The sequence below is a fragment of the Marmota monax genome, unplaced genomic scaffold (assembly GCF_021218885.2).
Source record: "Marmota monax isolate L192 unplaced genomic scaffold, Marmota_monax_Labrador192_F-V1.1 WCK01_AAM20220418_F8-fsc00196, whole genome shotgun sequence".
Taxonomy (NCBI): Eukaryota; Metazoa; Chordata; class Mammalia; order Rodentia; family Sciuridae; genus Marmota; species Marmota monax.
Window position 1 is genome coordinate 3,277,114 of NW_026694390.1, and position 143,225 is coordinate 3,420,338.

Sequence of the window (143,225 nt, forward strand, 5' to 3'; positions counted from 1 at the left end):
ATCAACATGGAGGCCTGAAGGTCCTGGGACTCTGACCTTCACATTGAACTTCCTGCTGCAAGTTGTTAAGTTTGTTTTGTTTTATCCCCTGAACAGGCAGGACAGAATGATCAGCCCACCCTGTAGGTCCAGAGCAGCCCCAGGTCAAAGTGACCCTTATATACTTTTGAGTCAGGCCATCAGCGCCACTTAAATTATGTTAGCAACCGGCTATAGCAAATTTGAAAAGGACAGAGAGCACATTTAAAAATCCTCAAAAGGAGCGATTCTACAGCGTCTGTAGTACAGAGGGAAAGTGCAAAAGGGTCAGAAAGCACCCGCGGGTCTCGAACCCCAGCACTCGGGATTAGACAGCTAGAAAGCTTGGCTTGAGGAAGTAACCGCTTGAGCTAAAGCCGACCCGGCAGAAGTGGCGCGACTGAAACTTCTAAACCATGACAGAGTGACATGGAAGGGGACGGGCTGCTTGTGCTCCCCGCCCCCCGAGAGGCCTGCGTCAGCCGGTCCCGCCTGCTGGCGTTCAGCGTCCTTCTGGGAGTGGGTCTGGAAGGGACTCTAGGTCCCTGAGCGCCCCGCCAACGGGAATGGCGTAGAGGACCAAGCCTGCCGCGGGAGGGGAGGGGAGGGAACGGCGGAGCACACGCTGAGCAGGTTGCTGACCCCCTACTGGGTCCCGCAGCCAGGCCCCCTGAAGCATCCCCTCCTCTTGAAGATTTCAGAGTGCTCCCGGGCAGATGGGGTAGCCCACGCCCTCCAGAAAACCACCCCAGCAGCCGGTGACTCTGTACCAGTCCTGAGCTGGGCCCTGGGGACAGAGATCCTGTCAGCAAATGCTCTTTGGTTGGAGAGGTGAATAAATGAATGAGTTGGGGCACCATGGCCCAGGAGAAAGAGCAGGGCTAAAACAGCCTCAGGTCAAGAAAAACTCCATTATGGCTGAAGTAGGGTGAATCATTCCCCCTTTTCCCTACCCCACCTCCCAGTCTACATTTCTTTCCTTTTAGAGAATTGGGGAACTGAATGGCAACCTTATCCATACAATTCCTAATGCAGAGCCTGGGACCTCAAGGATAGTCAATAATTATATTCCTGCTTATGGAGTGCACCGAATGTTCCAAGCTCTGGTTTAAGCATTTATGACGTTTAATTGCTAGAACAATTAAAATCTGTGATGTTGGCCACTTTTGCAGATGAGTAAACTGAGAATCAGGGGATTTAAGTAACTGAAATGTCAGGAATTACAAAACAGGATACGGTCATTCAGGGATAGAACCTAAGTTTGAACTCTCAAGGAAGAGAGTTGCCTGTAGTGTCTGTCTGTCTTGCTTTAAAATATTTCGAATGGCTAGTAAGCTTTATTAGACAGGGATCATCATTTTGTTCTCTGATGTTTCCCTGGTACCTGGCATAGTGTGTGGACAATTGACATTCCATCACAGCCATTTGCTAACTGAGCATGGGCAATTGTTTCTTTTCTTTTTTCTTTTTCTTTTTTTTTGGTGCTGGGCATTGAACACAGGGGCATTCTACCGCTGAGCCACATCCCCAGCTCTTTTTTTTTTTTTTAATTTTGAGACAGGGTCTCACTAAGTTACCCCGCTGGCCTTGAACTTGTGATCCTCCAGCCTCAGTCTTTCCAGACGCTGGGATTACTCAAGTATACCATTGTGCTGGGCAGGCAAGTGTATCTTGAGGATAAGTTCCCTAAAGTGGAAATGCTGAGCTGCATGGCATATACATTAAAAGAATAACTGCCAAATTGTCATTCCAAAATTGGGCAGTTAATAGTATTTCCTGCTGGAGGTGTAGGAAGTTCTGCTGAATCAGTGCACCTCGGTCAGGCCAGGCACAGAATAGGTTTTGTAAACAATTACAGTTAGAATCGCCAGCATTTTTTTTTCTCTGCTATCCATGCCCAATTCACCCCCAACCATTTGATCTAGCCCTGGCTTTGGGGCTGGAGCCTGGGTTTAGGAATTAGAACTGCCCAGCCAAAAGGCAGGGACCCAGTCAGTGTGTCCCAGGCGCTCCCCCTGGTGGGCAAATATCCCTGGACAGTAAGGAAGTCCCCCATCTTTGTAAATCCTAAATTGGATCACAGCCCTCCCTGCTCAGAGCCCTGAAAACCCGCCTCCCATTCTTCTAATCCTTGTCCCCCCAGTGCCTGCCACAGCACCTGGCAATAGAAAGCACTCACTATTTGTTAGATGAATGGATGAATGAATACACAAATGATACTAATAAGCAGAATTGAATTGAGTGCTAGCCGTGGCTGAGGTAGGATACATCTCTCAGGGCTTATGTTCACTTTATATGCCCTTCCATGATCAAAAAGAACATTTCCTCCTGGGGTAGACTTTGACCAGAGGCAGTATCCTGAGTGCCCTGAAGTAGAGGGAAGGGGGGACAGAAGGTAGATGGACTTTGCACACTTTTGCTTCAGTAATCCTCCCCATAATCTGCAAGGTAGAACCTTTTATTTATTTCCTGGGCAAGCTAAGTAAGGCTCAAAGAGCATGGAGAATGCACAGAAGTGTTGGGCTCAAAGAAGGGGAATGTCTGGTGAGGAAAGGGCTGGAAAACAGTCTCTTCTTCTAGTCCCAAAGGACGGAGAGTCCAAATGGAAGCACAGTCCCCACTATGGCAATGATGGCTGTTCTCAATGGGGAAATCGATGATGGCTGGAATTCAGTGGTGGGCTCATCCATTCAGCACATTGTGTGCCAGACACTTCAGAGGTGATTTGGGGGCGATTGTAGCCTTCAAAAGCCTTATAATCCAGAGATAGCAAACCATTGCTCTGAAGGATGTCAAGTGACATGTCTGGAGTATGTACAAACAGGCTGCCACACATGGCTAGATTATTCATGACTGATACCAGGCATTGCTCCTCAGACTGACCAGTGTGAATGGTATTCTCTGGTGTCATGCAGTGCACAATTTGAGCTGCAGGTGGGGATGGGATAAGTGACCTGGAATGAGGTGATCCAGCTGAGGAGTGAGAACGGAGAAGAAATCTCAGAGAACACCAATACAAAGAGATCTGCAAAAGAAGCAAAAATCAGAGAGGCAGGAAAAACAGGGTACTAGAGAAGTCTGCATAAGTGGAACCAAGTAGAGGCCATCCTGGTCAGAAGCTGTGAACAGTCAAGCAGAAGACGCCCCAGCATCTGTGGTAAAGAGGAGTTTTCTGGAGACATTGTCAGGGGTGGGGAGGATGAGAATTGGCTTCCTATTTGTTAAGGGGTGGATGGGGACATGGGGACAGAGTGAGGATGTTGAGTGCTTTCTACACGTTGGGCTGTGAAAGGACAGAGAGAGTAAGAGCCATCAGGTAGGGAGAGCTTTATTTTGTGGTGGAGCTTTCTGATGGGAGCCTGGAGCATGTCTAAATGCTATGCGAATGATCCACATAGGAAGACTTCTAGGAGGGAAAAGAAGTGGGATTTGTAGTGCGCAAAGATTCCAGATGGTAGCTGGTCAGGCTTCCTGAAGAAGTGCCTTAGTCCTGGGCAAAACAGGCCCCTTCCCTAACCTTAGTGCTTGAAAGAACTCTGACTACAACCCTCTCCACAGTGTGGCATACTTTTAAGAGTATGCAATTATCAAGGAACCAAGGGAAAGTGCACACCCTGAACTATTCTAGATCATACCCCAGTGACCAGAACACCAAAAATGCCTGCTAGAATTCCAGGGTCTATGCTGGCCTTCTCAGGGCACCCTCCCAAAAGCAGACCACACCAAAGGGGAAGCCAACTCATTTTAAGAGACCATTGATACTCTGATACCAGAAAAATACATTACAGGAAAACAACCGAACAATATCCCTCATGGGCATAGATACTAAAATTCTTAATAAAAGTTTAATAGAGTTCAATAATTTATAAAAAGGATAATACATCATGACCAAGTAGGTTTATTCTAAAAATGGAAGGTCGATTGAACAGTTGAAAGTCAATCAATATATTTCACTATATTAACAAGCCAAAAAAAAAGTTATGATATAGTTATACCATCATAGCAATTAAGTATAGAAAAGGTCCTTCAAAAATCCAATATCCATCCTGATAGCAATAAATAATAATTTTTTAAAACTCTCAGCAAATTAGAAACCATAGGGAGCTTTCTCAATCTGGTAATCACATCAACAAAATCCTACAGCTAATACCATCCTAAAGTATTAAAGATAACCCCTATGATCAGAAATCAGACAAGAATATCTGCTCTTACCACTTTTATTTAACATCACATTGAAGGTTCTAGTCAGTATGATGTCAAGAAAAAGAAATAAAAGTTTATCTAATTCAGAAAGTAAGAAGTAAAACTGTCCTGATTGACAGGGGATATGATCAACTGTGTAGAAAACTGGTAGAATCTACAAAATGTTTCTAGAATCAGTGAGTTTAGCAAGGTTGCAGGACTCAGTAGCAACATACAAAAATCCATTGTATTTGCATTTCTTATAACAATCTGTACCTTGAAATCTTTTAAAATACCATTTTACAGAAGCATCAAAATCTAGAAAATTTTTAGGTGTAAACATAACAAAATATATGCTGAGAAAAATGAGAGAAAACTTAGTAAGTGGAGAAACATAACCTTCTTTGTGTGCTGTCAATTCTCTCCAAATTGTTTGAAGATTCAGTACACTTCCAGATTGCCCGGTGGCTATTTTTCTTTTTTCTTTTTTTTTTTTTTTTGGTAAGAAAATGACTAATTCTAAAATTCACATAAAAAAATTAAAGAACCTAGCTACACAAAACAAATTTGAAGACAAATAAAACTGGAAGGCTAACATCACTCACTTCTAAGATGTAAATAATCTAGACGGTGTGGATGTGAAAGGCCTGGAACTCTCATACACTGCTGGTGGGAACATAAAATAATATCATCATTTGGGAAGAAAAAGAGTTCAGTGGTTTCTTAAAAAGCTGAACACACACTATCAAGTGATCCAGCCATTCGACTGCAAGATATTTACTCAAGAGAAAAAAAAAAGCATATGTAGAAAGAAAATCTTGTCCATTAGTTTTCCTAGCACTTCCATTTGATACAGCCCCAAAGAGAAACAACACAAAGGCTCGCGAACAGTTCATTAAACAGTCTGTTATTTTCATATACTACTTGGCAATAAAAGGGGATAAAATTTTGGGATATTCATCAATATAAATCTCAAAATAATTATGCTGAGAGAAAGAAGCCAAATGAAAATAGAACATACTATATGGTTCCATTTATATAAAACTCTGAAAACTGTAAACTAATCTAAAAAGAAAATCAAGCAGAACAAAAGTTACCTGCAATGGTGGGGGGGGGGAATGGGAAAAGGGAGGGTGGAATTATAAAAGGGTGGGGGTCTTTTGAGAGTAATGCTCTATGTTCACTATGTTTATTATGGTGATAGTTTCAGGAAAATGTCACAATCTATTGTGCATAGTTTATTGCATGTCAATTATATCTCAATAAATCTGTTAAAAGCCTATAGTATATGGGACTCCTTAAGTACAATAGCCTTGAACTGCACAAAGGTTAGGGACAAGTGTAGTGGTAGGGTATCAATGAGAAAAAGTTAACATTAAGATAAGAAAGACCAGAGAACTGTGTGCTGTGTTCACAAGAGAAAGAAACAGAATAACAACTTTCTCAATTGCCCAAATACTCAGAGATTTCAAAAAAATCACTGGATACTATAATTAACAGCAAGTATTTATTTAGCAACCATTATGACCCCCGCCTTGAGTCAGATTCTTGACAAACATACAGCAATTCTCTTGATTCTCCCAACAATTTTACACTATTTTGACAGTTTAAAAAACCGAGGCTCAGAGGGCTGGAGCTATGGCTCAGTGGTATAGTGCTTGCCTAGCATGTGTGAGGCACTGGGTTCAATTCTCAGCACCACATAGAAATAAATAAAATAAAGGTTCATTGTCAACTGGAAAAAAAAAAAAAACAAGACTCAGAGACCTCAAGTCAGCTATCTAAAGTTGCACAGCAAGGAAATGACAGAGCCAGGACCTGTGGGGACTGCAGTGGTTGCACCCATTTCCTCTCCCTCCCTCTGGGCCACTCCCTGCAGATCCCAGAGGGTGGCTGCAGGCCTCTGGCTGCACGTGGGCGGGTGTTGAGACAATGGGCCAAGCCTGTCCAAGTGTTCGGCTGTCCAAGGTTAGCTATTGTGTGGAGCTATATATAGCTGATTGTTGGGGAGAAAGAGAAAATAAGATTTACTTTTAGGAGATTCAAAGGATTTGGGCAACCTGAACAGTCCTCAAGGCCTTTGCAGAACTGGGCTGAAATGTCATTGTCTAAACACAGTTGGAGTGTGGTTTCTTGGCAAGGGAGGAGGTGTCCTGGCCCAAGGAGGTGCGACCCATCCCTCTGCTCAAAATAGAGACTAGCCATTTCCTGAGTGGGAGTCAGCTGGAGCTGGGGTGGCAGATCCAGCCCTATGGGCTCTGACCATGGAGGGTTTGGTGGCCCCATTGGAGAGTAGGGAGTGGGGTGAACACTCAAGGCCCCTGAGATCTCAGGCTGTAGCTAGGGTGGCAGACAAGGGCTGAGCAGGAGGGAGATGGCTCCCACTTTGTGTGATGTGTGTATTTTGGGGGCCGTGGAGGAAGCCCTGAGGACTGAGTCAAGTTCCCGGACAGAGGTTCCAGGGAGAGGCCACCCCTGTGAAGGTTTGAACATACAGGTGGCCTGGAGGCTGTGGGTCACTGGGCATGGGGGGAGTTGATTGTTCCTGTGCTGGAAGTGACTGAAGAAGGGTCTGGAAAAGAAGGCAGCGGCTGGAGGAGGAGGAGCCTGGCTGTGTAGGTGAGTGTGCAGAGGTGGTGTTCTTACTAAGTGAGCAGCAGTGCTCCGGGCTTGGATCCTACTCAGGATCCAACTCAGCACCTGGTGGCAGCTGCTTTGTCACTGGAGCCGCAACCTGCTAGTTAAATATACAATTAACTGTCTGGTTAATGAGCCAATGCCCAGGTCCTCCTACCCCACCATGATGGCCATCCTTGTCCTCCCCCCCACCCTGAAATACAGGATCATCCTCTTTGCCTCCATGAATTCACCCACCAGAAGGTTAATGCCTAGCCTCCCTCTGACTGGTGCCAGGTTTATGAAATATTGGAGTATCATTTTTTTTTGGTTCAGAAAGCATCCATTCACATTTCCAACTTGTCAGACAGCCCTCTAGGTGACTTCCCCACATCAACAAACAGCAACAAGAGTAAGAACAATAGCAGCTAACAAGTGCTCATTAGGGACCAGGCACGGTACTGTGATTCACATTGATTATGAGATATAATGTCCACTCATTCAGAATAAACCATGTGGTAGGTTTTGATATTATCCTTACTTAAAAAAAAAGAAAAAGAAAAAGAAAAAAAAGCTGGTGGTGCATGGCTGTGATCCCAGTGACTTGGGAGGCTGAGATAGGAGGATCACAATTTCAAGGCCAGCCTCAGCAACTTAGCAAAAGCTCTAAGCAACTTAGTGAGACCCTGTCTCAAAATTAAAAAAAATAAAAAGGGCCGGAAAGACAGCTCATTGGAAAAGTGCCTCTGGGTTCAATCCTTGGCACCAAAAAAACAAAAACAAAAGAAACAAACAATAAAAACAGAAGAACCTTGAGGCTCAGAGAGATTCAGTAACTTGCTCCAAGTCACACAGGTAGTGAATGGCAGAGCCTGACTCAAACCCAGGTCCTGCTGACTCCAAAGCTCCTGCTCTGCATTTACTCCATACTATAAGACATAGTATGAAAATGTTCGAAAAATTGTCTTGGAAACCGTGGTTCTAATATTAAAGGGACTCTGCTTCCTTCTGTTCTGAGAGTCCAGCGTCTTCATCAGACAAACCTCCTAACTTTGCAATGTAATGTTTTGAAAAATCCCCTGAATTTGAAGAATAACTTTCTTGCGCTGTGAAAATAAGTTTGATCGTGCCCAGAGCTTCCCATTTAATCTTATTTAGCTGTGATCCCTGTGAGCTCAGGCCAGTGTCTGCGAGGGCTGACAGGAACTCATGGCCTTCCCCAGCTCCATCCCATCTGTTTGCTCTTTAGACTCTAGAGCTTTCCTGGAAACCCTGCTTCCTGATGCTTTTTTTATTGTTATGCTGAAGTCAATGCAAAGGCCATTAATCTCTGCAATGCCTCCTTGGCAAGCCTCATAAAGATGCCCTGTTCCTGAAAGCAGGCCTCCTGCTGACTGTATTCTAGGAAGTGTCCAATGTGTTAACAGCTGGTCATGAGCGTGCACTCGTCCATTCCTCTACTCTATCGAGGGCCCACCACGTGTCAGGCACTGTGCTGGAAACTGGGGCAGAGCCAGGGCAAAACAGACCGTGAACCTGCCCCTGTGTGGAAAGAAAACAATAGAAACATGGTCACAGAAATTCAGCTAACTGTGTCATTAGGTTTTGTGTTAAGTGCCGTGAAAGAAAAACAGAGTGTGAAATTCTAGTCGATGTCAAATCTTAGATTGGAGTGTCAAGATGGAAGAAGGAATAGTGTAAGTAATACCCAAGTTGACACAGGAAGTCAGCCAGCCACATGGAAGAAGGAGAGGTCTTGGAGGAATGTTCCAGGCAGCGGAATAGCATGGGCAAGGGCCCTGGGGAGGTAACTGCTTGGTATTCTGAGTTGCACAGGGGCGGCAGTGAGGGCAGGAGCCAGAGAGTGGGGCTTAGTCAATTTTCTATGATCAGGGGTATTTGCTAGGAATGCAGATGAGAACACAGGGCTAAAGAGGGCAGGGGAATGATCTCAAAGCAGCACTTTTAGCAGAAGTGGTCACCTACTTACAGCGGAAAGAGGAAGAGCCCCAAATTATCTTCTGACTCCTAAGGGGAGAGAGCATTGGCCACTGCTTTCACAGAAAGACTTACTTTGGCCTAAATCCTATGGCTGTGGCCAAGGAAAGCATCCATGGTTAAAGTAAACCCAGAGGCCATAATAAAAAATAGGCCCTGGTATGCATGTAATCCCAGAGGCTCAGGAGGCTGAGGCAGGAGGACAGTGAGTTCAAAGTCAGCCTCAGCAACTTAGTGAGGCCCTGAGCAACTCAGCAAGACCCTGTCTGTAAATACAGTATAAAAAAGGGCTGGGGATGTGGCTCAGGGTTTTGGGGACTGGACAATTGTCTCTATCAGGATTCTTTTACTCAACAGAGATTAAAAACAATTCAGCTGAAGAGAAAAGAAAAATGTCTTGACCCAAATAACAGGAGGGGACAAGGAGTAAACTATCAGGGTAGAGAGTCTCATGCTTGTCATAGAATGTCTCATTGCAGCCCCTTTTCTGTCCCTTGGTCTTTCTGTCCCTTTGTGATCCCCTCTTCCCCTCTCCCTTTCTCTCTCCTTCCTGTCTTACCTGACATGCTTCATTCTGAAACAGGCAAAGATGATCCGACCATATTTCAGTTACAAAGTTCAGATGGTTATCTGAATTCTGTGTCTGACTTGGGTCATAAGCCCATCCCTGAGCCAACTACCGGGATTTCAGAGCTATCTGATGGCTCCAGATCTGTCCCACCCAAACAAGTGGATCCAGTTCAATTTCCAGGAGTGTGGAAAGTGAGAGGGGGTCATTCCCTTGAGAAGCACTGGCAGACAAAAACAGATCACCTTGTCTCCAAGGGGTGCAAAACTTGTCTCCACATGTAACGGATTGGTCCGTTATTTGCGTAAACAGAAAGGAAGAAATGGTGCCCATACTTCAATAAGTTATTGTTAATATTTTACTGTCTATTGTATCAATCACACATGTACTTACACACACACATATGTATTTTATTGTTTTGGGTTTTTTTAAATATAGGAATTTAAATTCAATAATGTTCACATTTAATTTCTCCAAAGAAACTTAAATCCACGCTCCTCTCCTGAGTGATATCCCATGAAACTTTTGTTGGCCCCTGTCTACGTAAACCTCATTTGAAAGCTTCCACTCTCTCCCGTTTTTCTTGACGCTTAACACTGGTTTTACTGTCCCTAGTTACATTGTCTCGTTTCTTCTATACTTAACCATAAACATGACAATGTTCATATTCCCAAAAGTTTTCTGTACTCATCATCTGACCTTAGCTTGCAATTTTCATTTTCTAATTTAATTTGAGCCTCAAATGCTTATAGCACTTTCCAGAAGTAATGGTGTTTGCACATGAATGGTAACTCGGCAGGACAGGAGACTCTTGGAAGTGTACCATCTTTTACCATCCAGCATCATGATGCTACTGTCCTCTAGCTTCCTCTGTTGTTGATGAGTGCAATACCAATCTGATTCATTTTGCTTTGCAAGTAAGTTTTCTGTGTGCCTAGAAACACATAAGACACTTTCTTTAATCTCAGGTTCAAAAACCTTCACCATGATATGACTGGGGTGTTTGCTTGTTTGCTTGTTTTTTGTGTAGTTTAGAATTTTGAGAAGAGAACAGGTACTGGAGATTGAACCCAGGGGCACTTTACCATTGACCTATCCCTAGTCCTTTTTATTTTGAGGCGGCAGGGTCTTGCTCAGTTGATGAGGCTGGCCTCAAATTCGTGATCCTTCTACTTCAGCCTCCCAGATCATTGTGATTACAGCCATGGGCCACCATGCCAGGCCTGTACAGCTCAGGATTTGATTAGCCCTTTTGTTCTAAAAATGCAAGCTTTTCTGTAGCTTAGAGTTTTATTATTTCTTTCATATTTTTCTCTTGGGTCATTTACTTTAAGGATCATCTGTTATTTGTATATCAGAACTCCTAGAGCTATTCTATGTGGATCTTGTATTTGTATTGTATTTATATGTCAATTTGCTGTGTGTGTGTGTGCGCGCGCGCGTGTGTGCATGCGCGCGTGTGTGTGCATGTGTGTCTTCCCCCCCCCACTCTTTAGTGTGTGCATGTGTGAGAGATGCTTCTTTCATTTGATTTTCCAAACTACAAATTCAATTTTCTTTACTCATGATTCTCCTTTTCCAGTAGCCAAGTAAATTTTTAAAAAAATTTTCAGTCTCCAGATCAAACCTTTTAACAAATATTCAGTTTTAGAGACCTCTTGTCTTTCTTTCTTTAGAAAGACCTCCATGGAGGGATCAGTGCCTTTTGGGAATTTGGATTTACCCCCTTAAAACAGCTTATCAAGTGTACAACGAATCAAAATGCATTCTGCTGTCATGTATACCTAATTAAAATAGATAAATTTTTAAAAAATGGCTTATCAACTCTTCCCTCAAAACATTGGCAACCTTGTTTCGTGGTCTCCTTTCATATTGTTGAGGGAAAGTCTGGCACAAGCCTGAGTTTTATCCTTTGGGAGATCACCAGTTTCTTTCCGCCTAAGAGCCCGGAGAGCTCTCAGAAAACAGAGCCATGCTGGGCGGCTGATGAGGCAGCCTCTCTCTTTTTCAAAGAAGGAGACCTTTTATAAATGATGGGGCACATGGGGAACAGTTGGAAACTGCCCCCGCCCCTCCACACACACACACACTGTCTCTTTTGTTTCTCTGGTCGCCCCAGTAATCAGCCTTTGGAATTTGTCTATCATGTCATTGATACATGAGCAATCCTCATGATATCTAGAGTCATTGCCCAATAATCTGGTGTCAAATGTTCTAATGAAATGTTTTATTTCTTTAAATGGTTGTATGGATGTTTCTGGAAGAAGATGGTTTGGGGTGAATGAAAATGATTTAGTATAGTAATTAAGCTGCTCTATTGCAAACAACACAAATTCCCTGTGTTACTTATTGATACTGGAGAGCTCCAAGAATTGATGGAGAGAAGTATACTTGGAAAAGGAGTGGGTAGGAATCCACAAAGGTGGAGTGGTTGAGAACAGAACTGTGGGTATGACACTCTGGAATGACACTCTCTCCAGTTCTGCTGCTCTGGGATACAGTTGCCAGGCTTGAACTGGGCTACTGCCACCATGAATGGTCCCTGACTCACTGAATCTTTGTTCCACTGCCTGGTCTCATACGCATTAGGCAGGCTGTAAAGAACATTCCTCATTGGAGCTTACACAGTGGCAAAGGGGCTCAGTCTCCCTCAAGTCTCCTACGGACTAAAGATGTTCCCCCCCAAAAAAAAAACGGGGTTATATTCTGGGTAGCCAAGAAGTGGCATATCTGCAGATTTCTGACTTCTTCCCCTAAGTGGTCAGTCTTTAGTTCTATTTGGTAATTGTGAGGCTTCCTGAGAAGTGACGAGGCAGGTGCTGTCCTTGCCCTGCCTGTGTCCCCTCAGCACTCATCTCCACGGGACCGAGGCTGATTACGTCCAGCACTTGCAACTCTCTGCCTGCTCAGGAGCGCACTTAACCTTTGTCCAGGACAAGTAAAAAAAAAACCAGATATTTAGTGCCCACTATGATTCCATTCTCAACCAACACCAGGACGGGAGCACAGTGGATTAATCTCCGTTTCCATGTCCTGCAGCTGGTATTACTTTTGGCATGTACTACATCATTTCCTGGAGTTTCCCAGCTGCCCTTAGTGAGAAATGGTTTGGTGACACACCCTTGGTCGACTGTGTCACTTCTACACTCCCCTCAGCGTACTTGTGGAGATCACCAACTAAATAAACTACCTGCACTTGAATACTTCCATGCCCAAGGGCTGCTCCAGGAGTGACCCAAACCAAGATGCTTGTGAAGCCTTGTTAAGATGGGCCAAGAGCAGCTGGCATGAAAGGTTGAGGCTGCAGAACTCCTCAATGCAGTCCCACTTCCCATCTAGAGCTGAAGAAGAATTAGTGCTTTACCCTGAAATTCCACACTTGACCTCTTGGCTTCACTTCCAGCTGCTTATCTCACAGAAGAACCCATACTCATGAGCAAAGATAGCACAAAATGTTGCTTTGGTTATGATATAAAAAAAAAACAAACAAGCAGGACACATTTAAATATCAATCAATCAGGTCAAACAAATACCATGCATTCCTACAATATAATATCATGTAGCAATTAACAGTAATGATACGAATTGCTGGGAAATTATAGGTTAATATGTTCAAAAGATACTATTAAGAGAAAAAAAATTAAATTACAAAGAAAGTTACAGCTCACCAAAACACTTTATCAATAAATATTTATTTTCTACTATATGCCAAGATTTTATTATCCTATTTTTAAAGTTTTGGATGTGCTACTACCTCCTTGTGTTTTGTTTGAACATGGTTTAGCTTCCAAAAGTATTCAAAGAAGATAAGGAAGGAGAATCCATGTTAGCTTTTGAAAACTGTTTATCCTTCATAGTTTGAATACCTTCTAGAAGCATTTTCCCCCATGTTTTTCATAAAGATGTAATTTGAAGATAGGTAGTATACATAGGTAGTATTTGTTATAGTGGGGCTGGGGCTGTAGCTCAGTGGCAGAGTGCTTGCCTAGCATGCGTGAGGCACTGGGTTCGATCCTCAGCACCAAATAAAATAAACAAATAGAATAAGGCATTCTGTAAAAAAAAATATGTAGTATTTGTCATATATACATATATGTTTATTTATTTATAAGTGCATATTTGTGTGTGTATGTATATATATATTTTTTTCTTTTTTTCCCCCCTGTCATACAATCTGGATCATCTTATTTCCCTCTGCTTGAATTTTACCCTGAGGATGAATCGCTTCTATAATATTAAAGAAATTGGTTCTGTTCTCTGGAAACTTCACCCCTTTGTTATTCACAGCCAGATGCTTCATGATCTACTTTGAATTCCATGTTCAACCATTCTGATGTGCCTATTTGTTTTTTCCCAGTGCCTTTGTCCTATCTGTTGTATCTCTTTCAAATATTTTCCAAGAAGATGAGGAAGAATGCAGAGGAGTGTTTTAGTAGGCTCCGAGCTCACAGCTTGAATACCTTAATAAAAGCTTTAAGAAATTTTTTTTCTTTATAGAGGACTTAAGTTGAAGAAAAACATACCCTGTAATATTTTCCCCAGCCCCACCCTGTACATGACTGGCATAAGGAGTTGCTCATTGTAAAGCTATTGGTTTTTCTGATTTCTTCCTCAAGTTAATTTACCTCAGGAAGCCACATTCCTCCATAAAGGAGCAGGGGAACAATGGGGTCTTTTACATTCCCAATAATATGGTGCTCATTAGCTAAATGCTGACTTTGTTGGGCTCTGGAACAGAACAAAATATCCCAAAGCAAGGTCATGGCTGCAGCAACCTGGAAGAAAGGGGACTCTCACACCTGTGTCTGAGCCCTGGGCAGGGAAGGAGTCAGGCTGGCGGGTCTAGGGCCAGAGGAAGGGCCCAGGTGCCTTCTCCCCCTCCCTAAGATGAGGCCCCCAAAGAGCTAAGACCTGGGCCTGGAGGGAGAAATGAAGGAGGGACAGAAGGTGGCACTTAAGTCTCCTGGGCCAGATGTGCCTGAATATCTCCATGTTCTCCATATTGTTTTCCCTTTGCTGTTCTGGTCGCACTTATATTAGGAAAAAATGTCTGAGCATATACTTCCAATATATTTTCTAATGATATCTTGAATATATGAAAAACTAATAAGTATCAAAAACTTAAAGGATGAAACTTAAAGACGTAGATAAAGATTATTTCTGCAGTGAGGCAGGAGCAGGGCTTCAATTCCCCGTGGTTTCCAGCTCATACATACGATGATCCTTGGAACTTGCAGTTTTAAACACAAACAACCTCATACTAACTCTTATAGCTAATTTCCCATCAAATATTGTTGAAGGTAAAGAAAGGGACCAAGAGTCACTCACAATCCCAGAAAATACCTAGAAACTGAATTTGGCAAGAGTTTCCACCAAATGGAGTAGAACTGAGGGAGAAAAATGGTGGCAACCACACTTCATCCATGAAACAGGGCACCCTGCTTTCTAAAAGAAGGCGGAAAGAACCTTCAGCAACCTCCACTTTTCAGTCTTCTAGAAGATTCTGGAACAACCATGAAGTCAGGCAGACATTTTTCAGAACCTCGGGAGGCTGCCTTTTGAGGGACTCTGAGGGCTATCGTTCCCTACTCCCTGCCAACACCACGTGTTTCCACATCCTTTCAGAAGTTCCATCCAGTTCCCAGAAGGAAAGAGGGCAAGGAATTTGGGGTGGAGAAAAAAGAAGAATGTGGTTGGAGCATTTTAGAGGGCTATAATCCCAAGGTCAAGGCTTTGGGGATAAGAGAGAGAGAGAAAGGAGATCTTCATAGCAGTACCTAATGAGGGCAATTCTCCTGCATCTCATCTGTGCAACACATCAATGAGCTAGGAACTGGGAAATAGGAGACCAGAAAGGCACATGAGCAGAGTAATAGTTTGGGTCTTTGTCCCTCTCTTTACTCAATCTCGATTTTATAGATTTTTATGGTGAGGTTCTAAGTAAGATTTTTTTTTTTTTCCCCTGGGGAAAAGAAAAAAAGTTCTGCTGAAAACCGTGACATTTTTTCCTGCTGGACATTTGAAATTGGACCCTAAGCTAGTCCAACTGCCTGATCTACTGCTGAATTCATGAGAAGTGGTGCTGGGAGATGCATCCACACAGCTGCCCCAGGAGTTCTATCTTTGTGCAGAACCCAGTGGGGTGCAGGAACCTAACAAGGGACAACTAAAACCCTAGTGAGGAATACAGGGAGACATAACACCTTGGAAATTTAGAGGAAGACTATAACAATGAAAATTACATAGGGCATGTTATGGTTTAGATGTAGTGTCCCCCAAATCTCATGTGTGAGACAATGCAAGGTTTGGAGGAGAAATGATTGGGTTATAGCCTTAACCTAATCATTGAATTAACCTCTGATGAAATTAACTGGTAGCTACAGGCAGGTCGGTTGTGGCTAGAGGAAGTGGTTCATTGAGGACATGGCTTTGGGGTATGCATTTTGTATCTGGCAAGTGGGGTCTCTCTCTGATTCTGGATCATGTTGTACGCTGGTTCCCTCTGCCACACTCTTCTGCCATAATGTTCTGCCTCACCTTGAGCCCAAGGAATGAAGCTGGCCTTCTATGGACTACAACCTCTGAAACTGTGAGCCCTCAAATAGACTTTTCCTCCTCTACAATTGTGCTGGTCGGGTCTTTAAGTCACAGCGGTGAAAAAGTCAACGAAAACAGGGCAAAACCCAGAAGAAAATTTTAGAAAACCGCCTGGCACTTTTAATAACCATCACTTTTATGAAATGAAGCCATGAGAAGAAAATAAGGTGAGATAAAAAGGAATATAAGGAGGGAAAGGAAACTCATGTAATAATGTTAAGATTAAGATCATCGAGTTGGAAGCAATAAAAAACTAGATGAATGCCCAGAAAATTAAATCTTTGATATAGAGGATAAACCTTAGCAGTCTTTACAAAATAGAGAGGAAATGGGAAAAGCAATAAAGATTATGAGATTATAAGGAAATGATCCACTTGGAGGATAAATAATGGAGACAAATTCCAAGAAATGTAGGCTATCCTAAAAAAGAATCAAAGTAACAGTGTAAAACCAATTAAGCATAATTGAATAAAACATTGCAGAATATTTTTTTTTTGAAATTATGAGCACATAAATCAAAAATAAAACTGCAAAAAATGAAAAAGAAAATATAGATAATCGTTTACATGATATCAGGAGGGACAAAAACTCTCTAAACAGACAAATAACACCAATGAGAGCAAATTACATATACATATGATGTGTGATTGGATAGATATATTTTTAAGTTTTTTAAAGAGCTTCAGAAAATTGAAGTAAACTGCAAATTCAGAAAAATGTCTGTGTCATGTTTTTAGATCTAAGGTGTCCTCCAAAGCTCATGTGTGAGTCAATATAAGAAAGTTTAGAGGTGAACTGTTTGGGTTATGAGTGTCTTAACCTAATCAGTGAATAGGTGCTAACTATAGACATGTGGGTGTGGCTGGAGAAGGTGGGTCCTTGGGGACATGCCTTTGGGGTATATAGTTTGTCAGTAGTGAGGGCACTCTCCATTTCTCTACTTCCTGGTGGGCTTGTCCTGAGCCCCTTTCTTCTGCCTCATTCTTCCACCATGTTCTGCCTAACCTCGAACCCCGAGGAATGGAGTCAGCTATCCATGGGCTGAGACCTCTGAAACCATGAGCCCCCAGGTAAACTTTTCCTCCTCTAAACTTGTTCTTAGCAGGTCGTTTGGTCACAGCAGTCAAAAAAGCTGGCTAAAACAGTCTATAATAATTATGAAACAGGGTTAATATATGTAATATATAAAGAACTTTTTTTAAATAAAGAAGAATAAAACAGATATCTCCCATAAGAAACTTGAACAAAAAATTATAAATCAAATAATTAAATATGTGAAAACATAATTTACCTTCATTATTATTCCAAGTATGAAATAACACTATAACATGTTTGCTTTTTTTATAATTTTTAGACTTTTTTTAAAAAGTTACAACATTTGAAGTGATTCTGTGATGGATGGTTTTTGAAGCCCAGTTTGAATAGAACTAACTGCCCCTCTCCCTCTCAACAGATTCTCCTTATCTCCTGGGTTTTATTTTACCTTTACTTCCTCCAGGGAGTTTTCTCTGACCTCCTAGACTATTTATTTCCTCTTATTGCAATTTTTTATTGCACCTGACACTTGGTGCCATTCATCTTGATTACCTTGTGACGATTTATGGGTTTATTTATTTACTGTATGGCATCCCAGTGAAACTGTAATAATAATTAAACTTGTATTTAAAATGTGCTTTGTGTGGGGTCATATTTAAGTGCTTTCACTTCACTGACTCCTCCCAATAACCTTATGATACAGTCTTGAACCGGAGCTTGGAGACTGAGCACCCTTCCTAGGGAACAGGGCTGGCCCTTTACCATCCAGATTGCTCCATCAGAAGCAGAGCTCCTTCTCTGCAGGAAAGGACTGGATCCTTCATTTTCTGGGTTTCCCACAGCACCACAACACCTTCTGAGGCTACACTGCCAATTATTGTTGTATTTCAAAGGTGTGAAGCAAGTAGCAAAAAAATTATCACTAGAAAACACCTTCATGTGTTTGTTGACTTCGGTAAGATAAAGTTTTCTCCATGGTAATCATCTCTTAATTTCAAGAGGTCACATTCTGCCATAAAGATACAAAGCAAAAGTGGGGCTTCTGAAGAATTTAGCTCTCAAGTGTCCAAACTTGCTTTCTTGGTTGTCCAAAGGAAATTATGTTGCCAATCCATATACTGTTTTGTAAATGCCAAATAGATAGTGGTGGGAACAAGATTTAGTGAAGTTACCAGCACACTGGAATTATTTAAAATGAAGTCCAGCAAAGACAGGGTTATCTCCCTTTTTTTCACAAAGAGATGGACGAGAGTTGTCAGGGTGAGGGCAGCTGGTACCAGGCAAGGGCTTCTAGTTTGGAGAAAGAGAGGGGAGTAGGCAGCTGGAAGCAAGATGGTTTTCTATTGCGCATCTGCATCTAGTGGGCATCAGGAGAAGAATTCAGCATGCTGTTTTATAGAATAGAGACGCTTCTATACTCCTCTAATTGGCCACAAGTCCCATCATACAGGATTCACTCGCATGAACGCATGCACACACGCACACCGCAGTTAGGGCAATTGTCTGAGAACCTGAGCTTTGGTTTTAGGTCTGAGTTTGAGCCTTCCTTCCTTCCCTATTCTCTCCCCTTTTTTGTCTATTTCTTTCTTCCTGGTGTTTGGTAATAGAACCTTTGTTGTTGATTGATTGAATGTCCCTCAATATATTAAGCAGATAAATGAGGGATGATTTTGATGAAGTAGAGAAGAATCTAAGTGCTGACCACTTAGACTCAGTCATCTAGCAAAAGCATAGGTGGACAAGTAGGGTGAGCCCTTTAAGCCAGATAGATAGGTGGGCAAACACTTCCTCATGGATCCAGGATGTAGCTCAGTGGTCAAGTGCCCCTGGATATTCAATTCCCAGTACCCTTCCTCCCACCACCCCCCCAAAAAAAAACAAGAAAGAAAGAAATGTGCTATTAATATATACAGGATTCTGGAAACAAGGGGCATATACAAAGCGTCGGGTGTCTGTTTTTTTTCTTCTTGCTAATTTGTGCTGTAGATGAAAAATTCCAGGTTAACTCCCAGTTTCTGTTATCTGGCAGGACTTTGGATTCAAAGCCTTGTGGTTCCTCCTGAAAACCCAGACTTAAGCCAAGGGCAAACCTGCAAGGGCCTCTCAGATACTGCTCACTCCCCAGAAGCTGATGGTGTTGAATGTTTTGCCAGATCCCCTTCCCACTCTTGGCAAAAGCTCTGAGCCAAGATCATGGGGTGGCTGTCTTTCCACCCCTTCCCTCCTCCGCCTGCAGGATTACTGTCTTACATCCACACTCCTACTCCCTTTCTTCTCTTCCCTCCCAGACCCAAACTTCTAGGGGAACTTTTGCCCTGAATTTCAGCAGGAAATACAACCAGCAACCAGATGTCTGACTTTTTCACCCCATTGGCAGGGATTAGCCATCTTTCCTGTAAACTTCCGGCCCTTCCTCTCTGTTAGATATTTCGGCCTCTTCACGCTCCATCTCCTTGAACTCAGACACATGAACACCCTCCAGAGAAGGAGCAAAAGGTAGTCTGCAAAGTGTGGTGGATGTGTGCAGGATCTTTAAGTCCTACACGGCCAATCAATGGCTGGGGACTCTGGAGGGCTAGGGGAAGGTGGCAACTCAACATGTAGATGGATTTGTTCTATCACACAATTTAAATCCAATGGAGGCTACAGGCTGTATTCAAAGACCAGATAATTAAATAAATTTATAGTTTCACACACCAGGAAAGTAAATTCAGGTTCTATTACCATAAAAATATTTGAGTGTTAAAAAAAAAATAATAAGTAAGGTAGCTCCTTCAGCCTCAGGAATAACGAGACCCAGATCTTCTCTGACAAAAGTTCAGAACTGGGAGAGACCCAAGAAGGCAACTCATGAGATAGCTTCACTTTCCAGATAGAGAAACTGAGGCTCTACTAAAGCTGAAAGGACTTTCCCACATTCTTGGCTGGATGGCAGATAGGGCCACTCTTGTCTCTACAGGATGGTGGTCACAGGCCCAGCTTGGCTCCTCTGCTCTCTCAGCCTCCAGTTCTTCTGCTGTTGGGATGGCTGGCTAGGCTCTTCTCATCTGATCTAGTGTCTGACCATGAAGTAGCGACCACTAGGGAACGGTCTCTCCTGTGCCCACTAGCCATTTAATAAGCACCAGAAAGGGGAGAAGCAGAAGCTGCCCCCCTCCTGCCCTTTTATTAAAAATATTTTTTTAGTTATTGATGGACCTTTATTTTAATTATTTGTATGTGGTGCTGAGGATCGAACCCAGTGCCTCACACATGCTAGGCAAGCGCTCCACCACTGAGCCACAACCCCAGCCCCCTGCCCTTTTTTTTTTAAATAAGAGGAAATATACTCAGAAACAACTCCTCAAGTCAGCACTCTGGGCCAATCAGAAAGCTACTGTTTCCCAAGGAAATTCATGAAGGGCAAATGAACTGTCACAAGAAGCTTTGAAAATGGAATTTAGGAAATGGTCACTCAGTTGCACAAAGTCCAGTACCTCTCTCCCTTACCTCTTCCCTTCCTCCCAGTGTTCCCACGTCCATTGGTCTCCATGGTGTAAATCTCCATTCCATCATTTCAAGACGTTTGGCTTTGGTTAATTTTCTGTCCCTCTGTGTGCCTCTGTTTCCTCACCTGTAAAACAGGAATAATAGTTCTTACCTGATACTGTTGTCCTAGAGATGAGGTGAAATGAGAGTGATCACACTTAGCATATGGTAGGTATTTTAAAAACTTTAGGGCCCTTCCAATTCTTCAATAATGGAAGGCACGCATGTCCCTTAAGCAGTTGGTCTCCACAGAATAAGAGGGTCCCTCTTCAGCAAGCCCCATGGCACCTTGCCTCCTCACCACTTGACTGTCCTGCAGCCACAGCTGCTGCCATGAAGGAAGATTGATCTGGGCCTGAAGCATGTGTTGAATTTGTCCAGACTGAGAAGGCACCTGGTCCTGTGCTGTGGTTTGAGTGTGTGCCCCAAAGGTTCATGTGTTGGAAGCTTGCTCCCCAGTGTGGCGATGTGGGAGGAGATTGGTCTTCCAGTGGGAAGTCCTTAGGTCATTGGGGGGCTGCTCTCAGAAGGGATGAATGTGGCTTTCATTGGACCTCTGAGCTCTTAAGAGAGCAAATTCTTAGACGAGGGAACATGGCCACTGAATCACTTTGTGGCTTCCTGATTGGCTAGGTGCTTTCTTCTAACCATATGTGCTCCTGCAGTTGCAGTGGCCATTACCAGAGGCTAGACCAATGAGGCACTGGATCTTGAACTTGCATCCTTCAAAACTGTCAGTTAAATGAACCTCTTTTCTTCAAGAGAAGCCTACCTCAGTTATGTTGTGCCAGTAACAAAAAATGCACCTGTCACCATAAAGTGTGTGTACGTCTGGCCCAGGCACACAACCAGGAGCTCTATCTCTATCACAAACCTCAATTTTTCCTCTAAACAAAGAAAGAAAGAAAACAGGAAAAAAGGAACCAGGGTCTCAACCTTAATGCAAATAAATCCTAAGGAGAACCTGTTAGCTTTGGGCTTGGAACAATGAGTTAATTGAAAGTGGTAATGAGAAAAAGCAGCTGACGCTCATAAACCCACAGGCCAAGGAGCAGTTCAATTCCTGGGCAGCGGGAGAGCCAGGCTCCCTAGCCAACCAAGATGTCAATGGCTTCTGAAAATAATTGCCCAAGGAACACCAAGCCATAGGCAGAGATGAAGCTTGTTGCACATCGGTCATCTGGCTGGGAGCCACCTGTCCTGGCCCAGTGCCCACTGCTTCAAGCCTCAAGAAAGCCCCATGCTTTGAGGACATGCATACCACCTTAGGACACACATCCAAGATGCTCAACTGGGGTGTCATGTGAAAGCCCAAGCTAAGGGACTTGCTTCATGTTCCAGCCATACCAATCCAGTGCGGGTAGGGCTTAAGGGGAAAGTACACTTCCAGGCCTCAGTTTGCTTACCTGTCAAATGAGTATGTTATTAATACCTATACTCCATTGTTTCTGGCATTGCTTTGAGCATCAAATGAGATGATTTCTTTGGAATGTGAAAATAGCAGCATTCAGCAGAGTACACTGAGGAACCAAACTGTCTGCTTAACTCAGGTCAGACTCAAAAAGTAACTCATACCTCCTAAGATTGATAAGAGAATTAAGTAAAATGATAGATACATAAAGTATTTGGATGGTAAGCACATATGCGAAGCACTGAGTAAATGTAAATTATTACTAATTTATTATCAGGGCTATTCTCAGGGTGGTTTTATCCCAACACACACTTCTTTCTGAGGTGCTGGGGATCACACCCAGGGCCTTGCAAATGCTCTACCACTGACCTGCATTCTCAGACCCATGGACGTCCTTGTCTTGCAGTGTCTAATCTAAGCTTATCCCCCGAGGCCCAGTTTGGGCTTCTGCTTTGCTTCTTTTGCTAGTCACTTCTGGTCACCTGAATAGAACGCCCATTCTGCTCATTGCAGTCTTGCATTATACAAAAAAGGATTAGGCTGGGTTGTCAGAGCAGTGGAGGACTTTAAAGACAAAATGAATGACAATGCGGCTGAGGTCTGACCCACTGAGATGCCATTTTCAATGGACCTAAAAATCACCCCACGCTCGGGGCCCATGGCCAGCATGCTCATCCCCTGCAGGGCCAAGGAAGGCTGTAATGACATTTTCATTGAGCATGATTTCATCTGCACAACTGATGAGTCCCTGGCACAGGAAACTGGAGAGTGTGAGTGAGTGTGTATGTGTGTGTGTGTTGGAGAAGGGACGTGGAACATCCAGTAGAAAAAGATGACATGCTCCTTTGTAAGGCAAAGGATGCTTTGCACAGTGGTTTTCCTGGCTATCTGTCTACCCACCTCCTTCCTGCCTCTGCCCATGTCATGTCTTAGGGCTTCTCCAAAAGCCCTTCTCAAAAAGTGCCTTTAGGTCATCTCATTATTCTTGTGAGGCCTAAGTGGAACTTTCTGGCAGATGCAGAGTGATGTCGACTATCCTGGGCTGAGCCTAAATCCCACAGCAAGTGCAGGGACAGAGTCTTAGCAAGTCCTTCAGTAAAAGCCAAGGACAACATGAAAGCACAACTGAGTGACTCACACAGTGCCATTAGAAGTGAACACTGGTATGAGCCTTTGAGAGTACATTTGGCAGCAATTTTCAAAACTCAAGATGCATCCACTTTTTAACCCAGCCTTTACTTCAAGCACTCTGTCCTGCAGAAACATGCATGTGCATGTACGGAGGCCCTCACACAAGTCTGCTGATTGCAGCATGCCGGTAATAGGAGAGAACTGGAAGCAACCCAAGTGCTCATCCAAATGCACAAAGATGTGAGGATGCTGAAGACGCCAGGTTTGTAATAGCAAAACAGAGAGCGAGACAATGCAAAACTCATGTATGGGAGCTGTTTAAACATTGAGGTGATTTAGTACGTAGTCTTCTTTGGCATGGAAAGGCTCCAAATATATATTAAGTGGAAAAAGTAGACTGCAAAATGTCAAGTGTAGTGAGATCCTTTTTGATAGTATAAGCATAGAGACGAGCTCTGGATGAATAGACAAAGAACTATTAATAGTTATATTGGTGGGGAAGGGAAGGGAGACTACAGGACTCTTTCTCTTTCTACATTATTTATTTCTATAATGCTAAACTTTTTTTGATGAGGATATAATAATTTTGAAATATATATATGTATATCTATATCTATATCTATATCTATCTATCTATCTATCTATCTATCTATATATATATATATATATATATATTAAGAAACTACACATGAACAAAATAGAGTAAATAAACTGAGGGCTGGGACTACATTGGCACATGTGTGGTCCTAGGGACATAGAGCTGGATTAGAACAAAGTTTTAAGGGTCTTTGGAGGAGACTGAATTGATGCTCTTTTGTAGATCTTTGGTGGGCAGTGGCCATGGTTTGCCAGGACCTGGGGCACAGGCACAAGGATCCGGTCCACTGAGGGCTACAACTGGGCATTTTTCGTTGTTCACCTGTAAGGGAACTCTAAGCTCCAGAGCAGAGCAGAGGGCTTGCTGGTCAGGTGATACCTCTGGATGCAGGGACAGCTCCCTTCTTTTTCCTTCCTGATGGGATAGAATGCAGAGATACTATGGTCCAAGCCTAGTTCCTGATGGGAACTGATTAGGGTCTGAGCCAGCAAGGGAGAAAAGGTTTCTACAGTGGCCTCCACCCCTCTCCCAGATTGGGAACACCACACAGCAGGTTCTCCCTTCTTCCCTTCCTCCAAGAGTTCCTAGAAAAACTGTTTCCCCTTACGACCCTCTAATTCTTGACTATTTGATGTAGGATGAACTATACAAGAAGAATTTAATTGCACACCAGGGGCCATCAATTCTGAGAAGCAGATGGCTGAGCAGACTATTCACAGCTCCTGGTGTTTCCCTGTCTCAGGGCATCCCAGCTGCGGTAACAAAATACCTTTAGAGTGGCTGGTTTAGAAATTCATTGCTAGCAATTCTGGGACCTGGAGAAGTCCATGTTCTAGGCCTTAGAAGATTTAGCATCTGGTGAGGGTCAGTTGCTCATCAAGGTGCCTCCTCTGTGTCCTCATGCAGCAAAAGGAATAAACAAGTTCTCTTGGGCCCCTTTGTTAAAACCATTAATCCTGTTCATGAGGGTGGAGCTCGAAAGACCTAAGCACCTCCCAGAGGCCCAACCTCTGAATAACATCACCAGGGAAGATAGGAATAAACCAGGATTTTGTAAGGACACAAACATTCTGCCTATAGATGGGTGGTGGGGTGGAGTCCGGCTCCCCAGCAAGACACCATCCATAACTTTGGACCACCACTGTGTCTTGAGTTTGAGGAACAAACGTGCCTCTCTTGATTTAGGAAGGGCACTTAGGCCTATGACAAAAGTGGTATTGGGTGGGAAGTGCCTAGTTCCATTAACCCCTTCTCAACTGAGAGCTTCTTCCAGCATTAATGTTATTTCTGAAAATAGGTCCCCAACTCACACTGGAGGCCTTCCAACATGGCCAGGACCTAGAAGATGTTGAGCAAAACACTCTTGAATATTTTTTAACTAAAAATTCATGCAATTCTAAGCAGGAAGTGTGAATCAGGCGGTATAGCGATACCAGATTTCAAACTGTACTACAGAGCAATAGTAACAAAAACAGCATGGTACTGGTACCAAAACAGGCGGGTGGACCAATGGTACAGAATAGAGGACACAGAAACCAATCCACAAAGTTACAACTATCTTATATTTGATAAAGGGGCTAAAAGCATGCAATGGAGGAAGGATAGCATCTTCAACAAATGGTGCTGGGAAAACTGGAAATCCATATGCAACAAAATGAAACTGAATCCCTTTCTCTCGCCATGCACAAAAGTTAACTCAAAATGGATCAAGGAGCTAGATATCAAATCAGAGACTCTGCGCCTGATAGAAGAAAAAGTTGGCTCCAATCTACATATTGTGGGGTCAGGCTCCAAATTCCTTAATAGGACATCCATAGCACAAGAGTTAATAACTAGAATCAACAAATGGGACTTACTCAAACTAAAAAGTTTTTTTCTCAGCAAGAGAAACAATAAGAGAGATAAATAGGGAGCCTACATCCTGGGAACAAATCTTTACTCCTCACACTTCAGATAGAGCCCTAATATCCAGAGTATACAAAGAACTAAAAAAATTAAGCAATAAGAAAACAAATAACCCAACCAACAAATGGGCCAAGGACCTGAACAGACACTTCTCAGAGGAGGATATACAATCAGTCAACAAGTACATGAAAAAATGCTCACCATCTCTAGCAGACAGAGAAATGCAAATAAAAACCACCCTAAGATACCATCTCACTCCAGTAAGATTGGCAGCCATTATGAAGTCAAACAACAACAAGTGCTGGAGAGGATGTGGGGAAAAGGGTACACTTGTACATTGCTGGTGGGACTGCAAATTGGTGCAGCCAATTTGGAAAGCAGTATGGAGATTCCTGGGAAAGCTGGGAATGGAACCACCATTTGACCCAGCTATTGCCCTTCTCGGACTATTCCCTGAAGACCTTAAAAGAGCGTACTATAGAGATACTGCTACATCGATGTTCATAGCAGGACAATTCACAATAGCTAGACTGTGGAACCAACCTAGATGCCCTTCAATAGATGAATGGATTAAAAAATGTGTCATTTATACACAATGGAGTATTACTCAGCACTAAAAAATGACAAAATCATGGAATTTGCAGGGAAATGGATGGCATTAGAGCAGATTATGCTAAGTGAAGCTAGCCAATCCCTAAAAAACAAATGCCAAATGTCTTATTTGATATAAGGAGAGCAACTAAAAACAGAGCAGGGAGGAAGAGCATGAGAAAAAGATTAACATTAAACAGGGACGAGAGGTGGGAGGGAAAGGGAGAGAGAAGGGAAATTGCATGGAAATGGAAGGAGACCCTCATTGTTATACAAAATTATATATAAGAGGATGTGAGGGGAAAGAGGAAAAAAATCAAGGGAGAGAAATGAATTACAGTAGATGGGGTAGAGAGAGAAGATGGGAAGGGAGGGGGGATAGTAGAGGATAGGAAAGATAGCAGAATACAACAGTCACTAGTATGGCAATATGTAAAAACGTGGATGTGTAACCGATGTGATTCTGCAATCTGTATACGGGGTAAAAATGGGAGTTCATAACCCACTTGACAAATGTATGAAATATGATATGTCAAGAGCTTTGTAATGTTTTGAACAACTAATCAAAAAAATAAAAAAATAAAATGGAATGTCAGCATAGCTCCCCCTTGATACCAGGATTATAGTAATTTCTAGACTTGTCAGATACTAAAGTTTTAATTTAATTATGAAATATTACACATCATCATGGAAACTAAAGTTGGATAATTTCACAGATAGATTAAAAAAATAATAATAAAAAATAAAAATTCATGCAGAAAAAAAAAAAAAAAGCATCAGATCTAGCCTGTGGATTGCCAGAGAATATGCAGCCCTGTCAATAATGGGTGTGAGTTACAGGGGAAAGAAGGACATTTTTTAGTTGCTATAAGGAATTGCCTACCTAAGAAACTGAGTCAAGAAAGTAATCATTTCCTACAGCAATGAGCTCCCTGTTATAGGAAGTGTGTAACCAGAGAGCTAATGGTTATTTGCCAGACTTTTTAGAGGTTGGTGGAAACTACCTAGAGAGTGCTGCTCCCTCCCAGCATTACATTAGAATATGGACTTCATGAGGCTAAGTACTACATCTGCCTGTTCATGGCCATACAACAAGTACCTGGGCAGTGTACTATGTTGATGACCCTTACATATTTTTTTTTTTTGAATAGGATAGTAAAAGGATGAGAGTAGGAAGGAAATTGAATGTATGCTTTGCCAAGCACACATCCTGTTTCAGAGCCACAGAACTCTCAGAGTATCTACTTGAACCATCAGGATTATTTTCATTTTCCATAAGTCAAGCTAACATTTTAACCATCTAGAAATTTAAATCCTCTGTGATCCTCAGAGTCATTCAAATCTGTCTGAATTCCAGAAATGACTCTTTGACCTATGGATAAACTAGGCCTTATAAAAAAAAAAATCAGATCTGGGCTGTTTTGGGGGCATATAGCAGCATAATAAGGAATTAAAGTTCTGGGCTTTGGAATTTGACAGCTGACTCTAATTTAAAAAGATGACCTTAGATGGGAATGATGGCACATGCCTGTAATTCCAGTAGCTAAGGAGGCTGAGGCAGGATGAATGCAAGTTCAAAGCCAGCCTCAGCAACTCAACAAGCAACATAGCAAGACCCTGTTTCAAAATTAGAAGAAGGAGGAGGAGGAGGAGGAGGAGGAGGAGAACTGGAGAGGTGGCTCAGTGGTTAACCACCCCTGGATTCAATCCTCAGTACAAAAAAAAAGTGTGGCCTTAGCCAAGAGTAGTCCCGGAGACTTGGGAGATTGAGGCAGGAGAATTGCAAGTTCAAGGTTAGTTTGGGCAACTAGCAAGACCCTTTCTCAAAATAAAAAGTAAAAAGGGACAGGGATATAACTCAGCAGTAGAACACCCCTGAGTTCCATACTCGGCATTGTAAATGCATATATACATACATACACATACACAATGTGTCAAATATGTTAGGGAGTGAAGTTAAAGTGTCAGTTAAACTTTTTAAAAAGTGTAACCTTGAGCAAGTGGCCTCCTCACATTGCTCACAACCTCAGTTTCCTCACCTGTAAAATGGGGACAATCAGAGTACACTCAAATCCTTATTAAATTGCTATTTCATGGGCTGGTCTCACAGATAGTGGGCTCTCCAGTCTAGGCTGGTTGTCCCTAAGCTGCTCTTTCGGGGCTCAGAGCACGGTGGCAGCTCAAACTAGGGACTTAGAGAAAGAGCTTGAGAAGAGTCTGAGTGCATCAGGCCGTTGTCAAACCATGAAGGCTGATGGGCTGCTGGGGAACAAAGCTGTCACACACAAGGGAACAATTTAGGAAGTTGATGGAGGTAGAGCACAGGATTGTCTGTGTTCTGAACTCCTTCATGGGTCAGATGGTGGGGAGTGAGGGCTGCCTTGTTTAGAGCTTCACATGGGCCACACAGCCAAAGGAACATGTTCTCCCATGCCAGGTGGGGATCATGCAACTGTCGGCCCAGGGGTGTCCCTGGGGAAGTGAGAGGGAGGAGAGCAGTGGCAATCTTTGTGAACCCAGTAAGTAAGGGAAGCCACCTAGTAAGGAGTTCGGTCTAACAGGAGTTGGGAGCCTTCTTGGGGTATGGAAACTTCTAGGAAGGAGATAGCTCAGGGACCATAGCCCTGGGCATTGTGCTGCCTTCTGCCAGACTTTCTCCCCATGATCCCAGCTCCCTGAGGCCAGGCAAGGTTTAAGGGTGTCCAAGATCACCTGAGCTGTGAGTAGGAGCTGAGGCCAGAAGCCAGGTGAGCCGACTTCTGTGCACTGTCTGTTACTTCTCATTCCTGTCCCTACAGGAGGGCACCCTGGAAAGCTCTGGGGTTGAGGGTAATGGGACCGTGTTCATGGAATAATAGAAAGACGTATTGATTGTTCACCTGTCAGGAGACCTGATGCTATATTTTGGGGAAACAAAGAGGAGCAGACACCCATTTGTCCACTAGGTTAGCAAATGTATGTACGTTCAGTATTAGGTAGCGTGGGTGGCCCGTGGCCAGGCACAGGAGGGCCTAGCATGTTAGAGCAAAGGTGGAGGTAAAGCTGAGTGAGCCAGTGTGGGGGTCCTGGGGAGACAGGGGTGAGAGGTGGGGCTGCAAAGATCAGTCTGGTGCCTGATTGTGGGAGCCTTGCTAGTGCGTCTGAATTCAACCCTCAGCCAGTGGACAGCTGTTGAGTGCTTTTAACCCAGGAAGCAACATACTGAGACTAGCGGTTTATGAGGATCTGCCTGGAAATTTTGTGAATTGTGGACTTCAAAGGATGAAGCAGAGAGTCAGGGATGTCAGAGGGAAGTAGCTGCCATCCAGGTGAGAGAATGAAGGTCTGCACTGGATTGGGGTGAACAATAAAGAGAGATTTGATTCTGAGCTCCCCTCCTCCCCTACCAGCACCTGAGCAAGCCCTGCCTGTACCCCCAGCACCTGGTATGATTGATCCCTAGTAGGAGCTTCATGGATATATGGAAGGTAAACAGCGGCTACAAGGGTCAGGAAGGATAGGAGGTGTACCAGGGGGCTATAATCTCTGTTCACCCACTATTTTGGCAATATACAGGACTAGGGTAAAGTAGGGCTGGGGGGGGGGAGGACTAAGAAGCAGCTTGGATTGCTTGTCCAACTGAATTCAGTCCATTGTTCCTGCTTTGCCTCCCACTGATGAATCCTACCCCATTAGTCACATCTAGTTTCCTGTCCTCACCCAAGTTTACCTCCTGCCACACTGTAGACGGCTCTCGCCTTCTTGAAATGCTCCCTTTCTGCAGGATGCACAAGCCAATGGTTCTCTTGTCTGGCTGCTCCTCCCCCCTACTTGGCAGGTCCCACTTTCTATCTCTGCCATTACATGGTGGTGCCCCTCAGAACACTGCCCTTCTATGTTTACACTGTCACTCTGAGTGAGCTCATCTTACTTCCACGCCTGGTAGCTTGCAAAGAACTGCTACTCCCTTACACATCTCCTTGCAATGTGAATTTGCCATTCCTCTTATCAAAAGATACAATGTATTTTTCTACTTCTAGGATCTGGGCTTGCTTTGGCTAATAGGTATTTTATAAAAGTGATATAAACCAAGACTTACAAACCATTTGTGCATTGGTACTTGCTGGTTCTTGCTTTACTTCAGATACTAAAATCACTTTGTGAGGAAGCCTTAGCTAGCCTGTAGAAGGGATCACATGCAGGAAAACTGAGATGCTGTAGCCAACAGCCTAACAAACTTGTGAGTGAGGTTATTCCAAACCATTCTCACCCTGGACAGACCGGGAGACAAACCAACCCGCTAATCCCAGACCAAATTACCAACTCAAAGAATTGTGAGCTAGTAAACAATGGTTGTACCTGATATGGTGGTAAACACCAGTGATCCCAGCTGGGTAGCTGAGGAAACAGGTACAAGTTCAAGGCCAACTTGGCAATTCAGCAGGACCTGTCTCAAATAGCTTAACAGTAGAGTGCTTACCTAGGATTTGCAAGGCCCTGAGTTTAATTCCCAGTACTACAAAAGAACAAAACAAAAAACAAAATGGTTGTCTTGTGTCACTAAATTTTAGGGTAATTTATTACACAGCAGAGGCTCCCTGATATACATGGATGGCTTTTTTTTTTGGTCATAGATTGAACCCAGTGGCACACTGCCACTGATCTACATCCCCAGGCCTTTTCAATTTTTATTTTGAGACAGAGTCTCAATAAGTTGCCCAGGTTGGCCTCAAACTTGGGATCCTCCTGCTTCAGCCTCCTGAGTATATGATATTACAGGTGTATACTACCATACCCTGCTTGATACACAGAGCTTTAAGCATCATTTTTATACTGACAATTTCTAAAAATTACCCAACAAGTCCTTGAACGCCAAATGTATACTACCTATTTAAAACCACTTGGGTATCTTACAACTATGCACAGTTAACATATTTGAAACAGAACTTTATTTCTAAACTCACTCTTTCACTGATTGTTCTCATCTGTACATACTTTAACCACTTAGTTACTCAAGCCAGAAACACAGGAGTCTTTTCTTTTTTTGTACCAGAGATTAAACCCACGAGCATTTTACCACTGAGCCACATCCCCACCCCTTTTTATTTTTTATTTTGAGACAGGTCTCATTAAGTTGCTGAGTCTGGCTTCAAACTTGCAATCTTCCTGCCTCAGCCTCCCGAGTTGCTGAGATTGCAGGCATGTGCCACTGCACCCGGCCTCAGGAGTCATTCTTTTATTCTTTTTTTGGTATTGGGGATTGAACCCAGGTGGGGGTGGTTAACCACTGAGGCACACCTCAGCCCTCTCTTTAATGTAATTTATTTAGATACAGGGACTTGCTGAATTGCTAGGAGTCATTTTTAATGGCTCACTATTCTTCATCACCACCCCAAACCCACATCTAGTCTGTCACTTAGTTCTTTCAATTCTACCATGAGCACTTTTCTTTATTTTGCCTTCCTGTCCATCTCTACTGTCACAAGCTGATGCAAAGCAAGTGGTCATTCTCTTGACTGGACAAATACAATAGCCTCCTGACTAGTCACCACCTTCCATTCTCGCCCTTTGCAGTGCATTCTCTGCCAGCAGATGCAAGAGCAGAGCATGCCCCATGTCACTGCATCTTGGATGATTTTTTCCTGTGCACAGGAGAAAACACAAGCTTTCTCCCAGGACCTCTAAGACAGGAGGGATCTGTCCCTTGTTCCTTGTCCAACCTCATCTCTCTCTGCGCTCTCCTTTGCTCATCCTTACTTTTCAGCCACTTTGGTCTTCTTTGATTTCTTCATACTCTTAATTTTTTCCCTTCCCCCAACCTCCCTATCTGCTGTACCCTTTTCCTGGAATCCCTTCCCCTCCTTTCTTGGCCTGGAAAACTTCCACTGTAGCTCTGATGTCATCTCAAATGTGACATCATTAAAGAAGATAGATCGTTTTCTTAAGTTTCAAGTTCCTGGAAGACAGACATATGTTAGGTTTGCTATGAAATAATGGTTCCTGGCACATAGTAGTCCCTCTTTCATATTTCTGTTAGCTAATGAATGAATAAATAAGTAGTTTCCAGCCACCTCCATTCATTTATATATTTAACATATATTTTCTTGAGTAACTACTGGGATCAGTCCCCATCTAGCTTCCAGGGATACACTGGTATACATCGACAGGCATGTCCGACTTCGTGGTGCTTACAGCTGAGTGAAGAAACACCTCTTGATCGAATAATTACCATCCTTAGTATATAATAGCAAAGGGAAATACATGCTCTGAAAACAAAAATAAGTTCTATGGCAATCTAGACTGAGGGGGCCACTCTGGACTGAGAGGACATGAAGAGCTTCCTAAGGAAGCAACTCTAAAAGCTGAAGGATGATCAGAAATGGACAGGAGTGGGGACTTAGGGAGTGAGCATGCAGTCCAAGGAGGGGGAGGGAGAAAGTGCTTTGGAAGGAACCAGGTGAAGGCCCGTGTGAAGGGACGCAGAATTAAAGGAGAGAAGCATGGGAGCTGGGAGCAGTGAGGATGCCCCTTATTTTATTTTTTTCTTTTCTTTTTTGCTATTCTTGGGCTTGAACCTAGGACCTCACACATGCCAGATATGTGTTTCACCACTGAGCCGTATCCCCAGTTCCTGGATGCACCACATTCTAAAAGCACTGGAAAGCATTTTGAAGGGTATAAACCTGATGGGTATTTGACAAGGTCATATTACATTTGACAATATTACTCCATCTACTACGTGGAAGATACATGGGGAGGTCAAGAAGGGATGGAGGAGATTCCTGTTGACCTCCTAGACAGAGGATGGGTGCTGTGAGCTGGGGGAACAGCAGAGAAGAGGGAGAGATGTGGGCAGAGATGAGAAGGAGGACGATGAGGAAGACAAAGGATTCTTTTGGAGGTACATGACCGCCACCACCACTACCCCAACACACACACACCACACACACACACACACACACAAGTACACATACTGCCTCTGCATGTCTTATTTGGAACTGTAAATTCCACTTATCAAGGCCAAAAGATTTCTTGGAGATTCTTTTCTTTACTAACAAGTCGATCCTTCACAGAGGCAGAAGCTGAGTTGATTTGATCAAGTTCCTGCTAATTTAGAAACAGTGAGGAACAAAGATAAAGAGGAGCTGAAATAAACATAATAAAAATGTACACTGGATGGTCTACAGTATTTAATCTTTGTTCTTTTTACTGGACAGGAATCTACACTTCCAGACTGTCTAGTTCAATACTGTGCACTTTTCATCCAGACTCCTGGGCCTTCTTCCTTCCTCAGGAAGCCCAGGCTGCTGCCACGGGCTCCAGCTCCGGGACCTCTCCCCTCTTCAACCCCAGGAGCTCCTGATTTGAGCCCTGGAGCTTCTCTCCCTGCCAGGGAACCCAGCCTTCTCTCACCTCACAGACCCCTACTCCTTTCTCTCTTGTTGACTCTGATGCCTGCTACCTGATCCCACCCTGAGCCCACCCCAGCCAACCTGCAGCCTCTTCTTGGCCAGGCAGAGTCCTCCTCAAGCTCTCCATGGATTCCAAACCTCGCCCTTGACTTGATGCTTCACTCTGCCACTTTATTTTCTTTGTCGTGGGTCAAACTCCTCAAGGCCCCTCTGGCTAGATTCCCTGGGCTGGAGTCTGTGAGTACAGGGAGAGGAACGGGACAGACTCTCAAGACCCTCTCCCTTCTCCACTTCCTCCTCAATCTTGAATCCTCCCCAAAGAGGCAAGATCCATAGTGCCACCCAGAACAGGGAAGGGGGCTGTGATTAGTGGCAGGTTCTCCCCTGGCACTAGAGTCTTGGAGCTCGTTGGTCTGTATAGCAGAACAGAAATGGAGGCTTGGTCCACAGAGAGAAAGCTCTGAGTACTGAGTCTCCTTTCAAGGGAGCACTGGTTCTTCTAGGCAAAGCCACCTTCTAATCCACAGGAAGTTTCCTAGTTGGTCACCTTTATTCTTGGTGAGCCATGGAGGACACTATGCACTATTCACTTTGTTCAGAAACTGAGGTGATCAAGCAGGAACAAGGCCAGGCTCAGTGGATATTCTGAAATATGAGATAAAATGTGAACAATTTCCTTTATAAAGATAAGAGGTTCTTAGCTTTTGAGGGATCATAAAACCTTAGGACGGGCTAAGGGTCCTTTCACCAGAAAAATTTATGTGTGGAAAACTGCACAAAGCTCTGCATATATCAGCAGGACTCTATCAGGCAGAGGGCCGGGGCTCTGGCTCCAACAGGCAGGCAGGTGAGTACACAATTCCCCCATCTCCATGCTCGGTGGAGAGAGAATCCTAGTCTCCTCCTGGGTCCAGTCCCCAGGTCCTGGCTGCAGAGAAATAGCCAGTGAATGAGTATTATTAGGAGGCAATCCCCCAAATCAGGGGCCCTTCCTTTCTCCTATCATTTAAATTGGGGCTCCAGAACAAGAATTTCTCTTCAAGTCAAGAGGTGAGTAAAGTGCTAGTATGATGTTTCATAAGGGAAAAGTCTACATGCTGCACCCCATGCCCTGGACTAAATATGCTGTCGACTCACTGATGAGCCAGAACCAGGGCCTTCTGGGTCACTAGAGAGGAACCTACAGAGACACACAGGTATGCACGTGTGCACACACACACACACACACACACAGCTAAGACATCAGTCTCTACAGACTCTACATGTTTGGAGTCTGTCCTTTACTGGGGTATCAACTTGGACAAAATAAACAAAGTCTCCATAATTAAAACAAAAAAGAAAATAAACAACAACAACAAAATGGCCTCTAAGTCAATAAGAGCAAAGTCTGCAGGAGCCCCAGTTAGGCCAAGAATTTTTTTTTCTGCCCTTTTAAATTTTTTACAATGAGCCAGGTGTGGTGGTGCATTTCTGTAATCCCAGCAACTAAGAAGGCTGAGGTAGGAGGATCACAAGATCAAGGCTGGCCTTGCAACTTAATTAGACTCGTCTCAAATTAAAAAATAAAAAGGACTGGGGATGTAACTCAGTGGTAAAGCACTCCTGGATTTATTCCCCTGTACCCAAACAACACATTTGATGAACTCACCCTTCCCTTTCCTGAGCATAAGAAAATTGTTTTCACTGTTAGTTTAGGTATTTCTCCAAATTTTCCCCTCAAGGTAAAAAGAGAAAATAAATTTTTACATGTTTGGCATTATAATTCAATTGGTAAACATTTACTGTAGGTCTTCTATGCACCACAATGTGGCAGACACCACGGTAAAGAACTAGATGCTGCGTATGCCTACCCTACATTACAGAAATAGTTCAGGTGCAATGCGTCTTCCCACAGATGCTCCAGGGTGTCATGTCATCTAGGAGTCGTGGGAGGAAGTGATATTTGACACCTCCTTTAACGGTGAAAAATAGCATGTGGGGGCTCAGTCTCTGGAGCCTGTGTGTCCTCATTGTACCTTGTTCCTGTTTTCCTGCTCTGTCCATTATCAGGTGTGCAGGTAGGGGGACCTTGATCACACTACACCACAGCAGGGGAGATGTGCAAAGCCTTGGGAGTGCCAACTGGGTAGGCGTGGGGTGGCAGAATGGTCCTGGGCTGGGCTTAAGTAGAAGTCACAGGTAAGATAGTGATGGTGCTCCTGAAATGTTGTAGGAGGGCTTGTCCTTAGAGAACTCTCATCTTCCCGTTTCTATCTGTCTCTTCTCTAATACCTGCAGCCTTCCTCCTCATTGTGAAGGTAACTCCCCAGGGCCCAGAAGAACCTGGCAATCTAGTGATGCACAGTTAGTACAGCTCTAAAACAAACCATGGCCTCCCAAGCCCTGGACTGTCCTGCCCAGCTCTCCAGGCCTATCTCTCCTTGTTTTTTCCTCTGTCCAATACATTGGTCTTCCTTTAGTTTCCCATTGTCACTGCCACGCTGCCCTATGTTGCTGGTCTTGATACACACCAGTCCGCCTCCTAGAATGCTCTGCTCACCTTTAACCCCACCCAAACATCCCCCTTGGATTCACTCCTGTTCATCTTTCAGGACTCCCCTAACACCCTTTGGTTAGAGCAGCCTGTGCTGCCCCTGGCTCTGTGCCCTCATGGCCTGTGCTCTTTGATACAGTGTGATTATTTGATCATTGCCCATTTTCTCCACTGAGTTAGAGAATCTGTGTGGACAGGGATGGGTCTGTTTTTCACTCATGGTGTCTGGCACCTGTCTTTACAGAGCCTGCCACGTAGTAGGCTACCAGTAAGACTATGACAAGTGTGCAGGTGACTGATGAACCATGTGTGCCCAATGTGGGGAAATCTACGTAGACCAAGCAGATCCCTGGATCTCACTTTGTGTGCTGGCCTGGCAGCAGTGGAGTCCAGGAAGCCCATGGTGTCTGCCACGCCATGACTGCCTCATCAGAAAAGTGACCTGAGCCCATTCCTTCCTGTATCAGGGGCTTTGTCTTGTGCTGTGCAGTTGGAGTGGAAGCAGCCCTATAACTCTGACCACAGCTGCCCAGGTAAGGACTGACATGTGCCCTGCCAAATTACAAACAACTAGGTATGATAGAAGCCAATACATTCCAAGGAGGCTTGGCATGAAATTTGCCAAATACTGGGACTTTGTCTGGGCATTGGCAAACTTGGGAGTTTCTCGAAAGAGGTCAACTACTGTGAATTCTAGAAAAGGAAATAAAAGAGCAGGAGGTCTTCTCTAGGGCAGGCTCTAACCCCAACCTGCCCTAAGCTATTGTTCTAGAAGCCTGCTGGACAATCCACTCTCTGTAGCCCTGGTACCAAAGCAAATTTATGGACAAGGAAACACACATTCCCCGACGTCCTTGTCATGTGCCTCCATGGTCACTGAGACCTAGCGTTCATCCTCTTGTCTCACGTGGAAGGAGTAAGAACAATCTAAGTGAAGTGTGAAGACGAGGAATGAAACTGGTTCTTCCTTAAGGCTGTTCATTTAGCTCTGGGGACATTGACCTGCTGATGAAATCATTCATGACATCCTCGTGGTTCCAGCACAGTTGGGGTCGTTAAGGTGAAATATCACAGCTAGATGAAGACAGGATGTGTTTGTGAGTTGGCAGCACGCACCAAAACACCCAAGTGCCAAGTCCTATGGAATTCAATGCAAGGGTGGATGTTGGTGTCCAGGTGTATCTAGTTACTCCAATTTATTTGTGGGTATGTCAGTGCTGCCCAATCATTAAGAAAGGTATCACTGGATCTATTTCCATGAGGTTGGATATAGACCTCAAAAATGAATATCAGACAGGTGATAAGGAGACAAGATGAACAAAGCAAAGAAAATAATTTTTCCATTGAAAAAGTTGAGCTCAGCTGATGATTATCAGAAGAATAAAGCAGGTGTCCGAGGATCATCCTAGGCAGCCTAGAGATGGGACAAGTCTCTCTGACTTGATTGCATTCCATGAGAGCAAGGCCTCTGCATGTGTTTGTTCTCTAATCAGCCTCGGTGTTGAGCCTAGGTCCCGTAACAGGTACTCAGTAAATGTTTGTTCAGCCATAAATGAATCAGAAAGGAAGTTGCAATCATGATACCAGAGATCAGAACTGAGAAATGACTGAAGGATGTGATGGGACAGAAGATTCAAGGAGAGAGATGGGTGTTCTTTTTCACTTATCTTTATCTCTGAATGTCCTTAGTTTTCTTGAATGAACAGAGGAATGTATGAAATAATTCCTTACCATTATAGTTCCTGGAATATATAGAATCTCAACCAGCAATCATAAGTAAGTAAAATAAATTTTTTATCTTAGATAAAAAATAAAATTCTTTCCTGTCGTTCTAAAACCAGAAGCAGTCCCCAGATGGTTTTTGCTCTGATCTCAGAGACATTAAAACCACGACCACATTGGAGCTCCAATATCATGCGAGTTCCCATTTCTGTCAGAATGACCCAGCAGGGGGCTCCTTCTACTCCATCAATATGCATTTGGGACAGAGGACTTTGTGGACTTGTTATCTTGCTTTTTATACACTTGAATTTGGTTTTTAGTACACAGTGCAATAGTGCTTTACAAAAGCAAGTTTTGTGGAAGCAATATAACAGATCAACATCTCTGGACTGCTTAGCATGGCTCCTCTCAGGGATGGAAACAGTACACTGCATGACTTGGGAAGTCAGAGTGGACTTCGAAAAGCTTAACTGATTTGATTCAACAGTACAAATTACCTCTAATGTGGCACATTAGTGATGCCCCCATATTGTCAATGACACATCCACAGGAGTATTAGTCACTATAAAAACAGAATGAATAGGTTTCACTATACTTCAAGATAAACCTGTTGGAACACTAACTCCATTCACTTCGGGCTCTTTGAACTTGCTCAGGGCCTTCACCTGGCTGTTAGAACACTTATAAAGTTTTACGGTGTACTTGCTCTATGTGATTTTGCCATCACTGAAAGACACAGATTCAGGTTAGAAATTGCAATTGTATACATCAACACATTTATTTATTATCTTACTTAATAACTCATTGTTTTCCCAATCCAGTTTGCACAATACTGTGGTTCATTGACATTTATCATAGGATTCATAAGAACCATTTTTGGGGGATGCAGTATTGTAGTACAGGTCTGTGTTTTGGTAAGAGTGCACCAAGACAGCAGATAGCTTTGTGTGGTGATTAGAGCAGGAGTTTGGGAGTTAAGCTCCACTCATGTGAATTCAAGCTCCCTTACTATTTACACAAATTCAGGAATGGACTTGACCTCTCTGGGCCCTCCTTATCTCTCACCATCTCAACTTTGCTCCTCTGTTCCTATTTATACACCTCTCAGAATGCCAAGCATCAAGAGAAGATCCTTGAGGACCAGACAGGCCTCATGAAGGAGGAAGAAGAATATAAAGTGGCCTGGGAAGGAAAGACAGTGAAAGGGGACATTTCCCCCAGAGAGATTACTGTGAAAGAAAGGTGTGTTGACGGAAATGTGATGGTCAGTTGGAAGTTGGAAGCAGTGCAGGTAGCTCAGAGACAAGTTTGATGACAGGTGAAAGAGAGCATAAAGGGAAATGGATGGGGAGGTGGTAAGGGACTAGGTTGTGGGAAGCAGAGTATGCAAATTTTTACAGAGTATGCAAAGTGAGGAATAAGCCTCCTGAACAAACCATTTCAAAAGAATTCTGTTATATCCTCTAAAGATGAGCAAACACCAGTTCTTTAAAAAGATATACTCTAAGGCAGGCCAGAAATACTTTTGGGTGTTGTAAACCCACATCTGCCATAGAAATATGTGCATCCACAATAGTTAGTCCTTTCATGGCTTGTATCTTATTTTTCTTCATGTGTGTGTGGCAGGGGGGAATGATGATTTTAGTAATTGGAACCTCATGGTAAGATTACGGTTGCTATTTATAAAATATATAAGCACATTTCTCAACAGTTTGCCTAAAGTAAGTGCTTGATCAATATTGGCTATTATTGTAAGTACATATGTATGCAAAGAGGTCTGGCAAAGTGTTACAACAGCTTATTAATCATGGTCATTTCTAATTCATGGAATTTCAATTATTTTTTTTACCATTCTTGACCTTTTCTCCATAATTTGAATTTTCCCAGTAAACGTCATGTCATTTTTATAAAAACCATAAAGGTTTATTTTTTAAAAATCCATACTTAGCAATAAAAAGTAGGAAATGTAGTCCAGTAAGATACAGTTGTACTTGTAACCACCTTTTGAATTACTGTGCTGAATTGTTTAACCCCTTAGTGCTAAAATCTCCACCTTAGAAAAAGGTCCTTGTTTTGCATGTTCATGATTAAATGGTGTGTTATACCTAAGAGGTGTTTACAAACCAAGGAGCTCCTTAATGAGAAGTAGGTTCTCTTCCACTGTGAACCCTTGGGTTAACAGTTTTAAAATGACAGATTTTGATTTTTTTAGTTTCTAGATGTTACATCAAGTGTTCAAGGGTTTTAAAGACAGAAGACAAACAAATGTCCCCCAGGGCAGGGAATTACCGTTGTATTCTCACTGCTTGTCACAGTGACTGGTACACTGTGGATATCATATGCATGTTTTTATATTGATTGAATAAATGAATGAATAAAAGCTGAATCCAAGGTCTGGGTTCTGCTTGGGAGGTAAGGGGAGTCACACCCATTGCATACTAAAATTGAATTAGGAAATTTAGAAAAAATAGATGTAAACAATTTGATTTTAACTAGAAGCAAACATAAGACCAAAATTGAAGCAGAAAATCAAATGGCTCTTTATTGAGGGCTTGCAGCATACCAGGCCTGATCTGAGTGTTAAAGATTCAATTGTGAAGAGGAGCTTAATTACAGTGAGGAATATGGACTTTGATCAAGTTAAGACGCGTGAGAAGCGAGTCCCAGCATAGCAAGAGCTGGATGCTCTGTAAGTATGTAAGGGGGGGACCCAATCTAGGTGGGATGGGGAGGGAGGGAGAGTGGATGTGGACAGGGACAGCCTTTGTAAGCAAGTGATGTTTAAGCTGAGATTTACAGTTGATGAGAAGGAGGCAGACAGGGTAAGAGTGCTAGGCACAGCCTTCCACACCTTCTTTGCAAGGTGGAGAGAGAGAATAAGTGAGGGAACAGCAGACACAATCCTGATTTGGAGAAAAGCTTATGAAATGTGAAGAACAGAAAGAAGGCCCATGTGAGCAAGACACATGCAAAAATATTGGTGACAGCAGGAACCATATCACTCAGGGGAGGGCCATGGGTGGGGTTCCAGGTTTTATCTCAAATGCAATGGGATTGTAGAACTTTTATTCAAGGGTGGCCATAATCGTATTTACATTTCAGAGGCGGGTATTGGAAATCAAACCCAGAGCTTCCTGCATGCTAGGCAAACACTCTGCCACTGAGTTATTTCCCCAACTCAACTCATTTGCTTTTTCAACATATGATAACTTCTGGGCGATAAAGGGACAGAGAAAGGCTGTATGATGGTCCCAGGAGATGTAATTGTGAGGTGGTGCTGAGTATCTATGGACAGAGGCCATGGAAAGAAGTGGGTAGATTTGAGATACGGTTTGAGGTAGAGCTGGTAAGACTTGACACTAACCAAAAATGGCAGGGCAACCTTATTTAACCCTGACTACTGCATCAAGACAGCAGCGTTGTTGCTCTTCATGCCAGCAGTATTTCCCTCAAACTCTACTCATGGCTTTATTTTCCTGCAGGTACTTATTACAATGGGACATTCTAAATGTTACTTGTTTTCCTATTTTTAAAAAAATGATGTGTTTATTATTACTTGGATTTTTGTCTGTTTTGTTTCATAGTATATATCTGATGATGCTTGATATATACTAGGTGTTCAATAAAAATTCATCATCTTATTGAACTAAGGAGTAAGTAAAGAAATAAATGAGGATGAGAGACAGGGATATGTATAGATTTTTTTTTTAGTTGGCTATTGCTACTTAACAAACAAGCCCAGAATCTTTGTAGTATATAACAACAAACATTGATTTTTTTCTCACTCATGAGTCTGTGAAACAGCTTGGGTAGCAGTGCTTCAAGCTGCAGGTCTGTTGAGCTGGCTTCTTACTAGGGTGTGGGGTGACTCTGTCCTTGTACATTTTCATTATCCTTAGACCATTAGTTACTGGGGTCTGATCTTTTAAAGATGGATAATAGAACAAAAGACAAAGTCAAACCATCAAGCATATTTAAAGGTTATGTTCATGTCATATCTACTGGCCAAAGTCATCATGGCCAAATTCAACTTCAAGAGAGCATATTCTACCTTCTCCAGTGGAGGATACTGCAAAGCCACATGGCAAAGAAGTGTGTTATATCACAACAGGGAAGGAGTGAAGATTTAGGAACAATAACCCAATCTATCAATATGATTGCCACATCTGGCTTCAGCAACTAAGGGGTGAAATTGCCACTTATCCCTATAGGGAAGACCAGAGCAGGACCAGGAAGGGGAGGGCATATGACAAATACCAGGAGTTCAAATTTGGATCTGAGAAATCCAGTGAGACTGTCAATAGCATATGTTGCAAGAAGTAGAAGTACAACTAGCTTAAACAATAGCAGATTGTACTGGATAATGTAATTAAAAAGTCTAAGGAGGATCTGTAGAGCTTCAGGTATAGCTGAATCCAGGGTCTCAAAATATCTTACAAGGAATTTGTTTAGCTTCAGTTTCTCTGTTGTCTCTCTTTTGGCTTCATTGTGATATTCCAAGGTAACAGGATGGACCCTGGCATCCTCAGAATCACCTTTAATCACCTTTAGTGATGACAGAAAGAAGGAGAACTTTTCTCTTTCAGTGTCCATACATCACCTAAGGAGTGATGCATGTTATTTCACTGAGGCCACATGTCCATTGATGAGCCATTTATGATGGTCTGTGTAGCTGGGATATCATGATAACCCTTCTGGGTCATCTCTGGGGTTGGGTGTCAAGGTTGTGGTAACTATAGGAGTGGAATGGTAACAAAAAAGAAGCAAGAGAGAGAGGATTGTAAAATTTGAGGGCAGGCAAAATATTTAACTAATATAATCAGTTTGGGAAGTTAAGAGGGTAGTTGCTTTAGTTTGGACCTGGAATGTCTCCCAAAGACCTATGGCTTGGCTGTCAGCCCATAGCACCCTTAGGAGGTGGTGAAACTTTTAGGAGAAAGGACTGGGTGGAAAGAAGTTAGGTCATTGGGAGCATGCCTTTGAAGGGCTATTGAGACCTTGGCCCCTCCTCTTTCTTTCTCTTTTTGCTGCCCAGCTGCCATGAGGTGAAAAGTTCTCCTCCCCTATGTGCTCCCACCATGATTCGCTGCTTTCCCACATGTCCAAAAGCAACAGGTCACCTGACCATGAAGTGAAACTTCTGAAACCATGAACCCAAATAAACCTTTCTCAGGTATTTGTTACAGTGGTAGAAAGTAAACTAACACAGTAGTTGAATTTAAGCGTCTGAAATTCATTAGCCAAGTCCAATGGAAGACAAATTTAGGTATGGTCTATAACAGATGGTACCAAGAGGCCTGGAAAGAATGGTATTACCTATTGGAGTGAGAAGGGAAGAGAGCCCATTGTCCTGTAAAATGAATGCATATTTTATGTAACAAATCAATTTGATTACAATATTGTAGACATTTCTGGTATATCATGAGGAAATGCGTGTTTTTAAAACAAACACATGTGGTGCACTTACTATATGCCAACACTGTTTTAAGTGTCTTACAATCCTCACAAACATTTTTTAAAATTGATATTACTGTCATCTCCATTTTACAGATGAGGAGACTGAGGCACAGACTGGGTACAAAACTTGTCTGAGGTACACAGGTAGTATGTCAACAGTCTGTTTTCAAACTAAGAAGTCAGCTCTGGAGTCCTTAGGAATAAAATTTCACGCAGTTAAAAGTCTTTCTAGAAAATGTGAAATTTTGTCTGTCCCTCTTCCTCAATTCCGTAGCACTCCCAGATTTTCACCTGATGCTCTGGATTTGTTGTGGGGTACACATGTGGTTTGGCTCCTCTGAGACCCACATCTCTGAGGATGAAAACTGAGAATGTTGAACCATGGAGGTTAGTGGAGTTAACTCAGGGGGTAGGGTGGCGGGGTGGCCAGCAGGAGAAACAGATGCTGCTTCAGTCTGGAAGAAACAAGTGTTCGCTCCAAGCCCTGCTTTAGAAAGCCTCTTTGTTTTATGACTCTGGGTGCAAGCAACCCTTTTAATTTTGTGTTTTGGATTCCAGCCATAGGAGGCCTTCTTTAATGTAGCAGATGGCTGGAGACAGGCGAGCCAGGTTCTTCCACTCTAAAACAAGCTGCCTTCCCCAGAGAGGAGTCTCCTAATTATGTTGTTCTGAAAAAGAAAGAGATAACTTAAAATGGGCACATTAAACGTACACCATATGTAATGCAACCACTGTTTTGAGCATCTGCAAACGTGTAGATCAGGAGAGCCTTTGAGAATATGATGAAAGCTATGGGCTTTTTCTGCAGAAAATTCGTACATAGGTATAAATGAAAAATGTGCACAAGGGGCTCATGGATTCTCTGACACTTTCTCTGAAGCTTCGAGATCCCTGTGCTTCAATAGAGGCAGCTTCCATTCTTTTACTTTTCTCTTCCCAGTACATTACGATTTCAACTTCTCAGTTGTGAAAATAAAGAGATTTGTCTGTGGACTCTTACGGAAACATTTCATGCCAGATCACCAAAGATTCACTGGAAAAAAAGCCTTTCAAATATTCTATAAAATCACTTTAGTGTAATCTCTGGTTGACATGGAATTTGGGTTCATTCTTTTAAAGATGAACATGAAAGTTCTTTTGGCCAATTTTAACACAGTGATTTCTCTCTCTCTCTCTGAACTGTGGAGTATGTCTTTGTGCATCACTTCTTGGGAACTCGCCCTTCTTGGAACTCTTTTCTGTTTAGCTCTGGCTCTGGCACTGTTTTCAATATTAAGGATGGGGGAAGGGGTTGCTCTGCCAATAGAAGGACATACAAGGATTTCTCAGAGTTGGGGATGGAAGTTTTATTGTTTCTAAGGATCCTGTCTGGAGGAGCCATACAAACTGATGTCCACTTTTCATGGCTGTCTGTAGATGTGAGGTGTCTTTGACGTATCTACCCAGAGCCCTTTGAGGATCCTTGTGATGTCAATTGCTGATACATCTATGCTGTGTGATGCCCCCCAAATGCCATTGCATTCTTCCGGCTCTACTGGGGCCTGAGAATTAGTTAGGCAGAATCTTCTGAGCTACTACAGCAATTTGTTGAATTGAGATATTTTTTAAGGATATTCAAAACCAAACCAAATTGGCTCAATGACTTGACATATAAAAATAAAACTTAAAAATAATATGAAGTAGGTTAATTCCAATTTTTCATGTTCCATGCATTATCCCATTTCCTGAAAACTGCCTCCTTCTTAGATCTAGAAAATTCAAGATGGGAACTAAACATTGAGGCTAATTCTCTATGTGAAATGAATAAGCCTTTTGAAAATTTTGAAAGAAAAGGTCCATTTCCTTTCTTAACACCCAATTAAAGAAAAACTATCTGGGGTTTAAATCAAGGTTTCTTAACCTCTGCACTATTGACATTTTGGGCTGGATAATTGTTGACAGAAGGTGGCTGCTCTGGCATTACAGGATGTTTAGCAGCATCCCTGGCCTCTGCCCACTAGGTGCCAGTAGCACTGCCCTCCTCCTTGTGGCAACCAAGAAAGGGTTCAAACTGCCAAATGTTTCCTGGGTGCGGTCACCCTTGGTTGAAAAGCACTGGCCTAAATTATACAGAAATAATTTTCTCTACTAGTAAAGTAAAATTGAATATTGAAGCTGCTGATCTTCTTGATCAGGTAGGTGGCTAAACTGAAAAAGCAGTTTGTCTATTTTGTTGTCTCATGGATTGTATCTACATGTTCAGAGCATCCTGTTCCATATTTGTTCTTAGATCAAAAAACAGGGTCTTCCTTATTCCATTCCTAAGGCTCTGGCAAGCCTGATCATTTGATAATCTTGTTGACATTATATAGATAGCGAACCTTGGACTTCCTATACCTTTGAAGTCTGGGTAATTTCTCAATCCTTTTGGAAGGCTCATGCTGGCTGCTGGAGTCTCCATTCCTCCCTTCTATATAATTATCTCTTCCAACTAAAGACCTAGGCTGACATAGTAACTCAGAGAGATTGGAGTCTCTGGTCGATTTTATCAATATATGAACTCATAGTTCAGGAAGCAAAACTGTTGGCTTTAGGATTACATATGTAACTATTGAAAAGGAATCCTGTAATCACAAATTGTTCTTACATATGTGCAAACAATTTGTTTGGGTAAGGATTTTACTGGCTGTTTGAAGTGAGGAGTGGCTCTAGCATACGAAATATTTAAACCAAATTGTTATGTCCTGTAATGTTCAACAAAGCACTCGGTAAACACCAGTTCTGAATAAAAGGTATCCTCTAAGGCAGAGTCAAGGCACTTCTGGGAGCTGTAAATCCATACAGGCTCCAGAAATACATGCCTTCCAAGAGTTGGAAATTTCTGAATTAACAACAAATAATCAGTCAGTGTGACAAAGAGTTAAAGCACACAGACTTTACTTTCACAAAGTTTATGATGTAGTAAAGAAGTTTAACATGTAGACCTGATGTAGACCTGAGATTGCAAACTGATGGCCAGCAGGCTAAATTGGACCATGGATTTGTTTTGTTTGGCTTGTACAGGGTTGGCCTCCTGAATGTCTAAGAGAGGGAGAAGAAGGGGGAGGAGAGAGAGGGTGGGTAGTGGAGGGAGAGATTGCTAAAGAGATAAACTGATATTTGGTTTTTGCATAAAAAATACAAGTTTTCAGCTTCCTTTGAAAAATAAGATTTGCCAACACTGGGCCCTTATCCCTACATTTTCCCCTGGTAACAGTTGGCTAGAGTAGAACAGCAGCTGTTCTCTTTGGTGGGAGCAGACACTCTCTGGTTCCCAACTCTGGCTCACTTTCTCCCTCACCAGGCCTGTCACCATTTGAGGTGGCCACTTCAACGCTGAGACTTTTGCAACCTTTCTTTGGTCTTTTCTCCATGGAAACAACTTACTAGAGCCTGGAACAAAAACAAAGACAAACAAACAAACAAAATAGCTGCCCCATTTGTGTATCAGGTGATATGACACTGGCTCTGGTATTGGAGATGGCAATAAAGGCAATGAGAAATTGTCAGATTTAGGTTGTACAGTATTTGAAGGCAGATTTAATAGAACTGATGAATTGTATCAGTCTGGGAATTGATTAAACAATGATTCCAATTTTTCTTTTTTAAAATTTTTTTTAGTTGTTGATGGACTTTTATTTTCACTTATTTGTATGTGGTGCTGAGAATTGAACCCAGTGCCTCATGCATTCTAGGCAAGCATGCTACTGCTGAGCCACAACCCCAGCCCTCTTTCCTTTTCTTTTCTTTCTTTCTTCTTTCCTTTCCCTTCCTTCCTTCCTTCCTTCCTTCCTTCCATCAGGGGTTGAACCCAGGGGCCCTTAACCACTGATCCACATCCCCAGCTTTCTTTTATATTTTATGTGGAGCCAGTTGCTGAGTTGCTTAGGGCTTTGCTAAATTGCTGAGACTGGCTTTGAACTCGAGATCCTCCTGTCTCTGTCTCCCAAGCGGCTGGGATTACAAGCGTGCTCCGCAGCACCCGGCCCCAGGTTTGATTTTTAATTGATTTTAAGAGAAAACCTATAATGGAATAGTGGAAAATCAGTATTGACCTTTTAAAATTAAAACAAAAGTATTTAAAAATTTTCCTCACTAGTGCTTTCCAAAGTCAGGTGCCCTAGGTGGTTTCAGTATCATATTCTGGGAAATGCTAACACTTTGGGGAATTTGGAGGGTAAAGGGGAGAATCTCAATCACTGGGAACAGAGGGGTGACATTTATCAGCCTGTGAGTGCCCTCTCTGCACCCTTGGCCCACTTGTCCAGGCCTGCATATCCAGGAGGTGGAGGAGTGAGAATTCCAGGGCTTCAAGATTGCCCTTCTTCAGAGTTATGGCTGCATCCAGGAGGAAGCTGTAAGTTGTTCAGAAACTTGCTTTGAAGCGACTTTTCCATAGTAAGAGGACTCTTTTCCATTCAGATTTATATTATAAATAACTAAAATTAGCGAACTTATGTTTGAAAATACCTTTGCTTGCACTTTATATATAGCAGAGAAATCTCCAACTGTCCATATCCAGGACAATTTATGATAATGTGTGTTCATTTGTTTTGTAGAGGGAGCTGCTGCCTACAACGGACTCCCACTCGCAGGCCTGGCCATTGACGCGAGGAGCCTAGGACTGATCGGAAGTTGGGGTTTGCAGGCTCAAAGCCAAGCGCCGAGGCTTCCTCAGGCTGCCGGGTTAAGGCGGCCCTCCCTTCCTCCCCGCAGCGGTCACTCGGCCCTGGCGCGCATGCGCCGACCCCAGCGGGCGTCCTCCCAGGCTTGCTCCTTCCCTCCCTCCCTCCCTCATCCGGGTCCTGGGCAAGCGGGCGCCTTGCGCGTGTCCTGCGGCCAAGCTGCTAATAAAGTTGCAGCGCGGGGAAGCGCAACGACGGCGCCAGAAGAGCGCGCCCAGCCGGCCCGCGAGTGAGTGAGGGGCCCCGGGGCGGGCGAACGGGGCCGGAGGCTGCTGGCTCGGTCCGGACGCGGCTTGTCCTCAGGCCCTAGCCGGGCTCGGGCTGAGGCGGGGGCGTTCGGTCGCGGGCGGGGCAGTTAGGGCCCAGGGCCTGTGGGGCTGGAGGTAGGCCTAGTCCAGCCTGTCGGGGTCCGGGCGGGCAGGGATGAGACTGTCCAGCCGGCTGAGGAGGCCTCGTCTGCGGTCCGGGACGTCCTGAGGCGGGACCGGTTCTGGCCCTTGTCCCACCTTCGCGGTTCGCGCCCGGAAGGTGGAGGCACGCGTTCTGGACGACCCCGAAGGGCTCCCCGGTCCCACTTATGTCCAGGGGAGCAGTTTGCTACCCTACCGCTTCTCAGCACCACCTTCGCTCGATACACACCCCTGATAGGATTGCCCTGTTCAGTGGAGCAGCAGCTAGGTCTGCTGCACCGCAAAGGTGTCCAATGGTCTGATGAATCTGTGCCGCCGTTTCTTTGTGTTTCAAAGATAAGGATCCACGCTTATCGGTGGGAATTACACTCTGGGCATTGGTGACCTGCTGCTGCACTCAGCTGGTACTTAGATCTGGTTTCCACCACTTGCCATGTCAGCTTTCAGCATTGCAAAGATTTCTTGTACTTCATATAAACTTCCGTAAGCTGCAAAGGAGAATGCCCAAGCAATGTTTCCTTCCCATCATCATGTTCACCCCTACCAGGTCCTTAAATATGAGAACTAAATTCATTTTCCAGCCCCCCCCCCCACCTTCCCTTTTTCCTTCTTCCCTTTTCAACTGCTGTTATTACGTGGAGTTTGGAGCCTAAGCTTTGAAAACTCCCATGTGGCGCCTGTCTTAAGTCCGAGCATGCTCAATAGCAAAAACAGATTGGGGTTGCAAAAAAGAACCCGGGTGAGGATAGTTGGGGTATTTGGAGATTTGCCTGTTTCCTGACCATATGTTTCAATTCTGGTCTGGATGACATTGGAGAATGGGGCATAAGCCAGCCTAGAGGTGAGGAATGCCTGAACACCCTAGGCCAGATTTTTATCTGAACTGTAAAGACAATGTTTCCTGACCAGCTGGAGGTCTGGTGGGTGGGAGAGGGAGCATTCCTGGCTGCTTTTGCGTTGAAATGGGTGTGGTGCTAAGTATATCTTGTTTACCTTGTCTTTCTATTGGAAAAAGTTTTGAAGTCTGGTTGAGTTTGTCACATCATGCCTGTTGCCTAGCACTACCAAAAGTATTCTTATCTAGTAACAAAGACTGGAATAGGTGGAGATTGAGGCTTGGCTTCACTGAAGTTGAGGGAAAGGGTCCAAGTGTTTTTTTGGTTTTTTGGCACTGGGGATTGAACCCAGGGACACTTTACTACTGAGCTACATTCCTAGCCCTTTTTATCTTTTTTATTTAGAGACAGGGTTTTGCTAAATTGCTGAGGCTGGCCTTGAACTTGGCGATCATCCTGCCTCAACCTCCCGAGTCGCTGGAAATTTTACAGGCATGTGTCACTGTACCAGCAACAAGTGTTGTTTTAATTCTTTTAAAAACTAGAGTCATTAAATTTCCTTAGAGAACTCGAATGCTAAGTGAATTAGTTTTAATTTTAATTTAAAAGTTGAAAGCCTTAGTCCCAGTAGATTAGTAACATTCCAAATAGTTTAATATTTCTGCCAAATGCCAATGTGGTAGTGTCTGTTTGCAGAAGCAATACCTACACTCAGTATATCACACATTGACCTGATATCATTTTAAAATTAATGTGTTCCAAATTCTGTAAGAAGTTATTTGTGGATCTATTATGTATTCTTTGTATATATTCTATATATTTTTTTTTATAAGGAGAGTAACTAAGAACAGAGTAGGGATGAAGAGCATGAGAAGAAGATTAACATTAAACTGGGATGAGAGGTGGGAGGGAAAGGGAGAGAGAAGGGAAATTGCATGGAAATGGAAGGAGACCCTCAGGGTTATACAAAATTACATACAAGAGGAAGTGAGGGGAAAGGGGAAAATAATACAAGGGGGAGAAATGAATGACAGTAGAGGGGGTAGAGAGAGAAGAGGGGAGGGGAGGATAGTAGAGGATAGGAAAGGCAGCAGAATACAACAGACACTAGTATGGCAATATGTAAATCAATGGATGTGTAACTGATGTGATTCTGCAATCTGTATATGGGGTAAAAATGGGAGTTCATAACCCACTTGAATCAAAGTGTGAAATATGATATATCAAGAACTATGTAATGTTTTGAACAACCAACAATAAAAAATTTAAAAAAATAAAATTTAACCCCTTTGGTTAACTTTTTTTGAAGGGGGTGTCTAAGGTAAAACCTCAAATTATAAAAATATAAAACAACTCAGAAAGAGACAATTTAATAAATTCTAACCTTCATAGTAGTTATATATGTGCTTAGGTTTAAAAATTTTGGATTATACATATTATGTCTAGATTTTTAAAATTTTATTTTTGTTTATTATTGTGTGATCATCAATATGCATCCTCTTTTCCTTCCCTCTATATTGCTGCTCCTGCAGACAGTCCTTATTATCTAACTGCTGTTACCATATAAACTGTTGTTTATCACAAATGCCCATTCATCATTTTGTGTTTCTCTTACTTTCAAATCATAGCTGAAATAGGAAGTAAAGGTGGACTGACTTTCCTCTTAAATTTTAAATGTGTCCATATGATATGGTTTAGTTAAAAAGAGGAAGAGAACTGGGAAAAAATGAAATTTTTGTAGGTTCTATACACATCTAGTAGTATTATCTTTTTGTCTGGTTCACTGTGGTAGGCGCCACAGAAATGGGTAGATTGATATGCTCATTTCTTTTCCCTCTGGCAAAGTGAGCTATTAATTTCAGTGGGAGACAGTGGCAGAATGTTGTTACTAATGAGGTTTGAATCAGATTGTTGTTTACTGTTGGTTATGTAACATGTTGCTGGGAGTATTATTAAAAGTTGCATTCTGTAGCAAGGTAGAAAGGCAAGTTCATTCTGCTTACCCTCTTCACTGGATTTTAATTCTTGGCTGAACCTGAAGGCACATTAAGAGTGCAACCATAATTATACCTGGGCAGCCTGTCTGTTTCCTGTTTTCACCATGAACTCAAACATTATGATTTGCAGTGATGATCTTTTTTGTCCTTTGCGTTAAATAGAGGCAATGTGTTTTTCCTCTCTGCTGAAAACAGATTTGTAACTTGGTCAAATCAAAGAATTTAGTGTTTTGAAGACTGGGCAGTAAAAAACCAAACAGTTTCTCATTTCTTAGGAACTTATTTTTAAAAACCATATAAAAACTCCATTTCTTAATATATTCTTTGATTATGTTTTATGTAAATTTTAATATTACTAGTAGCTTGTAGAGTCTTTGAATTAAAAAAGCCCTTTTTTGTTTATGACTTATCAATGTTTATTATTACCAGATGTATTTGTTGGTTTAGGCAGTGAGCTCCACATCTGGGTGAATTTCAGAGCTGATATGAATACACTGAAGGATATAGGTACCATTTTCTCCCTGGCTTATCAGTCTTCCATATTTTCTTTATTTCTAGAGAGCCTATGTTCCTTGTCTCCTTTTTGTGCTTACAAAGAAGAAGCCAACATTTGTATTTCTTCAGATACTATAGGCACCTTATATTGTATGGTTGGGCCATCTGTCTACTCAGTCTGTTAGACATTGGAGAACATTCCCTTTTGTAAATAACAGAAGTAGAACAGAGGAATTATTTGTATCTCTACCAATTATTTGGAGAAAAGAGTATCTGGGTAGGTAGGACTCAAGATAGCTGGGGTGCACAGATACAGGTGATTTTTCGCAAAAGGATGATGAAGGATCTCTGGAAGCTGATCCATGTCTTACACCTTGTTTTTTTACTTCTGAAGTTAGAATAATAGTAATTGTAAGTGTCAGTGCTGGGTGTTTTAGCTCATTGCCACTGTCATGTGCCTTTTACTCAAAACTCTGAACCTGAAAGATTTTTTTTTAAATTTTAAGTAGAAGGTCAAGATTTATAACTCTTTTGAAAGAATTATGAAAAGCTGGAGTATTATTAGGACCAGCTGAATTCCATCTCATAGCTTATATATTCTAATAGTTTTTGTTTTAGAGCTTAGAAAGAGTCATTACAGAGTTCTTAGATTTTTTTTTTTTTATGTAAATAATCAGCTAGTTCTGGGCTCTTTGTGAGGTATATATATGCACACACATATTATATGTGTGTGTATATGCACACACATATCTCAGTATGCATATATCTATTCTGTGGTGAACTGGGAAGGTAGGGAAGGTTTTGGTTTAGTATTTCCAGTGACTTTCCCTCCTGCTTTTATTGTATCTTAACTTAGTTGAGATAATATTTTGGAAGGCTAAGGTGCATTTTGTAAATAGGTTTGGCTCTTGAATCCTTTGGGGGCCCCACTTCTGTGTATAATATGTCTGTAATTTGTAGATTGGTACTCTATAGAAATATGAAAATGGTTTTATCTGTTGTAGTGAGATTTTAACTGAATATAATAGGAAAACAAAACAAAACAGAGTCCCCTTTCCAGCTTTCTCAGAGCATAGCAACTGGTGTGTTGAGAGGAGGTTTATACTTTTCAAATTTAACCATGATCTCAAAATATGGCTTGTATTTTCAAGGCAAGTTTTGTTTTGTTCAGTTTTGTTTTCATGCTGTTAGCCTCTTCTAGCATCCTATCTGGTAGGCTGTATAACTTGGGATCTAGTTATTCTGGTTTGTGTATTCCCAGAAAGAGAGGGTACTACAGAAATAATTCAAAGTCATTATTCTGTTTTTTTTCTCCCTTATTCATATCTTTTGGCCCACTTAAATATATAGTTGATTTATTGATCATTTCCCACTCTTTGGAGTTGAGTATAAATGAAATGAATGATGACTAGAACTGAAAAGTTACTCTGAGCCTTATTTATTCATTTTTCTACTAAGTGAGGGACTTGAACTCTGGGATGTATGAGATAACTGGAGAACATCTTTTGCATTGGAATATATGTTGTGGGCCCAAGTTAGCTTTTTATTCTTCAGATACACATCTAACAGTAATAATTTGATATCTGCATTTGTTGATTGTATAATTTAAAGAAAAGCACTATGAAGATTGACCAGCTCTGTCTGGTCCTGTTCCTACAAGCTTGTACAGGCACACTCAGAAACTTCTGGTAGCAATGTAGGAAATCTTGCAGGCTCTGTGGAGGTGAGTGATACATCTAGATCAGACTCTGCTTAATTAGAGGATTTAAAAGGAGCAGGTGAAGCTTAAAGAGTGATTAAAAACTGGGAAACAAAAGTCTGGTGTGGGAGATAGAAAAGTAGAGACTTGTGTGGGCACAAAGAATAGGCAAGAAAATTATATTGTGAAAAGTGTTAGGGATCATGAGTTCAGCTCCTGAAGAGCTTTCAATCTGCTTTGAGAACTTTTAATGTCTTTGGAAATTGGAAGGTACAATTTGGAAAAATGGTGATTTAAGTGTTTCTCTAGGAAAATAATTTTGGGTGCCCATATGATAGTATTCTGTCTTCCTTATAGATGTTCTCAAAAAGAAAAGAATTTCTGAAATCAGAAGAACTATGGGCAGACTAACTTTTGGTTTTTCTCTTTTCTGCCTGCAATCATGAATGTAACATATAAGTTCTATAGTTATCGTATAAATCCAACGTAGTAATTGGATTTAGGTTGCTTTGATAGTTGTCATAAGTCTCTATTCTTGGAGATTCTTGGTGACTGCTGTTGACATTAGAATCACAAGGGTGCCAGGTGTGGTGGTACATACCTGTAATCTCATAAGCTTGGGAGGCTGAGGCAGGAAGATTGCAAGTTCAAAGCCCACCTCAGCAACTCAGTGGGACTGTGTCTCTAAATAAAATATAAAAAAGAGAGGACTAGGGATGAGGCTCAGTGGTTAAGTGTCCCTGGGTTCAGTTCCTGGTATCAAAACAAAACAAAAGAAAAACCCACAAGGGTAAGACAATTTTTAAAGCTTTACCCCCACAAATCCCCTAGAAAGTCTCCCTTGGATGTATATGTGCATGAGGCTTTCTTCTTTTTCTCATGATCCTGAGCTTCTCGATTCCTAAACCTATTGCATAACATGCGACTCTTTTTTTGTGGGTGTCTGGTGCTGGGGATTGAACCCAGGGCATTGTACACTTGATGCAAGCACTCTACCAACTGAGCAATGTTCCCATCTCAACATGTGATTCTTACTAAAAATATGGGAGGTAGGGCCCTACTTACTTCTAAGCTTAATGAATGAATTTTTAGAGATGGTTTGAGTGATTTTTTTTTTTTTTTAAAGTGCTCACTTGTAATTCTTTTTTTTCATTCTCTCTTTGGCTCAAGTGATCCTTCTGCCTTAGCCTCCCAGGCAACTAGGACTACAGGTGTGTTCCACTGCACTCAGTCTTACCTGTAATTCTTTCCTACAGGTTTGGCAAAGATGATGGTGGGTTATAGTCCATATGGACATTCATCTATATAGGATGATGTGCTCAGGATGTTTTGTTTTGGCTAATGGTGATGAGGGAATTGGGAGCATTGGTTCATTTGCCTTTTGTTTTGGACTGAAACAATCAGATGCTGAAGTAGAAAGTAAAGGAGCTGTGTATGTGAATTTAGAAGTCTAAGTATGAGCCCACAGTATGTGTCTGTTTCTGGGGGAGGGTGTTTAGAGTGTTTGTGCATGTGTGTGTGTGTTCATGGGGTTTGTGGTATGTCCTGTTTTTGTGGTTTGAGGGAAAATCAGGACCTTTGGGTTGTTGTGCTTTCATTTAAGATGGAAGCCTTGTGAAGCTGAGCAACATTTTATTCATACATTAAATGTGCATACAATTTAACTCCTCATCTTTCTTTAACCTCCTTATCAGCCTTTCCCAAGTCAGTTGATGACAAACACTGTTCTTCCAGTTGCTCAGGCTGACACCTAGGAATCATTATTGGCTCTTCTGTTCTCACAAGCCCATATCTCTTCCATCAGGAAGCCTATTGTCTCTCACATTTGCTTCTTACCAGGCCAGTGCTATCACCCTGGTCTAAACCATCATCATCTCTGTTAGATTACTTCAACTCTGATCTGAGCTCCTTGCTTTACTCTTGCTTTCCACACACCCCCATGCCTCATTCCCCTTTATCTTAGCACACCAGCTAGAGAAATTCCATAGTAATATAAACCAGCAAATGTTGCATCTTCATTCAGAGCTCTCTGGGACCATATTTACTTCAAATAGTAAAACCTAAAACCCTTATCACAGCCATTCTAGCCAGTCTGGCTGTCTTCCGAGTCGACACAATTCCTTACCTTCTCCTTCTAGCTCAGTTTATTCTCAGATTACACTGGTCTTCTAGTTCCTTGAATGTACGAGGTCTGCTCCCGCCTTGGGATCTTTGTATTGCCTGTTCACTGTCTTTGTTTACATAAAATTTTGATTCATTTGCCACTTTCCAGAAGGCCTAGCCTAGTCATCTTTTTTGAAATGACACCTCTCTCATGGCACATCTATTCTCGTGCTTTAATTTTTTTCTGTAACAGTTTTTAACAAACCTATTGCTATATTTTGTCTGCCTTTATCCACTGGAATGTAAGCTACATGAGGACAAAGATTTTGTTCCCTTTTATATTACCAGCTCCTGAAATGCTACCTTAATTAAATGTTGAATTTATTCTTAGCAATTCTATTATTAATTTTAATAAACTATTTGGTAAATATTGGAAATTGAATGAAGGACTTGAGTAAATTGAACAGGTTATCTCAATGTGCATGTGCTACTATATCTTAAATATGGCATTCTAGTGGGAGTGGCAAGGCTAGTAAATTAACAGATTATTAGAAATTGATTAATCAAGTGAAGGAGATGAATTAAGCATTGGATTAGAGAGTGAGGAAAATCTACTTTCTATAGGGTTATGGGAAGAGCTTGATGATAGCTAACACTGAAATCAGAAGGATAATCTAGAAATTGGTAATTGGGACTTGAGCATTGTGTAATGGGCAGAAAATGGCATTTGTAAAATCAGAAGTATAAAAGATACTCTAGTACAGGAAGAGAAGTGCTTTTGAGGAATGAATTCTTTCTGATATTTATTGGGTGCCAGAATATTATTTCCAGAGTTTTCATTGTTTTGAGGAGTACCATCTCATTTGTGGTAAGAGGATACAATGAAAAGTTTGGATTAGGTGCCCCTCCTCTGTCCCTCTTGTGTAGTACTGTGAGTGTATTTTCATTGTATTTAGTATACATGGTATAGTTTGATGTCTGTTGTGCAAGATTACTCTATGAAGGGAGATTCTGTGCCATGTGCGTTTTTGTTATCTCTACTACTCACTTGTACAGTACTTTTGTATGGGACTTAGAAAAAAGCACCTTTACTTCCTCCTTCATCCTTGCACAGTGAACAGATTGCATCACTTGACATCATAGTTCTGATAAATCCACAATGTACTACAATGTCTGGAAGATAGTAGGTGCTCAATAAATGTTTAATGATCCAGAACTATTTATCACAGCTATTTCAGGTAATGTACTTTCAGATATAGGTTTGCCATATGATAACCATTTCTGTTTTTCTATTGATTTACCTAGAGTATTTTAGTTATGGAAATATTTGCTACCAGTTTCTGGTTTATTTCACTTTAAATTAATTCCAATCTCCAAATTTTAATACCACTAAATATATTAGAGGGATTTTTTTTTGAAATATGAATAACTTTTTTTTTTTTTTTTTTGGTACTGGGAATTAAAACCAGGGGCACTTTACCACTGAACTCCATTCCCTGTTTTTTTTAAATTTTGAGACAGAGTCTTACTAAATTGCTGAGGTTGGCCTTAAAATTTTGATCCTTCCGCCTAAGCTCCCAGGTCACTGGGAGTATAGGGTTTCACCATGTCTGCTATGAATGACTTTTGGTAATATGAATTCTCTTTTCTAGTGAGGATTTTTTTTTTTTTAATATTTATTTTTTAGGCGTAAATGGACACAACACAATGCCTTTATTTCTATGTGGTGCTGAGGATGGAACCCGGGTCATGCCCATGCTAGGCGAGCGCTCTACCGCTAAGCCACAATCCCAGTCCTCTAGTGAGGGTTTTAATATGGCTGAGGCACAGCTTCCTCTAGTTTTAAAATCTGTTTTTTTCCCTCTCTAGGAAATGTTTACTTTTACAGGTTCCTTATGTACTTTAACTTTCTCTTATTAAACAGGTATTTTGGAGCATATATATTACTAGCATGCAGTGATGAATTAAAACTGATATGGCTCTTAGAATTTACATTTTGTGGGGCAGATTAGGTGGATAAATATAAAAATATAGGTATAGCAAGAGCTACAAGGTAGAGGTATGAGATACATGTAATGGGAGGATTTCACCTAAAAAGGATGGTCTGGGAATGCTTCCTTAAGAGAAGTGGTGGCGGGGGGAGAGAAGGGGAAGGAAGGGGGGATTGATTTGTATTGTGGTAGATTCTTTTGTAATACATGGTATCTCTAAATTTTACAAGGTTTTCATTTATGGTTGAAGTAGTATTGCATTTCTTAGGGATTTCTATGTGATGTTATTGCTCAGTATAGGATTACATTGGAAGAAATTTAGAGACGCTAGCATCCATAGAGATTTCTAAATATTATTATCCAGGTTTTCTTTCTAGCACTTAGGTTTTTTTCTCTAAGAAATGAAAAAAATACGTTAATAAAAGTATTATCAGGTCAGGTCTTTATAAGTCAGAGGTAATTTATAGAAGGCCAAGATAAATGCAAATAATAGGTTCATAGTTACTAACTTTCATCCCCAATTTCTGACATAAGGAGTAGCAAATATTCCTGTCTGCTCTGCTCAGTTACTGATCCTCTGTGCTTCCTGTTCTTTCTCTAATGCTGTATCTCTGTTGGCTATCATATGGAAATAAGTCTTGGGTAAAGTTAAGTGATGTGCCAAAAGCCATATGAAGTTGTTTATTCTTTCTCTCTTCCCATTACTAAGAATTTAGAGATTATGGGTAGTACATTTAAGTGAAGTTCCTAGCATGTAGTATGCTTGATATGTAGTAAGAACCCAAAAAGTTTTGAAAAAAATTAAGTATCTACTGTGAAAGATTCAGTTCTCATATCTATTCATATGGTCCTTCAAATCAGCATATTTATTCTTTCTCACTTGAGCTTTAATTTTATGTCTTCATGAATGTATGTCAGTGCTTGCTTTTTTGTACCCCTCTGAACACATGACTGGTTTCCCTTTTTGGCCATAACTAGAACTTCCCTTTTTTGTAAGTTACATCGTTATTTCAGCTTTTAAACCTTTTCCTTTCTTCTTTGCCCTTTTTGATCACTAAGGTACTATCAATTGTTTATTTGTAATCCCTTCATATCTTTTCCTTTTCTGTCTCTACTGGTCTGTGTATCACTGCCCTGGTGTGTGTGTGTTCTTCTTATGGTTGGCTTACTACCACGTTTTCGATTTGCCCTCTTTGCCCACCTTGTTAGTCTTTTACTTGGTCATGCGTTGTTACCATTTTTGTCTTTTGAAATGTGTCTTTGAACTTATCTTCCTGATGATAAAGAACTGCACTGCCCATAGGATTACTTCTGTCAGTTTGAGGCTTTTGTATTCAGTTTTTCCCTGTTTGGCTTTGTTCTGTGGTGGTGCCCTTCCCTTTGGCTTCACGTCCATTTGGCTGATTGTCTCCTTTTAACTTGATTTTTCTTGCTCTTGTCCTTTTTCACTAAGTGGACTATGAATTATAGATTGTCATATTTCTATTTGGTATTCACTCTAAAAATTTGTGCTATTATGGTTAGTAGTTACCCATGCCTCATCTACAAGATCTTATTAAATTCTCTGCAGTGTATTTGTGTTAGGGGGTAGCAGAGGATATAGAGTTTATCTGAGGTAGGATGTAGAGTTTATCTGAGGTAGGATTTCTGCTAAGCCTCTGGTTTTTATCTGTTCCTGGCCACTTGCAGCCCAGTTAATGTCTTCTTAAGCAGTCTTATAAGTATATAATATTTTCTTTTTCACTTTACAGTGCTAATGGTTTAGTTGCTCTTCCTTCCTATTCCATTTATATATTGATGGTCCTCCTTGTTTCCTGGCTCATAGTTCCTGTAGCCTCTTCCCAAGTGACTAGACAATAAGAGTATCTTTTGTTAAAATATTTGGACTTTTTGTTTCTGCAACATTTGTGGTCTTATTTATGACAAGCTCTTTCAAACATACCTGAGCTTAGGACCTAATAACAATTGAATGAAGGGCCTTATTGATAGGGGAACCAGTCATGTGTTCAGAGAATTGGAATTTATAGCCCCATCTCCCAATCTTCCTGGGAGGATGAGGGGGAACTGAAGGTTAAATCAATTCCAGTGATGTAATAATTTGTGCCTAAATAATGGTTCCATGAGTTTACAGATAGCCAAACACATGAGGGCTTCCAGCAAGGTGGACAAGAACACATCTGTATGCTGGGAGGGTGGTATACCCCAACTACATGAGGATGGAAGCTCTGCTTGCAAGATTCTTCTAGACCTCATCCTGTGAACTCTCATCTGGCTGATAATTTATGTCCTCCTTTACAGCTGGCTTGGTGGCACATGCCTGTAATCCCTGCTGCTTGGGAGGCTGAGGCAGGAAGATTGCAAGTTCAAAGCCTGCCTTAGCGACTTAGCAAGGCCCTAAAGCAGCCTAGTTAGATAGACCCTTCTCTAAATAGAATATTAAAATGAGCTGGGAATGTGGCTCGGTGGTTAAGTGCCTCTGGGTTCAATCTCTGGTACTTTATAAATAAGTACAAGTAAGTGTTTCTCTGAGTTCTGTGAGTCACTCTAGAAAATTTGTGGACCTTCTGAAGCATAGTTAAAAAAAATCTCTTTTGAGTTTTCAGTTGTCATCAGAAAGAGGTAAGGGAGTCTTGTTGGCATGAGGCCTTCAACCTGTGGGATCTGAAGTATATGTGTCTTGGAGTATGGGGAAAACTCTTCCCTACATTTGGTTACTGAAGTGTTCTATGTTATAAGGTATAATAGGAGAAACAATTAGTTTTTCCGCTCATGCATTGATAGACCTGTCATTTCTACTAATTGACTTAGCTCAAATGAGAGAAGGTTGGGTTAAAAGTCCATTGATGTATTAAATCAATTTGAAAATAAGCACATTGAACTGTATTATTCTTGGTCTCTTAAACTTTATAAATTTATGTCAGTATACAATGATTTGGACATTTTGGAGAAGTCAAGGGATAGAACAGTAGGGAAGATCTTTTTTTTAAAAAAGTTATTTAAATAAAATCAGTTGATGCATAAGAGAATGAGGATGTGAGCCTTGCTGTAATATGAACAATTTAATTTTTTAAGTATAAACAACTTAATTGGGATATAATTCACATATTATACAGTCTGCCCACTTATAGTATACAAGTAAGAATTTTATGTTGTTGAATAATCACCATAATCAATTTTAGAATATTTTCATCTCTGAACAAAGAAACCCCATACCTATTAGTAGTCACTTCCCATTTTCTTCTTCCCCCACTCCCTGGCAACCATTAATCTATTTTCTGTGTCTGTGGATTTGTCTATTCTTAACATCACATCTCATAGCAATGGAATCATACAACATGTAGGCTTTTGTGATTGTCTTTAACATTTTTTAAGGTTTAATCATGGTGTAACATATATCAATACTTTCTTCATTTTGATTGTTGAATAACATTCCATAGTGTAGTAGCTGAATCTTTAAGAGAGGCTCTTTAAGGGAAGAATATTCATTGGCAAGAGACTTTCTTTTAGTAATACAGTTTGTGTAAGTGTGGGTTCTATAGCTGGACTCCCAGGGTTCAATTCCTAACTGTATTTCTTCCTTTCTAAACAAGTTAGCAAGTTATATTTAGTCTCCCTTTGCCTGTTTTCTCATCTGTAAAATGAGAATAATGCAATTTACCACATATGGCTGTTTTGAATTTAATGATTTTCAGTTTCTAAATGTTGTAAGGTCCTTAATGGTGTTTGGCATAGTGAGTGCTCAATAAATGTTAGCGGTTTTATAATTACTCTTATTATTATCAAAAGAATATTATGATTATTTTGCTTCAATAATTGATTTTTTTTAAGAAAGGAAGCTATTGAAATCTTTGATATGGCTATATTATTTTTTAAAAGTCAAATGTCCAAAAGTCTACCTCTGTAAGTGATCTTTTAAGGTTTATTGCCCTTTTTTCTCTTCAGTCAGTAGCAGTGCAGTCTATGTTCCATGCTTTTTTCATTACGTTTCCAGTACAGCATGGTAATAGAGGTTCATAATGATAACTGAGTCATTAGGAAAAAACTGCGCATTTAGGTCTTTGTGAACTAATGGCAATTGGTTAAGGAAGAAACTCATTTAAAATAAAATCATTTAAAATGTAGACCAACATTTCACACTAAATGATTAATAAAAGGTGTCTGATTGAAAGTTTTTCTTAACTAAATTTTGGGGAAAATATTTGGTTATAATTATAAACATTGTTACATTGAACAAAGAATGAATGAATCAAGTGTTAATGGATAGACTTAATTGTTCTCACAAAGAAGTTTGATAGCATGACATCCTTCGGTTTGACATCTGTGACATTAGCATTAAAATATTTTTACAAAAGTATTGTTAAAACATACATAGATTTTTTTCTCCAAGGACTTCTGTTAATCCTTTGATAGTCAAATTACTCTTATGACCTCCATAAAGAATAGCTTGCTAGTGTTAGTATAAAAGTAGTAGATCCAACATGATCCATATTCTTTGCACGTACAAACCCACTGTAGAAGTACCATTTATTAAGACCATGTGGCATCACACTCTTACATGTTGAGGGCAAAGGGGTTAAATAATGCTGGTATTTATGCTGCTGGTCGTGCCATGAATAATAAAGTCCTTTGTTCCTGACCCTGGAGACTCATGTCCTTAGTCTGTACCAAGAAACAGTAACAGACTAGCTTGATTGTTTATAAGTAAGTAAAATCAACATAAACACTATTTTACCATCATATTATAAATTTTATGAAACCTATTAGTTTTTGCAAAATTTACTATCATGGTTTATAAGCCATTATGTTGAAGGAGATACTCATTTTATAAATGATCATTCACTAGTCAATTTTAAATTTTTTTAAAAATTAAAGTATATTGTATAATGAGGTATACAAATCTTAAATGTATATAGCTTAATGAAGCTTTATGTATATAAACACTTATATCATCATCACCCAGATTAAGATATAGAAAATTTTTAGTGCCTTACAAGGCTTTCTTGGGATTCTTTTTAGTAGTATTATAGCATCTGATGACATAGGTTAGTTTTGTTTGTTTTTGAATATTATATAGATGGAATGATATAATCTGCAATCTTTCCTTCAGCATTGTATTTGTGAAATTGATCCATGTTTATGTTTGTTAGGGTTTTTTTTTTCTTGCCATGAAATTTTATATTTTACAAATTTATTGCCATGATTTATTTACCCACTATACTGTTGATGGATATTTGGGTTCCAGTTTGGAACTATTATAATAAATAAAAATGCTGTAAGCATGTACCTGTCTTTTGGGCAACAGTACTCATTTATGTTAAACATATACCTACGAATGGAATTAATGGGTTATAGAAATCTATGTTAGCATAAGTAGATATTGTCAAACAATTTTTGAAAGTGGCTAAGTTTTATTTCTGCCAACAATATATGAGAATCTCAGTTACTGTGTTTTATCACAAACATTTAATCTTTCTTTTTAAAGTATAGCCATTCTGGTAAATATGGAGTAATATCTCACTGTGTTTGTTTTGTGTGTGTGTGTGTGTGTGTGTGTGTTCTTTTTGCATTTGTATGATAATTAATGGTATTTAGCCCATTTTTCCATTTAATGACCATTTTGATATTTTCTTTTATGAAGTATCTGTTCAGATCTTTTGCCTGTTAACTAGTAAATTTTTGGGATGAATTTTGATTCCTTCTATAACTTTTTAAGTTGAAACTTAGATAATGAGTACTTGCACGAGTCACACATATCACTTACATAGTTTTGGAATGTATATAAAACCTTTTTAGGAAGAATTCCTTCAAACATGCATAAGATGCGTGCAGGATTTGACCCCTCTCCCAGTGGTAATTTTAAGAAAAGACTTGTTTTCAATATTAGGCTTGAAAATCTGATACTCATTGTTCTTTATAAAGCCAATCCTTTGAAGTTTGACTGATGGCATCCCATTTTTCCAAAATCGCTGGACTTTTCTTTGTTCACATTTTATTCGAACTCTTCCATGTTTACTTTTCTGAAATAACCATTGTATCTAGTTCTAGGCCTGTCTTTTTAACATTCTTTATCAGTGTTTACTTGTTGATCTTTTCACTGTTGAAAAATAGTTTTTTGTTATTATTTTAGTTCTCTGTGAAAAATTTTAAATGTTTCTCATTTTTACCTTGCGAAACTTGCAAATATAGTCATGATCTTTTCCCACGGAGTTTATCATTCATTTCTACTGACAAATATACCTGTGGAATGTTCTTATTTCTGTTAGTGGAATTTTCAATTATCTTAGTCACTTGCCTGCAAAAGCTCAAGTTCTCTCTAAGGTATACTCAATTTGGCCCTTGTATTAGTCAGATTCCCATCACCATAACAAAATATCTGAGGCAATTAGCTTATAAAGAGAAAAGTTTATTTTGGCTCATGGTTCTGGAGATTGCAATCAAGATTGAGTAGCCCAGTGCATTGGTCCTCTGGCAAGGGCAGTACATGGTAATGGGAGCATATGGTAGAGCAAACTACTTACCTCATGAGCCAGGAAATAGAGGAAAGATAGAAAGGGGTTGGAGTCCCTCAGTTTCCTTTTGGGGGGCACACTTCCATTGGCCTAAATACCTCCCACAAGGCCTTATCTTCCTTCCAAAGATTTCACATCCCAATAGCAACATTCTGGGAACCTTTAGCATGTGAGCCTTTGGGGGATATTCAATATTCAAACTATAGCAGTCTTTTTTTAATTATTATAACAAAATACCTGAGGCTAGGTAACATAAAACAAAAAGTTTATTTAGCTTCAGTTTTGGAGGCTGAAAGTCCTAACAGTATCATACTAGCTTTTGCAAGGCTCTCCCTGGCTATTTTATATCACAGCAGATGGCATCCTGGTGGAAGTGTATGTGAGAAGGAATGTTTATGTGGCATGACAGGAAGCCATAATGTGGGGAGGGTCCAGTTTTGCTCTTTTATAACAACTAGCTCTTGGGAGAACTAACTCAGGGTCTCACAGGAACTATCTTAGACCCTCTCAAGGACAATACCCCCAGTGACCTAATTACTTTCTACTACGTCCCACCTTTTAAAGTTTGTTGTTGTTTTACCTTGTACACTACCACATTGAAGACTAAGCTTCCGTGAAGACACACTCAAACCATATCCAAACCGTGGCAGCACCTGATAGAAAAATCAATGACTGTTCATTAAAGTACGCAGTTCAGTGCATGGAATAATGCCAGGTACTCCAGACTCTTGGAAGGATTTTGTATTCCATTTGAGGAAGTAGATAAGTTCTTATCAATGTCTTCTTAGCCATAGCCATAGTAACTTCTTTAGGGTAGGGTAGCGCTGAAACTCTTCATAGGAAGGGCTGGATTTGAGCTTATCATTAAGGATAACTAAGATTTCTCTTGGAAGATACAGATAAGCAGACAAGTTATAGGAATTGGGCTGATCAGAAGGTGGATACATATAGTGATACAGTGATGAGTGGTTAGATTGTGAATAAATTCATCCAGTCTCTTAAGTCTTGGCTCTTCCCTCTGAATGGTAATGATCATTATTCGTGTTCGAATAGCACTCTTCAGTTTATAAAGTATGTATCATATATACATTACTACTTTATTGTTTCAACATTTTAGTGACTTTGAAATGACCCTCTCTAGATACCTAGTCCTGCCCTTAGTGAAGGGTAGAATCTGATCTCCTCTCTGCTTTCATTATACTATTTTTTAAAATCAAAACTAGTGGGTTTTTGAATTTTGAAATACTTAAAGGGTTTTTTTCTTACTTTTCTATAAATTTATCACAATAGATGATTTGCCTATTCAAATCTAGTTTAAAAAAACAACTAAAGATTTTTCTATCTTCATCCTTCTGTCCCTGCTCACTGGAGACAATTAGTATTTAGTATAAGGTTAGTGTGTGTCATTTCTATCCATATTTTTATTCTCTCATTATATATGTACATATCTATAATGACAATTTTTATTTTAAATTTTATATACATTATGTATGGTTGCTCCTTCATATCCACAGGTTTTGTACTGATAAATACCACTAATGTAAACAATATTACAAAAAAATTATGCCCTTACTGAATTTGTACAGACTTTTTCATTATTCCCTAAACAATACAGTATAACCACTATTTAATAGCATTTACATGAGGTATTAAGTATTATAGACAATTTGGAGATGAGGAAGTATTATTTGGATGTGCATAGGTTATATGCAGATGCTATACCATTTTATATAAGGAACTTGAACATTCTAGGATTTTGGTATCCCTAGCCCCTTTTATTTTATTTTGAGACAGTGTCTTGCCAAGTTGCCCAGGCTGGCCTTGAACTTCAAATCCTTGAACTTCCTGAGTAGCTGGGATTACAAGGATGGGCCACTGCCTCTGGCTGGTGGTGTCCACATATTTTTGCAAGTTGCTTCTTTTTACTCACTGGTTTATATTTTATAAATAGACAATACTCTTGGTCCAGGAGATCTGATGGTGGGTAGTGAAGATAAGATTATCTCCCTACTAACATTTCAGTGGTGAAGACAGTGTAAATAAATAAAATTGATACTATGGTATCAGGTTTTTTAGGGTAAATGTTATGAGGGATGGACAGGGTTGGGATAGGGTTTTGTGAAGTGGAGTGAAATCTATTTTTGATAAAGTGGTCAGGGAATTTCTCTTTCAGGAGTTGTCATGTGAGCAAATGAATTAATTGAGAAAATGAGCCATGTTAAGATCTGGGAAAAGAGAATTCCACAGGAGGGAATATCAAGTGCAGAGGCCTTGAAGTAGAAATAACCTTAGAGTCCTTGAGAAATGGAAAGAAGTCAAGTGTAGTTAAGTGTAGAGTTAACTGGAAGAATGGTTATGAAATGAGATTGGAAGAAGAAGCCAGGGGCCAGATCATGTAGGTCCTATAAAATAATATAAGGAGTTTAGATTTTGAGTGTCATGAGAAGCCACTAGATGATTCTTTTGAGCAGGGAAATGTTATGCTTTGTCCTACTAATTGAATTAATTTTACACTGAAATTTTGTGTTGTAGAGAAGAATGTGGAAACTCTAGATAAAGATCTGCATCTAATATGGAAAGATCTTAAAGATAAATTTCAACACTTTTTTTTGCACTTTTTTTCAGAATGCAACTACTTATGTAAAGAAAAATATACATTCACATTTGCTTATTTATGTAATATTTCTTTGGAAGGACATTAAAGGCAAATAAAAGGGATGACCTATGAGATGGGGAACTGATGATAGAGAGAATGGGGAGGAGAAATCAGATCACAGTTCACTTTTTATGTGTCAACAGAATATATTAAAATCATGCAGAAAAGTGTTCCTATAATTAGTACCCAACCAGTTGAATTTTCACAAACTGAAATCTTACATATAACCATCTAGAACTATAAGCACAAACTGTATCAGGATAGTAGAAATCCCTCAGATTCTCTAATAATTGTTACTCCCTTTGTAGGACCACCATCATATTAACCTCTACTAGTAGGCATTTTTTTTAACTTGGTTTTTGTACCAGTGAGCACTCTTAATTTCATTCTGTTACTATAATTTGATTGTAGATACTGTTTTTATTTTAGCACTATTTAAATAATGCCTTAATAGGCTCTTGTTGGTAAAAGGTTAAAACAGTAGAGAAGTATATGGAACAAGGTATACAGGACCCCTTTCTTCTGCCTCTTCCCAGAGATAAGTGCAATGAATAATTTAGTACATAGCCTTCTGGTGCGTATTCTCTGTTTATATACACAATTAACTTTTTTTCCCCATATTTTGAATGATGATGATAATAGATGAATAGTTAACATTTATTAGGTACTTTCTATGCACCCTGCATAGTTGTAATTTAGATGGGGAAACAAGGAGAAATACCTTCCCTAAAAGTTACAGTATCTATGTTATTCTAATGGTTGTATAGCATTTTTATACTATATCTCATTTAAACTTAGTTGATCGTATTGTTTCTATAATCACTTAGATTATTGTTTCTATAATCATTTAGAATGAGCTGTGTATTCTGAATTGTGGTTTTTAAGTTCCTCTCATGTCTCTCCCTCTTTCTCTCTCTCTCTCTCTCTCTCTCTCTCACACACACACACACACACACACACACACACCCCTTCTGTCTAGACCCCACTGTGATTTTGTATTCCTCAATAAGATCTCAGTCATCAGACTTTTTTTTCTTCTCTGTGGTCAGGAAATGCTCTGTTTATGTCTGCCTGATTTTTTTTTTTTTTTTTTTTTTTGTTAGTGTCTCTTTGCCTTTGGAATTTCTTTTCTCATCTGAGGCAAACATTGCCTTTACTTTCTGATCCCAGTTGGATTTTGTCCTACATCCTCAATGTAACTATGACTGAGATCAGCTCTTCTTATAGCTCCTTTATATATGCCTGTTACTGAAAAATATGCTTTTTCTTGTTATATCTCTAGTTTAATGTAGCCAGGTTTGCTTGCCTGGCAAAAACATCCTACACAGGATCCTGACATTAGAAGTATATCTTTAGTTTCTTGTACCCCTCTCCCATGGTTACAGCTTAGCAGTATGGACAGCCACTGCTATTAGTCACCACCATCAGCAGGCAGAACAATTCCTGGCACTTACAGGCTCTCAGCATGTATATGCTGAATGAATTAACCTGTTGGTTCTTAAGAAGAAACCTATTTGGTGTGACTTTTTCTTTTTTCTTTTTTTTTTTAAGCTCCATAATGGCTGATCATAGTATATGGCACATAATAAGCAACCAGTAATTATTCCTGATGTTTAACTCAGTTGTTTTTTTTTTTTTTTTGGTGTGTGTGTGTATGTGTGTGTGTATGTGTGTGTGTGTTTACCTGGTTTTAACTGAGTGCATGTATTCTTTTCTGGGAAGATATGGTCCATCCTAGAACAATCTTGACTATAGAATTTGCTAGCATTTGTCAAAGGCTACAGCATTAGTTGGTAAAATGGCACAAGAAAGGAAGTATCTTTTATTACTGACATTCTTTTTTTAAATGTTTCACTAAGTGCATGTTGACTGTAGTTGGTTGTATAGTGATGTACAGGGATTTTACCCACTCTTAGCAGTAGAACGCCACTGTGTATCACTTGCTCTTGTCATCACCAAGAACTTTTAGTGGGTCAGAATGGTATTTTGCATGGAGCATCTTCACTAACTAATATGCATAAAATATATAAGCCAGTAGAAATTATAAAATATAAACTTCTTTGGGTTGAATCATATATTTAATCTCTCTAAATCTCTTTAGCATTCTTAGTTTTAAAAATAGACACTTTTCACTTTCTGGCAGTTATATGTACTATGACTGATTTGAGAGTTTGGTACATATTATGACAACTTTTAATATAATTTGCATCTGATAATGTGACTTGAATAATCTCAGCTTCTCTGGTAGAGTGTCACTGGGTTCACTCCTTAGTATCACCAAAAACAAACAAAAACTTTAGGGAATTTTGATTACCTCAGGACATGTCATGTTCAGAATTGACAGCATGTAACATATATGAATTTTGGTGAAGGAAAGAACTTCATAAGCAAATCTTAGAGGACTCTTTTAGGCCTTAGTAGCTTGACCAAAGGAAATAGAGTCTTTTTGTTTTGTTTTTGATAAGATATAGAAAGTAAAGTAGCCTGTTTTTACTCTTTGTTATGGTATGTCATTGTCAGTCGATTAATTATTTGTTCATGCTGTGAAGAAGGAAGTAAGAAGTCACAGAACCTTTAGAGAAAATTTCTTCTTCTAGATTTATGTTTTTTGTTTTACTTTGTAATGCTTTTCTGTTCTTAGTGACAAATAACACATTTTTCAGTTATATTGACTTAAATATATGTAAATAGAATTGGTTTAAATTAGGATCCTTTCCTGCTTTCTCTTTTAGGACTTGAACCAATGAAAGAAGCATATGGCACTTGTGAAGATAAATGTCACTCCTCCTTCTTTAATTGGACCTTCTGCTTAGGACCTGTATGTGACTTTTCACCTGTGATCTGTTCTTTCAGTAGCTACTGACTTTGATTACAGGAAGGTCTCTGAAGATTTGTATCAAATGACGTCAATGGCCAGCTTGTTTTCTTTTACTAGTCCAGCAGTGAAGCGATTGTTGGGCTGGAAACAAGGTGATGAGGAGGAAAAATGGGCAGAAAAGGCAGTCGATGCTTTGGTGAAAAAACTGAAAAAGAAAAAGGGTGCCATGGAGGAACTGGAGAAAGCCTTGAGCAGTCCAGGACAGCCGAGCAAATGTGTCACTATTCCCAGATCTTTAGATGGACGCCTACAGGTTTCTCACAGGAAGGGCTTACCCCATGTTATATATTGTCGTGTTTGGCGCTGGCCTGATTTGCAGAGTCATCATGAACTAAAGCCATTGGATATTTGTGAATTTCCTTTTGGATCTAAGCAAAAAGAAGTTTGTATCAACCCTTACCATTATAAGAGAGTGGAGAGTCCAGGTAGGTTTTATTGTCCTGAGAATAATTAAAAACAAAACTAAAAAGGAAAAAACAAAACAAAAAAACATGTCTCTGGCTGATTAGTGTATAATTAGTTTATTAATTGAAAGGTTCTATTGACCTTGTGTTGCCTTTTTAAAGATTTAATGTGGGAGGGATACTGGATTTACTTTTTTTATATATATAAGTGATATAACTCTCAAATGGCTTGTTCTGATTCTTTGTTCACTGTAAACACCTATATATACACTTAGATGATCTGCCTTTCTCATATGTACTAGATCTTGTTCCTTTTGGTCTATTCAAGAATTTTGTTCCAACGATATCATCCGTCTTCCCAGCATCATATTGTCCTCTACCAGACTATTTCTGATAACATATAATCATGTTACCACCCATCCTAAAATAAGAGTTAAAAAAGAATTCCTGTCCTGACCTCATTCACACACTCCTATTCCTTATCTATTGCATTTTCTTCTGGTCTTATAAAAATTCTCCATTTTCATTATCTGTACATTTTATTTTTCCTTCTTTCTTGTTACTTTTCCAGTTAGTCTTTCTTCCCTACTATTGAATGTGTCACCATCACTAGTGACTGCCTTTTTACAAATTAAGGTTGTTTCTTGGTCTTACTTCCTTCTCATAGTTTGGCATAGTTGGTCTTCTGCCCTCCTATTCAAAACTTTTTCTCTTTGACTTTCAAGACACTACTTTCTCCTGATTCTCCTATCTCACTATCCTTGTTCAGTCTCTTTGATGCCTTATTCTACTGTTTCTTAGGACTTAGTACTTGGATCTTTTCTCCATCTGTGTTCTATCATAAATGCTGTCATGCATTAAGTACCTCATGTTTGTTAAGTCATCTGTAAGCTGATGCTTACATTTTGAACTCCAGTGTCAACTTCTCCCTTAGTTTTAGACTTATACATCCAGTTATCTACTTGACATCTCCCCTTAAATGTCTAATAAACATTGACTTTTGATTTTTTTCCCCCTATTAAATCATTTTTTCTCCTGTTTCTCTATTGAAGTGCATGGCAATATTCATGTAATTACTGTTGTCTAAGCCTAAGTTCATTTTTATTCTTAAGTCCTATATTTGAGCTATGAGCAAATGCTGTTTACTGTACCTTCAAAATATATCTTGATATTATCACCTCTTACCATCTGTAAGCACTACTTTAAAACAGATTGTCATCATCTCTCAACTTAGTACTCTTCTAATTGTTCTCTCTCCTTTCCCCTCAACCCATTATATTTTCTATGTGGCAGCCAGAGTGACCTTTAAAACAGCATATGTCAAATCATGTCAGTCCCTACTAAAAACTCTTTAAAGGCTTTCTGTCACACTTAGAGCAGGTCTCATGACCTGTCCTCAGACTTCTGTTCCTTGGACTTGTCTACTCCTGTTTCCAGGCATTATATATTGCCTTTTCTTCTAAAGGACTCTCCCCTTGTCATATTTTTGTGGCATGCTTTCTCACTCTATTTAGTACTTGCTCCAAAAGCACCATCACTTGTTGACTGTTAGGTATTTATTTTGTTTACTGACTGACATAAGTAGTGTCTTCCTTAGTCTCATTCATTACTGCATCCCCGGTGTCTAGAGTAACATTTCCAGCACTTAGTAGGTGCTACTCTGTATTTTTTTTTGGGGGGGGTAAGGAATGAATTACCTAAACTGACGTTTTAGTTCATTTATTGCTGCTACAACAATACCACAGACTGGGTAAATTATAAACAATAGAAAGTTATGGGGGCTGGGGTTGTGGCTCAGTGGTAGAGTACTTGCCTGGCACATGTGAAGCACTGGGTTCGATCCTCAGCACCGCATTAAAAAAAATAATAAAATAAAGTTATACACACACACACACACACAAAGTTTTAAAAAAAAGTTATTCAGCTCATGGTTCTGGAGACTGGAAAGTCCCATGGTGAGGGGCTGTCTCTGGTGAGGGTCTTCTGATAGCATCATATGATGGCAGAATAGCAAGCTAGCATAAGTGAGGCAGGGGAGAAGACAGAGGGGGCTGTACTTAAAACAGAATCAATTCTCATGATAAATAACCCACTCCTGAATTACCTCTTATCAGGCTTCACCTCCCAACACTGTTATATTGGGGATTAAGTTTCCAACATGTGAATTTTGGGGACATATTGAAACCACAGTAGCTAAGATAGTAGCTGAGTGCATTAGTTATCAATTGCTATACAACAAATTACTACAGATGTAGTAGCTTAACACATTTATTACCTCACAGTTTGTGGATGAGCATCTAGTCATAGTTTAGCTGGCTTTTTGCAAGCCTCTAATGAAAGTGTTGGTCAGGGCTGAGGTCTTATCAAAAGTTCAGATGGGGAAGGCTCTGTTTCCATGGTCACTGTAATTGTTAACAGAATTCAGTAGTCCTTGCAAGCTGTTGGACCCTTGCTGATCATCAACAAGAGATTGCCTTCAGTTGCCTACCATATGTGCATCTGCATAAGTAGTTTACATTTATGGCAGCTTCTTCCTGAAAGAATGGCATTATGTTTTTATGGAATGTAATCACATACCTCCTGTCATTTTGCCATATTCTTTTGGTTAGAAGCAAATCACAGTCATCCTTACACTCAAGATTTACCCAAGAACATGAATAATCAAAGGCAGGAATCATGGTGGCCATCTCAGAGTCTGTTCACCACACTACAGATAACATAAACCCAGTGTAGTAGAAAGACCAAAAGTAACATTGAACGTGGAAACTAGTAAAAAGAATAGAAGTGATTGTCCTGTCAGGGAAATTCCAACTTGAGAGCGTTAGAGCTGCTATTTGATATTTGAGATGATCTTCAATTTCTCATGGAGTCCCAGGAAAGCTGCAGCCTGAAGGAATTGATGAAGAAAGGAAAATGGGAAGATTTCATAGAGATGTCTGCAAAACTCTCAAGTCTACATATTTGCTAATAGTAAGTCTAGTAAGTGTGTTACTTCCATAGCCAGGGTGTGACTGCTACCAGAAGAAGTTTTTGTTTCTTTAAGAATCCATTTTTCTCAGCTACAATCATTCTATAGAAAGAGCAAAAGCATACCTCTGATACTTTTAAAAACACTAGAGATCACCTATCTTGCTAGATGGAATGTTAAGAAAACCAATTTTTGGAATACATGCCTGTAATCCTAGCTACTCAGGAGGCTGAGGCAGGAAGATTGCAAGTTTGAGGCTAGCCTAGATGAATTTGTGAGATCCTGTCTGGGGGGGAAAAAAGATTGGTGATATAGTGTAGAGGCAGAACTGGTTTAATCCCCAGTATCACTAGCAAACAAACAAAAACAATAAAAAAGAAAAACAACAACAACAACAAAACATTATTTGGACCCAAGTTCATCCGAGCATCTTGGAGGGTGGAGGAGGTGGCAGATTGGCCCAGTTCCAAGCACAAGATGATCACTTCATACAACTGTCTTACTAAAGTAGTATTAGTGTTTATGGACTAGGTGGTTTTCAAACCCTATGAGGTTATTCCTTCATAGAATTAGAAAAGGGTACTAACATTTTAGACCCCTATGAGTGTATAAATTTATAGATAAAGAAACTTAAAATTGAAAGTAAAGTAACATAGAGGATCACCCACTAGCTGGTATACGGTATATTGCACAAAGGTAAAAATTATGGAAGATAGTTGGGAGGTGTTGCATACTAATTAAGATTGTGGGTTCTGGAGCTAGACTTTCTGGATTTGAATTCTGGTTTTACTCCATACTACCAATATGAATTCAAGCAATTTACATAAACTTTCTGTGAAATTAATCTAGGTAATTATAAAATAGGAATAGTACTACTCACCACCCAGAATTGTTATGAGGATTAGATGATTGAATGCATGAACATGTATTTAAATTAAAACATCATGTGATTCAGAATGGATTTCAAATTAAATAGTGATTCTAGAATAATACATTCTGAAAATAGAACATGGGGGAAATGGCAGAGAAAAAATTTCAAAGGAATACTATTGCTCAAGCAATTGTAGTGGCTCATTGACCATGTAATCAGAACAAGGGATTGAAAAAGATTTACACATGAAATCTTAGGAAAGCATGGGTAAAAAAAAAGATTCTGAAAGCTTCCAGAGAGAAAAATTTAGGGCATCTACAAAGGATTGGAAATCAGAACATTGGATGTCTCAGTGCAATTTGGAATTCTAAAGAAAATGAAGCAGTGCCCTCAAAATTCAGAGGGATAAAAGTTATCTGGAATTCTGTCTGCAAACAGAAAACTTTTTTTTCCAGGTATTTTTTATATATAAAAATTTCTTATCCTTTCTTAGGAAACTAATAAGATGAGGCCCAGGAAATGGGATCCAATCCTACAGGAGGGAAGGTTTATGGGAATCTTGAGTAGCAACCAATCCAGGTTGGAGCAAAAGGGAAGAAAGACTCAAAGGAAAACATGAAATTAATAAATTATTTGATGATTGTGCTGTATGAAAAATAATATTGATAGGCATTTGGCAGACCTGATGGAATACTGAAATTAGTGGTACACACTTAAAATTAAGCAAATAAAGGATCAAGGCAATACTTAACTTTAATAAAAGCACTGTTTGAGTTGAAATCACAGAACACTTGGCTCAACAATGTTTAATATATATGCATATATATACGCACACATATATACTAAATATAAACACTGGATATTTATCACAGTTTTTTATGACAGTTGTGGGGAAGGGAAATGGGAATGGAATAAAACAAGAAAGCTGCCTCATTTGCTACAAGAGCAAGTCTACAAATAATGTCTTGACAAATCAGTAATAGCAATATGTTATTTAGCAGTGCACAAAATAAATATCAGAAGAAATGGTTTAATATCTAAATTTGTTATTTATGGAAACAATATGGGAGACGGCTAGAAATTGCTGTTTTGTTATAATCTTATCATTTTTATATGTTTATGCTGTAGTCTTTATAAACTCCACATATTATTTTGGAATAATAAAATAGCTTTAAAAATTTATGTATGCACATAATATAAAAATAAGGGAAGCCAGTGATTTTATTTATGCCTTTAGTTAAAAAAAAAAAAAAAAAAAAAAAAAACAGCAAAGGAACCTTTAGTAGAACTGAATTCTGTATTTCACGAAGTCCTTTTAACTAGATAAGAAAATTTCTTGCTGTCATTTAATGCCCTTCTTTCCAATGGTGGTTGCCCCATCATTCTGAAAGGAGAACAACAGTAGAAAAAAAAATGTTGTAGTCAATGTTAACTGTATATTTACAGCACGAATTCAGTAAAATGAAAAACCAGTACAAATGGTGAGCATTTGATTTGTTGTATGTATCCCAACTTCCTGGAGGGGGAAGTATGAAGCTGAAAAACAAACCAGTTTTGTTTGTACAAAATGATATCAAAATCAGTGAGATTTTTCTGAATGAAAAATTACACTGACAAATATAGGAAAGTTATTAAAAGAGATGAATTCTCATTTAAGAATATGAAGAATCAGGTTTTAGTTTCCTATAGGAAAAAGTAAGTAATGAGGTGTTTGAATGTTGTTTTGATCACATAGGTCTTTAGAGAAAATGAACATTTGAATAAGGTTAAAGTTTATCTTTTAAAAAACATCTATTTAAATGTTATATATTTTCCATATGTGAAATTTCACTATTATCATATTTATAAGACAGACTTTGAACAGAAGCCTTCTACTAGGGGAACATTACTATTTTTAGTAAAGAAAACTTTACTGAAGAACACAAAATTTGAGATCTTTCAAATTAAGAATGATGAAAATATTCAAATTGGAAACGTGAAGGTTTTTAGGGCATCTACATAACTGACCTCATCTTTACTCTCTATTCTTACCTCCCATAGGGTTCAGTGCCTAGTCCAAGTGACTTGTGTTTTCCCATCTCCCTCCTCTATGGTTCTCTTCCCCTAGCACTCTCATGTGAAATCCTCTTGATTTTTAAGATCTGATCAGGTGTTGTCTTTTCTATAATATTCTGATTCCCTGTTAGATGGGAGTGTTCATTTATTGAACTTCTTTTGCAATAATATTCTGTATTATGGTTTTTTTTTTTAAACAAGTCTATGTATCAAAGAATATCAGTGGTATCTTTTCTGGATTTTCTGTCTGCTAGAGTCTCTTATACAGGCTAAATGCAATAGGTATTAAATAGTTATTATGTTAATATAGTTTCAGGTTTCTACAAAACAGCCTTTCCTAAAAGTAAATTGTTTTAATTGGTTTGCAGTTTTACATGAATCCTTTCTGCTAATCCTTTAAGATGGGTGGGACATTTGCTTTAGTGATTTCTAAGTAATAACTTCATTTTTGTCTTTCAGTCTTACCTCCAGTGTTAGTGCCTCGTCATAATGAATTCAATCCACAACACAGTCTTCTGGTTCAGTTTAGGAACCTGAGCCACAATGAACCGCATATGCCACAAAATGCCACATTTCCAGATTCTTTCCATCAGCCCAACAACACTCCTTTTCCCTTATCTCCAAATAGTCCCTATCCCCCTTCCCCTGCTAGCAGTACATATCCTAACTCCCCAGCAAGTTCTGGACCAGGAAGTCCATTTCAACTCCCAGGTAAGACTTTATTGAGAGGAAAAAAGAAAAGTAATAATACTAACCCCTGAGAATCAGCATTTGTTCTTACTGCTGATCCTGCTGGTGAACTATGTTATAAAAGAGCTAGTTACTTCTGACTGTATATTCCTCAGATAATTGTTTGATTTCCACAGTAGTTTGGATTTTATTTTGTCAAATACCATGTTTAAAATATGGAAGTAGTAGGGGAATTAAATACCAACTGTTTAACCTGCTGTTAGGAATCTGCTCAAAAACAAACTTTCATACTTTATTTTGCATAGATGTACTACATTTTTTCTCTTCACCAGTTAATAGTGCTGATTCAGTGCTGGTTTTAACTCTTTCTTAAGATATATCTCTGAGTATATTATTCTGTGCAAAGAAAGGCAGTTTTTGACCTTTAATTCTATTTTAATATCTTGGATTACCAGATTCTGTTGTACATACATGTGGGCTTGTAATAGGTTTTCAATTACTAGTAGATGTGCTGTCTAATGTCTGCATTTTTGTGCATCTAATGTTCAGTAATGAACCCTACTGGTAATCTTGAAATTTTTTTTAATGCTGTAAAGTAATAACTTTAAGCAGGATGACGATTTTAACCGTTCTTTGGGATTTTAACTTGTCTCATTTTCTTCCTCTTAGCTGATACACCTCCTCCTGCCTATATGCCACCTGATGAACAGATGGGCCAAGATAATTCCCAGCCTATGGATACAAGCAATAATATGATTCCTCAGATTATGCCCAGTATATCCAGCAGAGGTAAGAGAAGTATATTTTATCTTTTATCAGAAAATGATGTTCAACCATGTTGATTTTATTGTAGCTGTGTTTTTTCTTTTTTTAATTTTTGTTTTAGTTGTCAGTGGATCTTTTATTTATTATTATTTATACCTGGTGCTGAGGATCGAACCCAGGGCCTCACACATGCCAGGCAAGTGCTCTACCACTGAGCTACAAATCCAGCCCCTGTAGCTGTTTTTATTTTATTTATTTGCAGTGTCAGAGGCCCAGTGTAGGGCCTACCACATGCTAGGGGAGCACTCATCCACTGATCTACACCCCCAGTCTTGGCCACTTTAAAAAAACAGGAACATGTATATTTTATATACTATAAGTTCACCTTAAGTATATGATTGAATGATTTTGGAAAACATATAAATTTTGTACCACAATATAGTTTGAGAGCATTTGAAGAGATCCTCACTCATATGAACAGCTCTACATACCATTCCAATCTGTTTTTTGTATGTATAGATTTATCTTTTCTAAGCATTTCATATAAATGGTCATGTAATATATAGTCTTTCATCTGGCTTCTTTCACGTAACATAGTATTGTCAAGATACATTCATGTTGTAACATAATAATAGTTTGTTCCTTTTTAATGGCTGAGCAGTGGGGTTTTTTTTTGTATAGATATACCACATTTTATCTATTCACTAGTCAGTAGGCATTTGAACTGTTTCTAGTTTTTGTTTTGTTTAGTATGAGTAATACTCTTAGAAACTTTTGTATAAAAGTCTTTGTGTGGACATGGTTTTTATGTTTCTTGGGAAGATACCCAGGAGTAGAATCGCTGTGTCATATAGTAAGTTTAACCATTGAAGGAAAACTGCCAACCTTTTCCAGTGTAGCTGTATCATTTTACACCTGCAGTGTATGAGGGTATCAGTTTTTCGTAATCTGTTAACACTTACTATTACATCTGTCTTTTTTGATTATAGTCCCATTTTAGTGAGTATGAAGTGCACATTGTGGTTTTAATTTTTATACTCCTAATGAGTAATGATGTTGAGCATTTAAAAAATTTTTCTTTGATGAAATGTTTATTTTAAATTTTTTGCCCATTGGGTTGTTTATCTTTTTATTGAGTTGTACAAGTTCTTTATATATTCTGGATTTGAATCCTTTATCAGAAAGTGATTTACAAATATTTTATCTCAGTAGATTTCATTTTCTTAATAATGTTTTCTGAAGCACAGTAGCTTTAAATTTTGATGAAGTCCAGTTTATCAATTTTTTCTGGATCGTGTTTTTTGGTATTGTATCTAAGAAATTTTTATCTGTTCCAGGGTTGCAAAAAATATTCTTTTGTGTTTATTCTATGTGTTCTATAGTTTTAGCTCTTATATTTAGGTCTCTGATTCATTTGAGTTATGTTTGTGTATGCCATATGGTAAATATCTATATTTTTTGTTCTCCATTGCACTGACATCTTTATTAGAAATCACTTTATAATAAAAATATAATAAAAATTTACAAATATAAGGGTTTGTTTAGGGCCTTTCAGTTTTGTTCATTGATTGTGTATCTGTACCTCTTTGTCTTGATTACTAAAGCTTGATATTGAGGGTTTTTCCACATAATTTTTTTTTTATTGCAGTAAAATACACATAAAATTTATCATCTTAACCATTTTAAAGTCATATAGTTTGTTGCCATTAATTACATTTATAATGTGCAGTGGTTACTATCTTACATCTCTGTTACTGTTTTCACCTTATAAAACCAAACAAAATTCTGTGCCAATTAAACAATAACTCTACATATCTTCCTTCCCTAGCTCCTGGCAATCACCATTCTATTTTCTTCCTTCTTTCTTCTCTTTTTCTCTCCCTCCCTTGAACCCAGGACCTCACTCAAGTACTCTATCACCCAGCCCCACCATTCTACGTTTTGTCTATTTGTCTTTTTATGACTGACTTATTTTACTTAGCATAATATCCTCAGCTTCATTTGTTGTGGTAAGATGAGTAATATTTCACTGTATGTGCACACCACATTTTGTTTATCCAGTCATGCACTGATGAACACTTGGGTTACTTCTAGGTTTTGGCTGTTAAAGATAACTCTTTGAAACTCTCCTTTCAATTCTGCTATTGTGGGGTATCATAGGTTCTGTACATTTCAATTAGGTGAAGTTGGTTGATAGTATTGTTCAAGTTTTCTATATCCTTATTTCCTTTCTAATTATTCAATCATTTATTGAGAATGGGGGATTGAAGTTCCCAACTATTGTTGAATTGTATATTTCTACATTCAGTTCTGTTGAGATTAGCCTTACGTGTTTTGGGATTCTGTGGTTTGTATAATTCAGCATACAATTCAGTGGTGTTAAGTACATCCACAGTGTTGCTACCACTGTCACTGTCTATTTCCAGAACCTTCTCATTATGCCAAGCAGAACTCTGTACCTATTATAAAGCTCCCTATTCTCTCTTCTCTGGCCTCTGATCAATACTCTTTTACTTTTTGTCTCTGTAATGCCTACTTGAGGTATTTAAGTGGAATGATGTGTTTAGGAACTTTATGTCTAGCTTATTTCACTTAGTATGGATGGCATTTTCAAGATTTATCCATGTCATAGCATGCATTAGAAATTCATTCCTGCTGGGTGCGGTGGCGCACGCCTGTGATCACAGCGGCTTGGGAGGCTGAGGCAGGAGGATTGCTAGTTCAAAGCCAGCCTCAGCAACTTAACCAGGCTCTAGCAACTTAGCAAGACCTGGTCTCTAAATAAAATATAGAAAGGGTGGGGGATATGGCTCAGTGATTGAGTGTGCCTGGGTTTTAATCCCCAGTGCCAAAAAAAAAAAAAAAGAAAAAGAAAAAGAAAGAAGAAAGAGAGAAAGAGGGAGGGAGGGAGGAATTCCTTCTTAAGGCCAAATTATACTCCATTGTATGTGTGTATACTTTTTGTTTCTCTTTTATCTATTAATGGTTGTTTGGAGTTTTTCTACTTTTTTGGTTGTTGTGAATCATGCTGTTATGTTTGAGTGTCTGCTTATAATCCACTTGAATATTGTATTCTTGAAAATAGAATTGCTGTGTCATATGCTAATTATGTTTAACTTTTCAAAACCACCAAACTGTTTTGTACAGTAGCTACATCATTTGACATTCCTACCATCTGTACATAAAGGTTCCACTTTTTCCATGTACATGCTAATGCTTGTTTTCTATGTTTTTCTTTTTTTAATAATTACCATCCAATGGATATGAAGTGATTCTCATTGTGGGTTTTTTAATTGTCTCCTTTTTAAATTGACAATGAAAAATGGTATATTTTTATGGTGTCATTGTGGTTTTAAAGCCGCTTTGTTTTGAGACTTTAAGTTCTGTATAGTATCCCAAGTTTCGAAATAAGATATTGCTTTTTAACGTATTTCTTAAGTGTTTTGTGTTTTACACATTTGTGATAATAAAGCCTATCTACAGAAAACCCACAGCTAACATCATACTTAATGGTGAGAAACTGGAAGATTTCCTGCTAACATTAGTAACAAGGCAAGGATGACTCTTCTCATGCTTTTATTTCCAGTTTGCAGAGAGAATCACTTAAGTGTTTGAATTCAATTTTTTGTTTAGAATAGTATTACAGATAGTGATATAGTTAATCCTTTCCAGTTGTTAAAAAATTACATTTATCTCAAATTTAAGTCTGAAGTAGATTCCCCTAGAGAAATAATTTAAGATATGATATTGCTACTATGTTCTGAATTGTGTCCTCCCAAAATTCCTATATTGAAACCCTAACCCCAAATGTGGTGGTATTTGGAAATGAGTCTTTGGGAGGTAATTAGATTTAGCTGAGATCATGAGGGTGGGGTCCTCATTGTGGTATTAGTAAATTTATAAGAGGAAGAGATAGATCCCTTTCTGTCTATATCTTTCTCTACCCTTGAACACAAACCAAGGAAAGGCCATGTGAGCACACAGCAAGAAGGTGGCTGTCTACAAGCCAGGAAGCGGGCCCCTCACCAAACCCTGAATCTACTGGCACCTTGATCTTGGACTTCCCAGCCTCCAGAACTGTGAGAAATAAATTTCTATTATTTAAGCCACTCCATCTATGGTATTTGGTTATAGCAGCCTGAACCAACTGAGATAGGAACTGGTACCTAGAAATGGGTGCTGCTATAACAAATACCTAAAAATATGGAAGTAGCTTTGGAATTAGATAATGTAGAGGCTGGAAAAGTTTTGAGATACATGCTAGAACAATCTGATGTTGCTGTGAAGGGACTATTAAAGGTGATTCTGGTGAGGGCTAAGAAGTAAAAGAGAGCTTTAAATAAACCTTCCATTTTCTTAGAGAATACATAAATCATGTATAGAATGTTAGTACAGATATAGATGTTATACCAGGCTGATTCTTGTGAGGGTATAGACCTAAAAGAGGAATGTATTATTAAAAAACAGAAAAAAGGCCATCCGTATTGTAAAGTGGCAAAGAATTTGGCTGAATGGTGTTAATGTTCTAGTGTATTATAGAAGGTAGAACTTTTGAGTTACAAAATTGGATATTTAGCTGAGGAAATTCATAAGTGTTGAAGGAGTATCCTAGTTCCTACTGGCTTCTCAAGAAAAAAATGAATTTGAGAAGGAATTGTTAAGCAACAAGGAATCAGAACTTAAATGATTTGGAAAATTCTCATCCTATCCACATTTCAAAAAATTACTCAGTTTTGCTCACCTGCCATTTGATAATGAGATTAGTGTGGGTATGAACCATGGACCTAAACAGCCACTTCAGCAGGAGCACAGTTTGACCTGAAGAGAACAGAGATGGGCTGGAGTTTAGTAAGGCTATCAAGTTCCTTAAATTCTCTGGCAGACCAGATAAGCTATTTGACTGTAAACTTTTATAATTCTTCAAAAAAGAAGAATTCCTCTGAAGCTGATTCAGAAATCATCAGGATGACTGGTCTGGTTTCAGCAGGCTGAATGACGTCATGAGGGTACCTGGAGACTAGAGGGTGCAACTCCCTACAACACAGAACTTGGTGTAGTTTCACATGTTACAGTTGAAGGGGAATTCTGCTGTGGGATTTTGTCTCCTGTCTCACCTTTTTCTGATTTTCATAAGACTAGATTTTAGACTTTATAGTTTTTGCTGGAATAAAGTTAGGAGTTTGAGTCCTTTGAGATGTAATGTGTGTATTTTTGCATGCTAACAGACCAAATTGTACCCTAACCCCCAATGTCATGGTGTTTGGAGATGGGGCCTTTGAGATATAATTTAGGTTTAGATGAGTTCATGAGAGCAGGGTTCTCAGGATGAAATTAGTTACCCTTATAAGAAGAGAAACAGAAGTGAATCTTTGGATCTTTATGAGCACACACTGAGGAAAGGCCATATGAGCACCCAGCCAGAGGGCAGCTATCTACAAGCCAGGAAGGGAGCCCTTTCTAGATATCAGACCAGCTGACACCTTGATGTACTTTCCAGCTTCCAGAACTGTGAAGGGGAAAATTAATCCACTCAGAATATGATATTTTGTTAAGGGAGTCTGAGCAGGTTAAGTAAGATAGTTGCCTATCTTTGTTTTCCTAAAATTGCTTAAATTGTCATATTTAAGTCTATTTCTAATATTTTTGGATATAAGTTCAAACCAGGAAGGACAGTGATACTTAAGTGAAATGTCTTTGTTTTCTTTCTCATGTAGCTCTTTGAGTTGGGTTGAAGATTAAACACATAGTGAATCTGGAGTTTTGGATAATCACTTATTAAACTTCTTTTCTGTCTGATTTGTTCACAGATGTTCAGCCTGTTGCCTATGAAGAACCCAAACATTGGTGTTCAATTGTTTACTACGAATTAAACAACCGCGTTGGGGAAGCTTTTCATGCATCTTCTACTAGTGTGTTAGTAGATGGATTCACAGACCCTTCAAATAACAAAAGTAGATTCTGCTTGGGGTTGTTGTCAAATGTTAATCGTAATTCAACAATTGAAAATACTAGGCGTCATATTGGAAAAGGTAATCATACATTCATTTGAATTCAGCCCTTTTTTGTATTGGCCATGTGCCACAGTTTGTGTAAGGAAGGTGCTGTAAACTTAAAAAGAATCTAAAGGCCTCTGCCTCATGTTGCGTATACTAAAGAATGTATTAATCAAATAAAGATATCATGAGTCCCCAATTCCTTATCTTGTTTAGTTTTTCTGCTTAAGTACTAGAGACCTGAAATCATTATTTCTTTGTTTTTTGAGTTACCCTGACTGGAATATAAACTGCACAGAAATTTATCATGTTTATAACAGTAGCTAGGACAGTGCTTGGCTCATGAAATATACAACAAATGTATTTGTGGAACACATGACTGCTAGTGAAGAATGAGGATTTCATAATTACGGTATTTGTGGAGCATCTTCAATTGAGATATAATGTGTAAGAATTACCATGATGTTGGGGGAGTAGAGTTTAGAGGTGGAGAATCCCAAGTGTGAATGACGAAGTTCGTTGGTGGCTTTATTATCACCCCTCATCTTTTAAATTCAGGAAGGTTTTTTGTATAATTCATCCTGAAATATAGCTGCCACAACAACTATATCACACTGCAATGAGATGCCAGAGTCTCATGCATGCATCAAATGGTCAGGAAGGAAATCCATCCCAGGTAGAATGTATTGCATATTTCTAAGAAGTTTTGTTTTCACCTCTTGCTGCCTTTTGCTTTAACTTAGGAGGGTCTTACTACAAGTGAAAACAAAGGCAAATAAATATAATTATGATGGCATTTTTTTATAGAAGAGGTTTTTTAAAATATTATGGTCAAAGATAGGTTGAATACAAAGTTGCCATTCTCTTTTAGAGTTCATTGCCTACTTGCCATGATGGTGTGTTTTGTTTGTTTGTTTTTGGTAAAATGTCTTCCTTGTATGCATAGATTTCCCACCCCATCCCAGTAAAAATAATTTTAAGTGAAATCTATTTGGTAAATTTTGAATTTCTAAAATTAGTTGTCTTTTTTTTCAGCATACTATTCTAGGATACTTTTGTTCATGGGTCATTTTTATTTACTCAGAAACAAAGCTGAATTTTTATTATTATAGGCTGATATAATTTTATGACTTACTTGTGTGCAGAGAGATATGTGTATTCAGGGATGGTGCCACAAAGCACTGTGGTAGTGAAAAGTTGTCCATCAGTAGTTAGTAGATTCACCTAGAATTATAAGTGGCATTTAGAGGATATATACAGTAGCAAATTTATATTTTGAAGCGTAATAGAATCCTCAAGATTGCTTAAAGTGAAATAGCAAGTTTTTGATTAATAGAATGTGGTACATTCACATTAAAAAACAAAGCAGAACACCCAACCTTCCACACAAACACACACACAAAAATTACATAGGAACATTTATATAAAATTAAATGCATTTAAAAAGGTTCAAAAGGATATCCACCATTTTGATATTAGTTTCTACCTTTAATGAAGAGAAATTTGAGGTGATAGATATGTTGGAAAAATACCAGCTTTAGTTACACAATTTAAATTTTTGTATTGAAACTTTTCATGCATTATTTTTATGCATACACACACACACACACACACACACACACTACACATATATTTTAAATATATTAAAAGTAATTTGAAATTACCAAAGTAAAATGTCTGCAATTTAAAAACTTGCGGTAACCTGAAAGTACATATGCACCTTTGGGGGTTTTGTTTGTATTTTTGTTTAATACTGTTGTCCTCATTTTCTTAACCATCTCTTTCTCTCATAGAGATAATAGAAGATTTGGAAAAGGAAAACAACTTAAAAAGTAGATAACCTAATCAGCTGTCAGCTTCAGGCTTAACTTAGTTATTTGAGGACCATGTTAGACTTAGGCAGACATTAACCTCTTCATTATCTTTGGCAGCAGAAGGCCATCTAGTGGTTGCTTTTATCTGAAGACAGTAGAGAGTTTGCTATGAACATCTCCGTATTTTGGTTATACCATATAATCTCTTTTGCTTTGTTAAACTGACTCATGCTACTCATCTTTTTAAGGTGTTCATCTGTACTATGTTGGCGGGGAGGTGTATGCGGAGTGTCTCAGTGACAGCAGCATATTTGTACAGAGTAGGAACTGCAACTTTCATCATGGTTTTCATCCCACCACTGTCTGTAAGATTCCCAGCAGCTGCAGCCTCAAAATTTTTAATAATCAGGAATTTGCTCAGCTTCTGGCTCAGTCTGTCAATCATGGGTTTGAGGCAGTCTATGAGCTCACAAAAATGTGCACCATTCGAATGAGTTTTGTTAAGGTAAGTGTGTGTGATCTGTATTGAAAATATGTATGGGTCACTGTAAATATGTATGTCTATAGGTTGTAATAGAAAAATTGTTAAAGGTGGGCATTACTTTCAACTGGATTTACTAGGTTCTTAGATGAAATCCTTGAATTTATGATTGTAAACATATGGTAAGTCTAAGATAATTTATAATCCAGACATAAAATGCATGATTGATATTGATTTTGATATTGAACAGGGGTTGAGCTTACAAAGAATGTCAGTTAAATGATTAAAGTATTGGAAAACATTTACTATTAAAATTGCTTATTGAGTCCCTCAGCATCAATAGTTTTGATTATTATTAGATTCTGTTAGACTGACTTGACAATTATTTGGAGTTCTAAAATTATTTTCCTTGAACTGAGCTTTGTTATTAAGAATTTGCAAAGTTCAAGTTCATCATTTACCCTCTTGGCCTGATTTTATTGAATATTCCGAAGATGGTTCTTGAACAAAATTTGAAAAGAATTTGTGATGTATTTAAGAAACCTATACTATATTTAGCCCAAGAACAACAACTGTCACATGCCATGTGTGAATTTTTTCTTTTTGGCATTCACTCCCTATCTAGTGTTTCTTTCCTTCCTTCCTTCCATTCTTCTATCCATCCATCCATTCATCCAGTGTTTTCTTGATGCTTTACTGTAGATCTGATGTGTACATTTAATTATCAATCACCCTAAAGTTATTTCCCCTCCCTCTATACAAATGAGACTTTTGCATATTTAGTTTATCTGCATTCCCCATTTTCTCCATTCTTTTTCCTCTTTCCTCCCATAATTTTCCTGGACCAGGACTAGAATAAGCACTAACATAGAGAGCTTGATAAATCCAGATGGAAGAAAAGTGAAAAATTTCCTTTTTGTTTTTGTTTGTAGTTTTAAGCTAGCGTTTTAGTTCATTTCATCTCATTAATTTCCCAGCTTTAAGGATAATGGCTATGTAATCACTACATTAAATTATTTATAAATGTGTTTATCAGTATCTACAGTGCCTTATGTGACAGGAAAAAAAATAAAAACAAAGCAAAATTTAAAAAATATCAAAAAACAAGTCAGACACAGTGGCACATGCTTGTAAATCCCAGTGACTGAGGAGGATTGAAATTTCCAGGACAGCCTCCGCAACTTAGCGAGGCCCTGTCTTGACAAATAAAGAGGACTGTGATAGAGCACTCTGGGTTCAATCCCTAGTAACAAAAACAAAACCTGAAAACAAAGTTTTTTGGTCATATAATCTGACATGAAGTTACGTGAGGCTATTTATGGGTTTTATTTATCCTAATAAGTGAGAATATATCTCATAGTAGAAATAAATAATATTTTAATTATGAGATATTGTACTGTATAATGTTTCTAAAATTTAAAAAAATGCTAAAACACCTGGTGCCATGCGTTTCTATTAGGAGAAGTATATGTTGTTTAAAAATTCATATATCTCTGAACATTGTAAATCTTTTCTTATAATTCCATGGTGAATATCAAGATTGCTTTTGTGATAGTTATTTAAGTATTCTGTATATCTTTACTGTTAAACTATCTGTTTGTTATTATAATTGCTTTAGACTGTTGACAGCTTAAAGAGAGATTGACTATGATATCTGTTCATTTTCATAGGGCTGGGGAGCAGAATATCACCGACAGGATGTTACCAGCACCCCATGTTGGATTGAGATTCATCTCCATGGGCCTCTTCAGTGGCTGGATAAAGTCCTTACTCAGATGGGATCTCCTTTAAATCCCATATCTTCCGTTTCATAGTGGAGAAATATTCTTTTTTCAATTGTTACTAGTGGACTTATTTTAATTTTAGAGAAACTTCCAGTACAAATACTGTGAGCTGACATGGAAAAACAGATTTTATAGCTTTTTTTTTTTCTACATAATTGTGACCAACACATTTGTATTTTGTGATGAATCTGCATTTGTTTGTATTCATGTTCATGTGATTAACTCTCAAAGGTATTGTAAAAGATGTGGACTAAGTATTATGCCCCTGTTCAGAATTTTGGTGTTAGAGTCTGTAAACAAGTCAAAATAACACCTGGCATTTAGCCAGGGGAATGTTAGAGTTCCTAAACAAGTCTGGATGGTGCCTGGCAAAATGCCAGAGGGAGTGGTTTGAGAAGTAACAAAAGCAAGCCATTAAGTGTGGAGATTCCTGATTGGTTGACTGCTGTATCTAGTTTATGCTAATTAGATAAGCTGTGTGGAATGTATAAATACTGCTCCTGTCCTGCAATAAACGGCTCCTACTCCTGCTGTATCAACGTACACAAGTTATTTGTCACCCCCCGGGTTATTTTGCCCAGCCAGCCGGGCACCATCCAGACTTGTTTACGAACTCTAACATTCCCCTGGCTAAATGCCAGGTGTTATTTTGACTTGTTTACAGACTCTAACAGATTTTAAACTGGAACATGCTTTAGTTTATCATCCCAACAGGTTTTTTATTTGTTAATTTTTTTAAAGTATGCATCACATGATGAAAAACTATAGTATAAGAGGTTATAAATAGGGAAAAATAGTCTTCCTTCTGTTGATTTTCCAGAAACTACACTTCTAACAATTTCTTTGTCCCACCAACTTTAAAAAAGCTTAACACATAGTTTTTAAAAGCCTATGGTAGGGGCTTAAAAGAAACTCTAAAATAATCTTTTTATTTGATGGAACACTATGCACTGCTCTAACAAGTAGTGTTCAGTAAAAGTGAAGTGAATTTTCTAGATGACATAAAATTTACATTTATATAGCTAAATGTTTGTCAGTGTAATGTGACTTCATGCTCAATATCTTTTGAAAAACATTTCCTTTTTTTAAAAAAAAATTGCCAAGTAATTGATCTCTAGTATATGTCATTTACTCAAAATCTTGTCATAAATACTACTTTTTAGCTAGTGACAGTGCATGCACGGCCTTGTTCAGCTATGTTTGCTGCTTTTGGCCCTGTTGCAAGGATTGTAATTTTGACATGCATTAATCTTTTATTTTGCACTTTTATGGGTGACAGTTTTTAGTGTAACCTTTGGTAAAACACTCAAGTGACTTGGACTTAGATGCTTATCCTCAATTCCTTGTTACCCCTTTTGTATTAACAAACTACAATTTATAGTTTACAGTTTTAGGAAGTTATGCCTTTTTCTAGTATTTTATTTTCAATCTAGGTTATAAGATTGTTCTTCTAGAGCTCCAACTAAGGTGCCTTTTTAATTTCTACAGTCTTGTGGGTCTTATTAATGTTGGAAAATCACGTACTTAATGTCATTGTTCTCACTTGTATTGGTCTCCCCATGCAAGGACCTATGCGCCTGTAGCCATAGGAGGCTCTTTGATTGGGCCTCAAGGGTGAGGCTACTGGTCTGATATTAAATGAATCTGCAGTAGGTGTTGGGATAGCTGATTTCAAAACATTCACGTGTCAAAGACTGTTCTCTCACTTATCATCAATGCTCTTTTTCTATTTTTTTAGTATCTACATGGATGCTAATCTCCCAGAACACAGTCTTCTAAAGGAAAGATGATTAAATATCCATTTAATCAATCATGTTTTGGCTTTGAGTAGAGTACTATTAACCACATTTTCTAGGGAATAGTCAGATGGACATTTAGTTACGGCACAAGAAAGCAGAAATTATTTTGAAAAGAAAAATGACCTAATGTACCTAATCAGAAAAAGAAGCTTTGTTTTCTAGTGCCTTTGTAAGTATCTGGAGCCATGCCATTCAGCTGTTAAAAATGTTATTTTTGGTTTGACTTTCTGCTTTGCCCTTTCTGCTTTTATGAGGGGAAAAAAAAAAACACAAAAAATATTTTTTTAGGAAAGCATTTTGCTATTCCTTTTGCTTTCTGTGTCATTATTTATTGCTTTTTCAAAGTGCAGCCATTGGATGATTTTAGTGTCTTCAGGTGAAGTGTCATTTGTGTTTCAGCTCAGAATTCTTTGTTGGGTAAAAAGAATAATTTCAGACAGTCACCTGAGCCTTCAACGTAAGTATTATGTAACATGTATTCTAAGTTGTATGAGCCACATGAAAGAGAATTATGTGTTTAGTGATAGAACTTAGGTATTTTTATCATTCTTTTACTTAACAAGCTCATGGCACAAATTTATGAAAAAGAATTCACTCAAGTTGAATGACAAATACATATAATCAACTTTAGTGATTATTTTAGTCATCAAATTGTTTTATAGATGTTTTTAGCTGCAAGTTAAAAATTGTTTTGTTTGCAGACACCCTGTTCCAGCTTTTAGATATTGATCAGGTATTATGTGATTGGCTTTTTTTTTTTTTTTTTTTAAGAAGTATTATCTTGTGAATGACAGTACTGAAGCTGTTAACTGTTAAGAATTTCATGAAGTAGAAACCTGTTATATTTCCTAAAGATTGTCAATTTTCCACCTGTGGCCTTTAAACGAAAATTTTATTCAGTTCCGCTATTCTTATAAACCCTAAGGATATATGTATATGATAAAAATTATTAATAAGATGAAAACAGAAAAAGCAAAGTAAAATTCTGGCTAACAATAAGAAAGTATCTCTGAAAGAAACTATTTCAAAAAGTACAATATTAAGATTTTATTTAATATTAGACTGGTTTATAGTCAAATTTGCAAGAATATCAGCACCACTACAATAATCACTTTTTATAGCAGATAGACTATATTAATACATGCCAGTTAAAAGACAGAATCTGGGAATACTGAAATTGCAGCCAGTTTGGTAAATGCAAAAAGCAGAACAGAATCAAATTAATCTCATAATGAATTAAAGTAACAAGATCTTGATTGCCAAAAAAGCAGGTTATAAGAAGTGCATTTGACTAACATCTTATTGATTTCATGGCTAATATATGGAATATAAACTAGTAGGCATGTTACTGATCTACTGAATTTGATACTTTTCTCTAGAGAAAATTTAAGGAAGACATCAAAAATGTCAAATACAGGGGCTGGGAGCATAGCTCAATGGAAGAGAGCTTTCCTAGTGTACTTGAGACTCTGGGTTCAATCCCTGCAGCATCACCAAAAAAAAAAAAAAAAAAAACACACAAAAAACGATATCTTCATTAGAATATAAATATAAATATATATATATATATATATATATATAATTTTTTTTTTTTTTTACATTTCACGGTTGCTGTATAACCCAGCAGTTGAACTGGCTGTGTTGCTGAGGTGAAACCCAGAATAAGATTCAGTTCAACAAGCTACACCTAGTATTACAAATTTATGCTTTTCATAACTTTTGAGAGTAAGACGTCCTTTAGGGGATGTAAAACAATTACTAAGTATTCAAATCTGAAGGCTATTGTCAAGATAAGAACTAGGGTTCACCTTATAAAACCTTCCCTGTTATTACCTGAGGGTACCTGTGAGAAACCGTTCCTTCCCTTGTAATAGTGTCCTTTGGGAGGAAAAGGTTTACAAAAAAACAGAATCCTACTGATAGCAGAGAAACCCTAAAAAGTTTGGTAGTATGTATTAAAGTGCTGCACTTGTGTTATAGAGAACATCTCATACTCCAGTCCAGGTCCATTTTTTAATACTTTTTCTAGTTATTTGCTTAATGGTACTTTGAGTTACTGTCACCTTTCTCATTTAAAATATATTATACTTTTTACTTCCTGAAGAAGGAAGAATCCTTTGATAATTATTGAATTCAGCCTTCATTGATGAGTTGCATTTTTGGACCTATTTTAAGAACTCTTGATGTCTGGAGTCAGAATATAAGTGTTCATTCTGATTTTTTTCATCAGCAAGATAAGCAAGTATCTTTTAAGGTGAGATAGTGTGGTGGTTTTAGAGTTGTTTAATGGTTTTTATGGGAGTGAGTTTTCCTAAGTGGTTTTCTCAGATATTAACTAAGACAGCTTTTTGGAGGGTAATTTTCCTTTTGCTGCCTGTTCTCCCCAACAGCATTATTTGAACAACATTATTTTCTTCATTGATAGAGGTGAGATTCTTGAATGTACTTGCAAGGCATTTTTTTTTTTCTCCCCTGCATAAACAAATCTTGCTGGAGAGAAATTTGGATAGTTCTTTAGAATTCAGTGGATTGCAGTTTAGTGTGTCCTGATTACAGGAGGTAACAGTATTATAAAGCCTTTGTTAAACTAGATTATTCATAAAAGAAGTTTGCCTTCCTGGCTGTGGATGGTGGTCAGTGGTAGACATTTGCTAGCATGTGGGAGACCCTGGATTAGATCTACCCATGGGTGGGTGGGAAGAAAAATAAGATGAAACTCATCTCCAAAACAAAATACAACTGCATTATAATTGAAGTGACACTCTAAAATTAGGTGGTATACCCAAACCAATAAACAAGATTTCATATATTCTGGTTTTGTTTATTGTTATTTTGTAAGAGTACATGCTGTAATATTGTTGGTAGCATTTGTTGTAAAATAAGTAATGAGTTATTTTGTTGAAAAGAGCAGGATCTTTGATTGTGGCAGAGTGAAAAGGATTTTATGGTTCTTGTCCACATAACTCAGTTCTTAAAATTTCTAAAATAATCATGAGCCATTATCATTTAAGGATTTATTTGAAGTTGCTGTGATTTTTAAAAGTTCAGAATTTTGTATAAATAAATCCCCACCCCTATTAGTAGATAGTGCCTGTCTTAAAACTAACTGGTGTTAGCTATAAGAGAACTCCAGTTAGGCCAAAGAATCCCAAGTGTTTTGTAAAAGAAAATCTTATAGGGTCAGATTTTCCTGTATAATACTATTGGAAATGATGTTGCTTTGATTTTACTGAGGAACTCTTGAGGATGATGGTTGGGCTAGAGATATTCTTTTTAACCTGGTTGTTTAAAGTTGCAATTTAAAATTCACTTATTTTAAATTTGGTGAAGATCATTGAAACTGAATGTATGTACTTACCTACACTCTCTTTAAAAAGATCTTTCATATGAAAATGATAAAGACCAAACCAATGGCTGCACTGTAGGACTGTTTCTTATTTGTTCTTGTTCTGCTTCTGTTCATGTTATAGAAAATGAAATTATAGCATGATGCTTCAATTCTGCTATCCTTTTGATACTTATAAAAATGTATTAGGTTTTACTATACTGTGCTTTTCAAAGCCATAACTCTTAAATTTGTTTTTGCATATTGTTTGCTAATACTTTATTTTAATAAACCTATTTTAATAAACCTCAAAATCTGCTTAATGTGTCTTTTTTTCTTTTTGGTAATTTTTTCTGATTTATGTTTCATTGAATGGAGTTATAGAAGAGGGGTGGGATTATCAGTTGTTAACAACCTGCTGAATTATCTGTGTGCTAGTGATAGAAAATATGATATACCATGCCTTTTCACTAAGCATGAGGGTTGCTCAGTATAATTGATTGTTTTTCTTTCTCTTTGTAAGGGAGTTGATGTGTTTTTCTTTGTTATGTTTTGATAGAGGATTTGAACCTAGACTCTGGGTTTTTTTTAGTTTAATCACTAAATTTTCCTTCTCTAGATGTCATTGTAAATGAGGGGGCTTGGCTGGGTGATTGAGAGGCAGAATAGGAAGACAGCTTTTACAGAGCTGACTCTAGAATCTGCATTTGAGTCCTGGGCTGCATACTTCTGTGCCCTTTTGCAGGTTGCTTAACGACTCTGCCTCAGTTTTCCTCATCTGTAAAATAAAAGTTCACTTTATAGAAAAATGAAGTAATAACAAAAAAAGTACTTAGAACAACCTGGCATAAAAGAATTCATTTAAAAATTAATATCTTTTACATTTCTGTTATTTCTTTGATTTAGAGTAATTATTTCTGAGGCTGCTTGTCCTTGGTAGATCAACACTTGATTTTCTACTTTGTGAATTAGCTGTGCTTTTAGTTTCTGATTATCCTGTTTTGAAAAAAATGTAAATCATAGACTAGCTTTTTTATCTCCCTCTCTATGATGCATACTTTTATCACCCTCTGGATTACATACACAACAGGTACAAACTCATTCCAAGTGGCTGGGGGCAGGGAGTGGCATGCACCCTGACTAGAAAAGTAGAGAAAGCTAAACTAAACATTTTGACTCAAAAGAATAAATATGAAAGCTCTTATTCTTTTCTTTAGAGAAAAGACTTCGTTACAAGAATCAATTACTGCAAATCAGTTCATTCTGTCATTTTCTTTGAAAGGCATTTAGTGAGGTACTTGGTAGCAACTTCATTGGCTATTTTAGAGGCATTCCTTAAAAAACAACAACAAAAATCACTTCCTGGCAAAAGATTTCAGATTTAAGATAATTAATTTTCAAATTGCTGAAGCCCAAACATTCAGATGATGAGTTCAGATGGTGAGACTCAATGACTAGTACTATTCCCTATTAAAATCCAGAATGCAGTTTTGGTGCACTTCTCTATTTTATAAACATTTATAAGAAGTCTGTCAGACTGGACAATGCCTATAAGAAAGTAATTATTTAGAAGTTTATCATAGTCTGTATGTGGTTAGAAGGAGGAAGTATTTTTTTAAAACCTTCCCACAATTAACATTATAAAATATTACTGTGACTTTTGTTGTCAGATTTATAATTCTTCAATAAACTTTTAAAAAAAAATTTTTTTTAGCCTCAGTCATTTTTATTGCCATATTTTGAAGCTTAGGGTAGTGGGGCTACTGGGAAATTTTAAAGAAGAGCTTTTGGCCAGCTTGCTTAACCATCTCCATCTCACAGTATGTTAGATGGGAGGTGGGAAAGGGGCGATTTTAATCTGGTGGTTAAGACTCTTAGGATCCATATTGTACCAAGTTATGTGAATATAATTCCTAGTGAGGCAGTTTATTCATGTTTGGGCATGGATTTTTGAAAAGCTCCTTAAACTTTCTTAATCTCTTATCCCTTCTTCATCCAATAAATCTCACCCATTGGCTCATTAAAAAAAATACTTTTATCTGAGATAAATGGTGAGGATTTAACAGTCCAGAAAAGCATAAACTAAAACCTTTCTTCCAATAGCTAACCACTAGACATTTACGCATTTACTTTTGTTTGTTTGTTTCAATACTGGGGATTGAACTAGGGCGCATTTTACCACTGAACTACATCCTAGCCCTTTTTATTTTGAGGTGGGTTCTCACTAAGTATCTGAGAATTCTTGCTAAGTGGCTGAGGCTAACCTTGAACTTGTAGTCTTCTTGCCTCAGCCTCCTGAGTGACTGAGTGACTGGTCACTGGTGTGTGCCATCATGCCTGACTATGAACATTCCTTTCAAACCAGTTCTGGTAGTTAGTTTGCATTTGTTTGTTTGTTTGTTTGTTTTGCATCTGTTTTAATGTTCTTTGACAAATATATAGCCGATCATGGGTGGGGCTATCGCTCCTTAATTTGAAAGGATTCTCAGAGAAATTGGCTTGGTTTCCAAGTCTTTCCTCCTATATAACCAAGAGAACATTCTGCATAGCTTTTCTCACTATTTCACACAAAATATATCTCTTTACCCTTTTGTCACCTCATGAGAACATAAGATCTAAGGACAGACATTTGTCTCTCTGCTAGAGCAGTTCCTGACACGTAATAAGTCAGCACACCAGGACTTGTTGACTGAGCAGAGTGGGTTTTCCTTTTTAATACTAGAATTCATTTTTTTAAATGTAATATGACAACTGCTAGTTGAATTGATTCTGGCTCAGTAATTTATTAGGTCTCATTACCATACCTCATGAGAAAGCTGGAAATTCAACTAAGAAATTATTACACTCTTAAATTCTTTGTCTTTGAACTTTTGGGTCAAGTAATCAAGTTCCTGAATTTTTTGCTCAGATAATGTATAAAATTGCCAGTCGAGTTGGAGCTTTAACCTGTTGACATTTAAAATTTTTCCAGAAAAAGGAGAAAGGACAGTTTCTTCCATGTAGATGACAACAAAAAATAACCCAAATGGTGCACTGTATTTCAGAGCTTACAGAGGTGAGGGTTTTAAGTAACAAACTTGTAGTTTGATTTTGGTGTCCTGGCCTAGGCCCCATAATGTTCTTCCCTGACTATTGTATTCGACAGACAGGTCTTTTGCACTCAGGTGGGCCACTTTTGGGAATGCCTTTGAGAGAGAGAACATATGACAGACCAAATATGTGACTCATATTTTGCACTTGAGAATAAAAGATTATTTTGCCGAAGAGTGTGTGTGGGTGATATAAGGGAAGAAATTTGGGAAGAAGAAAAGCTCTGGGGTCTGGAGGGCTTTGACAGATTTTGCCCCCATCTATAGTTGTGTCAATATTAATTCAAAGCATAATTAATGGTAAACATTCCCTGATGGCCTTTTCTTTTTACATAAACTGTGAAATGTGGTTTTCATTAACCTGGAGTTGTTTAGGCCAAGTTAGTGATGTCAGTGGATATGAAGATGATAAATGCAAGCAGAGATTTACAATATACAAATAGTTCAGAAATGATGTTCATATGAAAAGGCCCTTTATTGTGTGATAAACTGCTAGAAATTTTACAGATCCCTATTCTCCCCTTCTTTAATTGTAGACCACCTACATTCATCTGGAAAACACATTTTTTCAGTCCTTGGGGCTTCGAGTTAGGTTAAGTCATATACCTGAATTCTGGCCACATGTGACTGAATTCTAGCCAATAGGATTAAGCAGAAATGATATGTGCCACTTCTGTTTGGAAAAGGAATGTTCTTTCTCCTTTACAATGGCTGGAAAGCAGATATGACGATGGGAAGTAGAAGTGGATATGGTACCAAGGGATGAAGATTTCAGCGGTTTGCTGCCCCTGGGAGGTTACTGTGAGAAAGGACCCCACAACCCCGCACCACAGTGATATTGTTTCAACTACTTAGACTATGAGCTAGGTGATACTACTTACTCTTCCAGTTACTCTCATCGAACTGTCAAGTGCTTTGTTCAAATCAAGCCTCATGCTAGATGGTAGAGCTGGAGTTGAAGTTCCTGCCTCATTGAAAGCAAAGCTATAACAGAGTATTTAATTCCTGGCTAGATAGGGGTTAATCTGATCAGTTTGGGAGGGTGCCCAAACAGGAGCAGAGAATGAAGGAGACTAACATACAGACTCTGCTCCTGCATTGCAGAGTATCTGGGGGTTTTGTTTTGTTTAACCCTGAACAGTATCAGGTTGTTTATTCATTCAATTAATATTTGAGAGCTGTTAGATGTCAAGTTGAGGATAAATAGGATAAAACAAAAGCAATTTTCCTGATAGTTTTTCATTTTGGTTGATGGATATACCTAACAAGGTAAATAAAATGCATAGTAAATTTACTGGTGAATTCTAAGGAAAAGGAGATGTCAGGGTGAGAGAGGAGAATAATTGCAATTTTAGGCATAGCGCCCAGGGAAGGTCTAATTAGAAGCTAAGGTTTAAGTGCAGAAAAAGGTAAGGTGATATGTGAAGTCGATTAAACAGATTTCTTATTCAAGGCAATTGACAAGCATGTGAATGATATTGCTAAGGTCTGTGCTTTGCAAAGGGAAAAAGAGTATTTCACGCAGAAATAGCTAAAGGTACAAACTTTAAAAAATTGCATGTTCTTTAGTCTCTTCAGGAGATAACAGTAATACCTGAGGTGTTGCATAGATGGAGACAGGAAATGTTACTTGCTGACAACTTTGTGGATTACCGCCCCAGGAATCTGGCTACTTGGAAGACCAATAAGTAAGGAAGAATTCAAGTCAATATTTCATCTGATAAAATTTTTGTTTAAGGTGGAAAATCAAAGGAGATATGTTCAGATGAAGAATATACAGATAAAGCTCTAGCACTGTTTTCCCACCATGTTGCTTTCAACAAATACCAAGTACCTGTTTTGTGGTTAAAACATAGTTTCTCAAAAAACAGTGAAAAGAAGATGTTGTCCCTGACTTCATATAACTTACATATTAGTAGGAAAAAAAGACATTAGGCTTATAATTGCATTGTCATTTATTAGCTATGATTACAGAGATGATTTGGGGCTATTAAAGATTTTAGGAAAGTCCTTTTTGAGGAAGAAAGATTTAAGTAGAGTTCTAAAGGATGAAAAGGCATTAGCCAAAGGAAGGTGAAAGAAAACATCTTAGGCAAGGGAACTTAAGGACCAAGAAGGCCACTGTCACTGTAGCCTGGAGTACAAGAGGGATGTGAGGAGATGTGGGTGGGGCCAGATGATTCTAGGCCTCATAGGCTAAGGTTAGGGTTTTGTTTTTAATCACAAGTACTAGGAAAAACCATTAGAGTGGAGGCTGCTAGAGGCAGATACCATGATCAGATGTGTGTTTGGATTGGAGACGCAAAAGTGAATGTAAGGCTTTGAGGTAGGGTGGTGATGGTGGAGACGGTGTGGATTTGATGGGGTAGAATGGAGTGCAGGTGATGATTGCATATGGGAGGATGCAGAAGAGGTTGGCGTTAAGAATGACAACCATGCTTTTTTTTTTCCTCCTTTGGGTAGTCATATGTTGCAATTTATTGAAATTGAGAAGACTGAAGGAGCATCTAATTAAGAAAGATGAAGAGTTTTAGACTTGTTGAGTCTGAGGTTTCCTGTGAGATAGCCAATAGAGATATTGAGTGGGCTTGTGTAACAAGAGTCATCTGAAAAGCAACTGAAGCCATGAGAATGGATGAGATCCAGAAGAGATCTCCAACTCTGAGCACAGTGGCTGTGCAGTGGCAGACCTCTGTACTGTCTTGTGATAGCACATTCCTGAAAAAGGACTGCAAGTCACTGATGGAAAGCAGTTACTGTTTGTACTGCTGCAAGCACTTCTAAAATGGTCATCTTGGTTAATGATGATTGCTCACATTCAGAGCATTTCTGTATATCAAACATGAGTTAACACTTCACCTACAATGTCTCACTCAGTGTTGAAAATCCTATGAGGCAGTTAGTATTATCTCCATTTTACAGCTGAAGAAACAGGTTAACAGAAATTCAGAAAACATGATGGAGGCCTAGAGTAGATGGTCAAGCTTAGGTCACCGGGTCTCAGGAATCAGCCTTTTGCCTCTCCCTAGTTCCTAGTATCTACAATCACTTTGCTGTTTCAATTTCCAACCTCTCACCCACCCATCACTTATCAAAAATGTCTTCTTCTTAACCTCCTTGCCTGCTTGTAGTAGCTGGTTTTACCAGAGGAGCCCAGATACCTATGGCAACTCTATTCCTATTTTTAACTTGCCATCCCCAACTGCCTAAAGATGGTTCCAAGGCATCCTGGAATTATTAGGGTAGCAAAAGGCAGGAGAGTGTGTGTTCAGAGCTAGGTCCCAAATAGCCATCTATCTAACTTGAGTTACCAGAACAAAATACCATATACTGAGTGGCTTAAACAACAGAAATTTAATTTTTACAGTTCTAGAAGCAAGTCTAAGATCACAATTCTGGCTGATTCAGTTTCTGAGGGCTATTTTCCTGGTTTACGAATGGCCAACATCTCACTATGTTCTGTCTCACTATGTTCCAGGTTTCATAAGGACACTAATCCTATAGGATCATGGCCCCATCCTATGACAATATGTGATCTTAATTAATATAGTTGTTTTGGGAGTTGGGGTTTCAACATCAGAATTTTGGAAGAACATTTGTATTCTTTTGGTCCATAACATGGTCTGAATGTGTCATCACTACATTGTATTTCATTAACTCTGCATAGGGCAGACATGAACTTGGCCATGTAACTTGTTTAGGGGAGAATCTAAGGCTGGATCCAATGTGAGGAAAAACCCACTGCCACTCAGCTAGTCCAACACTATCCTAGAAAAGGAAATGAAGTTACTCAGGTTCATAGTGCTGGCACACAGCACTCTTATAAACCCAGCTTGCTTTCTAGATTCAAGCTCTATGCAAATCCAATTACCCAGGAATTTATTTCAGAAGAGTCTCTTCATTTGAAGTGGCCAAGCCTTTGCTGAGGTGGCTGGGGTCACTGCAATGCAACAGAGATATCAGATACCTTCTAAACTGTATACATCTCAGCACTTTTTGGTTTACTTTAAGGGATTCCAAGAGTCTCCTGGATCACTCTGATTCTAGCTGATAATGGTCTAGGAACTAAAAGGGATTTCTAAGCCACTGAAACCTTTCTCCCATGAAAGGACCAGCTCTTGCATTTGTTTGTGGTCACAAAAGGCAGTGGACTTTTGTGAGACTGCATCATGTTTGGGGTTCAGCTTTTCCCATCAGTAGTGCTGCCTCAAGTCTGCAGCTCAATTATAACGATAGCTTACACTTGGGTGGTCACTTTGCACAAGCATTGTGCTAGCATGTCATATTGGTCATACTGCTTAATATTCAACCCTGTAGAACTAAATAGTATAATATCCATTTCACAGTTGAGGAAACAAGCTCAGGTTAAATAATTTGCTCAAGGTCACGTAGCTATTCGGAGGTGAAGCTGGAATCTAAAGCTAGACGGTTAGACTCTAGAGCTTGTCTTCTGACCATCTTTCATACTACCTTTAAGTCTTCGATATGGTGGAAGAAAGTCCTGTTCATACATTAGTCTTCTACCTCTCATAATCCCAGATCAAGGCTGAAGGATCCCCCAGATCAACAGCATGTGCTTTTGGTACACCAGCCAGGGGATTGTATTTTGTACATTTTTTTCCCATCTAGTCCTCTCTGCAACCAAAGTTGGTGCAAATGAACTGGGTCACCCTTACTGTAGACTGGAGAAATTTGGATATGGTTCCAAAGACTAAGCTATGATGCTCTGTAAGATGACCGCAGAATTGGGGTTCTTGGTTTCTATTACACTTCTCCATTGCTTCCCAGAATAGGAACCCGGGGAGAATTTTGTACTGAGAAGTGGTGATGGGAGCCCTGGCTAGTCTTTTCTGCACCCCAAGCTTGGCCTTCAGAATGTTTCAATGTCTGACAACCCTTATAAATGTTGCAGAATTGCATGGCTATATGCATCTGGCCAGGGACAAGAGTCCTTATCTTGTTCCAATTCTCAAAGTCCAGTGACCCTAAATGTTTTTGAATTACTGAATTAGATAATCTGTCATTTTTTTCAGTCAAAACTTCTCTAAGTTCTAGTGTCACATTGAGCCAGATGACTCCCCAAAATACTTAATAAAAAGAAAGACTCCTTAGAATAAGGCTAACTTTGAAACTGGTCAAGGTTTTCACAAAGTTCTCTATTCCCTTTAGATTCTTTGAAATTCTTTCTCCTGGAGGGGTTTAGTCATCATTTCTTTCCTGTGGGGTTCTCCAGGGCAAGTTCCTATCTACACGGGAGGAAGTGGCAGAACGCTGCCCTCTCTACCTGACCTTTAAGCCTTTCTGGCTCAGGATGGCTCTTGGGAGACTTCAGGTCCAGGGAGGCTCTTTGGGAGGCTTCAGGTCCAGGGAGCAAAGGGGAGGACAGCGGGTGGAAGGAACTGCCCGCAGAGAGTCTCCAGGGAGTCCTGTTAACAAGAATTTATTCAGCAGGTCAGGCAGCAATTTTCCCTAGAGACCGTTCTGAAAAAACCCCCCAGAGCAAGTAACTGGGGAAAGCTAGAGAGGAGGAGGAGGTTATCATTAAACTGACCTGGGCCACAGCGGCCGGGAAGGCGGATCAAACTTGGGTCTCTTCCTGCTCCGATGGACCAGCCCTTATTCCCTTTCCCATAGCGGCGCAACCAATAACCAGAGTGTTCTCAGAGCTTGGATCTAATTCGGTGAGTTTTTATTGTAGAAATGTGGCTCATGGAGATGTGAGATGCTGATCCCCACAGCCGCGCCCTGCAAGTGAGACTGCACCTCTCCACCGAACCCCTCTCCATCTCTGCCCGCAGAAGGAATTGGCTATTTAGACTTTAGGCGGGACCCACTGAAACTCGGGCGTGGTGTCATTTCCCTAAGGGGACGCGGTCCTCTATGAACATCATTCCAAGGTCCAGCTGAGTTCACGCTAGGATCCTAGTGGCATCCTCAGTGCCAAGGAGCAAGAAAGGCGGTAGCATCTTTGGGGAGACAGCCACAGGGCCAGGGAGTCGGGACCGGCAGCTCCTGGCTAGCTGTGCTCTGGCGGTTCCTGCTCCTTCTGTGGCAAAGTAAGGAATTCAACCCGTGGCAGGCAAGGCTTCTGAGCCCAGGTGGCACACTGTCTTTCAGGATGGTTCCCCGACTGGACCCTCTGTTTAGGGGAAGAAAGACACCCTTTCAAGTACTGGGCTAAGGATCCTGTGCAGCCTCCCAACGTCTCCTTTTTACTTTCGTTGGGAAAAGGTCTGAGCAAAGTGTTTCCAGGGACCAGCAACCTCCGATGTCAATCCCGCTCTGCCCGGTTCATGCTGGAGTGTCTTGGGGAGGCCAGGACGCGGCACCCGGCGGCCTTGGCTTAGTTCAAAGCTACACCGGCCGCGTCTTCCAGGGAGCACGGGCGTCGCGCAGCGAACGGTCGTGGGGCAGCGCGGCGAAGGCCGAGTGGCGCAGCTGGCAGCCGATGAAGAGGACGACGAGCGCCACGGAAAGCAGCAGCAGGAAGAAGAGCAGCAGGTAGGTGGGCAGGTCAGGTTTTGTGGCCGTGCCATCCCGCATACCGCGCGCAGTGGCCAGCTCCAGAGGCAAAGCGCCCTCTGCCTTGACGGTGGCACCAGGAGCCAGAGCACCACCGACCGCTGCCTCGGGGCCGCCCGTGGCGTTGAACACGTCTCCGTACATGGCCCGCGGGTCCTAGCGACCCCAGTAGGACCTCCTCACTTGGCCTCGCGCTGACCTGAGCTAGCCAGCGCTTCCATGGAGCTCTCCTCCCGCCCTGCAAGCAACTGACCTGGAGAGTCTGTGCCTTCCGACCAGAGGGGAAAGCACAGATCCCGGGACCCTCCGCTCACTCTCCTAGGTGCTCGTCTGCCTTTGCCACGCCGCGGTGGACCTCTGCCCTCGGAGCTGCACAGCTCCGTGCCTGCGCCCTTCAAGCTTTCCCTGTTTATCGCTGTTGCCAGCAAGAGAGAGGTCCCAAGTCTCTGATTGTCTCACGGTTTCACAGCCGCTGTCTCGGCTCCGACCCTCAGCTTGGGGGAGCTCCGGGTTCCAGGCGCGCGTCTGGGCTGCAGCGACTGTGAGAGGTGCTGAGTGAGTGCTGCCGCAGCTCCGCACTGGACGCAGAGTGCACCGAGGGCGGGTGGCGCGGAGTCCTCCGAGTCAGTCCTCTGGCGCTGGCGCCACCGCCGCGGCAGCTATCAAGGCAGTCCTGCAGTCCCGGGTCCTTGTCGAGACGTCCCGGTGTGTGTGGCCAGCTTGTCCTCACTCCCTCTGGCTGCTAGGCTCCTGTTTGACCTGGAGATAGCTCTGAGGCAGCTCTGGGCGCGCTTTGGTCCCGGGCGGGGGGAGGGGGCGGGATTGGTGGTGGCTGCCCCCTGGGAGAAGCTGCGAACCAATGAGGAGGACACGGCTGTGACTGCCCACTGCCCGCCTCACATCACTCAGGAACAGAGGATACCAAAGAGCAAGAAAGCTGAGCTGGGGCGGGGGAGGGTTGTTGGGGGGTGGGGGGCGGCGCAGAGGGGAGCCAGAGCAGTCTAGCAAGCACGCCCATAGGGTCACAGAAAGACGGAGGGTCAAAGACACAGCTACAGACCTACGAACAGAGCCACAGGGAAAACAGACAGTTGAGCGATGCAAACTCAGAAACAAGGTTTAGCAGAGCATGGACACCAGCTTTGTTCATTTGATGTCTTCTTTCCAGGCAGAGCCGGTTTGGGTGAAGCCCCCACTGGCTGCTGGATAGCTTAGGCAGGGCACACCCGAGTAAAGGCACAGACTTTTGTTCAAACTGGAGCCTGTGGGTAAGTGTGCTTCTCCACCAGGAGCTCACTTGCTCAACAGCATTTGCAGTCCTGCTAAAAAATAGAGGGGTAAGAGGAGGACATGGTGCTGGCCATGACCCACCCACTTTGGGAACCCCTGGAAAGGACTGGTGGCCAGGACAGAGGTGAGCAGTCAGTTGGACTGGGAGTGGGGAAGTCCCCTTTTCCAGGACTCCAAACTCCTCACTTCCTGCTAGAAACCTTCCAAACCCCCAGCCAGAAGGTGAACCCTGCCCTGGTCCACCATGGATCCTGTGCTTCTTCTTTGTAAGCCCTGGAGATCATTGTCCAGCAAGATCAAAACCGGAGGCCTCAGGTAAGAAGCCTAAGGAACCAAACTAAAGGAGACTCTTGCTTTCAGGGGGGTGACATTCACTGAATGATGAAGAGCTGAATTACTTATTACTTATTCCCCTCTCCCCTCTGCATTTTGTGCCAGGTCACCAGTACAGTAAGAACCACCAAGTTGTTGCAGGCCACAGCTCATCCTCAAAAATCCCTGTGATACCCAGAAGATACCTCTGTGAGCTCTTCATCTGTCTTTAAAACTGTGGTCCCAAGTAGTGACTTTAGAGTGTTTGGCTGCTGAACAAGATGCAAAATAATTGCTCCAAGAGGCTCTTTGTAGTGTTTTCCATTTAATTCCATGGGTAGGTCCCTGAAGGCCTCCCCAGCCAGGGGGGAATTACAAGGAGGGCAGGACCCAGCAGAACTCAGCATGGCCCCATCTGCTCAGTCACCAACCCAGACAGAGCCTACCTTGGTCCTGGGAAGCTGCTGTCTCTACTCTTGGCTACTGCTTAGGTCAACACCTCATTTTTGGAGTGGGAAAACTGGCTCTGAGAGGGGACAGGCCTTATCCTTATTAGCACAGGACAGTTACCATGTAACACTGATGTGGTAGCAGCAATAGTTATGGGCAGGAGTCCCTTTCTCTAAAGATCTGACCTATTTAGACACTCAAACAGCAGGATCCTACAGGAAATTTTGTAAAACCAGAGCAGGCCTCATTGGCTCTTTCAACAATGGGGAGCGATAGCATATGGGCCATATATGGAAAAGGATTACAAACTGTCAGTGACTTCTGGGTCCTAGTTTGAATGCAGAGCTTGAGTAGCTTGGTTTGGGGGTTGGCCTGGATTTTTCTCCTGGAGTCTATATGGGGAGTAACAAGGCCCTTTCCTCTACTTCTTTTCAACTCCATCCATGATACCAGATAAGAACTGGATGGCACAGTTGGAAGGTCCAGATGGAACTTGTGCAGGCCTCAACTCATTGTGGACTATTGAACAAGGAGTGAAGGTAGTTGACTTCCGGTCCTGCTCTGGAACAAGCTGTGATCATCCAGGAAATGATTGTGGAACAGGGAGTCTGCAGAGGATTTGGTGTAGATGGGCATCCCTGCAGTTCCACAATCTCTGAGCCTGGGGGTTCCTAACACTGCTCATTTCTTCCCCACAGCTGCTTTTCATCCCCATGCTGCATCCGGGAATGGAGGAGCTGAGGCTTGAACCTGGGCTTCCCCAGTTCTAGAGTCCATGCACTTGACCACTATGATGAAGCCTCCCATGAAGGAGCAGTTCTGGTAGATGCTATTCATGGCCCTTTTACTATAAGCAGAGCACCAGGCTTCAGAATTCATCTTTTCCCCTATAGCAGCCTGTGAAGGCACTGCTATCATTCCCACTTTCCCCAGGAGGGAGCTGGAACCCCAAGAAGTGGTGTTACTTGGCAAGCTCATGGAGTTGGGTGGTGGAGCAAGCAAGCCACAAACTCGCAGCCTGTGCTCATTCACTCAGTCTTAGCTGCTTTTTCTCCTGAGGAAGAATGTGTGGACAAAATGTCTTTCCTTTTGGCAAAGTTGGAGGAAATATATCGCCCCTTTGGGGGGGGGGGTAGTGTCTTTTGGTCCTGAAGTAGGGAGGGCATGATTTCTTTTTTGAAAGATGTTCAGAGCCCTGAGAGGGCAGTCACGTTCCCTGCACATCCCTGGCAGGAAATTAAACAAGGCCAGTACTGAGTAAATGCAGAGATGAAGTTTACACAGCTTTTTATACAAACCAAGCGACCTTCCATTAAGGGAGCATTGTGTACTCATACATTTAAGTCTTTGGAAAGATTATAAAAGGGGGCTCAGAGGTCAGCTTTGACAGGCAGAGGTCACAGGGCTGGGACCTTAGAGCCACCTCTTTCCCATTACGTAGTTGTTGAGTGACACACACGTGCCTTCCTAGTCTGCCTGTCTGAGAGCAGCCCAGGGAAGCAAGGCAAGGGCGCTTTCCTGCCACATGAGAGCCATTTGGCAGCTGTTGAGTGGAAACTTTGGAGACAGACAGGGAGCATTGGAGCCCCAGGATTTTGTAAACTGTGCTTCATTCTTCCCCCATGCTCTGGGAGTTAAACCACTGATTGTCACACTGAGGCTGGGACTGAAGGTCAAGCTTAAGAGTTGCTATCTCAAGGCTGGAGTTGGATGCTGCTGCATTTGGTATCCCTGTGTATGGAGAGAGGGTGGAGTTAGACTGCTCTAAAATGGAATGACCCCTCCCTCTCTGTGAATGTTGCCAGTGCTCTTGTTTGCAGAAACTTTTTTTTTTTTTTTTAAAACCATCATCCCTGGCAATGGCTTTTCTCTTCCTCCTGCTCCTCCTCCTCTTTCTGTTTTTACAGGTAACTTTGGCAACTGCCGTGGTCTGTGATTTAAGGTGATATTTTCAAATGGCCAATTTAAGAACTAAACAACAAGTAGCCCAAGGCTAGATTCCAAAATGAAACTTTTCCCAAGGAGAGTAGGCAATAAAGGACTTGGGAAATGGTCATGCTAGGTGTTCAAGGTGGCTGTAGTTTGGATGGTGAAGTGGAGCAATTGGAGAAAAGATGGGGTGTGAGGGAGAGGTGGTACTACGAGGAGAGAAACCACAAAAGGATGTAGTCTCCTATGTCAGAAACAGCATCTCTGGCTCTGTCATCCAGTCCATTGGTCTGTGGGTCTCTGGCTGATCAGATAGTGGGACGGAGAGTCAGTCTTGATATGAGTGACTAGGGACATTAGAAGAGGGTGCAAAGCTGGACTTGTAGGCCAAAGGTGTGGGCTCTGACTCTTGTGATGGCTGTTACTGGGTGTGCAAGTTTTTTAACTAAATGTTCCCACCCACTGGTTAGTTCCTCAACATTGTTCTTATTGGTTTGAATGACTCGTGACCTTGCCTGCCTCTCTGGATCCCTTCAGATGTGTGGCTTCAAGCCAAATGGGCCCCAGTGATACAAGGCTTCCAGGTCACTGAGACTGAGAGTTGACTGATCATCACCCCCAGAACCCCATCACCTCCCTTCTCAGGGATGGGTGGGGGTTTTGAAGGGCAGTGAAACTATACTTTTCCTCTTGCGGCCTGGGCCCAACCAGGGGTGCTGGGGTGGAATCATGAATGGGATCACTACATACTAAAGGACAGGCCACCACTCTGACCACAAATTAGGCAGTTGGCTGGAGCTGGGATAGAGCTAGCATGTGACAAAAGAAATGAGGGGACTTGGTAACAGGAGGGTTGTTTGGGATTAGTAGCTTGTCTCAGGGGCACCTGGTAGTCTAGCTTAAGTTCCCTGTCCCTATACTTCTATGTGCCTGACTTGGGAGATTCTGCTTGGAAGAGGCTGGGAGCCAGAGGAAGTATTTCCCACACAGACACAGAGACAGGTAGCAAGGAAGGGGAGAGTGAAGCTTAGTGGAGGAAGAGGCTCCTCCTCTCAGTGGCACTGATGGAGAATGGCTTCAAGGACTGGTCTGGGGCCAGGTAGCAAGGCTGGGGCCAAAGAACTCATTGAGGAAGTACCTGAAGATACCAGGCAACAGGGAGGCTTTAGAGCACGGTGCTGATGGGAGCCTTAGGAGAGGAGGGGAGGGGAGAACTTGGTAGGAAGAGCCTTAAGTTAAAAGTGTCTCCTCCTGGCTTATCGACGCTTTTAGTAATCCCCTGTCAGGCAGGATGTATGAAGTGGTGGCAGCACTGGGCTCACTAATCCAGGGCAGGATCCTCTTTCCTCTGCTGAGGCTGGGGCTGGTGACCCTTTGCAGAAGGCTGTCTAGTCCTGGAGGAAGAGGCAAGTGCCAGGGGTTGAAGACTCAACAAGACTCACCTCTCCTCAGAAGTCCCCTCTCCCAGGCCCTGGCCTCAGCTTACCCTTCCTTCCTGCACTCTCTTGGGCTGATGACACCTTGAGACAGTCCCAGCTGCCCTCTGCTGGATCTGACCATGTGCCTCAGATTCTGCCTTCCTAGGCTTCAGTCATGGGTTGACCTCTGAGTCTGGGCTGAGGTCAGAGTCCAGGAGGTTGGCCAGCTCCCCCTTGAAGCCAGTGACTCACTGCTCTCTTAGGTGGTGTGAAGCCCAGATATGTTGCAGGCTTCAGGTCCTTGCTGGCCTTCTTTCTCTTCCTGCCGTAAGTATTTCCACTGGTGCAGCTATTGCCAGGCCCAAAGCCCTGTTATGGGACACTGAAATGACAGCAGTCTCCTGCCCTTTGCTCACCCCGTGGTCCATCCTCAAAGGGATGTCTAGGTTGTCTGGAGCTTATTCTCAAAAGACCCCTAAGATATACAAGCTCATAAGACTCCAGAATATGACTACAGAGAACAGACTGAGAATGAGATTCCAGAATAAGGTTTTAAAGTGAATACTTATTTAGTACAAGAAATAGAATCAAAATAAATTGAAAACATAAAAAAAATCTGACAAAGATCCCAAATATAAAAGCAAACAAAACCACCCTATCTGGATTGGCTTCCAGCCACCAAGGGAGGACTGGCAAAGGGCATCTGACTCAACCTTCTTCAGGTTCCGAAACAGCCCCCTGACTAGAAAGAGGAAGAACATCCAAGTTTACAAAACTCAGAAGCACATTCCCCCAGGATTTGAAATTATATATCTATTTTTTTTCTCCCCAAAGTTATAAAACAACAACAACTGGGTTTCTCTCCCACAAAACTCCAGTCGGCCTTCTGAAGCTGCAGGTTCTGCATGAGGGGAGTCATCCAACTGCAGGTGGAAAACATCCCAAACCAAAAAACTGGGCCTGTATTGAACACGTCCAGGCATTTTTGTCCTTGTTATTTTATAAACAATGTAGTCCTAACAATGATTTCCATAGCATTTATAACAAATTAGGTATTTTAATTCATCTAGAGATGATTTCAAGCACATGAGAGGAGGCACATGGAGAGGTTATACACCTGTTTATATAAGAGACTTGAGCATGCAAGGATTTTGCTATGGGCGGAGTGGGGGGGGGGGTAGGGGGTCCTGGAACCAATCACTTGAAGATACTGGAGGATGACCAAAGATGGACCTCATCCTCCTGTGTTTGGATAAGACTCCCTACTACCAGTCTCCTGATGCAAACCTTCCCTTTGGCCACCATTTAAAGGAGCTCTCCTTTCTGTCCTTGTTCTTCTTGTGCAGGGCTGACTTCTCCCTCTGGGAGTGGCAGGGCCCTAACTGGTGGCCCTGAGGCTTGGGCAGAAGGGACTGTAGATATGGGGAGGGGCAGACAAAGTCCCCTGACAGAGAAGCAGCTCATGGTTAGCAAGAATCCAGAAAGATGATCCCTTTTGCTTTGTTACTCCTTCATAGGGAGAGAGGGAGGGAGGGAGGCACCCAGAGGCCCGTGGCCTGATTCATGAGGAAATGTGAAGAAGTTTTAAGTGAGAGAACCAGAGCTGTCCTTTAAGTGGCATTTTAAAATCTATATTGGAAACTCCATTAGCATTGCCATTTTATGCAGAGGCTGTAGGAATATATGGTGCCCCTCCTCTCAGGTCTACAAGGGACCTTAGGTTGTCACTTCCTCTGGTGAGGTACATGTGGTCTTCTGCACCCCAGCTTTGTTGGGGAAGGGGCCTCTCATCCCAGCTTTGTTGGGGAAGGGGCCTCTCCCACCCCTGTGGGCCCATGTCTGGGGGATGGGAGAAGTGGGCTGGATGACTTGGAGTCATCTGGCCCCTTCTTGGAAAAAGCCTTTAAGATCACACTCCCCCAGGAATGGCACTGGGCCGCACCAGTGAGCGGGTGGAACCAAAGAAGACACTTGGGGTGTTAAGGGCATTTCAAGATATGACAGGCTGCCATCCAGGCCAGTCTCCTGTTCTTGAATTCGCCTACCTAGGCGAGAAAGGCAGTGTCCTGCAGATCCCCCAATGGGTGCTGAAAGGCTGGGGCTAGCATTCTCCAGGGACTATCCCTAGTTTCTCCTCATGGGGCTTCCTGTACCCTAGCTCCTTCAGATTATCTGTCATACTTTTTGAAACTCAGGTTTTTGTTCTGAACATTAAGATCCAAACTCAGCATTTGGAGCTGTGAATGTGCTGTGCATTTGCAGTATGAACATATCCACATGTGTGGGTGAGTATGAGACCATCATAAACCAGGGTGTTCTTCCTGCATTTGGTGACACCTGTGATCCTTTCTTGTAGTCAGTCAGCAGCAGCCAGACTGTTCAACAGTAATTGCCTCAGGGAAGGCACAAGGACAGTGGACATTGCAACATCCAGCTAACAAATGAATCAAATTATTGGCATTTCAGAAGTCCAGGCTGAGGCTTGGAACAACATATGATGAGAAAGGGCAGGGCTGTGGCTAGTGCATATGGCGCCCATGGGTGAATTATAATTGGCTTCCTGTTGCATCCATTTCAGTCAGACATCTTTGCACGATGCACAAACTACTCGACCTTATGTGGCAGCCCTGAGTAGGGGCAAATGTTTTCATCGCCGAAGTTAGAAACTATCTCCTGCATCTTGGGACAGGGTAGAGTGGGAGGTAAGGAGAATTGGTCAGGAGATAAGGAAACCTTAGCTTTAGGTGGATCTCTGAGAGGAGGCCAAGAGGTTCTCTGGCTGAGCATGCACAGCCATGCTGAGAAGTCACATACTGGTCCACGGAGCAGCAGCCTGCAGGCCCAACCCGTAGGAAGCAGATTGGAAGAGGGGTATGGCGATGCCAGTGTAGACATAGAGGCCAGTGGGTGGGAGGCAGTGACCATAGCCATGGAGGTTACACAGCACCAGGTATGCTGGGTGGGCTCTCCAGCCTTGCTGAGATTTCCCCCATCTTGGAGGGATGGCGGGGGTGGGGGTGTGGGAGCTCTTGACAGAGATTAAAACCAAACCAAACCTTATACTTCTCCCTCACTTGTGTTTGCAGATTTTTATATAAATATGCAAAGGAAGCCTCAAGCAAATATCCACTAATCGTTATCCCTGGATGGTTGGATTAAGAGGTGATTTTCTTTTTTTTTTTTTTAGTTGCTGAGGCTTTTAGAAAATTACTCCAGTGACCATGGTTTACTTTTGTAATGAGAATAATATTTTAAGAAAACAGTATAAAACAAAATAGTAAAAGCAATTTGCTTTTTTCTTCTTTCCCCCCTCTTGGGTCCTTCCTCATTCCTCAAGGGCCTCATCCGCCTGCCTCCTCCAGCCCCTCTGCCTGCATGGCTGGGGCTTCCGGGAGGAAGTATGTGGGTCCCAACTCGTGATGACAGTGACAGTCATATCACTGAGGATACTTTTTCACCCTCCCTGTGCCCACTTGAGAGGACAACCAGGGTGGAAGAGAAACTTATCATTTTGCTTGGGAGGGTCCAGGGCTGGGCTCTGCTGAGCCAGTGGGTGAGTGGGCTGGGCTCTTTCATATGTACACTCCCAAAATAGAGCCCTTTCTCAAAATCTGCCTCTCTGGCTCCATGGAGCCCTATCTCAGAGCCTCATTCTGAATCATGACAGAGGAAAAGGGCCACCCTGGGGGCCCCACCAGGACCGTTTAGAAATGGAGGGAAGAGATGACAGGCCAGCAGGGCCCCTTTAAGGAATCCCCACCTGGGCGGGGATGGGGATGAAAATAGAAGCAGGGAGACAGGAGGAGGTTTAGTGGGCTAGAGGGAGCAGCATGCTGATTATTAAAGAGCGAATTACCTGGGTCTAATTATGAATGCACTTAAACAGCACATTTTCTCCTGATGCAGAACGGAAGTGGCTCAGTTTCAGTCACAAAGAGTAGGAAAGGGTGAGAGAGAGAGAGAAAAAAGTACATCTCCGGTATGAAGAGCCAGCTCCTGTGTGTTTCCTACAAGTTGGGGCAGGAAGAGGAGTGGACCCCATCCCACCCCTGTCTCTCACCCCCACCTCACTTGCTCAGCCTGTTGGAGCTTTTCATACGGCCATCTTAATCCCAGGAACCCAAAGGCATGATGGAGATGAGCCCCCCCCACTTCCCCCAGCTGGTCTAGTGCCAGGACACCTTGGAAGGTAGTCTGTCTCAGGACTCTGCTCAGACTCCAGGTGAGTCCTAAGATTCCAGGACAGAAGTGGGAGAGGATGCTGCCCATGTCCCTGTACATGGATGACATCTCCTCAGCTCCAAGAAACTGGAGACATAATCCAAGTTAAGTCGTCCTTGGACTCTGGTGTTTACTGTCTCTTTTACTGTGAGTTTTCACTTCATAGCAAGGCTGTCTGATGACGGAGATGCTGCATAGGATAGGGTGGATGGGGGTTGAGTTCTTCACCCCTATTTCTTTTCTTTTCTGCTGCCTTCATGTTTCATTCCCTATCTTTTCTGCATGCCCGAATCCCAAATAGCCTCCCCAAATTGGATCAGTTCCACCTTGAGCTAGCTAGAGCTCTGCACCTGGCTTGGGGTCCAGTCCTATCTCTACCACCTATCAGTTAGGTGACCTGATAACCATGCCATCCTGCAGGAGATCTGGGGCAATAGTGTCAAATATAGTTGGCCATCTGATGAGAGCATTTTAACCCATCCTCACTCTGTGGATCTATCTTAGTAATGTATGTCCTAGGGGATCTTCAGCTGGAAGTCCCAGGACCATTTTGAGAAATACCCATCACCCAGTGTCTCTTCTCTCCAGGCTGCCTTCTAGGGACAGTGATCTGTACTCCTTGCTTAGCCTAAGGACATTTCTACCATTCAGTCTGTTCATTTGCTCCCACTCTTCACCCAGGCTAGTTGAGCCTTTAATTCATAGATTGTCCCACTGGAAGGCACCCCTGCTCTACTTAAACTTTTTTTTTTTATGGTGCTGGGGATATAACCCAGGGCCTTGTGCATGTGAGGCAAGCACTCCACCAACTGAGCCATATCCCCAGCCCCTCTACTTATGCTTTGACTATTAGAAGGAGGTAATGAATTCTGCCCTGCCTACCTCAATGGGTTGTTGTCCCAATTAAATGAGATAAAGTATATGAAAGTGCTCAGACAGTTGTAAGACTGGAAATCCTAAGAGGAAGTTACCAATGACCAGTGGGTAATATCTTAGTCAGCTTTCTGTCGCTATAACAAAATACCTGAGGTGATTAACTTATACTAGAAAAGGTTTATTTTGGCTCACAGTTTTGGAAGTTCCAGTCCATGAATGATTGGACCCGGTTTTTTTGGCCTGTGTCAAGGATGCACATCATGGCAGGAGCAAGGCAGAGCAGAACAACTTACTTCATGAGCCATGGAGAAAAGGGAAAGAGGCAGGGTCTAGGATCCCACAATCCCCTTTGAATGCACATCCCAAGTGACCTAAGGACTCCCACTAGACCTCATGTCCTAAAGATTCTACCACCTCTCAATAGTGCCATCCTGGAGACCAAGTCTTTAACACATGGGCCATTGAGAGGCATTCAACAAACTATAGCAGAGAATAACCCACTCATTTCCTTGTGACATCTCCTCTGTATTGCCCACCACTCTTATTAAAAAGCTTCTGCACAGCAGAGGAAACAATTAAGAGTGTGAAGAGGGTACCTACAGAATAGGAGAAAATCTTTTCTAGATACTGTTCTGTAGGGGATTAATATCTAGAATATATAAACAACTCCAAAAACTTGGCACCAAAACTCCTCCAAATAACCTAATGAACACTTCTGAAAATAAGAAATACAATGGCCAACAAATATATGAAAAATCGTTTCACATCATTAACAATTAGGAAAATGCAAATCAAAACTACACTGAGATTTCATCTTACTCCAGTCAGAAAGTCGGCCCTCAAGAATACAAATATAATAAAAGCTGGAGAGAATGTGGAGAAAAAGGAACACTTACACTACTGGAGGGATTGTAAATTAGTACAACCACTAGGGAAATCAGTATGGAAGTTCCTAAAAAAACTAGGCATGGAACCACCATATGACTAGGCTATACTTCTCCTGGTATTTATCCTAAAGAATTAAAGTCATCATACTATGGTGATACATGCAAACCTATGTTTATAGGAGCATAATTCACAATAACCAAACTATGGAACCAGCAATGGATGAAAGAATAAAGAAAATGTGGTATGCACACATAATGGAATTTTATTCAGCCATAAAAATGAAATTACGACATTTGCAGGAAAATGGATGGAACTTGAGAAAATGATGTTAAGCAAAACAAGCCAAACCCAGGATCATGTTGAGGGTCATATGTTTTCTCTTATATATGGAAGCTCTTTTTTCTCTCAACAGAGAAAAAAGCTTTTTTTTTTTTTTTTTTTTCTCTGTAGAGAGAAAAGAGGAGAAGAAATGTGGGGGTTATCTCATGAAAATAGAAGGGAGATTAGTAGAGTAAAGGAAAGGGATGAGGGAGATGGAAGAAGGAAGGGAAAGGAGAAATACTGGAGAATAGTATTGACCCAATTATAGTATTATATTATGTGTATATACATTCACAACAATGAATCACATCACTATACATAACTATAGTGCACCAATAAAAATGTGGTACATTATATTTTAATGTAATGTGGTGCAATGTATTTCAGAGGAGAAAAAAATCCCTTGGAAATCCACTTCTCTGTCCCAGGATCACTCTGTTCTCTACAGTGAGGCTGCAAGGCCCTCAGAGTGGGAGTTCTGGAACCCATCCCGTCCTTCACATGTTGTGACCTGTGACTGAGCTGAAGCCTGGGTTAACTGGTTGCATTCATCCTCCCATAAGATGGCCAAAGCTGGTTTTCAGGGCAGGGCAGAGGTTCTACTGGTGTCTAGAAACAGGGTTTCTAAGTGGAGCACAGCTGACCTGGGCAGGTGGAAACCCTGAATGCAGTTTCATTAACACCTGCTGACTTGCATTTGTTGGATACTATTGGTTGAGGCACCAGGCCTGAGGATTCAGAAGTAGATCATTTTGGGGATGCATGGGTAAGATTACTCTCCTATAAATGGACTGGGTATGATGTGAAAAGTTCCTGAACCATCCTTAGCCCCTGCGTTTTAGTTATCTATTACGGGTAGCATACTACCTCAAAACTAAGGGGTCTGAAGTGACAGCACTACTATTTCTCATGGTTCTGTAGTTGGCAAGGCCCAGCTGGGCAGCTCTTCTGCTCCACATAGCTGAATCACTCTTGTGGCTGCTCTAAACTGGGGGCTCGACAAGGCTGGAAAGTACGTGAGGCCTCTGGTCTTCTGAGGTTTCTCTCCATATGCCTCTGCACATTCAGTAGTGTAGCAGAACTCCTTGACAACGCGGCAGGTGGCTTGCTGTAGGACATGATCCAGTGGGAGTGAATTTATGAAGCCAATGCTCCTGCTATATTTGCTAATGCCCTATTAATTAAAGCAAGTCACATGACTATGCTTAGTGGCCATGCAGGAGGGAATGCACAGTGCGTGTATCATCTCTCACTGGGGCCACAGATGCAATAGTTCAGCACAACCGTATTTTCCTTTCTTGTAAAGTCATGCCAGCTCTTCACAGAACAGAATGGTGGTCATGCTGGGCACATAGAGCATCTGCTCCCAGACAGCGAATCTCTTTTAACTGGGACCAATGCAATGGCCCCACCATTTCCTGAACTTAGAGGCCTATGGTGTGACACAGGGAGGCTACCCAGGTCCAGGCTTCCCTGCTCTGCACTAGTGGTGGTTTGTGTCCGTGGGTAACCATAGCTCATAAGGAGGAGACACCAAGGTCTGGGCCATGTTCAGATTCTCTGTGATTTTCTCTTTTCCATAGGGCGTCCTCACATGTTGCTGCCTTTTGCTCGTGGTTTTCTGGTGTGCCCTCCATTGAGTCCTGCAGGAGTCTCTGCCCATCAAGAAGGTGAAGCCACTGACATCTGCTACATATGTCCTCAGGCGGCATCCAAGTGGGCTGATGTGGGAGCACGTATGGGCCCACTTTCCCCCTCCTCCTCTTCTTTTGTGCCTCTGTGTTGGAGGCTTGGGCCCAGTCCTATTCTCACCTCCAACTCCACCTCCTTGTTTCTGCCCATGCAGCAGAGACCCAAGGTAGTCAGCCACATGCCATGAGCTTGGGGAACACTTTCAGTCTCTGAGAGTTGACCTGTGACTTTCAGGCTGGGTGCAGAATAATAATTCCCTTGGTTTCCTCACATGTCTGGAATAAGCTGTTAGCTCCCTTTTTCAGAAAGTATCCCTATGTTTTGCCTCGAGCTGAATTTTTCATATCATATATTTGCAGGGGAGGACAGACCAAAGGTCTTTAAGAATCAGGAAAATGGTGTTTCCACCCTTTGGGAAACACTGAGAATCTACAGAGTGACTAGAATTCTTATCTGTAGCACCCTCACCCTGCAGCCTCCAACACAAGGGAAGTCACTTGCCTCTGAACTCAGCTTGGGGACTGAGAGGCTCAGGGGGCCTAGGGCTCAGAAAATCATGTGCATTTCAGAAGAAGCAGTGTCATGAGATGACACTCTATAATCTTTGCTGATGCACAGAATATATATTCTGCTCATGCTCATGTCACCAACAATGAGAATTTTGTGAATGGCTTTATGTGAAGCTGCATCTGAAAAAAACAGCCTGGTATCAGAGAGACAGCATGCTCCCCTTCCGCAGGGCTGGCCAGGATTCGGGGGCATTGAGGTTAGTTCTGTGGATTGGGAAGGCACTAGGGGCTCTGCCTTGCTGCAGTGTCCTTTCTGTGATGGATTTGAGCAGAGCATGAAATCCTGGAGTTGTATTTTGTCTATCATTGAAATGATTCAAAAAGCCATTTCCTTTCTTGCTCAGGTCTGGGGTGGTCACTGCTCTCCCCCTGGCATCTGAGTCAGTGGTATAGCTTTTGAGATTCATGCTGCTCCCAATAATCCATGCTCATGGAAAGCAGAAGTCCCCAGAAATCCAATATCAGGTTGCATTTATGTAACTGAAATAGTCCCACTTTGCCAGACTGAACCTAAGAAATAAAGCTATGTATTTCCTATTTATAGCAGCAACCTCACAGGCTAGAAACTGGTTATACTCAAAGTGTCTACTGGCTATTTCTGGAGTCTCTGAGGGGTCACCCTCACCAATAAGCACAATAACTGTAGTCACCTTGCTAGCAGCCTTGTCCCACCTTTCCTTTGTATTCCTGTTGGCCACATTCTTACCTGCTGCCTCCATAGCGGTGGAGAGATACCTCACAGGAATGCCCAATGTGCTAATTCTGGATCTTTCCAAACCTGTAGCCTGGGCACAGTAGGAAGACTCTTCTCCCATGTACGGAGGGGCTGGTGACCCTGGGTCCTATAGCAGTCCTGCTAGGCCCCATGCCTTGCTTATTCTCTCTTAAGCAGTTTAACCTGGACCTCCTCATTGTCCAGAATCTCACTGCATCTCAAGACTAACAGTCCTGGCAGATTTTGGCCTTGGCACTTCTAATCACAGAAGCTGAAGACCAGACCCAAGGAAAGGGTGAGGAAAAGACGCCCCAGGATCACATCTGTGTTCATCAGGAGTCTGAGGAGGTAAGTGACAGAAAACCAATTCAAATTAGCTTAAGCAAAAATGGAGTTTATTTGGTGGTGAACTGAAAGGTCATCTGAACAGATCACAGGGTTTAAGGAAGATCCGGTAGGAAGCAGAGCATCAGGGGTGAGCTAGACCCAGGGTCAACATTGTGCTATACCCTTTCCTTCCCACTCTTTTCTTCTCCCTCCTCCTCCTATCTCCTCTTCTCCCTTCTATTTTTCCTTGCTCTTTGATGTCATTTATGGACAGTCGCTCTCTGGATGGCAGGAGGTCTACTGTGAACCGGATGCACACTCTCTTGTTCCGCAATCCTGTGGCCACACACACCACACACACATACAACTCTAGGAAAACCCGATTACTCCTGCTCGGGTCTGATGTCAACATTGGGAGAACTGATCCCTGTAGGTGACTTCGTGGGGTTTAGGTGCTAGCCCATGCCTGGGGTGGAGTGAGATCTGTTCACAACCAGTACCAGGCCTGCATGCCCCTCAACATTCCCGCTCCTTCTCGCTCTCCTGCTGGCCTATGCACCTGCCATCAGACACCCAGAATTGTCCTGTTACATTTTTATTTGGCATATTTAAGTTGTTTTCTTTTGTCTTTTATTTCCCCAATGTGCTCCAAGTCTGCCAGGGCAGGGTGAGATACTGATCTTGGGGAGTGTGGGTCAGGCCTATCAGGCAGTCTCTACATGTCCCTTGCTCCCAAGACATATGGCCTCTTTGTCTGCCCGTGTAGCTGATGCCACATCCATGCATGCATGTCGTGGCACGGTGGGCTTTGTTTGACCCAGTTATTTCTGACTCAATACTCTGAAGACCTGAAATCCACAGTTTTAAAATTCCCAATAAGTTACTTTGTCCCTGCCTGAATTCCTTCCTCCATGTCATGCCTCCTGGGTGCACGGCAGGGGCTGGCTCTTTTGGAGACCCCACATACACTGACAGGTGGCTGAACTGGTCTCTGGCTCAATCCAGAAGGGCCTGGCAGTGTGGGGTTGCTGGTTCAGCCACAGCCCTGGTTTCTGGGGACATTGGCACACTCCTCTTCCCTCTTGTCCTCTCTGCTGACTGACTGCCTTGGCGTCTCTGCACCCTGACCTGGCCTCCATTTCTCTCCTGCTGCAGTTGGAGGGGAGCATTCCTGGATTGGGGAGAGCCCCAAACTCCTCCATCACCATTTCTCTCAAATGTTCAGTTTGTCCCTCAATCCTCCTCTCCCTTATTATCTACAGACCCAGATCTCTGGGGACCAGAGCCCACATAATTTTCCCCCCATATTGTGTCTCTTCCCTGAGGATGTCCCCACTGCTTGCTAGGGGAAGCAGAGGAGCAAGAGCAGGCCAACAGTCAGTGAGTGGGTGGGTTTTCCACAGTGGGAGCTGGCCTCCTGGCCTCCTTCCCAAGGCTGGGCGAGGTCAGGGTGAGCCTCAGGAGCTTGCTGTGCCTGGGACCCAGGGCTGAAGGTACTTTCATTGCCAGCTTGACCTGTGTAAGTTGGGTTACGTAGATGTGTTTCTCCTGGAGTTCCTTTCCCTTAGGAGTTCCACCCTTGGAGGGAAGAAAGGAAGAGTGGAATAAACATAAAATGGAGGTGTGCGTGCCTGTCTGCATAGGTAGATTGAAACTCCTTGCCTTGCAGCCTCAAGGGCCCTTCCGATTCTGCACTTCACACAAGCATTAATGAGCCCTTGGAAGAGGGACATTCATCCATGAAGGTGTCTTGCCCTCCCCAGAGAGGTGTTTGGTCACAGGCTTCCAGGCCTGCAGTCATTCAGGTAGCTTTCTCAGAGTCACACTTGCATAAGGGAACCTCCTCCAGGCTGGGCTGCGTCAGGCTATTTTTTTTTTTTGTTGTTCTGGGATCTTTCTTGGTTGGGGGTGGGGAGTTAACCTTCCATGGTTACAGGAGGCTGCTGTGCTTTCTCAAATGTGTGAGCATTGTGTCCCTTAGCAACAGCTCGGAGGCTAATTGGGAGCTTTTGCTTAGGAAGTGTCACTAGGACTTGTTGAGTCCTATTAGGAGCCATCAGAAAGTGACAAGTGACTGGAGAACTCACTGCTTAACCTTTGGTCACCCCGGACACATGGCCAGCAGCTTTCACTCCTGAGTCCTTAAGACAGTAAGCAGTGCATTGTGTTGGGAAAAGCAGTGGGGCCTCCATCCAGGCTGTGATTAGAAGGGAAATGGGGTCATGTGGTTCAGGCACCTCTGGGCAGAGGTGCAGCAGGGGATGGCTTGCATTTTCTGCAAATCCATGAAGTTTTTCAGGATCCAATGGTGCTGTCTGAAGGAGCTTTAGAAAAATGAGGCCCAGAAGGGACCGGCAGTCCTTCACTGAGTGCCTACCCTTTGGCCCTGTACCAGTTGCCTGGTGGGGAACAGATCAGATTCCCTTACGGAGTTTCCCTCTGGGCAATGGAGAAAGATACTAAATGCATATGTTGTAGACAGAACAACAGTAAGAGTGCAGAGATACAGAGGACAGGAGGTGCTTTGGGAAGTGTGCATATCTTGGGGGGGGGGGGTTGTGTGAGCTTTTTCAAGGAGGATCTGGGCCGTTTTTTTCATCTGTCCTTGAGCCCCACTCAGGTTCCATTCCACATTGCCCTGTTTGGTGTCTCCAACAGCTGCTTCCTCTGCCTGGCTAATTCAACACAGGCCAAGGGTGTGGGGGTTGTCAGTGCTTGGAAAAAATCACTAAGCTCCCCGCTGATGTGCTCTGCTGGCCCTCTGCTCTTCCAGGCTTCCTCAGCAGCACTACAAAGCGGGGTCCCTTCCCCCACCCACCTGGCCACCATGAGTTCATTCCTGGACCACTCTCACCTCCCAGATGTGGCATGAAAAATTGAAACGGATGGTGCTGGTTTTCTTTTCCCATTTTTAATGACTTGGTGGGGCTTGTTTTCGTTTCTCTCTGGTGAGGAGCAGACTGGATACTTAGGTGTGATAGGAGAAAGGGTGCCACAGTTTGAAATGGGTTTGCCAATTGCCTCTGGTTGAAGGCAGATAGGGAAATTGAATAATGCATCTTGAAAGTGTTGATTAGCATTCTGATGAAGGTAAGTGGGAGATCTGAAAGGAAATCTTCCAGAAGTGTTGGTAATTTATCCCCTGGGCAAATCAATTGCTCTTCTACAAAGCATATCCGCCTCTCAATTCAGAGTCCAGGATTGAAAAGGAGCCCTACTGGATGCATGTGGCCTGTCCCCAGTACTTGGCAAGGGACTGAGTAAATATTTGCTGAATGAGTTCATTCATCTTCTGCAGGCTTCACAGGGCCTGGATGAGTATTTGAGAAAAGCTGTGGGGATTTTCTCCAGAGATGTGCCATCACAGAGACTGGCACACAGTCTGAAGGGAACTTGAGAACTTGTGGGTTCTTTTGAATCCATTCACGGCCTCCTACAAGTACCAGGTTAAAAACTCCCAGACCACAGTTTATATCTGTAAAGTTCCCTGCACGCACAGTATGCCCGAGGTACCCACCAGACCCCAGTGTTTCTGTGTTGTTTGAGCACTGGGTGGTGGTGCAGATGGTCTGGGAAGGCCAAGATATAGAGCCACGTGTCAGCAACATCTCTGATCACCTATCTCAGCTGCCAGGGGATCCACAAAATTGACTTTGCCTCCCAGAAATTGGAAAGATTCGGAAAAACTGGGCCTGGATTGCTTATAGCAACAATCAGCTGAACTGGTATCTACAACCTGCTTAAGAAGGGCACGTTGACCAGTTTGTCACAATCCACCCTCACAATCCCTTAATTTTGGGACAGACTTTACTTCTATTTACTACTTCATCTCATCTGCTATTTTCTTATAATAGAGTTCAGTAGAAATCTTCTGCTACTGAAGATATATTGTTTATCTTCAAATACAACCCTCTGTATATACATATGTATCTATAAAAGTCTATACTTATGTGGGGCTTGCACTCCATTAAACCCATCTTAAGTTGAAAATACTGTAAGTAAAAAAATTCATTTAATAAACTTACCCTGCTAAATGTCACAGCTTACCTATCTTAAATGTGCTCAGAACTCTTGCATCAGTCTACAGTTGGGAAAAATAATCTAACACAAAGCTTATTTCATAATGGAGTGTTGACTATCTCCTGTAATTTGTGGAATACTGGTATCCCCAAATGCTGGTAGCACAGTACACCACAGAGTGTTGGTAGTTTACCCTTGTGATTGGTGGCTGATTGGGAGCTGCCATTGTCCAGCATCATAGAGACTATCACTCTACATACAAATACCCCAAGAAAAGATCAAAATTCAAAAATTAAAGTATGTTTCTACTGAATGTGTATTACAAAAGTAAAGTTGAAAAATCATTGTCAAAACCATTGTGCACTGGGGACCATGGTTCATATATACATATACACAAATACATGTGGGTGTATGTGTGTGCTCATTCATGTGTATGTATATATATAATAGATATAATATGTATGTATATCTTACATATTTATGATTTTCTTCCCTTTCTAGGGCATCTTCAAGGTATTTGATCTGTAACCCTGACCTTCCTCACAGGGTTGCTGTGAAGATTTGGAGAACCGATGCATGCAAAGCCCTAAGCATAGCACCTGAAACACAGTAAGTGCTCAATAGCTTTGGATGGCATTACTAGTCCTTGGGACCAGAGGGCTCTTCTGGAATCCAAGGCCTTGCCTTCCACCTGCTCAGAATGGGCATTGTTTGGGACTGGGCGCCCTCTGGTGGCTGTTCTTCAGATTCACGGCCCCCTCTTTCAGACAGGAGAATTGGGGGTCCAGAATGAAGGGTGGGTCTGATGAGTACCTCAGCATACTGTGTGTACAGGGAACTTTACAGATATAAACTGTGGTCTGGAGATTTAAACCTGGGGCCTGTAGGGGGCCATGGATGGACTTTTAAAACCTTACAAATCCTCAAGTGCCCTTCAGATTGTGTGCCAGTCCTTGTGATGACACATCTCTGGAGAAAATCCCCACAGCTTTTCTCAAACACACACACCAGAGAAAATCCAGAGAGGTGGGTTGGGAGAAAACTTCATCTTTCTCATCATTTATTTTGCCTCTTTCTGGCCTTAATGAGGCTGGGGTCACCAGGTCTGGGGATAGAAAGAGGGGAGCCACTTTCTTAGCAGTAGAGGCCAGAGGCCAGGAACTTCTTGGGGATCTTGGCTGCTGGATTCCCCCAGGGTTAGCCCTTTCTCCTTCAGGTCACCTCTGATGTGAGAGTTCCTAAGGCCACCTCAAGACAGAGTGCAGGACAGCTTCACAGCATATCCACAGAGATCCCCCAGGCTCTTATGAGGTAATTTTATTTCTTTCCATTTTAGGTAAAAATAGTAAATACAAGATAATCTTAATAAAGGTAAAAATACATCATTTGGATTTTTTTTTTGTTCTCTAAACAGTGCTACCTACAGTACAATTTTTGATTTAGGATTTTTAAACATTTTTTTAAATAAACAAATAGAACTATTTTACTATTAGGCTATCTGTGTTCTCATCTGGCACTTAAGAATAGATCACAGGTCACCTCCCGGTTCTGGCTGGATGTGTATGTGGGTGGCATGGGGCAGTGAGAAGGGGTCATGGGATGAGGAGGTTTGACTTCCCGGGACACAGCCAGAGCTGCAGTCCCATGTGCCATGGGAGGGCACACGTGTGCATCCAAGATGGCCTTTTCCTGCTCTGGCTACAGGAATGTATTTCACTGAGGCTGGACTAAAGGCCTCACCTGTGTCAGGGCACTACTCTTCCGAGTAACTTTTCTTACCCAGCAGCCTAGTTTCATAACCACTCTGGGTCCAGGCTCCTGGCTGGAGATGTCAGTGATGTGCTCGAGACTGAGCCAGTGGATCCCCTTGTGTCCTAGAGGAGTGGGCCAGGACCCTCCCCACCAGAGCTGGGGGCCAGGGTATCCAACCTGGCCTTGGAATGCTGGTAGAAGTCACAGATGCCCACTGGGCTGCTAAATGTCCTTGCCCTTGTTCACCCTCAGGTGGTCTTTGTTTAAGTTCTTTCCAAATTTCTCACTGAGCTGTTGGATCAGGTCAGCCAGCTCGCCAGTAGCTTGGGACTTCTCTTCAAGAAGCTCATAGCGCAGGCTAGAGATATCCTGCTTGATTTCTTTCAATTCACCTGCAAGGACAGAGGAGGTTTTGCTGAGTGAGAGCAAGTAGAAGGAAGGGGCTCATCCCAGGTACACGCGGGACCAGCTGCCAGGGGTAGAGGTGAGGCAATGTCAGCTCTGTCTGACCTAAATACTACCCAGCTTCCCAATATCCAGGAACACAGTCCTCTTCCTCCCATTCCTGGAAAGCCTCGCCCTTTGTGGCTAGAAGGAGGTGTGGAGATCAGGGCTGTGAATTGTGTCTAGCACTTATCTTGAGACTGTTGTTCCTGGGGTCATTAATGGCACATTTCAAGACTGAGCAACACCCTCATTAACTGGAACATTTATTTTCATGATACTTTATGTTTTGCTCTGTCGAGATCTGCAGGGAAGGGAAACTTCAAGGCACCTGAGAGAATGGCTCAGCACAGTGGCAGCCACAGAGCTGCCAGTCTCCTAGGAGTGAGCCAGGTACCCCAGTAGGTCCCCTTTGTCCACACAGGCAGCATGGCCTCACTGATAGAACCCTCACGGATGCCTGCCACCACCTCCTCCCATAACAAGGGACCAACTAGGGACCTTCAATTTAAAAATTTTTTTTCAAGTTGTTGATAGACCTTTATTTTATTTATTTATATGTGGTGCTGAAAATTGAACCCAGTGCCTCACTCATGCCAGGCAAGTGTGCTACCACTACCTAACCCCAGCCTAGGACCTTCAATTTTTATTTCCACAGTGAACAATGTGGTTAGAAATCACAGGGGTCTGGGCTGTGGGAATCTTTTTATTAACCACAAAGAAGAGTAGAAAGATTCTTTCCTGATATTAAGATACTGGACTTGACTCAGTGGGAATCCACTCCCTGTGGACATGTTATTTGAATAATATGAAAATAGATATGAATCTGTTTTCCAGGCAGAGATCATGAAAGTATGGCTAGATTCATCTTGACAAATGGATCTATTTTTTTTTTCATCAGGTGCTTCACTGAGCCCCATTTTTGTGGTGTCATTTAAGCGGCAGGACACCTGGTTTTCCCCACCTTCTGTAGCAATTGCATTCATGTCCATTATAGTTATACACAGCTTGAGGCTGGCAGGCATGACACCTGGCAGTTTTATACTTGGGGTGGGTAGATGGGTGCTACTCAGTCCCTAAGCAGTGTCAGCTCAGGAGCCAGCTCAGTCATTATTGAGGTTGCACATTAGGTGCCCAGAAAGAGGCAAAAGTCCTCTCAATGATCAGACTCTTTGTAGCCCCTGTGGCCCGAGTGAGGAGGAGACTTAGTGCCTTTGGTCATGGACACAGCCATTTCTAGTAGCAAATATCCTAGGTGTCTCACGGAGATTAATGATCTGGTATAAGGTAATTTGCTTTTCACTTAAGAGGAATTGCTTAAAATAGACTGGAAAGTAACCCAAACAGTGAAAATAATGCAGTTGGAAAACGTCAGTGTGCCTGAGAGTCACCTGGTGTTATTATCTAAAATGCAGACCCCCAAACCCCACTTTAAATATAGCAATTCATTAGGTCCAGGTGGGGTTTGGGATCTGCAGTTTTAACAACTGGTACAGAGTTGGGGGATACTTTTAGGGAAACTGCTAGTTGTCAGAGGCTGAGAACCTGAAACCGAGACAGGACAGGTCTGGTTGGAACTGATCCAGGGGCAGTCTCTGAAAATGGAATACAGGTTGCTCCCTCTGTATGTGCACCCACAGAATGAGGTGGGGTACTGGAACTTTGGGCCATCCTGAACTCAAGGGACCTGAGGCTGACTCAAAGCAGCCATCACTGCAGTAGGCACAATAATGTCTCCCACCTCCATGATGTCCACATCCTAAACTGTGGAGTTCACCTGAGAGTGTGCTGTGTTACACGGCACACAGGGACTAAGGCAGCAAACAGAATCGAGCTTTCTTTGCTGTTGGCCTTAAAATAAGGAGATCATTCTGGGTTATCCAGGAGAATCCAATCTAATCATGAGTTCTTAAGAGTAGAGGAGGAAGGCAGAAGAGTGGGGCAGAGACAGAGGATGAGAGACAATAGGCAGGAGAAGTGGTAGCATGAGGGGAGGGAGGCTTTGCTGCTGGTGATCTGCAGAGACAGGAGGTGGCCTCTGGAGCTGCACTTGGGGCAGCCTCAGCTGCACCAGCAAGGGAACAGAGACCTTGGTCCTGTTGCCTCATGGAAATGCACTGTGCTTACGAGTGAGGGGATGGATTCCCCCCAGCCTGTGGAAGGGAACACAGTACCCCAACCACACCGTGATTTTTGCCCTGTGACACCCACACCTCACTTCTGAGCTTACTGCTGCTGTAGGGCCCCACATTTGTGGTGATGCAATCCCTTACCTTCATTGACTTCATCATTCTCTCTGTCCACCTGGGCCTTCAGGACATATCTTTTTATGAGCCGTTTCATGATTTTCTGAAATGTGAAGCAAGGAGGAGTTCGGTATGCCAGGCCTTGCATAGAGGCAGCCTACATGGTGTAGCACGAGGCCCATGTCTCTCACAGCACCTCAGGAGTCCCTGGGACATGCTCAACCCTGGTGCCTTGCTCAGGATGCCCTGCATAGTGGGGGAAGCTGGCCAGCCTTCTGTTTAACCTCCCCAGTTCCCAGGATTCAATGTCCACTTGACCTGGGATATAAGAACAGGACACTTCTCAATGGCAGGAGGCTGAGCCACTAGAGAGGGAGAGATAATGATTTGGAATGCACTGTGCTGCTTTAGGGTCCTAGGCCTGATTCTACCCTGGCCAGTCATGGCCTCTTTCTCAGTTCTATTTAAGGAGGGGATGTTGGGAACATCTTATTAGGTTAGCCCAGGTGGAGCTGTGTCCCCTAGAGGTTGACGGTGAGAGGTATGCCATTCACAAGAGGAGATTCGGTCGGTACAGAGGTCAGGGCTAGGCTTGGAGGACAAGTCCACCATACTTTGGAAAACTCTTGCCAGATGGAGCAACAATTATACAAGAGAGATCGTTTTCCACAAAATCCCACAGGCCCGACCCCGTGTTGCCAGTCATGATGAAGAAGGGTTTGGGCCTGAGGTTCCAGTTATTATGCAGTCACTGTGTGCTCTAAGCAAATGAAGCATGAATAAACACTTAAGAGACACCAAGAATAGAGCCAAGTGTAAGAAAGACCGCAGGAGGTGAACTTTGGATTTTGTCAGCTAGTTGATCCAGGGTTCCTGTGAAATCTCAGGATTTAAAAATATTCTGGAAGTTGAGACTTCTAACTCTTAAGAGAGATGAGTAGCATGGAAAAAAGGGAGGGATTTCCCTGTCCCCTTAGTCCTCCTGTCCTGTGGCCTATTCATGTGTTCACACTTAGGACAAAGGGACAAGGCAGCATTTTCCAGACTGAGGAAAACTTTAAGGGCTTGAACGCTGTTCTGGGGTGTTCTGCTATGTGACCTCATACGGGTTGCTAAGTTCTGAGTACGTGGGCTCTGGAAAAGCTTCCTGGAAGTAAGAAGGAAGTGAACTGGGTGCAAAGAGCTGGGGGTACTACTCATTTTTATCACCATTTGATGGTTCTCTCCATGAAAAGGAAGTGTTTCCAGACTGTGATTCCAAGACTGTGACTGACCCTGGCCAAGGCTCTTGTCCACGACTCTGCAGTGACTTGTTCAGGCCCGTGTGCCTTTTTTCTGCCATGAGGTTCACATCCTCCTGGCTCTAGGGTTTGAGGCATTGGAATGGTTTATAAGCAAATTGTCTTTCTGCTATTCCTTCTCAGAGAGCATGGGTCTTCCCCTGTCAGTGTCATGCAGAATTTCTCAGGGACATTCTTATAGATAATAGAGTAGGGTATCTAAGTGTTATGGCTTGGATATGAGGTGTCCCCCAAAAGTCCACATGTGAGACAATGCAAGAAGGTTCAGAGGAGAAATAACTGGGTTGCGAGAGTCTTAACCCAATCATTGAATGAATCCCTTGATAGTGATTAACTGAGGAGTAACTAAAGGCAGGTAGGGTGTGGCTGGAGGAGGTGGGCAATGGCGGCATGACTTTGGGGTACATATTTTGTATCTGGTGAGTGGAGTCTCTCTCTGCTTCCTGATCATCATGTGAGCTGCTTCCCTCTGCCACACTCTTCCACCATAATGTCCTGCCTCATCTTGAGCCTCAAGGAGTGGAACCTGCTGTCTATGGAACGAGACATCTGAAACCATGAGCCCCCAAATAAAGTTGCCCTCCTCTACAATTGTTCTGGCTGGGTTTTTAGTTACAGCAGCAAAAAAGCTGCCTAAAACACTAAGTTATAAGAATATGTACCTTTCCATGAGACTCAATGATGTTATTTTCATTTCTTCTTCTTCTTTTTTTTTTTATTCCTGAACTAGCAAAATCTAGGGCTCTCTATCACCTAACTATATCCCTGGCCCTTTTAATTTTATTTTGAGATAGGGTCTCACTATGTTGCTCAGGCTGGCCTAGAACTTGCAATCCTTCTGCATCTGCCTCTCCCTCCCTGTCCCTGGGAGTGATATTACAGGTGTGCACCACAGTGCCAGGCTTTTTTCAGTTTGAATTAGAAAAATAAAGCAAAGCAAAAACATTGTTCTATGCCAGGGTTGGGGAGGGGACAAAAGTGCAGATACCTAAGTATCTGTCATTCTCACTGAATAAAAAATTCAGAAATACTCTTCCACTGCAAATGTTCAGGATAACACAAGTTAAAGGGATCTAGTTAAAGTCTGTTGCTTTTTAAAGGACAAACTTTAAGAATTAAGGTTTCCTTGGTTTAGATCCATCAATAAAAGAAGCTTATTATTTATGATAATAAGCCAGGGCCTGGGAGTTCAGTGGCACTGAGTTGAATCCTTTCACGGGTACAGCGGTTATTCCTGCTCAATGTGTACTATTTCTGTACCACATGATTAAACTGATTATATTTTAAAAATCTCATGGGTTATTATAACAAAATATTCCCCTTAGGCTCTATTTGGTTTGAATTGATGAAATCCGGCTCATAGGCCTCCTTTAATACTGAGTAGCCCTCCAGTAGGAAAGGATAAAGGATGGAAAAGAAGCAAAGAGACAAGCACATCAAGTCCTTCCTCTAGACCAGGATTGAGCTAGTCTGTCTCACAAAAAGATCTGAGTCCTCCCAGAAACTCAGTGAAATAGGAGTTGTGATCTCCATTTTCAGTAGGACACTGCCCCTGCCCCCATGCCTTTAGATGCTCAAAGAGCAAAGGGATTTCTCCAAGGTCACACATAGGAAGTGGCAGATCTAGGATTCAGCCCAAATGGAAACCAAAGCCAGGGATTTATCTGGACTTCAGAAAGAGGGTAAGTGCAAGATGGGTTAGGGAAGGAAATGCTTTGCTCAGTAACTGGTTCCATTAGTCAGAGGAGGTTTGGACTGCTCTTGTTGTGCAGGAGGAAGCCTCACTAGGTTTCAGAAGGTGGTGCCTCATCCAGTGTCCATCCTTGGGCAAGAGGGTCACTGGCATAGCACTGGGATTAGTACTCATGCCCACTCTTGAGCACTGGCATGACTGTGCAGAGTGGGGTTCCTACAGACCTAGGCTTCAAAGTGAAGGTTTGCTTTTATGCATTAGGATCATAGATGCTTCATGGAAGCAGATCCTGATGGGCACTGTGAGTGTGCAGGGACTTTTTGATATTCTTCTTCATCCCCAAGTTACTATCAAGATGACAGGGACCTTCAGTGGGAGTAATGTGATCACTTACTGTCCGTAAGAGATTTCATGTCCTCATGGGGATAACTTCCTCTTTGGAAGTTATTTGAGGCACTGGAATGGTTTATAAGGGACCTTCTTCTAGACAATAGAGTAGGATATCTAAGTGTTATGGCTTGGATGTGAGGTGCATGTTGGATAACTTGGAATCTGCAAGACCAGAATGCTGATATTATCACCAGAAAGTCTAAAATGATTGGAAAATACCCTGAAGTTCTATTTAATATGATGTCATAGAGGATATCTGTTTCCAGAGAAGATGGACATCAAAAGCCTCCTTTCCTTCATTATTTGGGGACAATGTGTTCCTTTGTGATAAGTTTGAGATATCTCCTTGCTATCTTTCCTAAGAGCACTTTCAACTCATGAAGATAAACTTTCCCTGAGCAAATATGTCCCTGTTGGTGGCAACTTTCCTGCCCCTGCCCCCATGCCTTTAGCAAGCACTGGAGAGGAGTATATTTAGCAATATTACTCAGGCAAAAGAAGACTCAAGTGGATGCAGATGGGATGCACAATGAATTAGAATGGTTGTCCCGCAGAGACCTACATCTAAGGAGAAAGGCACACAATTCCTCCAGCCCAGACTTCTAAGGGTCAGGTGGCCTCTGGCTGCTGGTGGTGGATGGGAAAATAGAATATCTTTCTATGGGTGATGAGGCTATCTGTGCAGACAGAGTGGTTAAGAACATAGATGAGGAAGAGAACACATATGTAGCCAGTATGTACCAAATAAGAATCCAGAGGGAAGTCAAGTTCCAAATAGGTACAGAGAAATTGAGGAATGTTTAGAAGAGAGTGGACAAATGGATGCTAGGACAAGTCATTTGTTAGACTGGGGTTTATCAAACCCTGGAGTAGAGAGAATAAGCATTAGCAATTATCTATTGGCTTTGATATACTCTATGCATGTATAAATACACCACAGTGAATTCCACCTTCAGTGTAACTATAAATCAAAATAAATAAAATAAAATGAAATGAAGACCAGTGAAGTAGAGGAAGAAGAATAGGGGAGGGTGGAAGAGAGAGTGGGTACCAAAATGGAGTAAATCAAATTCTAAACATGTATAAGTGTCAAAATTATGTATAACTACAATGCACTAATAAAAAGAAATAAATAAGAGGACTTTCCCCTGGGTTTGGGAAAGAGACTGCATGGTAAAGATCGGGGCTTATTTGAAGGAAGGGCTGTGCCTATCTTCTCTGGATTATATGAGCTGTGGCTTGTTTGCTCTGCCCATGAAGAGTAGACAAATGTACCTGTCAGAGAGTGGGCATTCAGGATCTGTACACCCACCCCCAATACATTGACACACTGGATCTTGGAACAGGTCACTAGGTAGCTCTGAGAGAAGGGATGCTTTGGCTGTCTCACCAGTATCAGGGTTTTGTATTTCTATTGGGTCTCCAGTCCCCAGAACCCAGAATGGAAAGGATTGCAAAAGCAAGAAACTGGTTTTTGGGAAAAATAACAACTCGGACTCCTGGGAGACTAAGAAAAGCATAGAATGCATAGAAAAGCCTCTGAAGTCTGCCGTGTCTTTGCTTACAAAGACGGGCTCCCCAAAGTTGGAGAATTGGCATTAAAGTAAACACTGCAACAATCATGAAGATCTAACGAAGGGACATAAAGGAAGCAAGTTGAGGTGGCATTTCTGGGGATAGCCTGGAGAGTAAGCAAGAGTGAGTGATTTGGCTGCTCATGTTCTCTGCACATCTGGAAGCTTCTTTGGAATGAAAGCATGCAACTTTGACACCCTCCAATGTGTCCAAGGAAACAGATGAGCCATCATCAGACCCCTGCCTGAATCTGTGCTTTGGCTTCACCTGCTGCTGCTGTAGCCAGAGTGCAGAAGTGTCACTGGAAGCTTGGAAGGCTCAGACACATCTCACCACAGTGACCATTAGACAGGTGAAGCAGATTCTGAGGAAAGCTCTGGTGCAGTACTATGAAGATAGGTGACAGGCAAGCACCTGGATAATGCAGTGTGATGAATGAGTCAGACAGTCACAGTTCAACCAGCTGTGTGACCTGAGCCATGGAGACTCAGTTTCCTCATCTTTTAAATGGGGTGAAAGACAGCCTTCTCTCCTAGAAATGTGGTGAGTCTACACCTGGGCTAGTGTCTAGGCTGCTCACAGCTGTCATTTTGGGTCATCTCAAGGTTTCCTCCTATGGTGAGCAGTGGATGATGGCTCAGGAAGACACCAGAAATAGTCTGATAGTGTTGAGCAGAGTGTCCATGTGTAAATGCAAGGTGCTCTCAGCCCTACTCAGTCCCAGCAAACCTTTCTCTCTGTTGCTTGCTAGTGGGATTTTTTTCACAACTATTTGAAAAAGTAGCCTGGGGCTTTTCTACATGGATTGACAAAATACAAGGTGAGCAGAGCTTTCCAAGGTCATTCATAGCCCAAGGCTGCAAACCAACCAATCTCTGTAATCACGGCAGGAAGCTCTTGGGAGATTTATGGCAGGAGGGGCTCTACCTAGGGTGATAGAAGACAAACCAGATTGCTCTGAAACTGATTTTGAAGACAGTCTCGGTCAGAAAGGATTCATTCTGGGTACAGGACATTCACACCTAATCAGTCTTCCTTTATCTCTGTAGCTGATTCTGCTCAAAATCAGGAGAGATTTGGACCTAACCCATTAGGGTGTTCTATCTTTTTCATGACACAGATAATCTATACTTCTTTCTGAGAAGCTGAGAAATAAAAATCCTTCCACTGATCAAAGGATTTGGCCTGTAAAATAACTCAAAGCTGATCATCCTGGGCAGTCCAAATTTTGCACACGATAAAATACAAGATTTGCCCATTGCCAATTTTTAGTCCATGTCATTTGATAAAACTATAAGTGCTTTGAGGGATGAGCTGTTTCTTAATTGTACAATTAAATCCTCCTCACTGCACAGCTGGCTTCTGAAATATGGATGGAAAGATTCAATTAGAGACCTGTGTCTGGAAGATGCTAAGTCTGTAATTGCTCCCTGTGGGAAGGTGGCACTAGGGACATGTCACCTCAGCCCAAAGGAATGCTCAGGACACCTTTAAATTCACATCTGACAAGAAATGATCAGTATGGATGAAACTGCTGATGGAGGAGAAGTGGGAGGTAGGAAAAGAATGCCCTGAATTTTTATAATCCAGTACCTGTAGTTAGCATTTATCAATACCTCATGAGCTGGTTCAAATGGATACAGAGATTTAGCATTCTTTTCTAGAAGTAATGCAAGAATTACAAGCTCAGAGGGGTTTTTTTCCTCCAATTTTTCTAACAGACTTGACAAGCTGGCAGTCTAAGGGCAGGTGCTCACTGAAGACAACAATATCTATCTTGTTGCTTAAGAACCATACCTGGGAGTCATGCTGGGTGCTCCCCCATGTCCACCCCAGAATCAGGTCTCCTTGGTTGATTGTCCAGAATGTACACTTATCCTGTCTGCTTTTCTCCACTGTCCTGCTCACACCCCTTATGCCCAAACGACTGTCACATTCTCTTCACTGATCTCCTGTCCCTTCTCATTAAAGCATAAATATGATTTTATCATCGCTTTTCCCGGCAAAGTTCCCCTCCTGCCACTCGGACCTTCTTAGATTACTATAATACACTCCACATCCATAGTGTCCAGATGCTGCCTTCCCACTGCCCTCATCTCCCTCTGCTCTCTCTGCCAGCCGCTAAGGACCTATCAAGCTTCTCCCATGGATCTCTACAAATGCTCTGCCTCTTCCTGGAAGCCCCCCATGGCTGCCCTTTTCTCATCCGTGAGGTCTTGGCCAACAGTCCTCTCCTTGAAGATGCCCTTTCAATTAGGGTTTCCCTAGTTTTCTCTATTTTAAACCCTATTCTTTTCCTCTAGGCTCTTTAGTCAATTTGATGGCATATTCTTATCTGTGTGTTTACTCATTCATTGTCTCTCCTGTCACTAGCCAGCCTGGAGGTGCCATAAGGTAGGAACCACATCTGTACTCTCAGTAAGCAGCACAGTGCCTGGCATGTAGCAGGCACTCAATAAATATTTGATCAGTAAAGGAAGGAAGGCAGGGAGCTGTGCTCTGAGGTAGTCATAGTCATGTGACTAAATCTGTGTTTTTGTGGTGTCTGCTCCTGCCCGTGCTTGTGAAAGGGTGGTTACCTGGTATCTGGTGGGCTTGCTGAAAGTGTTATTTGCTGTCAGGTTTTCAGAATTCCTCATGCCAGCCTGGTAACGAGTCTTCTGGAAAAAAAAAAAACAAAACATATATACACTTATGGCAGGATTTGAATGAACAATATCCACATATGGGGTGACTCTATAGGAACCTCTGGAAGCCGATTTGCCCTTGCTGCTTGGCTTTATAGAGCACTATTCCTGGGAACTTTAGTTCTATGGGATGTTCACAAGGGTTACAGAATGTTGTCTGGTCAACCAGATTTGGGAAGCTCTAAGTTAAAGTTATGTGGGTATCTTTTCTCTAGGACTCCTCAGAGCTTCTGCTAATGGTCATTGAGAATCTACAGGAAGGGAGAGTGGGTAGGGAAACTTGCCCAGAGACCATTCTTTAGATACTTTGTGGGGAAAGATATTCCATTTCCAAGTCCACTGAAGAGTCCCTGTCACTGGGGTCATGGCTCAGCCAGGGTGCAGGCAGCAGGCAGTGTGCTAGGTCCCCAGCAGAGCACTCTCCAAGGAAGAAGGGACAGTACCGCAGGTAGCCTCTGATGAGTTGGGCCTTTGTGGATGTGCTCAGTAGATTCTAAAAGACACTAGCCCCTCACAGCTCCAGGCTTCCCTTGCGTTAGGGGCCACTATCCAAACTGAACACACACAACTCCCTCCCCCAACCTGATGCTTTTTCTAGCCCCATAAACCAGATGCTACCTACCCTGAATTTGGAATTCAGCATGCCCATTTCAAGGTCATTTTCACAGCTTTTGGCCTTAGATTTGCAGAGTTTTATGAGGCACATCTTGATTCTCATTATGAGATAATAAAATGATTTAGGACTTGGCACTAGATTAAAAGGAGCAGGTAGAGTTCTTCCTTCATCAAAGTAAGACAGCCAGAGTTTTGCTCGGGCAAATTTCCATTCCACATCTGCATCCTCCTGTGGAACAAAAGAATCAATGATACGCCATCAAAGGCCAGGACCTAACAACGGAGCTCAGTGTGAGGAGCGGAGATACAGTCTACGCATTCTGAGAACAGACTTCTAAACAGGGCTCTCGAGCTCTTGTGGATTTCACCGTCTCTACAGATGCCATAAAGATGGGGCTTGTTCTCTCTAAGACCACCTGCATTCATTAGTCTTAAAGCTCTCCACCTACCTCCTTGGAATTCTTCATGGTGGAAGAGCCTTGGCCAGTGTATGCCACCCTCCCCTATTTCCTATGGAGACTTTTCACCAACGTTCTCCCCTTGCAGCTTACCAAAGAACTTTTCTCCCTGCCACGTCATCTTGCTATCCATTAATTTTTACAGTTCTGTTGGCAGATTCACCAACTAGCACAGCATCAAGGTATTTGTTGATTGTTTACAGAAGTGCTGCCCAATAGAAATGTATTGTGAATTCACAATAGCTAAACTGTGGAACCAACATAGATGCCCTTCAGTAGATGAATGGATAAAGAAAATGTGGTATACATACATAGTGGAATATTATTCAGCATTAAAAGAGAATAAAATCATGGCATTTGCAGGCAAATGGATGGAGTTGGAAAATATAATGCTAAGTGAAGTTAGCCAATCCCCAAAAGCCAAATACTGAATGTTTTGTCTGATATAAGGATGCTGATTCACAATGGGCTTGGAGCAGGGAGCATGGGAGGATTAGATGAACTCTAGATAGGACAAAGAGGTAGGAGGGGAAAGGAGGGGGCATGGGGATGGAAAAGACGGTGGAATGAGATGGATATCATTACCCTAAGTACATGTATGAAGACATGAATGGTGTGACTCTACTTTGTGTACAACTAGAAATATTAAAAATTGTGCTCTATGTGTAATATGAATTGTAATGCATTCTGCTGTCATATATAACAAATTAGAATAAATAAAAAAAGAATTTGAAAACAAAATGTATTGTGAGCCGTGAAAGTGAGCCATTTAAAGTTTAAGTTTTCTACAGGCCATATTATAAAAAACAAAATGGAACAGGTAAAATTAGTTTCACTGATATACTTTATTTAATCTAATAGATTTAAAATATTGTCATTTCAACATGTAATCATTATAAAAATATTGCTCAGTGGTATAATGTATGCTTATCATGCCCAAAGGATGGGTGTAATCCCTGGCACCACCAGAAAAAAAAATTCATGAGATAGCTTTCCATTTTCTTTGCATATTAAGTTTTGAAATCTGGCATGGATTTTATACTTAGAGCACATCTCAGTCTGGACTAGCCTCATTTCAAGTGCTCTTTAGATAAATATGATTAGTGAGCTACCACATTGGACAATACAGTGTATACTAAAAAAGCATATTTCTTATTGGTCAGAGCAATGCTGGGGGTGGCATGTTAAGAGATCTAGCATATGTCATTCAAGGGGAACAAAGCCTGACCATGGTTTGTAGGAGGTAATCCAGCTGCATTCTCTTCTCTGTGATGCTTTAAACAAGATTGCAATCAAAAGCCTATGGTTTATGCATTTTAGATTTTGGACACATTGCCCCAGTACTTTCTTTTGACTCCTTTATCTGTCTGAAAAATTGTTTTCATCTTTAAATAACCATCAAGTATCACCTCTAGAAGCTTCCTTCCCTCACAGTCCTTTCTCTTTGCTTTGCACTTTCTGCACCTGGTTGCATTGACCCACAGCATTTTCATTTGCTGATGGCCATACCTGTTTTTCTCAGCAGACCATGAGCTCCTGGAGGCAAAGACTGTGTCTTAGTCATCTTTGTGTTACTAGTGCCTAGCACAGGTTTGGCATACAGTAGGTGCCTAATAAACAACATGTGAGAGGCAAACGGGGAGTGGGCTGAAAGATAGTCATTCTGATGTGCTCTGGGCCACTTGCATGATGTCCCGAGGGACACATGACAAAGAGGCATGATTCATGACCCCAGTTCTTTCTGCTTTCATTGGGACCTTTATGTGATGGTGCCAGCCATGCCATGCAGCAGACTGACTCGAAGCACTTCTTGGAGCTGTCCCCAAAGAATGTCTGGTGCTTATTGTTCCAATTTAACATTTAATAAGACACAGGCTTCTGACGTCATTGCCCACGTTGCTCAAAGTAGCAATGTCAATTAACCAAGGGAGGGAGTTCATTTTCAATGAGCTGGCCTTACCTCAATTTCCTGATAGGAGTTGTTGATCATGGCTATGAGCATGTTGAGCAGCACTACCACCATGGTGACGTTATAAACGCCATAGAGAACGTAGCCGATGTTCTCGATGAATTTGTGGTCATATTTCAGCACCACCGAGATCACTTCAGATAAGCCAAATATGGACCAAAATAAGGTTTTAAAACTTTCTTCAACCCTACAAGGAAACAGACAATCCTTTTATGAGGTCCGCGTGGGCTTACACTTGAATAATGCTGTCCTTGCCCAGACTTTAGTGGTCCCCCTGGAGTGGGAATGGAGCTGGTTGGTAGGGTATATGTTCTGAAATAATGAGATCTTCAGATTTCTAAGAAAACTTGGAAATTCTGAGTATTATAAATGGCAATCTTTTTTCCATTCAATCTATTAATTGGGAGTCCTGACTGAGGTATCATTTTTATCTTGCTGTAATTAATTAAACATCTAAAATTAAACACCAGGGCTAATGTTTGCTCAAAAGCATTATTAGCCTTGGAAAGCACCCTGTTCCTTCAGTAGACTCTGAAGCATCTTGTCTCAGTCTACACAGCCCCAGGTGAAGGGGAGCGAGGGCTGTGACCTGGGGAGATGGGCAGTGTCCACAGATGGAGCTGGTTTCCTTGGGGCCTGGCATTCACTGGGCACTTGGCTTAGAACAGCTCACATCAGCTTCATGGCCACCTGTGTGGTAGGCTCACTTTTACCTCCATTGCACATACCTGAGGCTAGCTGCATATATTAAGTCTTCTAAACTAGGATGGAATTATTAGAAATGAAAGCAAGGAGTCCACATTGTTAAAATTCACCAGGTAACTGCACAAATCTCCCCCTGTGGCGCATTCAGGTGGATGCTACACGTGCTTTGACAGCAGTTTAGATAAGATCTGACTTTTAGAATATTGTTCTTGGACTCTTTTGAGACTATGAAGATACTGAAATACAGTTATTTTAAGCCTAAAGCCCAAACACATTTCACGGTCCCTATTTATGGCTATGCCCATGTATCGGATTTATGACCTCAAACACATCAGAAAGCTGGATTTTGCCTTGGTGGTCTGGAACATGCCAAATCAAAACAACCAAATCTGGAACAACCATCCGAATGGCTAAGTCAGTTCTTTAATTGTGCATCCAAATTTTTGTTACCATTATGAGAAAGAAAAAAACTTTTTCATTTTAACATTTCAGGTTTTTAACACTCCACCCACAAAAAGCCAGGATTAACTAGATCTCAAAAAGAAAAAAAAATCAGTGTCTCTCAAGGATTGATATTTATTTGACAGGATGTATAAAAATACTAGTACTTGTCACTTGAGCTAAAAATCCACTCTTGATTTGCATGAATTTACAGCTCTCTTGAGTGTGCATGTGTGTGTGTGTGTGTGTGTGTGTGTGTGTAAGCCTAGCCAGCTGTTTGGCTTGTTCCCTATGAATCCAAGAGTCTGAAAAACTGGTAGGTGAAGTTGGGTTTGTGTTGTCAGTGTTCGTTTTTGATTTCTTTTAAGGCTGTGATTTTGGAACAATTAAGTCATTTCAGTGTTGGCAGGGAGAAATTCGGTTATGGGTTTTGAAGTAATGACTGGGTCTCTAAGCCTTGTCTGCAGATATCCTGAAGCTGTTCTGAGATGTGGAAAAGTAGTTCCGTTATGTGAGATGCAGTACCTGCTTTGTGGGAAACAATGCCACACACTGTGTGGCAAGACTCACTACAGTGTTGTCTCCTATTGCAAAATAATCTTCCAGTTATCCTTCTAGTGGAAGAGAACAGTGCAGCCAGAGTCCAAAACCACTGGATGAACCCCAAATCCCAAAATGGGAGGGGATAGCAGGGATGTGGTCTCCCTGATGGTTGTTCCCTTCAGTGGAAAATCACTTAGAGGGGGTTGGCCAAGCAGGTGCTGGCTTAGGACTCTGTACTTGCCATGAACAATGTAAAAAAATGGCTAATACTTGTGACAGAGAGATATTTTACCCAAATTCATTTTCCCTTTCTTACCTTGGAATACCCCACAAACTCTGGCTGACACTAAGGAGGCAAGCAATTATAGAACGTATCCATGGAAAACCTTCTGAATTTTGATTTGGTAAAATGGGCCTGGTTTCAGCATGTATTGTTTTCTCGTTTGCTTCTCACCATGAATTTTGCCACTGAGGACCAATTTACCCCTGACTCCTAACGTAGGCATTCTGTGTCAATAATCAGAAGGAGGCAGAGCTGGTCCATTAAGCAATGTCTGTTGTGGTAAAGGAATACTTACAAATATCTTAGCCTATGCCTCAGCCCCTCCTCTGCCTGGTCCTCCAGCAGAGGACATACCTAGCTTGGAACAATAATCAGTTTCTATTTGTTGTCTGTTTTCCAGCCAGACTTTGTACTCTGTACCTATTTCATTTCTATTCTGTTGTTTAGAGATTAACCTCTGAACTTGGACTTGACCATGCTCTTTAGGAGACTCTAACTATAAGGGGCTCAGACTCATGGGGACATGAGCAATAACCAGCTGCAGCGGCTGGCCAGGAAGAGCTCTTAGCCAAACTATGCATTTCTAAAAATTTCTTCCATGCTCTGAAGGGACTGTGTCTATGAACCTTGTTTCCTCCTTTTTATGAGGAAAAAAAGAGTTGAGGCAACAAAGTCCTTCTTTAAAGAAAAGGTGGGTGTATTGGCTTGAATCACCCAGGATGGCTAGATTCATCATTTAGGTCTCTTGGGTCTTTCATTTGTACCTATACCTCTTGACATGACCACAGAAAATTAACTTGTCTATATCAAAAACATAATAAGAAAACTATAAGGCAGAAAACTAAGTGAGGAAAAAAATCTGTATTTGCAAACATGAGGCAGACAATGGATGATGTCCTTCTTACATAAAGAACTCTTATAAGAATCAACATGAAAATGATAGACATAATTGTAGAAAGCAAAGGGAAGAAAAACTTTAGTGACAGGAGCTTTACAATTAATGTGACATGCCATGCTGGTATCATTTTCTAGTTTTAATATATGGCTGGAAATAAATGAAACTTGGCCTCACTATGCTAAGTGGGAAAAGATTTGTGTTACCTTGACCTGGAGACCTACAAATATATATTTTCAGAGAGAAGGTTGGTCCTGGAAATAAGCTCGTAATACATTGCTGATCCCCAGGACTCAGGCCCTAGAGCTGGCCCTAGTGTCCTGTGAGGTTAGTATGCTCTCTGAGTTAGCTATTAATCATCATCCACAATTTTCAGGGGCAATGGAACATAGGGCATGGGACAGAAGGCTCGTCATTAGGGAGGTCTGGGGCTGGCAAAGGAAGAAAGTGTCTTAGCATGGGCTTAACTGATATTTATCATGAAGCCACCCTTTTCATGAACTAGTAGGTTTCAAGGCTAAAATTTAGGCTCTTTACTGGCAGGGATGGAAACCACTTCCTCCCACCCATGCTGGCTGTAGAGTCACAGATCCCTTCAACTGTGTCAATCACAAGTGTTTTCACAGAGATATTTGGGGGAGTAAAAAAGGCAAAGGTGCATAGCTGGATTCAAATCTCAGCAACATCATGCGCTGGCTGTGTGAATTTGGGTATGTTACAAGTAAGCCCTTTTAAGTCTCCATTTACCCATCTATGAAATGGGCATAATGGCACCTTATTATTCAGATGCTATAAAGATGAAATGAGAAACATATGTAAAGTATATAATAATAGCCCAATAAATGATAGCTACTATTTTGATTCATTTGTTTATTTTCTGAATTCTGATTGTGTAGTAGGTTATGAGGATACGGTGATGTCCAGAACAAATGTGTTTGTCCTTTTGTAGGTCCCAGTTGAAAAAAAAAAGCCCAATAAGGTGAGAGAATGCTGTGACATCACAAGCATGTTGCTCCGTTTGCCTCTGCCTTCCCCAGTCACACATATAACCCATCAACTCCTTAGGTGCTTCAACCCAGGCAGGCCTGAATGAAGTTAATAATTCAGCTACTTATTGACTTTTCTGAACAAGCCTCATTTTTTTTTTCCTATCTGCAAAGATCATCACAAACCCTTGATTTCATGCAAATTCTCCTTCTGATTTCTCTAGCCCATGCTGTTTTTTTTATTTTTGGCTCTTGGCTGCCAGTGGAAGGGACTGAAGTTTAGTCAATAGGCCACCCTGGCATAAGAAGCACTCCTAATGAAGGAAGAGAGAAAAGTGCCCGTGAGTGATGTTGAATAGAACATGATTCACCCTTCTCTGACTGGGCGGGGGTGTGTATGTGTGGGAAGGTTGGGGCTGATTTGTCATGCATAAAGCAGGGACAAGGTAATCAGTTCTCTACCAGGTCTGTCTCGCCTGGATAATGAGACTTTAATAACAGGTTGCCTGAAGAGGCAGTTGTGTATGGGCCTCAGAGAACAAACTGATCAACAAGGCGAGGGTTTAGGGCAATTGTTATGAAAATTGCTGCTTCTTCAGAATGCCAGGACTCCCTCCCCCACTCCCCACCCAGCAGTTCAGTTCAGTTACCTACCCAAATCTGCACATAGCAGGCTAAAATTAAGCAGGAGGATCAGACCTCAAAAGGCTGTTTCTTGGGTTCAGAAGATAATAGCTGCTGCTGCGCTAGAGTTCTGTCACAGGGGAAACAATGCCTGCCTGCCATCCGAGCTGGGCTGATGGAGGAAGGTGTCTGGAGTGAGAAGAGACCTTATTGGAGGGCTGTGTTTCCACAGTGGCCAGACCCAGAGACCAAATGAGTCAGGCTTGAGGAAGGTCAGGAGAGATGGCCAAATGCCCAAGGAAGTCTGCACCTCATCCCCGTCACCCTGCAGGGTTTTAGCCTCTGAACTACCTTCTCGTTCTACCTTCAGTCCTGGATAAGGAATTTGATTTAGACAGTCCAGAAGGAGAGGAGTCTGGCCACAGAAGCAATGCCAAAGCAGCCTGGATTCATTTATATTGAGGATCAAGCTATGATCACAGTAGTTTGGGAGCTCTTTGGGGGCAGAGGCTAAGCTTCTTGGTCTCTGAGACTACATATACAGGCTGACACCCAGGAGGCACTTAGTAAATTCAATGTCTGTTGCATGAGTGGATAAATGGATCTCTGATGCACATTTTGACTTCCTTTTCTCTGATCCTAGTTTCATGGCTGATGAATGGGTCAGTATGTGGGTTCTGATGCCTGGCAAACCTGGGTTTGACTAAGTTTTTTGCCAAATAACGTACCTGCTCTATGTCTCTTTTTTCCTGGAGATAAAATAGAAAAATAATAACATCTGTTTTCTAGGATTGTTTGTAAGGATTAAATGAATTAATAGGATGCTTGTGAGTTGCATAAAATACTGTCTGGTACTTACCAATGGCACAATAAATTTTATGAATTTTATTAGTAGTAGTACTACTAGTTTTTTAAATTCTCTCTCTCTCTTAATTGCAATAGGCTTTAGGATCTGACTGAAATCCTCTGACACCCACAGTTAACTCTCAGAAGAATCCTTTACGAGTAGAAATCAGATCCTGCACTTCCCTTCTTAGCTTCCATATGGCCAACAATCAAAGCCAATCACCTGGCTGAACTCTTTAATGCCATGGGCAATCTGGCTCCTGCCACTTTCTGGAGCCCCTCTGGGCAGTTTAGTTTCCTGAGGAATGACAGTTGAAATCTTTCCATCCTAGACTGAATTTTAGTTAAAAAAAAAAGAAAGGTAGGAATTTCTTCCTTGTCAGGCTGCATCTGAGAATAACATGGAGGATGTGGGGAAGCATCTGGGAACGTGACAAGAAGACATCATCCAAAGAAGCATGTTTTCTGTGTATCCTTAGGTCTCTTTCTTCAAAGCTTTGTGGCTTTTCAGCCTGTTTCAGAGGCTCAAAGGTACCAGGCTTTTCTTTTTTTTTTTTTTTTTTTTTAATTTTTTATTGTGGGTTGTTCAAAACATTACAAATTTCTTGACACATCATATTCCACACTTTGATTCAAGTGGGTTATGAACTCCCACCTTCACCCCATACACAGATTGCAGATTCACATCAGTTACACATCCATTGATTTACAAATTGCCATACTAGTGTCTGTTGTGCTCCGCTGCCTTTCCCATCATTCACCCTCCCCCCTCCCCACCTCTCCCCTCCCCTCCCCTCCTCTCTCTCTACCCCCTCCACTGTATAACCCTGAGGGTCTCCTTCCATTACCGTGCAATTTCCCTTCTCTCTCCCTTTCCCTCCCACCTCTCATCCCTGTTAAATGTTAATTTTCTTCTCCTGTTCTTCGTCCCTACTCTGTTCTTAGTTACTTTCCTTATATCAAAGAAGACATTTGGCATTTGTTTTTTAGGGATTGGCTAGCTTCACTTAGCATAATCTGCTCTAATGCCATCCATTTCCCTGTAAATTCTATGATTTTGTCATTTTTTAATGCAGAGTAATACTCCATTGTGTATAAATGCCACATTTTTTTTATCCATTCGTCTATTGAAGGGCATCTAGGTTGGTTCCACAGTCTAGCTATTGTGAACTGTGCTGCTATGAACATCGATGTAGCAGTGTCCCTGTAGCATGCTCTTTTTAGGTCTTTAGGGAATAGACCAAGAAGGGGAATAGCTGGGTCAAATGGTGGCTCCATTCCCAGCTTTCCAAGAAATCTCCATACTGCTTTCCAAATTGGCTGCACCAATCTGCAGTCCCACCAGCAATGTACAAGTGTACCCTTTTCCCCACATCCTCGCCAGCACTTGTTGTTGTTTGACTTCCTAATGGCTGCCAATCTTACTGGAGTGAGATGGTATCTTAGGGTGGTTTTGATTTGCATTTCTCTGACAGCTAGAGATGTTGAGCATTTTTTCATGTACTTGTTGATTGACTGTATGTCCTCCTCTGAGAAGTGTCTGTTCAGGTCCTTGGCCCATTTGTTGATTGGGTTGTTTGTTCTCTTATTGTCTAATTTTTTGAGTTCTTTGGTACCAGGCTTTTC

General features: G+C 41.3%; 3 protein-coding genes across 3 annotated transcripts; 1 reads left to right on the forward strand and 2 right to left on the reverse strand.

Moving 5' to 3' along the window:
• The first annotated feature begins 48,062 nt into the window (after positions 1 to 48,062).
• On the forward strand, positions 48,063 to 92,821 carry Smad5 (SMAD family member 5). The gene is made up of 7 exons (XM_046468076.2): positions 48,063 to 48,213; positions 69,413 to 69,983; positions 76,316 to 76,567; positions 77,216 to 77,335; positions 83,119 to 83,340; positions 85,367 to 85,623; positions 87,270 to 92,821. The coding sequence occupies exons 2-7, from the start codon at positions 69,581 to 69,583 to the stop codon at positions 87,411 to 87,413; spliced, it is 1,398 nt and encodes a 465-aa protein (XP_046324032.1). The 5' UTR covers positions 48,063 to 48,213; positions 69,413 to 69,580; the 3' UTR covers positions 87,414 to 92,821.
• A 6,768-nt stretch (positions 92,822 to 99,589) lies between these two features.
• Smim32 (small integral membrane protein 32) lies at positions 99,590 to 102,897 on the reverse strand. The gene has a single exon (XM_046468098.2). It carries the CDS (start codon positions 102,260 to 102,262, stop codon positions 101,951 to 101,953), a length of 312 nt encoding a protein of 103 aa, XP_046324054.1. The 5' UTR covers positions 102,263 to 102,897; the 3' UTR covers positions 99,590 to 101,950.
• A 19,800-nt stretch (positions 102,898 to 122,697) lies between these two features.
• On the reverse strand, positions 122,698 to 136,960 carry Trpc7 (transient receptor potential cation channel subfamily C member 7). Its single transcript, XM_046468050.2, has 6 exons — positions 136,950 to 136,960; positions 136,268 to 136,463; positions 133,857 to 134,078; positions 133,127 to 133,207; positions 125,616 to 125,691; positions 122,698 to 123,290 (listed from the first exon to the last, which is right to left on the reverse strand). Exons 1-6 carry the CDS (start codon positions 136,958 to 136,960, stop codon positions 123,121 to 123,123), a joined length of 756 nt encoding a protein of 251 aa, XP_046324006.1. The 3' UTR covers positions 122,698 to 123,120.
• Positions 136,961 to 143,225: the final 6,265 nt, after the last annotated feature.

Excerpts from the sequence above, each read along its gene's own strand:
- Smad5 (XM_046468076.2), top strand. The coding sequence starts at position 69,581 with ATGACGTCAATGGCCAGCTTGTTTTCTTTTACTAGTCCAGCAGTGAAG. Across the intron at positions 77,336-83,118 it reads GCCCAGTATATCCAGCAGAG|ATGTTCAGCCTGTTGCCTAT; the intron begins GTAAGAGAAGTA and ends ATTTGTTCACAG. Across the intron at positions 85,624-87,269 it reads TTCGAATGAGTTTTGTTAAG|GGCTGGGGAGCAGAATATCA; the intron begins GTAAGTGTGTGT and ends TCATTTTCATAG.
- Smim32 (XM_046468098.2), bottom strand. The coding sequence starts at position 102,262 with ATGTACGGAGACGTGTTCAACGCCACGGGCGGCCCCGAGGCAGCGGTC.
- Trpc7 (XM_046468050.2), bottom strand. Across the intron at positions 125,692-133,126 it reads GCAAGCCCACCAGATACCAG|AAAATCATGAAACGGCTCAT; the intron begins GTAACCACCCTT and ends TTCACATTTCAG. Across the intron at positions 123,291-125,615 it reads GAATGATGAAGTCAATGAAG|GTGAATTGAAAGAAATCAAG; the intron begins GTAAGGGATTGC and ends CTGTCCTTGCAG.